Below are 103,054 nucleotides of genomic sequence, written 5' to 3'. Positions count from 1 at the left end.
GGGTGTCACTGTGGGAGGCTGCTCTTGACCACCCAGCCAGGAGGTGGACACCAACAAATGATTCTTCAAGGAACCAAGGGGACACCTCCAAACCAGCCACCCTTGTCCCTGTGAGGGAATTCAGATTGCCGGGTGTTCACTGGAACAATATAAAGATTAAATAATATGGAATATTTAATTTGTGTGTTATAATAGTATTATGGTTTTGCTATTTATTAAATATTAATGTAATAATTTCTATTGTTAGCTAATATTATTAACTATAATTTATGATTAGCTAATATGAACATCTTGATATTTTTTCTATTGGATATAAGATTCCTTTGCTTCTTATGCTAACCAGTCCTCCTCTATGCTCAGTCTTTCTTTTCTTTTGAAGAGGTTCCTTTTTTCTCGCTGGGTTTCTGGGGTCACTGGGCCAGGAGTTGGTGGTCGCCATCTCCCTGTGCCAGAAGTACCTTTTCCCCAGCTGTGGCTGATTTCAGCACAGTTGCTGAGGTGGCTTCATGAGTTCTGTCCTTATCTGGGAAGTTGTGCCGAGTGTCCTTGTGGCTGTCACTCCTGCATCCTCGGTGTCCCCTCCGAGCAGGAGCTCCTTCTCCCCGGGCTTCGTGCACCTGCCCTCGGCTCTGCCATCGCTGGTGCCTCTCAAGCCCCAGGCCTCAGCCAGGCCGTTCTCCCGACAAGGAGCTGATGTCCCTGACCCCTGGCCATCAGAGGCAGCCCGTGTGGCAGCGGGCAGGCTCCGGCGCTGGCAGCGGGCCCGGACTGTCCGGCTGTGCCCTCAGGCAGGGCCAGCAGAGCAGCGCCCGCAGCGCCCGCAGCGCCCGCCTGAAGCGGGAGCGGCGTTTCCTGGGGGCAGCCGGCTGCTCCCTCAGGGCCTGGGCTCCGGCCTGGGGAGCTGAGGGGCCTGGGGGGCAGCCGGGGCTGGGCAGGGCCGGGCCCTGGCTCTGTGCCCCTGCTGCCTTCACCTGCTCAGCCAAGGCAGGAGAAGCCGCTGCCTCGGCCGAGTCCTGGGAAGCAGCGTCGAAGTCCTGCAGGAGCTGCGGGTACTTGGGGTTGATCCAAATGGTGCGGATGGTGATGCATTCCAAGTCCTCCTCTGACTGCTTTTTGTCACTGTCGCCTCTCTCTTGGAACAACTTTGGATAGTGTCTGACTTCTCCTTCGGACAGCTCTTGGTTAACAGAGTGTTCCCATTGGCGAAACATTTTGTTGCTGTTGTTTTCTTCTTGGGACAGCTCTTGGATTCCTATGTCCAGCCACTTGTATAGCTCTTGGTGTCTCTCAAATTCCTGGCACAGCTCTGGGTCTATCTCACCTTCTGACAGCTCTTGGTCTCTTTTGTCATCCTGCTTGTACAGCTCTTGGATATTCACATCTTGCTTTTGGGAAGGCTCCTGGCACGTCACATCTTCTCCAGAGGACAACTCTTCGTCTCTCTCAAATTCCAGTTGAGATAGATCTTGGTATTTATCTTCCCCTTGGGAAAGCTCTTCGACACTCTCCTTTCCCCACTGGGGCAGTTCCTGGCCCAAGTAGGGTTCGTTCTCTCTCTCCTCACTGGCCAAGTCCCACTCCACAGTCTGTGGCCCTGGCAGCTCTGTCCCCCCTACTGCCCCCTGCCCCTGCTCCCTGAGGGCTTCCAGCCACCCAGGCCTGGGGCTGGGGGGGCAGCTGGGGCTGTGTGGGGCAGGGCCATGGCTCTGTGCCCTGGCTGCGGGGGAAGGAGGCGACTGCCCTGGCACATCAGGGGCCACAGGGCCCTGTCCTCCAGGCAGCTGCTCTCCATCTCCTCTCCCTCCCGGGCTGGCTGTGTCCAGCTGCAGGTCTGGGATGAGGGGTGTTCTTCAGGGCTCTGCCTTGGCCCCGGGGCTCTTGCATGGCTTCCCCAATGACACAGACTTGGCCACAGACTGCAGCTGTTTCAGTTTCTGAATTTCAGATCTCTACTGCTTTCCTGGGCCCAAATGGCTCCCACAATGGACCAGGCAGAGGCAAGCATGGCTGGAAAAGCATCTTTTAATGTGTCCACACTGAAGCCACCCTGTGTTGCTCCCTCTGGATGCTGCACAGGCTCTGGGCCAGCCTGTTTTACACTCTTCTCTGAAGGAACTCTGTTCCTGTTTTACCCAAGTGTGGCATTCACATTCTCTGAACATGATTCCTTCGCCCAGGGTTTTTCTCCTGGGAAGCTGAAAGGCAGCAAGAGACCTCAGAGAAAATGGAAACAATTCTTATCTCATTTGCTTCTCCTGTATTGTGCTCATGTGGAATGTGTTTGGAGATTGTTTACCCAAGATGATTTCTTAATTGGACTCTGCTGTGAGTTGTTTTGACTCAATGGCCAATCAGGGCCAAGCTGTGTGGGGACTCTGGAAAGAGTCATATGTTTTCATTATTATCTTTTTAGCATTGAGTATCTTTTCTGTATTCTTTAGTATTGTATAATATTCTTTAATATAATATAGTGATATTATATTAATATAATAAAATGATAAATTAACCTTGTGATAAGATAGAGTCCTCCTCATCATTCCTTCCTTCATTGGTGGCCCTGCATTTACAATACCTGAGGATTTACGGTTTAACTTTACTAGTGACACTGGTAGGGATAGATCAGTTTTCTTTGTCTGAATAATTACTTCTGCATTCCTGAAAATTATGTGCCTGCAAAAGGAAACAATTCTTATCTCATTTGCTTCTCCTGTATTGTGCTCATGTGGAATGTGTTTGGAGATTGTTTACCCAAGATGATTTCTTAATTGGACTCTGCTGTGAGTTGTTTTGACTCAATGGCCAATCAGGGCCAAGCTGTGTGGGGACTCTGGAAAGAGTCATAAGTTTTCATTATTATCTTTTTAGCATTGAGTAAGTATCTTTTCTGTATTCTTTAGTATTGTATAGTACTCTTTAATATAATATAGTATAACAAAGTAATAAATTAACCTTGTGATAAGAGAGAGTCCTCCTCATCCTTTCTTCCTTCATCAGTGACCCTGCATTTACAATACCTGAGGATTTATGGTTTAACTTTACTAGTGACGCCAATCAGGGCCAAGCTGTGTGGGGACTCTGGAAAGAGTCATAAGTTTTCATTATTATCTTTTTAGCATTGAGTATCTTTTCTGTATTCTTTAGTATTGTATAATATTCTTTAATATAATATAGTGATATTATATTAATATAATAAAATGATAAATTAACCTTGTGATAAGATAGAGTCCTCCTCATCATTCCTTCCTTCATTGGTGGCCCTGCATTTACAATACCTGAGGATTTACGGTTTAACTTTACTAGTGACACTGGTAGGGATAGATCAGTTTTCTTTGTCTGAATAATTACTTCTGCATTCCTGAAAATTATGTGCCTGCAAAACACTGTGATTAATTTTAACTGAGCAGGTGTAGGGCCTGCCACTACCTGAGGTGGGGCTGCAGCACCCTGCGCAGGATTTGTCTGTACATGAATTCTTTCAGATGTGCTGCTGGTAACAAGCAGGCCAAGAGCTTTCCAAGTGTCCATCACCCACCTATCCTGGCACATCTTGCCACATCATCACTTCAGTTATCAATTTGCATCACCAAGCAGTGACAGGGTGTGATCTACTAATTTCTCCTGAGCAACCTTTCAGGTGCTGCTATCTCTCACCCAGTTCCAAAGGTATGAAGTTCAAGGTGTATGAACAGCTATGTCCTGTGCCAAGCCTACACCAGAAGTGTCTGAGTCTTCTTCAGTTTGGGCTCTTTATACTATCAAATAAAAGGAAGAGACAGATAGCAGGTGCACACCAGCAAGAACAACTTCCTTTGTGCTTTCAAGTGGCCCCCCAGATGTTACCCTCTCCAACCTCCCAAATCCATAGATACCCAAAATACAATGTCCACAAAAAATATGGTTTATTGACTAGATTAAATGATGTAATGCTTAGACATTGTATTTGTATTAACAATGCTCTTGCAGAGGAACATAAAATGATACTTTTTTCCCTGTCTCTAATGAAATCTCAGAGCAGGTAATTCATGGCAAAGGGCACTGGATACTCTCCAAGTCACACAGCTTTGACAAACCTACTATGAGAGATCTTGCATATCCAATAATTGAAATACAATTTCAACTTTTTGCCTTGCTGAATTAATTCTGTGCTTTTGAGTTCTCTTGAAGCTATGAAGAATTATAAACTACTACAGCTTGACAAAGTTGATCAGATTTGTAACAAAAATACAAAGACAATCATTAAAAACCACATTGAAAGTACTTTGAAAGTGAGGCCACATTATTTTTTACTCAGAGCATAGCTGGCAGCTAGGGAGCTGGAAGAACACTGAAAAAAACCCATGAAGTGACATCAAACAGGTCAGATGAGTTTTCCTTTCTCTTTTCTTACCAATACATCTCTCCTCAGAGTACCATTGTGTCTATTCAGTGGATATTGCCAGTTACATTTATTTTTTCTATTTTTTTTTTGTCTTCAATGTTTATTGGTATTGTCACTCTCCAAATAATTTGGGTATTGTATTCAAAGGTAACCTTTATTTTTTCTTTTTTTTTTTGTCTTCAATGTTTATTGGTATTGTCACTCCCAAATAATTTGGGTAATGTATTCAAATGTAATGCAACAATGCTGAATAAACTGCATTGACAGAGGTCAGGTGTTGTTTGTAAAGTTGTCCTGAATGAAATTCCAGACTCCACTGAAAACAATACCCACCTCACAGGTATATTTACAAAACACTGCACCACTTTCATGGCACAGATGGATTATGGATGCATTGCAACAAGCAATCACATCACTAAAATTTTAGATAAAAACCTGACTTCCATTTCTGCCCTCTCCATTTAACACTGTGGGCAACAAAACACTTGGACAAACAACAGGTTCAGTGGATCTACAATCAACAGAGAAAGACCCAGACAATCAATACATTTCCATAACATGTTATATGTATTCAAACCAAACCCCAGTGTGTCTGGATCCTGGATTTTTCTGTGCACACCAGATCCACTGAGTGACTGTTTGAATCTCTATCCTTGGAGGAATTTGGCATCTCCAACCTGAGGCATTCACAACCATGCACATACCAATGGTTTTATGCATATTCCACAGGAGACTTTTCACCCACAGGACAAAGTAACAGTACAACATATTGACCAGGCTGTTACACCCTACTAACCATCATCTTGTCAATAAAATTCATTATGCTAATATACAATGAGTTTTTTAAAACATAAATGAACTATACTTGCATAAATGAATATCATTCATTTATCAAAGTATTCTCCAGAGTTCTTTATTGATCACAGGAAGAGCTACAGTCCAGACCAATACCAAAACCAAATGAAATTCAATCCTTCACTATAAATGGGAAAAGTCAAGAGCAAAATTAATTTCTGGGAGTACCACAAACCATGAACTGCCACAAACTTAGTGAGAGAACTGGGACGGATTAGAATGGAGCAGCTGAGACCAACCAGCCATCTGGAAGTATCTCAGTATTTGAAGCAATTGTAGATGAGGTACAAAAGAACAGTTTCAATACCGTTGCTTATGAGGAGTAATCTGGCAGAGGACGGGTAACAAACAGCACTGAAGTATGCAAATATGTCAGAAAATGTACTTCTGCTGGCTGAAGTAGCTAAATAAACCTGTATCAGTTTATTTAACTGATAATCCAGTTATCCTAAGAGAAGGTAATGAAGCAGGTTCACCCTGTCTCTAACAGGATCACAGGAATAACGGTGTGAAGCTTCATGAATAATTTAGCTATGACACCAGGCTGTGCTTCCAAGCTGAGCTCTAATGTAGAGATCTGCAGCAAAGCCTCATTCACATAAGGAACATTTCCAAAGAAAGATTTCAAATCTTCCAATTTTATAAAAAAATGTTTTATTTTAATTTACTCTTCCCTTCCTCCCTGTTCCCATTCAGATTACATAAATGATCTCTTGCAGCAATGCACCTCAATCTTTACCAAAGAAGCAAATTAATAAAATATCCAAATAAAAACAGAGTAGTAATAAAATATCCAAATAAAAACTGAACTCCAAGAAATGCCAAGTGGACATCTGCTTCTACATCAAAACCAAAACCAAGCTGCATGGGCTGTGAAGTTTCACCCTGTACTGAGGGGCACAGAGCTTTCAGAGAGATGTGAACCATCCAAAGATGCACTACACCCTCTAGCTCACTTCAGTCCAGGCAGCAGTTCATGCACTGAATGGGGGCTGAGCTCTGGCTCAATGTGGTGACTCCAGCTGCTGAAGCAGAAAACCAGGAGTCCTGTCAGACCTTCAGGAAAGGCAGCAGAGGGGGCTGGGGGAAGACCTGGAAATATCAAAGATTTCTCCTGCGCAAGAGCACGAATTTCAGTTCAGTGAAGAGAAGGAGCCAGCTCACAGTGTGACAGGCTCAAGCCAGCTTTGGCACTTGCATTACTGAAAATAATGGGTGAGTTGTCCCCAACTCAGCAGGCAACCAGCTGTGAACAGGCTCAAGCCAGCTTTGGCACTTGCATTACTGTAAATAATGGGGTGAGTTGTCCCTAACTCAGCAGGCAACCAGCTGTGACAGTTTATTTGCACCAGTGAGCACTTGAGCTAAGGGTTTCTTATCCCAGGGAAAGCTCGCTTGCTAGCTGCAAAGCTACCCAAGTCCAGCTGTTATTAAACAGACACACAAGGTAATCATTATTTCCAGAAGCATTAACAGGATGCCAGGGGTGGCACATGATAAATGACTGAGTAGAATTTTAAAATACATGACTAAGTAGGCTTAAAATTTACATTGCCCTTTTCCAATTTAAACTCTGTCTAATGAAAGACAGTTTAACAGCATGAAGTGCAAGTTGTCTTACACTGGCTCAAAAAAAAAAAAATCACTGGAACAATCAAACCCTGAACATTCCTTAATTAAATGGACAAGTCTCTTGGGAATGACACGGGCAGAGACCATACTTTTTGTATACCAAACCTGAGCAGAGATTGGGTTTTGTTTCTTTTCTGTAAAAAGATAAAACAACTATTTCAAGGTAGAGCTGAAGTGGTTTCAAAATAGCAACGACCCAGGTCATAATCAGAATTTTGTATATACAATTTGCATTAACTTAAAAAAATAAAGAAGTTCAAAATACCTCCAGAGAACATTCTAGGTTAGCAAAATGTCCTGTACAAAAGTAGGCCACATTTGTTGGTTTAAAAGAAGTCCACAGCAGCAGGTCTCTTCTTAGCTGACATAGTAAATGGTCTCTTCATTTGGGGCTCTTTTGCTGGGGTCACTGTGGGTGACTTCAGCACCCCATGATGAGGTTTCTGTTCAGGATTGAAAGCCACACGGGAGGGTCCTTCTGGGCTCACTAATATACTTTTGTCAGTCTTTTTAAATTCTGTTGAGAAACAAGCCAACAAGTTACAAAGAAATGCAAGCCCTGGAATAACTGGGCCTGTCAATCAGCTGTGGAATTCCCCAGCCCTAGAAGCCTGAGTTAGATCCCCAAGCCCAGCAAGGCTCAGAAGCCTTGGCAGAGAAAAGAGATGGTGGTGAAGCACATCTCTCAGCAGAGCCCCTCGGGGAACAGGGGCTGCTGCAATCCACTGTGAACCCTCCCCGTGGCTCCACAGACCCTGGGCCTTTTCCTCAGACACAAGTGTTCCAGCTATCCTGAAAAACACCACACTGGACTTTAAAAGATGACAGTGGGTAAGCAGTGTCTCTACTCTGACTGCTGAACAGCTCCAGAGACTGTTGGCCATCCCTTCAGCCAGCAGGGAGGCACCTATTTTTCATTCTGTTCAGCTGTGTTATATTAACATGAAGACATTTACCTAAATACACTGTTCTCAATTTGAACTTTACCTTTTGCACACTTCAGAGAGTTAAAAAGTAGCCAAATGAATACATGGAATATAATTGTATGCTATGGAGCAAGACATTTATTTAACAGGGAGAACACCACCTGCTTACAGAAGGGAAGTGACCTTTATCTACTCATGATCATTCATAAACCACAAGCAGCCAAAATAAAAAGCAAACTTTGCTACTACAAAGTCTGATTTTCTCAGCATGTCAGCATCTTTGCCTTGGGAAACAGAAGTGAGCAATGAAGACTGTGAAGTGCACGTGTTTCCAGAGGAGCTCTGCAAACAGGCAGCTCAGGAAGGTAAGTTCAAACCCTGCTGCAGTTTTCCACCCATGAGGCTCCTTCTGCAGGGCACTAATGCAGCACCCTGGCATTGCTCCAGCCTAGCTGCAGGGCTGAATGTCCTAAACCTTACATCTCCTCTGGAAAGGAACTTGAGAAGGGTTTGTAAACCAAAAACAAAAATAGTGAGACAGGAACAGAACCACCCTGTTTTAGAGGTGTTGCAGAGATATGTGAGTGTGTACAACTTCCCCATTCCTCAGTTACCAGAGAGACAGTGGACAAACACACACACACATCAGACTCACCTGCAGTCATGTTTTTATTCAAACCAAACGTGACTCTTTTGGAACTGGGTGTCTGCAGTTTGTTCAACTATAAAGCAAAATAAAGACATGAAATAAGTTTTTTGAGGCAATGCTTTGAGTTCTTTCATTTGCACCCACTGATGTAAAACAGCCTACCTCTTCCTTTATTTTGCTTAGAACTACCTCAATCCTCTGGCACTGACTGCTGCTAAGACAGCACTGTTTTCCTAGCCAAAAGCAAACATATTCCATTTGTGCAGAAATCACATACTCTCCTTAATGTCATTATGTAAGTCAACAACAAACAAGAAGATATTTGTGTGTTAAATAGATTGGCCCCACTGCACTCGGGCCTCAAACTGCTAAGAGGACTTGAAAAGCTTTAAATGTTAAAAAGGTCTAGAGAAGAGGGCAGACTTTTGAAGCCCTGCACTGTTTTTCCACTTTCCTCAAACAAGAAATGGAGGCTCAAAGTCCCTTGGCAAGACTGAAATCAGTTTGTTTTTGCTTTCTTGTGAAATGAGCAGATCCAGAATGCTGTGTGTTCAACAAGAAGGCTGAAAGCAGAGGGGAGGGAAGGAGAGATTTCAGAGACACCTATAACTCATTTTCTGAAATTCTGGAGCCACGTGTGACTGTCTATAGCATCAGCATTTCCAGTTATATCTGCTTATGTTAGGAGACTAACAGGGAGTGGAAAAGACATCACAGGTGATGAGGAGCTGGCTTGGGAAGACATTTGTTCCCAGACTCAGCTACTCTTTGTGAGATCACCTCACCTGCATGGATGTCCTGGTGGAAGAGATGGCGCTTCTGGCTTTCCTGAAGAACACTGCCTTTGGTGCAGTTGATTTTTCAAATTTTACAAAATCACTTCCTGGTTTTGCTTTCTTTTTCTTTAATGGTGACAGAGCAGTACTGCTTTCCTGTCGAGGAGGGAAAAGGAAAAATGCTTCAGTACAAAGTTCTGCATTAACTAATACCTAGTCCTGTGACCAGTGCTCACATCACATCAGTTAATCACCATGTTTCGCTCCCAGCAGGTAATTTTGCAATTAGCATGACTGAAAGCAGAAGTTTAAGGCAAGCTCTGTGCAGAAATAGGAAAGTCATTGCAAAGCACAAAAGAAAGAATTTGTAATAGATCTGCCAAGCCCAGCAGAGTGCAAACACATTTTCTCCATGTGCATAAGGATACTTTGCAATTGATCCATCTCTCCTGCACACAAGTGATCATTTTTCTTCCTTCACCATAAGCAAAACCACTTCTGTGGTACCTCTGGATGAATAAGATAAATAACTCATGAACAAACACAGCTTTGGGCTAAGATGAAGACTTTGAAGAAAAAAAATGGAGAATGAAATCTGACTATACTTTCAGAAATCCAGCTATTGTATAGTGCTATTGGTTTGCTGACTAAAATTCATACTTTATTTAAATAAATAAAAATTTTATTTAAATATTATCATATTTAAAGCAATTCATGTCTCCAGTACAAGGCAATTCTTAGGACTTGCACTGGCAGAGCTTTCTAACCTGCTGTCTGTGGACTGTGGTGAGGGGAAGTTCAGTTATGCTTCTCATCCACCTACAGACATGGAATTCTGAAGGTATTCACTGACAAACTGGGCAATGTACAGCAGATATAGCCTCTTTTGATCTGAAAATCACTTCTGCTTCAAATAGAAGAATAAACCACAAGACTTCTGACAAACTGTGGGCAATGTACAGCAGATATGGCCTCTTTTGATCTGAAAATCACTTCTGCTTCAAATAGAAGGAAAAACCACAAGACTCGTTTTCTGAATTGTGGAGACAACCCTGAAATAATGCTGATCTCGTCTGGTTTTTTTCCCTTCTCCTCCTCCTCTTTCCTCTGAATATTTGGAGCTAATTTTCTGGAGGTGTGTGTTGTCCTTGAAATCAAGAATCAAAACATGCCCCTCATTTCTGGGCACAAGGCCAGGATTACATAACTAATACAAGGAAAGAAAACAACATGGTATTTCTCAAGCAATGAAAACAGAATTAGCAAAGCTTAATTTCCTCCACACTTGTACATTTTAAGCTTTACCCTGACCTCTTCTTTCTTCCATCAGTATTCTCCCTCCCCTCCTGACTCAACTTCCAACTTTCCTTGTCTCCATCCCTTTTAACACACACAACTACGTGGACTGAACAAGAAAAAGCAAATGCCATAATTTCTTTGGGATTCCACATGAAGAGTGACCCAGTAGCCCATGCCCTGCCAGCCAACAGGCCAGTGCTGGGGTTGTGCTGCTGCCTTTCCCTCAGTCCTGCACTAAGCTGTGCCAACAATTCCCATGAAATCTGCAGGAACTTCTTATTTTGAATCTGTCACAGGTCTTGAAATCTGTTGGGTCACCTGCAGCAAACTCTCACAGAAAAAGATGGGGGTGTCATAATCATATTTTCTTAGAAATTAAACTTTTATAGGCAAAGAAAACCACGTGTGAAACATGGAATACTGAAGGAGACAAAGCCAATGGTTCCTACTTTGGAAGCCCCACACTGAGAGAAATGCAGTTTGAATAGTGGGGAGAGAGAAACCTTTTGGCTCCTCCCTCTCAGCACTTCATCATCAACAACCAGAAAATGTCAGTTATGTTATTACTGTTTAAGCAAAGTTTCAATATGAATTTTTTCTCCTGTGAAGGACTGAGTAGTTTTATCTCCATATATAAGGCTGCACTACTTAACTAATCCTACAGGTTTAAACAAAAATCCAACAGAAGTGAGCTCATAGGCTCAAAACATGAAGCTTCAACTCTTTTTTTGTACTCCTAAACTCATCTGTGCTTTATGAATTTTTTTCCACCAAAGTAAGACTGTCAGCAACACTTCCAAGAATGTACCTAAACTCCTGAATGTGTTAGGGTGAATATGCATTGGAAATGAGCAGTTAAAAAGAATTTCAGTAGCAGGAGAGGGAAGAACACCTGCACTCTCTTTTTTAGCCACACTATCAAAACTATACAGTTCAAAAAGGTTTTTGATTCTCAAATCAGAGAAAAATCAACGCTATTCTACCTATTACAAAGAAGAAAATGGGGGTGCAAGGTAGAGAGATCAAAAAAAATACGTTGTTGCCAAAATGGAAGGCATACATTTTTCAAGGAGACATTGGCTCTTCCTAGTGAACACAGTATTGTCTTTATAAAAAACTTTATAAAAAATTCATAAATATGATCACACAGCCTGATGACATTAAAGGTCACAGTGTGATATTCTCTATTCCAATGTTCCAGTGTCTATTCCCTTTCCCAAATCCTTTCCCCAGACAGTCCTATCAGTTTTTTTAAGATAGAGCAGTGAGCCAACAGAAGCAGCCACTCCTGGAATTGCTGTGGGCAGCTTCACAAGGAGCTGATCCTAATCTTGGATGCTGCTGCTGCAGAAGGGATGTTCCATCTTCCCATTTCTGTTTTGCCAAAATATGATGCTCTTTGTGAGTGTGCTGTAAAGCTCAGGGACCCAATGCAAAAGAATAATTAACCCAGGGAGCAAAGGAAAAACAGACAAAAAAAGACAACCCCATCTTGTCCCCAACATCCCATTTTTCATCTAGATGGGTTCTTCCAGCTGAGTGGCTGGCACAGGATTTAGTGTCATTGTACAGGAAGATGTGACACTGTAGCAGTGTGTGGATTTCTGGGGAATCAAATTATTTTTTGGTGATAATGCATGATGATATCAGCAAGCAGCCCATGCAGCCCCATGCTCAGAAAGCTAAAGCCAGATCAGAAAATGAGCCTGGCAGCTCCTGAAGCAGGCAGAGAAAAGAATGAGCTGTACATACCACCTTCCTGTTTTTCTTGCATACAGTCTCCAGAACTCCATTGGCTTCGACAGAGTTTAGCACCTCTTTCACTTTTCTCTTCTTTTTCAGAGCTCCTCCATTCTGACTGGAGACTTTCATCCCTTCCAAACCAACTATCTTTGTCTTTGTCTTCAGTGTGGCCTTTCTGGAGGGTGCAGATTCAGCCTCTGCCTTTCTTGGCAGGGTCCCCAGCAAATCCTTGCTGGGTTTCAGGTCAGTTTGCTGCACAGGGGGATCCCCATTCTCCAGGACAGCCCCTGCTTTCTGCTTCTTTTTCACAGCCTTGGGAGGTAACAGAGTGACAGAAGGGCTGACATCCTCTGCTGCACTGGCAGTGGCTGGTCCGTTCTGACACGCTGGTTTTGCAGGAACATTCTGCACTTTAGGATTATTTTTCTTGAACTGCCTCTTTTTACTCTGCTCTGCGTCAGTCAGGCTGTTCTGCACACTGATACTGTGATTTTCTCTGGTGTCAGTTGCTACATCTGTGGTCTCACTGGCCTCATTTACTAGCAATTTCTTTCTCTTCCTCTCCTTTTTATTTTCTGGCACCTTTTCCTGGCTAGAAGCATTGGATCCAGATGTTTCAGCTTTTCCCTCCTCACAATTTCCATCAGCTGTTCCAGAATCAGCACTTGGGCTGTCCCTCTTCTTCCTTTTTTTCCTCTTCCTCTGGGGAGCTGATGGCACCTTCCCACTTGACAGCTCTTCTTTATCCTCTAAATCCATCCCAAAAAGAATGCCACAACACACATGTGAAACACAAAGGTACTTAGAACAACTGAATTCTATCCTATTTGTGTTATTTTCTTTTAAAATAGGTGCACCATTTTCCTATTATCAGCCTGCACAACAGTTTTACTGTTACAGCTGATCAGGACACTGCAGTCTGATGACATCTGGCCTAATTAATATTTTGCTAATTTTGCCTTCTCACAGGTAAGATCTAAACCATTCCCTGTGGCAACCCTACTTTTCATAGCAACATCCCTAAAAAGAGTTGTTATTACCCACCTGTTAAGCCCATCACAAGGGCAGCTCAGGGGTTCAGTATTCCAACATCCCCAAATTCTTATATGCTAACACTTATCTTAAGACTGACATGTTTCTGCTTTCTGACAGTAAATGCACCTGCTCAAAGGAGCAAGGCAAACAGCTGCTTCCAGTTCTGCTTTTGACTGAAATTTTTGAGGTGATGCTTGCCTCAGAATTAGGAAGAGGACTCCCCCCCACTTTCAATGAGAACTGAATTTCACATTTAACCTTCATCACAACAGGATACAAATCAGCATCCTGAACAATAAAAGGAGCAAGGCAAACAGCTGCTTCCAGTTCTGCTTTTGACTGAAATTTTTAGGTGATGCTTGCTTCAGAATTAGGAAGAGAACTCCCCACCACTTTCAACAAGAACTGAATTTCACATTTCACCTTCATCACAACAGGATACAGATGAGCACATCCTGAGCAGTAGTGTTGCCTTCCTCAGAACAGCTTTTATCCGACACTGCCACACTGCACAAGTCACTGCAGATTGTCTCTCTCCCAAATACTGATCTTGCCTTACCTTTTACTTTTTCCAGCTCATTTTGCTGCCAAGGCTTGACAGCTTTTTTCTTTCGCTTTCGCCTACCAGATTCATCATCATCATCTTCATCTGTAGAAACATCTTCAGGAATATCTTGGGGGAAGATTCCTGTTGAAGAAGGATAATGTATCAGAAAACTGAGAGTCCTACTTCTGTGAATAGTTATGCTGTTCATATACAGCATAACTCTCACAGAAAGAAAAAAAACTCCTCTTTCTCTACCCAGCCTTAAAGCAAAGCATACGACCCACTCCTATTTGTTTAAGCAAAAATAATCATCTTTCATTTAAGGACAAAGTACAGGGTTGCTCAAATTGTGAAAGGAATTTGGCCATCTCCAAAATATGTCTAAATTTTAAAAATCCACAAATCCCCCAATACAATACTCTATTTGTTTAAGCAAAAATAATCATCTTTCATTTAAGGACAAAGTACAGGGCTGTGAAAGGAATTTGGCCATCTCCAAAATATGTGTCTAATGTGTCTTAATGAGATTTTAAAAATCCACAAACCCCCCAATACAATATTTTTGAAATGCACATTAAAAAAAGAGGAGTAAAATAATTTCAATACACATTACATATAATAACTACTGTCTTTTTAATGGAAAATAACTACTGTCTCTGTCTGCTGCTCAGTCCTTACCTTCTGCTAAGTCCTGGAACCTGCAGGTGAGAGGAAGGGAGAAAAGAAAAACCAAAACATTGTTACTCATTCAGTACCAATAATAACACTAGCAGAACAGCATCACTGCACTTACTATGGTTTTGTCAAAACAGGAACAACATATTTTTCCACAGGAACTTACAAACTCCAGAAGAAATCCACCTCAGTAACCTCCCTAATCAAACCAAATCACTGAAAGTATTGAGAAAATAGCAATTTAAGACTTTTCCTGCATCTGCTCCTTGCCCCACATCCAACCTGATGTCCCATCCTGCAGCTCAAACCCACACTGTGCAGATAAACCCAGCTGGCTGCAGTTGTCTGGTGCCAACGGGGAACAGCATGAGAATGGTGCCAGGACAAGATGGGTTGGGCAGAAAGAAAACCAAAGTAGCTTAGGACAAGGTGCATTTCAGCAGAACTCACTTTTTGACCAGCTTGTACAGCCGCTTTCTGTTCAGGGAAGGTGTATTTTTCCTGCTTGCAAATTCGAAGATTTTGTCAGCAACAGCCTTGTAATCAAACTGTTGGAGGGAAGTACAACACAGCTGTTCTTAGTTTATCCATGCAAGATAACCCAGTGCAACTGTGTTACAAATATATCAAGTATTAAGTTCAATAGGTAACCTGTAAAGATACACATCTTGAAACAGACACCTCCTTTAAACCCCAAATGTTTTCCTCTGTTGAAATTTACACCCCTTTCACACACTGACTTGTACAGATGGCTGCTTCATTAACACAACAGCTGAACTCGGTATCACTTTCTCAAATGTTCCCAACCTTCATTCTTACTCAAGAGAGAAGCCAACCCACTTCAAATCTCCCATAAATATTTAGCTAAATATCAGATTTAAAGTGTGCCATGTCCTAATTCTTGCTTAAAAGCCACAGATACATGAAGTGTAGTCACCTGCATGTGTGTTTGATGGGAGGATCTATCAGAATCACTACACTGCACTGGCCCTGGGTCTAGAAAACCCAAATTGTAACATATTACCCTCTCTCCTATCCATCATCCATGTTCAATGAAAATTAGGCTGATTGCTTCCCCACCCTCACTGACTTGGCTTTTAGCACACACATTTTTTGACTCTTGAAACAGTAAGGGAGGAGCAGAAAACAGAAGGTAAGGGAGGGAGGAAAGAAGAATTTAGACATGGATTTATTTTACTATCACTCACAGAACACACATTACATAAAAAACACCTTACAATAAATCAGGAGATTAAAACTTTCTAACATGTTTATCTATTAACACACTTTATTTCTGCACCTCTTGAAATGGATAGGGAAAAAAGAGAGCAGAATATCAGTAACAGAGCAAAAGAGCCACAAACCTGAAGAACAGTGCCAATTCCATCATCAGCATTTTCACTGATATCCTCTGTGCTTTCAGCATTCTGTGCTGATTTTCTTGACAGACATCTGCCTGCTATTATAGAAAAAGACTCAATATTAATGCTTTGTCTGAGATAAGCGACTCCAAAAGAACAAGCTTTATTAAGCATCATCTGAAGGGAAGACAGGAAAACACAACTTACAGCACCCTGAACATGTGTGTGATTGGTTGAGAGCAGAAATGTATTTTCAATAAACAGGTTCTTCCATCCTAGCAACTCTTACCAGAGCAATTTAAGTTTCCTCCTTACCTTTGGTTTTAAGCACCTCTTCATTTTCCTGTTTGCCTTCTTCAGACACATTCTCCTCATCGCTGTTGGTACCCAGCTCCTTCATCAGGTCCTCGATGGCGAAGGGGGACTGATCCACGATCAGCTCGAAGACACCGGTGGCCACGGCGTGCAGCACACGCCGACTGCCAGAGAGCAGGGTGAGCCCAAAGGCACAGCACAAACACCCTCCCTCCCATGGTAAAGAAGTGGGAACTTGAGGGAAAATGGATGAGAAAGAAAGTGGGAGAACACCGAGCTCTTCAGATGATGAAAGTGAACCTGTTACTTCTTAAATTAAATCCTTTAATCCAAGCAGTGTCCTGCTAATGTGGCCCTCTTAAATTTCACTCTTTATGTGCTGACCTATATTAGACTGCAAAGGAGCAGCTCAGCTGCTCAATGCATTAAAAAATTAAAATAACTGGGCAAATTAATCAACAAAGGTTGATATAGCTCTTATAAATCCATGGAGACTATCTATGGCTCTGATAAACACAAGTTATCTTCAAATGACTGTGCAAATTGCTGGTAAAATACCCTTCTTTCTCTACATTCTGAAATTATGATTCTTTGATCCATTTATTACCATATTCAGAGTTTCTTCATTCTTAAAAAATATTTATTCTTTAATCAAACTTACTCCTTTGCTTTGGCAGCAATTTTGCAGAAAGGTTCGATGAACTTGAGATTCTGGTCTGCTGTGAGCTGTTTGATTGGAAAGAAAAAATATAGTGAGTACATAAAATGCTGTATATGTGCACTGAAATTCCTTGAATATTGGTGTTTGTACAGGAATTGGTATTGGGGGATCTTCTTTAACAGCCTTGCAGCATATTATCTAATTCCAACTGGCAGAGGTATCCAGGGCCTTTTTGTTACCACTAACTTCCAGATATTCCCTGGAAGTATTACCAAAACATTGACTGCCTTGCAGACTTTATTCTGCTGAGTACAGAAATACAACAAAGCTTCTCACTTCAGATAAGGAACCATGAGGCAGAGAAAGCTTAAATAATTTTGTGTACTTTCCCAAAGGTCTGTAGCAGACAAGAATAGGACTTGGATTTCTCTTAACTGGGCTGCTTGCATCAAAACCATCTCAGCTACAGTAGAGATAAAGATCCTTCCCTTAAAAATATAATTTATGAGTATCATTTGTGATTTCAAATAGTTCTGGGGGACTCACTCCCCTCTCCAGGCTCCCAGTGAGTGGCTAAGCCACAGTTTTGTGACTGTGGAGCTGCAGAAATGATTTGGGCTCCAATTCTCTTGTGCAGACTTTATCTCTCTCTTGAGCCACACTCCAGAACCTCAAAACCTGCAGGCAGGATTGGTTTGAATACTGACTGCAAGGAATAGGAATGGAAAAGTGCTGAGAGCTTTGTCCATTGCAAGGAGAAGTATCAGAGGTCAGAGGCAAAGGGAGGAGGAGCCTGGGATGAACATTGGGCAGCAGGAAGGGTGGAGGGACAGCAGAGATGCTCCTTGGCTTTGCTGCTGCAAAACTCTGCCCCGCTGGAACAGCAGCCAAAATTAAGGGCCATTAATTGTCACAGCAAGACACAGCAGAGCAAGGCAGATGTCACCAGCAAAACAAACATCTGGATGTGGGGGGTAAACTCCACAATGCACAGACAACAAGAAGCAAATATTAGACAGCTGTGAAGGTTCACTTTCCTCCTCTATTTACATGCACAACAAGCCAAGAGCAGGCTTTATGTCAGCCTTTGCTTTTGCAAAGGCTGGAAAACACGCTCACACAAGGGAAATTACACTGAGTCCCCTCTGAAACAAAGAAATGAGAATAGTCTAACTATTTTATTGCTATTTTTCCAACCTCAATTTGGAGCAGCATAGCACTACTCAGGAACTTGACAGAAACTACCACATTCCCACTGTCAAAGACATGAACAAAAGCAAAAGCATAACTTGTGGTAAGTCACTTTCTTCATGCTTACTCAGTGTTGTTGTATTAAAAAACATTAAAAATTAAATAACCTAAAACTTAAATTTCCTCTAAGATGCTTCATGCCACAGTTGATGTCAATCAGGAATAAAATGACAAAGTTTTTTCTAACCTCCTTTGCACCAACTTTAGCCAATTCATCCAGATAGATATCAATGAAATGGAACTTTATCCCAGTGGGAGAATTGCTGTCTGGGTCCATAATTTCTTTCATTAACAGCTGCAGCAATGGTTCAACTAGACTGAAAAAAAAAAAAGAGAAAAAAAAAGAGGTATTAGTATTCAATTGCTCATGTCTTGTTTGCCTTGAAAACAAACTCTTGTCTTGAAAACAAACTCCACTTCTTTACAGTTATGGACAGCTACCCAATTTGAATTTTTTCCCTTTTTTTTTTTTACCCTGTGGCCTATCATTGCTGTCTTTCAGGAAAATGAAGTTTTGTGTATTCCAAGCTTTGTCACCTGGCATTCTTTAAGACCTGCTGCAATTTTGCCCAGAACAAACATTTCCAGTCCCAAAGAGAATTCAAAACACTGAAAACTCATAAACATTCTTTGAGTTTTACTTTAATACACCTTTCTTCAAAAGCATTTTAAAAGACAAGAGGGAAGAAAGTCATGCTAGGCAGCTTCTTGGCTCCACTCAGGAGGGAAAGGCAGTTCTTGAGCTCCCTCAGTCTGCAAAGAAAGGAATCATGATCCTCTCTTTCCACACTGCCTCCTTCCAGTGAAAGATGGAGGCCAAAGCCATAAGAAACCTTGTCAGAAATCAGTTTGGGTGACCATGTGTGTGGGAAGAAGGGCTTCAGCTTTTTCAAACCTCCTCCCACACCTCCTGCTCCTGTCAAGCAACATTTTCATCTCTTCAACCTGAGGGCATTTACCCAGTGCAAAATTAAGGTGGAACAGCAGGGATGGGATGTCCTTTAGCTCTGCATTCCTTTCTGTTTCCACAAAAACATGCCTGTGTGATCCCACATTTCAGATGGTGAGAGAGAGAAAGGATAATCTTAACACTGGGTTATTGAGCACTTTCAATTAAAAGATTTAAATCTCTCCATCAATTTAAAGACAACGAGCTTAGAAGTGGCACAAGAGCTCTAGACACAGCAAATTACTGCAATTATTTGCCTTTTAATAGAATATGGAAGAAATACAATCAAAACCACTGAAGTTTACAACAAACAGGAGGCTAGTTTGCAATTAAGGGGTCCTGTCTTATCAGAAGAGAAGTAACCATGATTAACCACAATAAAAATATACTTTAAAAAGAAAGTCAGAGCCAATCAGAAAACCATAAGCACAGAAAAAAATTCCTTTTCTGTATTTTCTGGGATGTAGGTGCCCTGTCTAGTCTCTCTGTAGCTGATATTTCATTGATAACTCTTCTGTCTATATCAGAAAATGTAATACATTAAATAGTGTATTTAATTTAATGATGTGTAACACCTTACTATGTTACTAAACAAAGTGATATGAAGAATAAATAAGCCTTAATATTAAGACTTCATGACAGTGGCATCTGTGGAAAAAAATCTATTAAATGAAAATATATTTGAATACAGGTATATTGGGTGACTTGTTTATGATGCAACAACATTCAGAAATCTGCTTACCCCTCATCCCATTCATTTCTTTTCAGCACTTCAAAGGATTGCCTCAAAATCAGACGCATCAGCTGCAAAGCACAAAATCTGTTAAACATGTTGTTTATGAAAACAGGTAAAGGAGCCACTGTGACTGTAATATGAACAGATTTCTTGGTCAACCTCTATAGCACAAAGTGGAAGCTGCCTCACATGAATGCTTTGACAGATTGTCTATCATGTAATGCAACAGAAAGATGCTGTGAAGAAAAAAGACAACAAACTATTCTCATATGCTAAGCACAAAACATCCGTGATCAGTTGTACTATACAGCTTTCTCTTGATTCACACCCCTGATTTCTTCATTAAGTACTGCTTTAATCTAAGAAAAGCCACAGCTTAAACTGGACACAACAATAGGGGACAGATGATAAAAATAATAATTTCATTTACTTGACAATTGCACTAGGAGACAGTCACATGTAAAACAGCCACATTCGACTGGCTCAAAACACTTCACTTACTGAAACAACTTCTATCTACTAATATTGGGAAAGAAAAACCACCAGTGAATGTGCCTGCAATTAACTTCTTTCAAAGAAGAAGATAATGGACTTTTGTTATTTTTAAGATTTTAGTTCCTGTTTTAAAATTCTGTTTCCTACAGAAAGAATTCTGACTACTGAATGCACTACAGTGGATACTTTACTGATGGAAAGTTGGGGTTCTAGTGCAGAGTCATAAAAGCCTTTAAGTAGTCTGACCTAAACTACTGATGTTGATACAGGGTTCTTTGAGACAGTATTTATATTCCAGTATAGAAATCAATGAGAAAAATCACTATGTTAGAAGGGAAAGCACTTGAGCACAACATAAACTGTGCTGGCTTTTAGGTTCATGCAGTGGTGAGTGCAAGCCTCTGAAACAAACATCCCCTGCAAGGTGTCAAGAAGATGATACCCTGTCTTCTCTTACAACGTGCAGACAGAGCTGCCTTCCAGCACCACTTTCTAGGAGAAAACACCACCCAGAGAGGTAGAATTACCTCTTATTAATTACCTATGATTAATTATACCACCAGAGAGGTATAATTACCATGTAGTACTTGTCCAGCCGCAGATTGTCAATCCCGTTCCACTCCCGGTTCATCGTCTGCCAAAATGTCTGGATGAACAGGTGTCCTGCAAGGGAGCAAGGAGAAACACCTGCACGTGGGGCACAGAGGGATGTTCTGCTGACCTGAAAGGGGCTCAAGAAAGGGATGTACTTCCCAAGGATTCTCCTAGAGACAGGGACAGAGCTGTGGGAAGACAGGCTTGACACTGCTACAATGATCAATTAAACTTGAGAATGACACAAGAAAAGGCACACAGCCACTTTTAAAAGCAAGCAAGTTTAATTACAGGGACAGATTTGTATCTATTTTGTGTTATATACACACAAGCTTGAGCACAATACCTCTTCTGCACCCATTTCTACCCAAGCATTTTTGGCATTGACTGAGTATTCCATTTCATAAGCATTTTGAATACCAGGGGCTTAACTGCTCATGAAACAAGACTGGTTTTGAGCAGGAAATACACAGAACAGTCTATGCAGAATGGAGAAGTAAGAGGACAAGTTTGTTTTGCTACCTGTCCTCAAAAATCTCACCTGTATCCCACTGAAGACACAACTCTTCTGCAACAGTCAGAAAAAACCTGCAGCTGCTGCCTCCCTTAATGGAATCACATTGACCAGTTGGACAAAAAGGAAAGAAAAAAACACCAAAACACCCCCTCTGTCTGTCTGTCTTTATTCTGGCACTGTGACAGTGGAACCACCAAAGAGGGAAGCACCCTACAAAGCATTAGGTAATTCAATAGTACTTACGAGTCTCAGTATTCTGAAACACGTGGATAAGCTGGGAGATATTGGCTGCAAGTTCCTCCTAAAAGTAAATAAATATAGTTAGTGTAGCATGTTTGGTCTCCTCACTAAACATATGGCCAGCAAACAGCAAGAAGTGTGAATTTCATGAAACATCTCTCAAAATGAAAAACATTCCCTCAACATCTGCTTTAGTACTGCAGTTATCCTTGCACTGGTACTAGGTCAGCTGGAAGAGAAGTTTCAAGGGTATCAAAACCTGTTCATTTTACCAGATCTCTGCACAAACCATCTTTCTGACAGCATGCAAAATTAAATTAGGAGGAGAAAAACCCCATGTATTTGAATTAATAAATGATGGAAAACTTATGAGGCACTGCCCTCATACAGATCTCTGTGGAGGGGTGTGAGCTATGTGTGACATAAACCTTGTTCATGCAGACAAGAGACCTAAAAATTGAGGTTACTGAGAGCTGGCACTCCAAAACCAGTACCTTTGGAAAGCAGGGAGACAAACTAGTAGAAGTTGACAAAAATATGCACTAGGGACAAAGCTGGTAGTAGAGGAAGTGCTACTGAACTAACAAAGGAAAAGGAAGTGCGGAACTTTCACACCAAAATCTGCACAAACGTTGTCGCTGCAGCTAAGGGCAACCTGCTGTTACTGTTTTAGTTACACAAAGTCAACATTTCAAGAGACATCTATTTTAGCTCTCCTTTTGAAGTTTAAACAGCTACGCCAGCCCCTCAGAAGGTGACTCCAAACATGATCTGTTCATGTTCAGATCACTGAGTTAGTCACCTCTTCTCCTACACATGCCACAGATGGGCTGCAGGGGCAGGCAAACACACAAAAAAAAGAAGTTAATTTTCCCTATTCTAAACTAGTATGTCCCTAGAATGTATTTTAGAGGGCCCCCTCAAGCAAATACAAACCCAGTTACTATACCTGAAGCAGAGGTTTATCCTGCATCCACATACAATAGAAAAGGCCCTTCCATATTTTCAGCAGTTCTTCCAGACTGAAGCCACCTACAGCACAGAACAAGTCGGAATGAAAGGAAAAAAATACCAAGATACCAAAATATTTTCATGCAGTTCCCTCTGCTCCCTCTGCTTTCTTCTTTGTTTTTGTTATTTTTTTCTGGCTTGCTACTGTAAACACATTAACTGGAAGGCAAATTGGCATGGAACAATGATTCAGTGACTGTAACCTTCTACCTTGTACTGAAACAACAAAGATTTCAAAGCAATCACAGGTAAGATGAATACCAAGATAATTCTGAAAAATGCCTCTGGCATATCTTTAATACCGAGTCTGAAAGAAATTTTTAATGAGAGTATCAGAAATAGTTTTACTAGAAACATGGCATTTTTTGTTTTGTTGTTTTTAACCAGTCTCACACTACCAATAGTTCTACTCCTTACTAGGGGTTTGTTTTGATAGAATAAACTTACAGCAATCAACACATTTATTTCTACATTAAACTTTACAGTCAAAGAGCCTGAGCAACTACAATGTATGTTTTTCTGATACAGTTAGTCTTGGGATATAGTAACACCTGAATTTTAACAGCAAAAAAAATATTTTCACATTCCAGAAGTAAAGTACTACGTGGAAAGTCACTGATACCTGCTCAAGAACTGAGTTTTTCATTACATCAGCTAAATTTATTCAAAGTAAAATTAACAGTACATTGTTACAAGGCAGCTACAGTGACCTACTACAGCTATTTTCAAACTATGGCCTATTAAATACTCCCAAGCAATCTCATGAAAAATCACTTTGAAAAGGGCATCATCTTCAGTAAGCTCAAATTTGCTCCAAAAAGATCACTTTTCTCAGGGGTCTGCCAGTCAAAAAGCCTGAGACCCAGTGCAAGATATAAATTGTGCACCTTCTCTATGGACCAAGTAATTTGAAAACAAAATTCATTCAGACAAAAACACCTGCAAACACATTAGTCCTGCTTGCTTGAAAAGAAAGGAAGTAAGGAAATATGCAAAATGCTAGGTAGGAAGCAATGTGTCCAGTAATATTAAGCATTAATTATAAATTTAACTTAGATTTGACAGTACTGTTACTATAAAATATGAAACAAATTGATTCACTGATTTAATATTCATTGAAATATTAAAATTAATAACATTTCTTAAGGGGATTGTATGTGACATACTGAGTGGTAAGAAGCAGTTTTAACCTCACAGGCAGCATTAACCCTAGAGGCATCACCTGCTACCTATAAATGTGGCTCAGGAGTTCACAGAATTGAATCACAGAATTATTCGGGTTGGAAAAGACCTCTCAGATAATCACTGCAAGGCCATCACTAAACCATGTCCCCAAGTGCCACATCTACACATCATTTAAATCCCTCCAGGGACAATAACTTCACCACTGCCCTGGACAGCCTTTTCCTGTGCTCAGAGGGAAGAAAATACAGACTTTCATGGGGTTTTTTTTTTGCTTTTCATACACACAGGGCTTTTTTAAAGGGTCCTAGGCAGTCCTGTGTCCATTTAAAGCAATTTTCTTATCCTAGTGCCTCAAAAGAGTAGTTTCAAGTTTGTTTTTTCTGTTGTTCAACTTTATGTGCTGTCCCCAGCACCAGCTGGCAAATAAAACCCACTAAAGTAAGGTTATTTAAAAACCTGAATGCATTATATTAGCAACCACAGTGCCCAGAACTGTTAAGGCTGCCTATACCTTGAACCTATCCTGAGAAAGATTTTGGCTTTAGGGCTTGAATTGTGACTGTCCCTGTGCACAGCAACTCTGTTCTGTGTATCGTGGAGCTGGGATTAACATGTTCGAACCACTCAGAGCTGCTTTAGTTTTTTTTTTGCTTTTCATACACACAGGGCTTTTTTAAAGGGTCCTAGGCAGTCCTGTGTCCATTTAAAGCAATTTTCTTATCCTAGTGCCTCAAAAGAGTAGTTTCAAGTTTGTTTTTTCTGTTGTTCAACTTTATGTGCTGTCCCCAGCACCAGCTGGCAAATAAAACCCACTAAAGTAAGGTTATTTTAAAACCTGAATGCATTGTATTAGCAACCACAGTGCCCAGAACTGAAGGCTGCCTACACCTTGAACCTATCCTGAGAAATATTTTGGCTTTAGGGCTTGAATTGTGACTGTCCCTGTGCACAGCAACTCTGTTCTGTGTATCGTGGAGCTGGGATTAACATGTTCGAACCACTCAGAGCTGCTTTAATGCAAGCTTGGCCAGCCTTTCTGCCTGGGAGTTGGGCTGCTTTGACACTGTTATCATTGAATTTGTTACAATTTCTCCTATTCTAGATAATTGCAATGGACCAGATCCACACAGGCACATTTCAAACTTATAAATTGGAAATTATATAAATTGGAAATTATATTAATCCTTTACAGATCCAGGCCCAAGTAAGTGCAGCTCTGTCAGACAGGAACCCCCCCAGCAATCTGCCCTCTTTTACCAGAAGTTATTTCTGTTTACAAACCTTTCATCGATTCATTTGGTAGTTCAACGCTTTCCACAGAGTTTAACTTCTTGCTGAAAATTAAGAGCTCTGGCTCTTTGAAGAAGCTCCCTCAGCCCTAGCACAGACCACACAGGGCAGCCCTGTCCACCTATAAAACACCTGGCAGCCCTGAACATCAGGTGAACTACATCATCTCTGCCAAAAGTCAGCACATTGCCAACTCCTCAGGTCAGGGCATCTTACCTGGGCTGCCTGATGTGTGAATCCCTCTCAGAATATTGGGTGGGTATAATAATATATAATATAATTAATAAATAACTGCTAATAATAAATAACTATATATATAAAACTTTATATATATAATTATAACTGCTAATTAATAAATAACTTTAAAAAACCCTTCTCTCCTGAACACGCTTTTTCTCCAAGCCCGAAGAAGTTAAATCTTTGTTTTAATACTACCAGTTTGGATAGTACCTAACAGCAAGCAAGTCTGAGAGCTCTGGAAATTAATCACCCTTGCTTCCTGCTCATTTGCATTCCATGGTGTGCTGATTTTAACATGCAAAAGGTTCACAGCCCCACTGAGCTGCGGCTTTTCCTTGTGGTTTCATGATGTTTTAAAGCAGTGCCTGAACCTGCAGCCTTTTCCCTCAGTTATGGGCAGCCCTGTCCTTCCTGTGGCTGCTTCCAAGGAATTAGCACTTTGCAGTGAGATGCTCAGAGCACTGCTGAACACACAGCCCCCCTCAGAAAGTCTCCAGAGCTAAAAAATAGAAAGTACTTGGGAGGTACATGATGTACACCATCCTAGTCCCCAGGCAATCCCAGATCTGTGTTAACTTCCAGGAATGGATAATGCCTGTTTGGCTCCCTGGCCTGACCCTGTAAGGCTGTTCTGGGTGTCCTTCCCTCTGTCAGATGTGCTTAATGGGTCAAATACTACTTGGAAAGGCAAGAAACAATATTCACTTCACAGTGAATACAGGAAGTCACGGAGGTCCAACCAGCACTCCAGTTTAGCTCTTGAGGTCAGCTCTAGGCTGGTTCCCCAAAGCCATATACACTATATATTCTAATATAAAAAATATAGATGCAATATGTAATAATAAATAATTTAACTACATGGTAATAAAATAATGTATAAAGCAGCTTATAAAATATATGTGGCTGCTTCCAAGGAATTAGCACTTTGCAGTGAGATGCTCAGAGCACTGCTGAACACACAGCCCCCCTCAGAAAGTCTCCAGAGCTAAAAAATAGAAAGTACTTGGGAGGTACATGATGTACACCATCCTAGTCCCCAGGCAATCCCAGATCTGTGTTAACTTCCAGGAATGGATAATGCCTGTTTGGCTCCCTGGCCTGACCCTGTAAGGCTGTTCTGGGTGTCCTTCCCTCTGTCAGATGTGCTTAATGGGTCAAATACTACTTGGAAAGGCAAGAAACAATATTCACTTCACAGTGAATACAGGAAGTCACGGAGGTCCAACCAGCACTCCAGTTTAGCTCTTGAGGTCAGCTCTAGGCTGGTTCCCCAAAGCCATATACACTATATATTCTAATATAAAAAATATAGATGCAATATGCAATAATAAATAATTTAACTACATGGTAATAAAACAATGTATAAAACAGCTTATAAAAATATATGCTTTATATAAAAGAAAAATAAAATATAGATTATACATGACATTATATATAAGTAATATGAGGTATAGGAATAACACACATCCATGTGGAAACTGTGCACATGAGGCACTTTCAGGCACAGGGAGCTTCAGACTGGCCTTGCCAGCCTCAAACAGGCTCCGGGGACATCACTGAGCTCTTAGTTCTAAGGCGCCAATATACAGAATTTTTGGGAAAATGTAGAAAGCAAGCTTCTGATAGCATGAAGTGGAGGTAACAGGTAACCCAAATGGGTTACACAGAATCAGGTGCAATTACACACGTGCTGAAACATAACTCCATTCCCTCCGATTCTCCTGAGTATCAATCATGGAAACAGACAGATACAACAGAAGACAAAACTTCACGCTGCAACTACCGGGATGTTTCCAGCCTGGATATTTTCAGTGCATTTACTCCCTGTTCCTTGGGAACGAGAGCACACGAGCCGTGCTGCTCCCATCCCGGCTTTCTTAATGCTGCCAGCGAGACCCTGACTCGCTCCAAGCCCATCCTTCCCGAGCCCGGAGACCCTTCCCGAGCGAGGATCCACGAGTGCACCGGGTGTAAAAAAAAAATAAATAAAAAATTAAAAAAAAATAAATAAATAAAGCCCGAGAGGAAGCCGTGAGGAGGCGTGCCGGCCCAGGGCGCACACGTGGTGCTTCCTCTGCTCCCCACGCCGCTGTCCCCGCCAAGCACCGCCACCTCTCCCTGTCCCCGTCCCCGTCCCAGCCCGGTCCCGGTCGCCCCCCGGGCCGTACCGCCGGGCCGCTGGCTCCGCACGCCGATGTAGCCCCGCAGCTTTTTGAGGGCGCGGTCTCGGATGCGCTTCTCGTTGGCGGCCAAGCGCTGCGCGAACTGCACCTCGGGCGGCTGCACGGCCGCGGGAGCCATGGCCCGGCCCTGCCCCGCTGCCACCCGGCCTGCCCGCGCCGCGCCGCGCCGTGCCGTGCCGTGCCGTGCCGGGCTGTGCCTGATGCCGTCAGCGGCGCCGGGCGCTGCCGTCAGCGCGGGAGGCGGAGCGCGGGGACGGGCCGGGCACGTGGAGTGCACCGGACCCGGCGGATCCAGTCCTGAGGGCTGGAAAAGAACCTCTGGGATCATCGGGTCCAGCCCCTGAGCGAGCACCACGCTGTGGACCAGGACAGCACACAGCCCCACGTGTGCCCCGTACGGGGGGTAATCACTGTCCTGGTCCTGCTGGCCGCACTGTTGCTGACACAAGCCGGGTGCCACTGGCCTTCCTGGCCACCTGGCTCACGTTCAGCCTCTGCTGAGCAGCACCCCAGCTCCTTTTGCTCCGGGCAGCTTTCCAGACTCTCTCTCCCCAGGCTGGAGCTGCAGGGGCTCGTTGTGACCCAAGGGATGAGCAGTTGGCCGTGAACCTGCCACCGCTCGGTCCTTGCATCCCGCCTGCCCAGATCCCCTGCAGAGCCCTCCTCCAGCAGATCAGTGCTCCCTCCCAGCTTGGTGTCAGCCCTGCAGCCTCCAGCCCCAGCGGCACCACGGCAGGGCCGGGCTGCAGCTCCGCACACCCCGCTATTGTCCCACTGCTACCCCAGTTTTATCCCGGTGTTATTCCAGGGTTATCCCGGGGCGCTCCGGGCGGGACTGGGGGCGGAGCCTAACCCTCAGACCACGCCCCACAAGGCGTCTACCCAATCGGAGTGGGCGTGGGCGCAGCGGGGGCGTGGCCATAGCGTGTCCCTCCCCGCCTCACGCCGTCCCCGCTCCCGCTGTGGCCGCCGTGGCGATGTGGCGCAGCGCCGGCCTGGCTGGCGACGCGCAGGTATCGCGGCCGCCCGCGGGCCCTCGGGGCTGGCCCTGAGGCCCGGCCCGGCCCGGGGGTCCGTGCGGGCGTGGGTGCCCCGAGGAGCAGAAGGAGCGTGGGTTGTGTGCTGTCCTGGGCCGTACGGGGCGCTGAGGGGGCGATGGCGGGGCCGCAGGGACAGGGGAGCGTGGAGGGGGCTGTGGAGGCAGAGAGGCACCCTGGGCTGGGGGGAGTGAGTGGGGACAGGGCTGGCAGCGATTCCTCATGGCCAGCTGGGAGCTGTGCCCTGTTCGGCTCTCCCGACCGGCAGGGAAGGGAATTCCCGTCCCTGGGCTCAGCCCAGGCAGGACAGGAGCTCAAATGTGGCACTGGGTGACTTCACCCCTATGGAAAAACTCGCTGAAGTCAAATTTCCTGCTTCCAGGCACCTGCTGTTACTGTAAGGGCTGCACAGAGAACTCCTGTTCTCCCTGTCTGTATTTGTCTTTAACATACTCCTGTCGTGCAGAGAGATGTGGAGAAGCTGCTTAAATAGAGAAAATAAAATTTATCTGCTGTAACTGCAGTGCTGCAAAGAGCTGTGCCTACAGAGGGAACTGCAAAGGAGAATTTTCCCCTTACTGCATATTTCATATCTCAACACCAGTGATTCACAGCGTGTTTTATTTGAATTTGGCTTCTGCTAGTGAGCAGAGCTATTTTTGTGTACCAGATTTTGCTCTGTAAGTCTGAGCAATGCTGAATTCTCTCTGTCATTCACGGTTGCTGACACACAGATGGCATTCCTCTAAAGACTCCTCTTCCCATGTGTTTGTTCCGTGCTTTCTTGAGACCTAGATGAGTGGAATTTTTCTAGAGTCACGTCATGTGGTGCTGCTTGGCCTTATGAACCTTGCCATAAGCACTTCCTAGGTGCAGCTTAGAGCTTACAGTTCAAAACAAAGCAAAATCTTTCTTCCCTACCTTCATTACATATCTGAACCCGCAGAGGTGGGACTGACCTGTCCTAAAACTATCTGGATTGGAAAGAAATAGAGCAGGAAGCAAAATTGAAAGGAAATGTTCAGTCTGAGGAAGAAGGGGAGCAGAAAGAATTGTGGGGAATGGTTGGAGAGGATGACTCCCATTTGTTTTGTGTGTCTGGTCTTGAGAGAACTGTGGGGATGGCACATTTTGAAGCTGTAGGAGATGAGATTTTGGTTTGTTAGCCTTTTCCCTCTGCTACAAGATGTGATCCATAAAACATCTCATTTTGTCAGCACTGCTCTCAGTGCAGTGCAAAGCAGTACTAAGATATAACTTTGCTTTCTGAAAGCGTATTAAGTGATTGATGTTTTAGTCAAAACATGTTAAAACTTTCCTTTTGTTTTTATGTGTATCAGCCTTTTTAACATCCAGCAGAGTGCACATATAGGTACATCAGAAACTGGACTTTATTGGGGTTTTTTGCACAGAAATTGATCTGTCCTTTTAAAATTAACACACATTCTGCTGGGATGTTGAATGAAAATTATTCTATAGCTGTAGTTTGCCTGGAAAGGAAGCTAAGTAAACATTTCTGTCATACCTTGAGATTAAATTATTTATGTGAGATTGGATTGCAGATGGCTGCAAGTAATTTTTGCTCTTCACAATAGATAAATTGGTTTGAAAACTGTGCAGTTTCCTCCAAAAGAGTTGTTGTAATTGAGGACTGTGTATCTTGCAAATGTTTGAATTAATTAAGAAGCTGTGTAATCGCATCCTTTACGACAGTCGTGAAACAACAGCTTGGTGTGTGCTGCTCACATTTTAAAATGAGAGTGTTAATTTTTGCAGCATTCCCAGATGCATTGCACACATTTTGGGTGAAGAAACACATGAAGAGAGGTAATGCTATTTACTTAAGGCCACAGAAATTAAGATTACAGTGAAAGGGTCAACCTCAGAGACTTTTGGGTTTGATTGCTGGACAGTTCTCTTAAAAAAGTTACAAATTGTGAAATGATGCCATAGAGAGGAATATTTTTGTCCAAGAAAAGAAATTGAAGCAGAAAAGCACAACAGGACTGTAACAGTGTCTTTGCTTGGTTGTTGGTTTGTTTTTGTTTTGCTTTGTTGTTTTATTTCAGAAGGCTGAGACCAAAGAGGAATTCGTAAAAGTTAGAAGGAGGGATTTGGAAAGGCTGACAACTGAAGTTATGCAACTGCGGGATTTCTTACCCAAAATAGTAAATGGAGATATCCTGGGGACATTCCAGAAGCTGGATGCTATTGAATCAAGTGAGTAGCACCATCTTACAAGCTCTTGCAGTTTCTGCCAGAACTGCTTAGAACAAACTGTTGTGCTCCAGAAATAGCTGTAGAGTTTGTGGAGCCATTCCAGATCCAACTGTGTTGTTCAGTGACTGCTTCAGTAAATTAATGTGTTTGTAGTGAAGAAAATTACAAGCTGCCTTAGGAATAATCAGACATGTCAAACGAATCTTTAAAAATATTTTACTGTGGATAAAAACATATGTAGTTCAGGCAGTAAGGGAAGCTGTATGAGGAACAAAAAATGTTTTCCTTTTGAGAAAAGGCAAAAACATTTTGTTTTTCAAAAGGTGACTTTCACAGAAAAAAAAATCCCAACAAAATAATGGTAAATAGCAGTGGGTAAAAATTTGAAGGGAGAGTGAGTTAATCTTGTATTTGGCCTGTCTTTTTTTTTTTTAGCTTGTATGCTTTACTAATAAAAAAAAAAAATTCTGTAATAAAAGTATTTTTATTGCTGTCCTCAAAGTCCATTTTTTCAATGTTGGGTTTCTCTGTGCATTTTTTTTTTCCAAAAATAACTCCTCTCCCAACATTCCATCAGGGCCAAACAGGAGTCAGCTCCATCCCTGGTCTGTAGCTTACCTGCAGCTGCACAATTTACCTGGATTTGGGTTTGCCTGAAAAGCCATGGAACAAGAGACATTACAGAGAGTGTGTCTCTTCTAGAATACCAAGTGAAAAATGGAAAGTTAATTTGCAACAGGCAGCTAAGGAGAAGCAAGGTGGGGCCTCAAGGCTCTATATATACAAGTGAAAAATGGAAAGTTAATTTGCAACAGGCAGCTAAGGAGAAGCAAGGTAGGGCCTAAAGGCCCATGTCTGACAATATAATATATTGGGGCAGAGCTTCCAGCTGCCTCAGTGATCCACTTTTTGGGAAGATTCCTCCATGTCACAAGCAGTGGACAGGATCTGGAAGTGTTCTCTGTGGCAAGGCACCAGGGACTGTTTCCAGCTGCATTAAGTGTTCAAGATCCTCAATTTGTTTTTACTTACTTGTCTTGGGATTCCTCTCACTGATCCTTCTTACATTCCTTGTGCCAGGCATCAAGGAGACACTGTCCATCCAGAGCAGGCTCATGGCATCAACATGGGGATTTTAAGAGTCCTTCAAATGTTCTGCTGGCTGCCCAGAATTCTCTGGGTCCTCGAGGGCAGGACCTGAAGCTGAGACAGATTTTGAATTCTCTGGAGTCTTTCTCCACAGTGGAGATTTCTTTTGCAGGTGATGAGGTCATCTGTATATTTATTCAAGCTCTGGCCACTGTGTGCCCCTACAACTGGACAAGTCAAGTGGAGATTTTTGCTGCTCCAGTCTTCTCCTGCCTCTGCAGCATGAAATAAGGCAGACTGAAAGGAGGCTTTGGAGCATACAAATCACTAAAGGTTGGACATCACAGGGACACAAACAGCCTTCACTCTCAGAATGGTGCTGTTTGCTGCATACAGCTTCTCTGTGTGGCGTGTGAAGCTCACAGGAGTCCTGGCAGCTCCTAGAGATATTTTTTCATGTTCTTACAGAAGCCTGATGTGTGATTTGTACATCTCCAGGCTTCCATCAGCTGTTGCAGTTTTCTGGGTACTTGAGCAGCAGTCTCCTTTCCCTCAAGAAGTGCAGATTACAGCCAGAGGCTTTCAACACCTCTGACCCATTCAGTTGTGAGATTGATGGGGTCTGGAACGGCTTTGAGAAACACTGAGTTGAGAAACCTTGAGATCTTTGCACGTTTCCCTGGTGTGTGCAGGTCAATAGGACACCCATTTCCTGTGGCTTCCTGGGGGTGATCTCTGAAGTCTGAGCTGGCAATGCTCAGTGCAGCCAACACCTGCTTTTCAGGCTGCTGTCAGGGTCTTCATTAAGATTTTTGTAGTTGTTCATTTCTAAAAGAGGGTTCTGTTTTGTTCTTATTACCCTTCTCAGGAAGAGTGCTTGGCTTCAGAAGTTTTAGAAATACAGCTCCAGCAATTCTGTATTATTATGGATATGTTTAGTGGAACTCACTCCACTTGGGAAGTGTTAAAATTAGCATTTAACATTGCTCTAGCATTTGGATCACTAGAGTTGGAGTTCCATTACTTGTTGGCAATCATTCCTATTGTACTCAGTTGTCCACCTCCCAGAGCTTTGAGATTAGATGTCTGGTCCAGAAAGTGTCCCAGTATGACCTATAACTCTCTGTGGATGAAACCAGTCTACCTCTCATCTGAAATGGGGACCTTCTTTCCTGTGCCTGGTGTCTTGTTCTGCTTTGGAGTCTCTAGCTAGAGAGCAAGTGCCACTTCTTCCCAGAGCCTGATTTACCACTGCAGTGGTGAAGTTACGTATTTCTTCTTTGTGTGAAGGTGCCATTCAGTTTTTTTGTTGCTCACCCAAGCTGGTAATGAAAGCTGCTTCTTTCTCTTCAGAGCAAAGGCACAGCTGGGAGAGCTGACTGGGCATAGCAGGGAAGTTTCCACAAATGAGGAACAATGTGAAGCAAGTCTCTTTTCAGCAGCTTCCACGATTGTCCTTTTTGCCCCTTCCACATAAAACATTGTGATACCTTAGAGAATGTTGGCACATCCTTCTTTTATCTGAAGCCCTTTTAAAAGTCCAGGTTGCATTGTGTTAACAATAAGTAGTCATTATTATTCCCCTTCTGGCTCAGGTTTGGTTCTGGGATCTTTGAAGTTTGCTGGAGAAGGATGTGGCATCTTTGTGTGTCTGCTGGATTCAGCTTGGATCCATCCTCTCAAAGACTGGAAGCGATTCCTCTCTTTCTGGAGAGCTTGTTTTCTTGCAGGAACAGAGATTTTCACTGGATGAATTTACCTGGCAAGGCTCTTGGTCTGCTGTATGTAAGCAGAGCATGTTCTCCTCCTGCTCAAGACATCTTCTTAGGACTCACACCCACATAGTCAGAAGTGCATGAAACTGAGTTTTCTTCACTTGACAGAAGGAAGGTTTCTTGCTGCTGACCGGAGTTATCCTCAAAAACTCAGTTTAATCCATTTCTGCCTTCATTCTTTTCCTTGGGACTGCAGATTGAAAAGGGGCAAGTTGCTCAGAGAGTGTGTCCTGACACAGAGATGTTTGTCAGCAGTGAACCCTTGCCTTGCCTCTTTGCTTTCTGCTAAAATGTGTTGCTGGCTTGGAATCACACAAGGGCTGAGTGGAAATATGTTCTACCTCTTCAGATAAATCAGCTGCAAACAGCTTTTCTCCTTTTTTACAGGCTACTCAAAGCAATGTGTGTATACTTAAAATGATAAACTTGTCAATTAGGACCAAAACAGGAAAGTATTTATTTTAAAATCATGTGGAACTACTAAATAGAATGCCAGAAGCCAGGTCCTTTGTTTAATAAGAACATATTTGGATAATTTTTAATTATGTTGTCTTTTTATGATAGAATTTGATATGATTTTTAGGAATTACATAAAAAATCCTGTCACATATTGGGGAAAGTATTTCAAGTATGTTAAACTGTAGACCAAGCTGTCAGATTCAAGGGTATGGTGTTTGAAGTAGGGTATAATTTATTTTTTTCAAACTAACCAAAGTTGCAGTAGATGCTGTTTGGATTTTACTTTTTGGAACTACTTAAACATGTTTCCTTTTTTCAGTATAAATGCTAAGCCTCCACAACTGTGTTGTTTTAAAGCACAATATGCATCTATTGTTAAAACTATGCACAATATGTTCTTCAAAGAGAATTTTTTTAAACAGGCATCATGCTGGTGAAGTGGAATACTTTTAACTTGATTTCTGTTCACTAAAATAAAGTGCCTAAATTAGAATGAATTTCTGATAACATCCGAAATTTCTGATAACATCAGAAATTTGATAACATCAGAAATTATTTTTATAAGGGAATAATAAACTTTGCTTGTAACTGACAAAATGTTTAAATAGTTTATAATCATGGAATCACAGAATGTGTTGGGTTGCTAGGGATCTTAGAGATCATCCAGTTCTAACCTCATTGCCATGGGCAGGGACTTTTCACTAGCCCAGGTTGCTTACACTACTTTATAAATAATATTTTTAAATATTTGGAATAGTTGCTTTTCGTTCTTGCTATCCTTGTCAGTTGTAAATTGTAGATTGAAACACTCACTTTTGACTACTGTTGGTATTTTTAATTTGTTTTTAATAATATAGTCACTGACTTAGGTGGAATTTCACTCACGGAGTTTTCATGGAAACCAACATGAAAACAAAATAGAAAATGGAGTAAATTTTTAAAAATCTTCTCAACCCTCAGTATTTAACAGGCAGATGTGATCCTTTTAAATCAGATCCTTTTAAATTGGTTTGCTTTCTTAGAGCTGTTGCCACAGAGCAAATTGTGAGATTCCCGTTTGGCCGCGGGGAGGTGATCTCGCACAAGCAAACGGCTGAGGCACCTCAGTAAAGTCACACTTGGTGGATTCTCTTTGCTTTTATCCTGGCCCGATGACCATAACGTGTTTGATCCTTCTTTCTTTTATCTGATTTATCTTGTCACAGGCCTGGAGAAGAAGGAGGAGGAAATAGAGCAGCTGAGGATGGATTGTGAGCACTTTAGAGCCCGTTTGGAAACAGCCCAGGCGGATTGCATGAGAGAGAAGAAGGTAGATGTGCTGCCAGAATATTGATATCTGGGTGTTTGAGTTCTAATAACAAAAGCAGAAATGAGAAAATTTTCATTTTTATGTCACAAATGAATCCTTGGTCTCAAATCTGTTTGGGATTTCTATCCAAATAGTCATCCATATCCATATTAATGTGTTGAAGTAAAACACTGGGTATTTGGGAAGATTGTGGCATAGCTAGAATTAAAAGATCCTTCACAGAATCAGTTCTTGTGAATTTAACATTGCTGTAACATATTTGCAAAGAGGACAATAGGAGATAGTTCCAGCAGTGCAATGTACAGAATGAAAGCAGCCTCTCTTGGTTTGCTGTGAGCTGTGTACCTTTGTTTAGTGTTAATAATCTTTCTCAAAGCACCTATTGATCCAATTGCCATGTACAGCTGAGAATCAAGGAGCAATTTCAGGGCTCCTCTTCCTCTGTCAATATTGTATTTAGTGATTATGAGAGGGAAGATTCTTAACAATTAAGGAATAGCAAAGACACTGACTCCTCAGTCTGTGAAGCCATTTGGGTTCAAATGATTCTCTGTGAGAATCACTGGTGATTATTTGCTGCAAAAGTTCACTTCCTTGGAGCCATCTGCATCAGTTAGCAGTTGGGGTTGTACAGCTGGCATTTGCCAGCCTTGGGATTGCACAAAGACAGATGAACCACAAAACTTACTTCATTTTTGAAAAGGAATAATGAAGAGTTCAGAAATGCACTTTCAGTACATATCTGTGTAGATGAAACACTCTGGAATGAAGTTTGGTATGGTGGAATAGTTGTCAGTCTGGATATTCCTTATTTCAAAATAACTATCTTCTGGGATCAATGTTGCAGTTCAGCAGTAGGTACAGAGTTCATTTTGCTGTGCACTGAGGTCTTCAGTTGCAGGGATAAAATTCCTGTAAAATTGAATGCTGATGCTTTAGATATTAATGAAGCAAGTCCCACCCATGCTTCTTGTTAATACTACAAATAAAGGGCAGGTGGTTTGAGTTTATGATTTCTTTAGAATGAGTTTCACTTAAAGCATGGATAGGTTAATAGGAGCAGTTGTTTTGGTGTTTCTGCTCAAAGCTCTTCTCTTCATGCCTTTGTTGTGCAGTGTGTGGCAGTTGTGATAGGGTTCTGTTAAATGCCAGGAAGGTGTATTTCAGTGGATTGTGCTCATGATGTTGTGAAGTCCTTTAGCTTTCAGGATACAACAAGATGGTGTGTGTATATGAGTGATGATTTTTTTGTTCCTGTTCTTTGTTGTGCAGTGTGTGGCAGTTGTGATAGGGTTCTGTTAAATGCCAGGAGGGTGTATTTCAGTGGATTGTGCTCATGATGTTGTGAAATCCTTTAGCTTTCAGGATACAACAAGATGATGGTGTGTGTATATGAGTGATTTTTTTGTTCCTGTTAATCACTTTTCTGGTGTTTTCTGATGTTTTCCATTTGGTTGATGTTCTGCTTTAGGCATCCTTGTGTGGAGTTTCTGAATTATTTTCTACAAATTTATCTTCTGAAGGAGAAGAAAATTACTCATTGAAACAAACATGGAAAAATGCATTTCTGGTTGAGCAGTGTCCTTTTCTGAGGCCATCATAAATCAACATTTTGCATTCCAAATTCTCTATGAAGAGCTGTGTCACTGATTAGGGAATTGCTGTGCTTTCTGAACCTGAGCAAAACTTGAAGTGCAGATGTTATTCTTGGCTGATGTCTCCTTTGTCTGTCTTTTTGCAGTTCCATACTTGGGCACTGCTGTATTCTTGTGCCTTGACCTTTTCCTGAAGATGGTGGTGTTGCATAGCACAGGGATTGTTGATGATGTGAGCCCTTAGGAGTGTTGCTTCCAGCCAGGTTATTTGCTTTTGCAGGCTCCATTTATTTTTCTGGCTCTTGCATGTACTATTTTGTTTTCCTTGCCTCACATCTTTGTTCTGATGTTGCTTTTGATCTATTAAAAATGCTGGCATTTTTTTTTCTGCTGGCTTTGCATGCTTTTGGGGGGTCTAGATTTGGTATTACTGGGTTTTATGTCTTACTCAGTATTAGCATCCAAATGCAAATAAAATGTATTAAAGATACATTTCCCTAAGACTAGGACAGTGTGGAAAAGACAGGGAGAATATAGGGATTAGGCAGGAAGATGCCTGAGGACATTTTGTGGATGCACAGGGTGGCAGAAAAGCTGATAGGCCTGGCAGTGAGTCATGTAAAAGATGAAATTTGGCTAATTTGCTTAAAAGTGATCAAAGTATTAAGAAATAAGAGACTTTTCCTGGGAGTTTCTGCCTATGGAATCAGCAGCAAGTGTCAGTCTTTTGCCTATGTAGGTGAGAGAGACTCCAGAGAGTAAATACACACAAAAGTCTGCTTGAGAAATTAAACTTGAACTTTACAAATCCTCACCTGCATGTTCCAGCAGCAGCAGTGCAAATCAGGTGTGATCAGGAGGTAGGGAGGTAATTGGTGACAGAGCACACACAGCTCTGTACTGTTTGATAACATATTATGTAAATTTTCAGAAGAATTTACATTTCTATTCTTTACAAACCCTCAACATGAAGCGTTGAGGTGAACCCCAAAACCAACAAGATACTTAAAGTCTTGATGACAATACATGATTGAAAGTCTTGTTCTGTTCAGCTGCTTTCAAAATTGACATAGAACAGATTCCTTCTCATTTCCCCATACTTTTCCTGACAGCCAAGCACACTGGGCAGGCTGAGCTGAGGAAGGTGTTTTCTGGAGTGAATTTGAAAATACCATGGCTGTAAAATGGGCAGAGTAAGATCCTTCTGTTTTTTGACATTGTGCAATCTGTGATTCTCTCTTTTAATACTTGAATTAGCATAATTTTTCTGGACTGGTCTTGATCTTTCCCTGCAGCACTAATACCACCTTGTCTGGAGTTAGCTGGGAGCCCCCATCCCCCCTGAGACACAGACTGCAGAATCCCTGCCTTGATCCCCCTGTCTGTGCTGGCTCTAAACCAAGAAGTGCAGCAGCTTTGCCACTCCTGTGGCAGCTGGTAGGAAGCCAGTGAGACCTAGAGTCCTGTCCAAATCCATGATAATTCTTCCAGCCAGCTTCCCATGTGATTGGAGAAAATACTGCCAAATGGAGGTTGTGCTCTGGTTCTGTAGGGTTGATCTGTTCTCTCTTTATGCTTTGTGGCAAGAACCACTTAGCATCTCACTTAAATGGTCATAGAATTGTTGTGTTACAGAATAGTTTGGGTTGGAAGGGATTTTGGAGTTGTGTTACCTCATTCCAGCCCCACTGCTGTGGGCAGGGACAACTTTCACTAGACCAGGTTGTTCAGAATCTCATGGATGCACAGCAGTGCCTCAGCTTTCTTGCAATGGAAGAAATCTTCTCAATCCTCAGTATTTAACAGCAGAATCTTGGGATGGCACATAACCAAACTTAATCCAAACTTCAAACCTTAGGTGTGTGTTTTGGGACTCTGTCTTGCTTTACCACTAGGACTATGCCAACAGAAAAGAGCTGGAAGAGACAAGAATATTTATCCTAGATATCCAGCAACTGTTCCACTTTGGCTAGAACAGAAGCCTGTTTTGAAAAACAAAACAACCCTCCCCTCCTGTAAGATGTTTCCTGTATCTTTTGGAAGGTGTCAGGGAAGGCTGGCCCCTGATGCTGAAATCCCCTCTCTCCTGAAGAGACGTGGAGCTGTTTGCTCAGGGGGAGATGTCTCCTGCCAGGCTTCTCTGGGTGCCACTGAGTCTCAGTGGGTCACTTGGTTTGACCTTGTGGACAGTTTCTGGTTCCTGTCAGCCTGCACCACTTAGAGGCAGCTCAGGAGAGAAGGAATGTGTCTGCAACTGCTCTGGGTTACCCTCCCTTTTCAGAGATGGCCATGATTGTCTTTCTTGTTCTGTCCCTTAGCCTAGAAACTTGGTGTGGCAGACGTGAAGTGCAACCAAAATTTCCTTACGCTGTTCCAGGAGAAACTGGACCTGCGGCAGCAGCTGAATGAGGCCAAGCAGCAGCTCCTGCAGCAGGCAGAGTATTGCACAGAGATGGGAGCAGCAGTGTGCACCTTGCTCTGGGGGGTGTCCAGCAATGAGGAGGCTGTGAAGTCCATTCTAGGAGGAGTAAGTATGGCAGGTGAATACTGACTCCTGGGAATGCCCTCAGACCTTTAAAACAAGGATCTTTAAAATAAGGGCCTTGCTGTGGAACACACTTTAAGGATGTGTTTCAGAAACTGACTGGACAGCAAAAATGTTTTCTGGTTTGCATGTTCTTTGGGAACCATCCATTCTGGTTTAAAAAGGGTTGGAGCTGTGAAGTGTTAGGAATAAATGCAGTAATTATTTCTTTTGTTAACAAATGAGGGTGATCTGTTTTCCACCACACACACCTGGAAGCAAGGCTATGGTTAGCAGAGTGTAAATATCTTCACAAGCTAACAGAAGGAGAGAATAGTTCCTGGGCACATGCAGGAGTTTCCATGCCTGTGGAGAGCTTGGAGGAGCTATTTCCATGGAGAAAAGACAGATCCATTGATTCTCAACTTCTTTAAATCTTTCTGCTGCCTTAGTAGATGAATGACTCTTGGAAATTGAGATCCTCACTGCTCGTGGGTCGTATTAAATCATCAATATTAAACATGGGCAAGTCGACTATTAAAAAAAAACCCCAATAACACCCCAGAACAACAACAGTTAATGACAATGGCGTTACTGCAGCTATCACAATTTCACTGCCAAGTGCAGCTGATGGAATTAGGAGGGACTAAGGAAAGAAGCCTGATAAAAATATGATTTTCATTCTTGACACGGCCAACATGAGAAGAAATTGCTGTATTAAATCTTGAGTGAACTGATGCCACAGTTTCTTTTGGCTTGATTTTTCAGCAGCAGGATGAGCAGCTGAGTGAATAGGATTAGTTCATTTTAGTAAGTGGTAAACCAATGTGTTTGTAAGAGTTGTTCTAGTTGGGTGTTCCAAAATACAATTAAAACTTTATATTGGATATTAGAGAGCTGCACAGTGATGCCTTATTAATGATAACTTCTGATTCCAAATCCAAGCAGCACTTACTAGGAAAAACATCTGTAAAACACTGTATAAAGCAGTTAGAATTTAAAGAACAAGGCTGGTTGTTGAAAGCAGTCTTAAGTATTAATATTCAGTTGGATTAGTTAAAAACAAAACTGTTGCCTGAGGATTTGTTTGAAGGTAAAAAACCCAACTGTTTGGGGGTGAGGTTGGTTTGAAATGCAAAATACTTCTCCTAGTCATTTCCAGCAATCATTAAAGCCTGTTGAACTGCTGTATTTCTGGTGAAGATCAGAAGAACATTTGGAGGCATCATTTTCTTGGGATGGTGCACATAACACCGTAAGAAACGTGCCTGGGCTTGGAACAAAACTCCTAGGAAAAGCATAAATGGATTGTGTGGCATTGTGTCAACCACAGATTGCAACTGGCAGTGAGTCAGGTCATTAAAAGATGATGGAGATTTGTCATACAACATATTTGGTTTGGGTTATTTTGGGACAAGTTGTACAGCTTGTAGCTTCTTCCCTCCTCCCCTGAGAAGGTGCTGTGAACTACGCAAATGCATGAGAACATCAAGGGTGCTTTGAAACTGTTGCTGATATTTAAGCACATGGGGAAGGTGGCATCAATTCAGAATCATGTCATGCCTTACAGAAGAATGCCCAAGCTTTTTTCAGCCTTTGAAGCAATACAGAAGTAGGTCTTTCTTCCAGTCCTGTAATGCAAATGGACTGAAATGATGTTAGTGACCAATATTGTTTTGTGTCCATAAGGGTTGGGAAAATCAGAGCTTAAGCAGCAGATTTTAAATGTGACACAGGTAGCTCTCAAGGCAGCGGGGGGAGATGCCTGCTGGTTTTGCCCATGTTCTTAGAGAGAATTTGAAGAGACATCCAGAAAAGCACCATGAGAGAGTTTTCAAGGTTTCCTACCTGCATGTACCAAAAAAAAGAAGTACATTAATTTCCATGAGATTGTTTTGGATGTCTTTCAAAAAGCTTCAGCCAGATATGACAGGCTTCTCACATGGAAATACAACCTGGAGGTTTGATTTCAGAACAGCATCAAGGCTTGCTTCAACTTGAGAAATTTTGGATCCTACAAGGTGTTTCGCTACTTCAGTTGTCTGATATGGTGACAAACTACTTTATATTTTGTGGCAGCAATTTTTCATGTTACCTGGAGCTTTCACAGAGGAGTTCCACAGACAGCAGAGGGTTCATGGAACCATCTGAGCTCAAGCACCTCAATGGCTGCTCTCAGAATCATCCTTATCTCAATGTGTGTGGGTGAGACATTCTTCAGTCCCATAAAAATGCCATCAGGTTAATAAGGGACTGTGCAGAGTGTGCAGTGTTTGCTATTTATAAACCTGATGGGTCTCTGCTGGAGCTCAGCACTAGTTAAGTAGTGGCTGTGTGGAAAGGAGGATCAGGAGAGAGCACCAGTGAAACCTCCAGAGGTTGGCAGATAGAAGATTTATCTTGTTTTCTGTGCAACATACCAACTACTCAGGGTGCTTAGTGCCCTCATGTTCCCATGTGAATGTGTATTTTCATAATGACTTGTTGGGCTCTTCATTTTCTCTCACACCCTCTTGCTTCTTGAGCTATAGTCAGTGCTTCTGTTAAAAATGCTATCTTTGAGGAGTGGTGTCCCTATAAAAACTACATCCAGGACATGCAGAATTGCACTGACCTTTCTCCTCTTTCTCCATGATGCCTTCATTCCTGTTGTTCTGGGGCCACAGCATCATTTATGAAGATACTGTGTTGACTGAGCCTGCTTTTTGTCCCCCCTTGCTGAAGTCACCCCACAAGAACAGTACATCTTTAATATGGTGAATGTGCAGCAGTGGAGGAATAAATAGATGTTACCACTAGCTTTGCACATACTGTCAAAGCAGTAATTTTGCAAAAGTATGAAGATTTTCAGTCACTTCACAAAATGAATAAAAGTTCAGGCATTTCTTGAACTCTCCCATTGGGTCACTGCTGGGAATGACTAAAAGTTTCATCTGCTTCATGAAACAACTGGAAAAATTATTAAAGACACTGGGAAACCCAGCATTATGGGCTTTCTGCCACATGATTTTGGTTATGAAAGCCTCCATCCTCTGTGTGAGATAGAGTTCCAGCAGTGTTTTACTAGTCAGAATTACCAGTAAACAGAAACAGGTCTCTCCATCCTTCTTTGTGGACTCTGCACCTCAGGCCAGGCTCTTTGACCTGAGCTTTGTAGCAGGTGGTGCTCCCTCAGCTGAGATACCTCCAGATGGAGCAGGATTGCAGCTGAGGGGAAAAGACTGTCCCAAATTACAGCTGTGCTCCTTTCATGTGCTCTGCTGTTAATTTGCTATAATCATTTTTTCTCACATGACGTGGTTGACTTAAGTGACACTTGTGACCCAGGAGAGACCTCCATTTCCTTTTCCAAAGAACTTCTGCATAGCCTGTTACTATTATTGAGCAATTAATGAGTCCTATTAGAATCCATTTGAATCCTGCTTTTTTTTTTTTTCTGGGGACTTTATTGTTTTCTTAGGAATTTCATGTTAAGTTTACAATCTTCAGCTGATTTTGACAAAAGCTACTGCAGGAGGCCAGGTGAATGTGAAACATCTGGTGCAATTACTCCAAAACAAAGACATAACATTTTTACTTCTGATAATAAGCTTTCATTTTGCTGGTTGATTCTATATTATTGTGTGCTTAGGAGGTAGACATGCAATAGTTCAGTTTTATGAGTAAATGTGGCCTTGAGTGGTTTCCTGTTTTCTTCTAAGGTAATGATTTCAAACATTAGGGGATCAAACATGTCACTCAGTGAATACATAGTATTTTCTGTTGTTTATTTGAAGTAACTGTATGTTTTAATAATTTGGAAGATTGACCAGCTTTACTGCAGCATCTAATAATTATAGTTGCTGTAGTCTGTGTAATCTTTCTTCTCCTCCTTGCTTGCAGAGTAAAGCAGTAAAATTTTTCACAATCACTGCCCAGACCATGGAGAGCTTTGTAAAGTCATTAAGTGAAGACATGAAACAGCAGGATTTGGATTCTGAAGAAAATCAGTTTGTATTAGCTTTGGCAGGGATTGTAACAAGTAAGTTAATGTTGTGTCTCAGAATAGCATTCCACACCTACTGGGAATGTGTACTGCCTCATAGGAGCTGCTGTAAATGCAACTTTTCAAAGTTTAGTTGTCACTGTTGATATCTTGAGTGACTTTCTGGTTTTCTAAAGTTCTAGCAAATTTTGTTACTGACTCTTCTGTTACAAGCACTTCTGTGCTGCCTGTGACATTGTTAAGGATTAGATGAGTAAGAGCCACTGAGTTCTGAAATTCCCTATGGCATCCCTCAGCCTGGAGTGAAACAAGGACCATTGTACCAGTTTTGTATGCTCCCATTAGTTTGTACACATTGAGCAGTTTGCTTTGGGAATCACCAGTGGTGTGAACATCTACAGCATTACAAATTACAGATGGTGCAAGTAGATCAGCCCCAGCTTAAGGCGTGGACTAAGGATTCTGAAAGTGCTTAAAAATTTTGCTAGTCAGGTACACCACACTTTCACTGTATAAGAGAAGTAGAAAGTTATAAACCTGACTTCCATGCTAAGTATTTTTTTTTAGGTCCAGAAAATAAGTAAAAAGCCACATATCTGTTGTAGAATGATTGTGCTTGGTTTGGGAGGCTGTGAGGCTGAAACATCATCTGATTTTCTGTGAAACTGTAGCTATTAAAATTATACTAAAGACAGGATGCAAGATAGACAAAGTGGTGGATATTGGTATAAATAAGTGATTCTTGAATGAACAGCTTTTCTGAATGTGGGATTTTTAGATGTTGGGATGTCAATAAAGATAAAACAATAAAATTATGATGTGATGCGTTATGCCACTCTACTGAGTAGGGGGCAAGTATTGGGGAAAATAATAAAGGAAAGTCTGCTTTGGAACAGTAGCCTTTGCAGATAATTTTGTCTTTTGGTTTGTGGTTGAATAATGCCACACTTGCAGAGAGGTAGGAAAAAGACTTGTGTTGAGTTTTGGTTGTGTAATGTGCCAGGTGTATTGAATTGGGTGGTTGTAAAACTCTGCAACCCTGTTCCCTTAAAGTGGAACCTATAATGATCAGCTTTGTTGCAGTCACCCATTACCTATGGATGAATAGAGCCTTTTGTTTCACAATTTACTGTGTTGCTGTTGGGACACTGGACATTCTGAATAAATGCTCTGTTTACCAGTGCAGAATTTTGAAGGAGCTTGACCAGTGTTTGTTGTTCATTATTTGCTATATAGGTGAATGTAGACTGAAATTTATATCAATGCCATAGTTCATTCTTCACAGCAGACCAGTCTTTTTAGTGGTCCTGATAATTAGCAGAAACTTTTGTTTGAAACATGATTGTTGGTGATGTTTTGGGCTTTCCCACAGATGTGGCTGCGCTGGCGTGTGGCCGTGAGTTCCTGGTCAGTTCCAGTCGGGAGTTACTGGACACGATGATGCATCTCCTGGGAGACATGAAGCCAGGACTCTGTAACAAATTTAAAGTGTATGTTGATTTTTCTTACCCATTTCAAATGCATTATCTTGCAGTGCAGCTCAAGTAATGACAGTAGTTTTCCCACTCTCCCGTTATTCCTTTTCTGGAGAGGAAACATAATTTTTGGAAGCTCTTTTCCCAGTAGCTTTCCTTGCAGATATACTGGGGTTGACTACAAAGCTTTATCCAGGTTTTGTGTCTCTTGGGAAGTCTCTTAAGCACCATAAAGGTGAGCAGGGGTGCCCTCTTCTAACTTGGGAGGGAGTCATGAGTTTAGTGTGAAATAAAGAAGGTGTGGGGTCAAGTTTTACAACAGAGAAGATGTTGGAAATGTGAGCTCATTTTTATTCCCTCCTAATATGAAGTTTAAAATGTCACACGTCCTTAGTGAAGAAAGTGAGTTATGGAGCTGCTAAGAGCAAAAATTAAATCATTTTAGGCTCTTTAGCAGCCAGACTCACCACACACTTCAGTTTGTAAGAGGCAATGCCTGTAAAGTGACCTTGCAATACAGCTCTAAAGGCAAGGCACTGTTGCACAGTTCAGCTGCTACAAAAGTACTTTTCAGCTGATGGAGAGATTAAATAAACAATTGTCTTTGCCTTTTTCTCCAAGACCTTACAAGCTGAGGATATATGGCCTTGGCTGAGCAAATTACTGTGGCTTAACAAGTGGCTGAACTGTGGGCACTGGTCCTGTACACCTGATTCATTTGTTCATGAGGGTGGTTTGAGCCACTGTGATGGTTTTTTCATAAATACACAAACAATTCATACCCCAGGCAGCTGTCCCAGCTCAGCTGACAAACAGCAGCCCTGTCAGCTACAGTAACTTGACCACATCCAGGCACACATTTAGGCAGGTTGGATGTGACAGTCATGAAATCAGGCTGGGCCTCACTTTGGAGAGGTTTTATCTTGCCCAGCCCCAGTGTCAGAGAGGGGGATGTCAGGCATTTGCTGACTGCCTGGGCTCCTTCCCACACTCACTGGGAGGAGATGGTGCTGTCAGGTGATTGCCCATGTGAGGGGGAGCAAGGTGCCCTCTGAAGGTGTTTGCCTTTCCCTGTTGGGTGTGAGGGGAAAGCTGAACAGCCTGTGCTGTAGATAGTGGCTTGGTGATTTGAGATCAGTTATTTACTCTGTTTCCCAAGCACTGGGCTTGAAGGGCAGTGGTAGGGGTTTTTTGAGAACATCCCAGCTGAAAGAATTGTATGAGAATCTCAGTTTATTAAATAAAAGGTAATTTGTGCCTTCCTGTGTATAAAAAGATCAAACCAAGCAACCAAAACCAAAAAACAACCCTGAAAAGAGGATCCATACTGTTTCAGAATCTGTGAATGGGGGAAAAATAGAAGAGGATTTTGAGAGGAGGAGGCAAGATGCTCCTACACACACACTCTGAATTTCAGGTGGATATGTGTTTATGGATCCAGATAAACTCTTTTTGATCACTTCATATTGTATTAATGTAATTGGATTTGAGGGCCTTTCTTTTGAGTTTATATCTTGGATTGCTTGTTATTATACTTCAAAATCTGCCTGCTTTGCAGAAGAATTACCCACAGTGTTGTAAACTTGGCTGCCAGTACAGCACTGCTGGTAAAATATTCATAGAACAATCCCATGAGGTGGCAAGGAATTCAACAGGGGCCAGCTTGGTAGGCTAACAAATGGAGGGAAGCTTGGAAAAGAGCTTGCTCAAGGTGGTTGATAAGTGAGAAATATTAAGCATATGTTACAATAGCTTGAATGCAGTGCAGTGATGATATTTCTGATCCCCACAGAACCAACTTTTTTTTCCTTACTCTGAACTTGCCATTGGATTTTTAAAAATGCTGTATTCTTTCATTAGAACAAATGCCAGAAAGGACATTTCTTCATGGCCTTGTCAGAGAATGAGGGAGCCTGATTTGCTCAAATGTTTTAGTGCAAAATGTTTCCCTGTGTTTGTCTTTCATGTCCATAATTTTAAAAAAGCCCTTTTTTATGAGCTCTGTATGTGTCTTGTCACTGTTGAGTTTGAAAAACCTGTTCCTAACTAACAATATATTTTTTCCTATCCCTTTGGGGAGTTTTACAGTTTCCCAGCCCAGAAAAAAAAGGGTTTTGGGGGGTTGGTTGATTTGTTTTTAAATTGTTCTTTGCATGTAAGGCTTTTTAGCTGCTGGTTAACCTTAATCAGCATTTTCATAAGCAGATGTGTCAGAAGAACTCCCTTTTCTTCTCCCATAGGGAGCATAAGCCAGGACAAAATGAAAGACAACTGTGAGACTAGGAGATGAAGGTTGCCATAAATTCTAGTGCAATTTCAAAGTTAGGTGAAGATGGAATCTGCAGTCATCATAAATAATGTTTCCACATACATTTATATACATATTCATACAGACAGATACATTTTTAAAACTACACCTCAGAGATGAAAATGTCTGTTCATTATTCTGGAAATGCAATGTATTTTTCTTAAAGTATCACTATGGTGTTGCATGGGAAGACATCAACTTATAATCCAATCAGTTGAAGAAAAAATTTGGCTTTTAATTTTAAATGCTGTGGTTGTCTTTTGCTTAGTTCTGAGGATTTATGATTATTTTCTAGCTTTTATTTTCAAAAATATTTTTCATTGCTGTGTGACAAATCAAGGGGCCAGTTGTACACACAGCAGTATCAAAGTAAGCTGATAAAGAGAGGAGTTCTCTTTTCTTGTTCTAGCAATCCTGTGTTCTATTTGGATGAATATATAAACAAAAAAATTACAGGGAGAACCTGTTGCTTACTCCAAAATTGCTGTGATATCCACTGTAGTCTGTGAGGATGGAATAAATATACCCCAGGCATCAACCTGAGTGCTGAGACTGAAATCTCAGGGGTGTCCTTGCCTTTCTGAAATAGCAGATGGGAAAGACTTCAGGTTTTCTTCTCATTGGTGTTGGGTTTGTTCAAGCTTTGTAATTGTTACACAGTCAATAAACATTTACATAATTGTTTGTAGCTGTAATTAAATGGGTAAGAACATTTAACTTTGCTTTTGTGACAGTTGAAAGTAGCCAGTAAAGAGACATATTTAAACATAATAGTACATTTTATATACTAATCCCATGTATTAACAAGACAAGAAGGGGCTTTAGCTGTGCATTTAGTTCTAGATATTAAAGAAAGCATTGATAGATACAGTAGTACAAGATGTTAATTAAATTTGGCTTGTCTGAGATTATGAAATGCATAATTAAGACTCACTCCATATTTTGTAAAAAAACCACCAGAAAGTATTGTTTATCCAGTAATCATTTGTGTTCAGGTTTGCTTCAATAAGCACTTTTGCAATTATTATTGCAAAAAATATTTACTAAAATGTGCTGATTCTGGAGGTGAAGGTGGTTATAAAGGGCCTGGAAGTGCTTCTCTGTTGTGCCTAGGTGAGTGTGTTTAATTAAATATGCTGTTACATATTAATATGCCACTGCATTGGCTTGTGGGGTGTTCCAGCACTCCAAAAACCTCAGCACTTCCCTGGATAACCAGCACCAGTCCCTTTTGTCTGCACAAAGCAAACAAGTGAAATAAAAATACAAACACAGCAGCGCCTTTTTACGTCACTTTATTTCTAACTGCAAATGTCAAACAGATTAAGGGTAAAAGACATTCTCAAGAAATGTTAACATTGCCATTATAAGATGATGGTTTATTGATCATTTCCATTCTGGCTGATTATAGGTTGTGCTGTGCTCTTTTGTCAGGGCTTGTTCTGGAAGCCCAGAGCTGCAGGGGCTGGATGAAGAGCAATGTATGGCCTTTACCAGCTGCAATTTGAGATCCAGAGCACCTCTCCCTGCTTGACAGTGGCCACTGCTGCAGTAGATTTAATAAATCTGCTCTTCCTTCTTTCTCCTCCTTAATAATCAAACTCAGAGCACATAATTGATACCTCTTAAAACTCAGTTTAGCCTGCAGTGGGTCACTGCCTTTTCTGCTTTCTGAAGGTGTCCACAGAGTGTCCAAAAGTCTGCTGAGGGCACAGGAGCTTAAGCCATGAGACCTTGTTTGAGAATTGGATGTGAGGTGTGAAGCTCCATTTGGAATTATCATTTCCCTTTTGTTTGGACATGGTGGCAGTGCAGTGACACACAGGCATGAGAGAGAGCAGTAGCCAAGCTGGCTCCAGAACAGAGAACATTCCAGCCCCTCCCTGAGACCTTCTTACTCTTTTCCACGTGTTTGGCATATGTGATTTAACAGTAGAAACAAAGGTTTGCACAACATTGCTTATATATAATTTGAGATTTATTTCTGTTACCAAAATAGAAATTATTAGCACAGGCTTCTGCATTGGTACATGCTTGACACAAATGGCAAAAGGTGCTGAAGCATGCAAGGAAATCAAAGGCCCTCAGATGTCCTTTCTTTCAATTCTAGGCTAATGCTAATGTCACTTTACAATGTGAGTATCAACTTGAAAGGCTTGAAGTACATCAGTGAAAATCCAGGTTTTATTCCCCTGCTTTGGTGGCTGTTGAATGGTAAGTTGCTCTAAGAACCTTGTAAACTGTGAGTTTCAGGATTTTGTAGACTTGTAATAGATTTTGCAAATAACAAACCAGAAATTTATATCTGTCATCTGATTAGTTTTTGACAAAATAAAAGTAAACATACAGGGCAAATAGCTGGAGGGAGATGTGCATTTCCCACAAAATTATTGACACTGTATGTAATATTCCATTAATGTGAAGTTTAAGGCTTGTAGGTTTAAGAAGAGGAAATGGAGAAATTTGATGAAGTGGTTTAAAAAAAAAGCCACTTGCTTCTTGATACCAACTTTAAAATACACCTTAAGGGGAAACTACTTATCAGTTCACTATGATTAACACAGGGAAATGTGCACATCTGGGGGGAAGCAGCCAGGTCTGTAACTTCACTGACCCATTGCAAAAGTGTCTCTGAAGAGAGGCCCTGTGCTCTGATAGGATTTGGGGCTCCAGGGCTGGAGGGCTCCCAGCTATGCCTTTGGCCAGTGCAGGACTCCAAGGACGTCAAGGACTTGTGTTGTCACTGTCAGGTGCACGAGTGACATCAAGGCTCTGCTCTTTGGGAGGCTCCAAATCCCTGAGCAGGAGCCAGCAGGGATTGACGTTGGACTGGGCTGGCAGCTGCGTGCACAGCTCGGGAGGGACAGCAGGGGGACAGAGCTGTGACACTGCCCTGCCTGTGCTTCCTCTAGATTTATGAGGAGATTTGGGTGTGCAGACAGGACTGGGGAGGTTAATTATCCCTCTGTGCTGCTAAAACTTTGCTGGAGTACGACTGGTAAATACTTGGAGCAGCTGAAATGAGGGAGATTGCATCTGCTTTTTCCAGACGTTATTTTGATGCTGAGTTTTTGAAAAAGCTGTGGTTAGGTTTGGTTAAACTGAAAGCTATTTGTATAGTTTATGGTTCCCTTAACTATTTTACAGAAAATGTAGCTGCTCAAGCTTTTCATCAAATAATTTCCTGCTGTGAAATGCCACAGGCTCTCTCTTCCAAGGTCTCAGGAAATTAAGTAATCCTTGTAAGGGAAAATACCATTTCTATAGGAGTTTTTAATATATTTTGGTAAAAATGGGATCCTCAGAGAACATCAAATACATGATCCTTTGTTCAGCTGTGCTTTGAAATTTTACATGTCTTTGTCCAGGTTTACCTTTTAATTTATGTTGGCTAATATATACATAAGCTGTTCTAGCAAAAAATACCAACCCAAAACACCCTCAAAGAATCCTGTCTGGCTGTGAGTTCCCAAATATGCCCTTCCAATTGTTGTGATAAAACAAAAAAAGGTAATAACTTGATGCAGTATGTTGTCCAAAAAAGGCTCCTAGGTCAAGTAAGAGGATGAAATGGGAAACATTAATAATTAATTTGCAGCTACTAATGGAAATAATAAATGGAAAGGCTACTCTGCAATTTGGAAGTGCTAATTGCTTATGGCTGGGTTGTAGAAAGAAGGATGATCATGTCTAATTCCTTGACTTTTTGATAATAAACTTCTCCAGTTACAGCAAGGGAGGAAGATTCTCAGACAAAGCAGTTCTGCAGGTTCAGATTCCTGACTTTGGGGGAAGTCTGCTTTCTGTCAAGGGAGAGCTGCCAGGTTTGGATATCAGATAAGAGGTCAGATCCAAGACCTGATCTTGTTCCCATCATTTTGTGTGAGATCTCTGCAGTTTTCCAACATTTAATCTATTTCTAAATGTCTCTGCTTGGAAAATTCAGCAGCTTCCTCCCATTCTTGCTCCTCTCCTATTTCCCTGACCAGCATCTTCAGGTTCTGCTAGCCAAGATCCAGCTCATAAACACCTGGAGCTGCTACAGTATAAGGTCCTGTTTTTCCATGCAGGAGAGTAGAGCACTACCCTGTGCTGGCAGAGAATCCTGGATGTGCTGCCTGCCTGCAGGAAGCTTCTTCAAAGCCTGTTTTGATTAAGGCTTATGACATGACAGCTTTCCAGTTTTGTATGCTTTTGTCACCATTCCCACTAAGAGAGGCCCCAGAAATCATCCTCTGATTTTTTTTTTCAGAGAATCATCCTGTTTGCCTTTCCATTGTCAAGCTCCAAATGTCCATTACCTCAACCTGTACACCAGGCCCATCTTTCTCCCACTGCCTTGTATGCAGCTGATAACTCCCTCAAATTCCTTCTCTGAGTTCTTGGTCTCTGCCTATCCTTGTCCCCTGAAGAAGAATGTCCTTCCCATTAAATGAAGAGAGGAAAAAAACTGACTCGATTTTCTTTATTTCCCTTTGTTGTATCTGAAGCAAAGAGGGATTTGATTCAAGTTGTCTCACAGCATTTTTGAAGAGACAGAAATGTGCCTCAATGTTGAATACACCAATTGGAAGAGAAAAAAAGGGAAAAAATCTAATAAAGATTCCTAATGGAGTAAGAATGTTAACAGCAAACTGTCCTACTGTCTTTGGGAAACTTGGATGAGCTGGTTTGACTTCATGTTCACTAACAAGAATTCTTAATAGCTCTTTCTGCTGGAAAATATCATAGGAGAAAACCAAATGTTTCTACTGATACAGGAGAAAACCAAATGTTTGACACAATGTTTGAAGACAATGCAGGTAGTTTTCTCACTTCATAAGGTGGGCTTTTTCTTCCTTTTTTTCTGCCTTTGTAAAACTTTCTGAAAGATGGACACCCTTTAATAACCAACGCTGCTCACTGAATCCTCTGTGTAGGTATCAGCTGTGCCTGCCTACACCTTCCCAGCCTGGCACCAGCATAAAGCACATGAATGATGACTCAGATTTCTGTCCATGGAGCAGCTTGTGGGATCAGTAGAGTTCTCCTCTTGTGGAGCACCATTTGTTTGCAGAGCAGCTGTTCCCATCTTGGACAAAACAGGCAGCTTTAGTTTCCTCCATCAGCTGCTGTCCTTGTGGTGGTGTCCTGGCTGAGGGTTTCACATAACTTTCAGATTTAAAGAAGCCCTGTCCTCAGCCACAGAAAAAGAAGTCTGTATCATATTGGGTAGAAATCCACCTGAGATTTGTCAGTATTTTTTTTTCTGCTGATTTCCATCTAAAGCTGCAATAAGACCTCCATTCTGTAACTCTCAAAGAAGTGAATTACTCAAGGATTTCTTGAAGAATAAGAAATAACAATCAGCTCAGATATTAATAATAAAGACTAAATGTAATGTTTTTTGGTTTTGATCATGCAGAACATCTGCCAGCAAATGAGTGCTGGAGAAAAGGAGTCTAGGCTCTTCTCTGCTTTCTGTTTGGTTGAGGTTTTTTGATTGGTTGGGGTTTTTTAACACTGTATGTCTTCATTTTAGTTTTTTTGCCCACTTTCCTTTTCTTTGAATGCAGGCAGTTTAAAAAATTTGTCTCTTTGGATACTTGAGAAAGCATGGAATTCAGAGACACTTTGTCAGTGACATTTCTTGTGCATAGCTGGGAAATTGCTCCAGGTACTTCATTAAACAAAACACAAAAAGAGAAATAGGACTAATTTTAGATCTTGCCCTTCAGTTTCCTCCACCACAGTTCCATGTGGAAATCCAGCCTTGTTTATCCAAATTCTTTGCAAATGATGGTCTCTATTAGAAATGCTTTTATGAAGCACATTCTCACTCTGCTGCCTGCACCCTCAATATTTGCTTTTCATTACCAACTATGAAGGTTTTCTGTCTGATTTCGTTATGGCTGCGAGAGCTTTTGAAATTTCAGGTTATTTACATGGCAGCATGTTATTTAAAAAACATCTGGACAAATAGAACCATCATATTTATAAACTGATGTCTGTATTAAAACAAATTTTGGGTTATAAATCAAAACCAGTTATTCAAGTGCTCAGCAATTTCATCCTCTTGTCATAGAACCATAGAATATGCTGAGTTGGAAGGGACCCATCAGGATCATTGAGTCCAACTCCTGACCCCACAAAACATCTCAAGAATCCCACCATGTGCCTGGGAATGTTGTCCAAATGCTCCTTGAACTCTGGCAGGCTTGGGGCTGTGACAACTTCCCCGTGGAGCTTATTCTAGTGCCCATCCACCCTCTGGCTGAAAAACCTTCTGATATCCAGCCTAAACTGCCCCTGATTCATCCTCATGCTGTTCTGCAGATGATGGAATTAATCTTAAGGGGAGCATTGCCCTTTCAGAGCACATCCATTTGGGTGAGTGCAGGGATGTCAGCTCTGACGCAGTGTTCCCTGAGCCTCAGTTATCTGGGAGGCTGGAAGAGTGGCCAGGGCAAGTCTGATGGAATGCCTGCCCTTTTCCATACTCAGCTGCTTGCCCAGATGGAGCTCTGGGCTGTCCTTGCCATCTGAGCAGGAGCTTCTTGACAGGGTCCTTGCCCTGCCTAACAGCTCGTGGAGATTGATGTTCTGTGAGGAGCACTGTTACCCACCAGCCACAGAGCTCTGTGCAGACTCCTCTTCACTCTCATCCCCTGAGTAGAGGCCAGGCAAATTGGGACTGAATTGCTGCTTCAGTTTGGATCCTGGGAGTCTCTCTCAAGGATTTCCCTGATAAAAGCATGACAAATATATCTCTGTAGGAGATGGGGAATTCTCCTTAGCTGAACTCCCTGTGGGAGCAGCCACCCAGCCAGGGAAGAGAGTGACAGGAACCCAGCTGTAACTCAGGAGCTGGGGCAAAAATTTTGCAGAGAGAAAGTGCATTTGTGTCTATAAGAATTGCAGCAGCAAAGCTTGGTCCTTTTTTTCCTACTTTGGTGTTCTCCCTGCTCCCTCCTCAGAGCATCTTTACCACAACATTTCTTGTCTCCTCAGACCTATCAACAGCATAGAAATGTCTGGAAAACTGCTGCTGCAGATGCTGCCTCAGCCCTGCCAGCACTGGCAATGCAAAGAGATCTTCCTCGGGGGAAGCCATGGCCGTGGCCGTCTCTGTTGGATGTGTTGTGAACACAGAGAGTCTGACAGGCTCATTACAAGGAAAGGCTGAGAGGCAGATTGCTCCTTCCTGCTGGAATCAGACAGGAATTGAATTGAATCATATCTGCAGCAGTGGTGGGAAGCTTTTGAAATTGTGAAGTCATAGAATGCTTTAAATTGGAAGGGATCTTAAAGAGCATCTCATTCCAACCCCCCTGCTGTGAGCAGGGACATCTTTCCACTAGACCAAGTTGCTCAGAAGTGCATCCAACCTGAATGTGAACACTTTAGCAGGGATAAGGTATCCACAGCTTCTCTGGCCAACCTGTGCCAGTAACTTATCACACACATAGTGAGGAATTTCTTCGTAATATTTAATCTAACCAGCCCCTCTTGCAGTTTAAAGCCATTGCCCCTTGTCCTGTCACAACATTCTCTTGTACAAAGTCCTTCTCCAGGTCTCTTTTAGGCACTGGAAGCTACTTTAGGCACTGGAAGCGGCTCTAAGGTGCCTCTGAAGCCTTCTCCAGGCTGAACAGCCCCAACTCTCTCAGCCTGTCTCCATAGCAGAGGTGCTCCTGCCCTCTGACCATCCTTATGTCCCTCCTCTGGACTCACTCCAGCAGATCCATGTCCTATATTGTGAGCTCTGGGGCTGGAGGCAGCTCTGCAGGTGGGGTCTCACCTGAGCAGGGCAGAGGGGCAGAATCCCCCCTTCCCCTGTTGCTCATGGTGCTTTGCATGCAGCCCAGGACAATTTTGGCTTTCTGGGCTGTCAGTGCACATGGCCAGCTCATATCCAGCCTCTCATCCACCAACACCCCTGAGTCCTTCTCCTCAGGGCTGCTCTCAATCCCCCAGCCTGTGCTTGTGCTTGGAATTGCCCCGACCCATGTGCAGGACCTTGCACTTGGCCTTGAGAACTTCTGTGCTCTTGCACACAGGCATAGCTATAAACAGTGTGCTGGCAATAAATCTTGCATTCAGGTGGCCAGGGGATGGTGGGGCCACGTGTAAATTGAGTTCACACAACCCAGAGCCAATTGTGGATAAGCTGTTCAGCATTGATGTAATGCAATTACTTAAACACTGCTGTAGGGGACAGTTCATCTGAGAGCCTGGTGCTAATGACAGATGTGACTAAAATCCATGCACGTTATCAGCTGCCTTTTGTCAGTGACTTAAAGCCAGTGACATCAAACTGAGCTGGCAGCTTGCAGGACGTCAGCCAGCTCCAGCAGTTTCAACACCTTGGTAAAATTACATCAGCACCTTACGATGGTGTGTGCTACGCCTGTGATCCTGGCTGAGGCAAGCAGCCTGATTTCTCCCCTTCTTCTCCAGAAATAATGGTGATAGTTTTGAAATTGTCGTTGGAGATGTGTGTGCCGGTGGTTGGGAGGATGTGATGCACTGATTTGATTACAGCTAAAGGATTTTTTTGATCTTGTACAAACAAAATGTTACGCAGCTAGTGTAGAAATGACTAAATCTGGAAGCTGTTGACATAAATATAATGCTGAATAATGAAGATTCCTTACATTTCTCTGAGTGCTTTGTAGACAGGGCTTTTAGAAAACGTCCCTAATGATATTGGAGACAAGAGAATGATTTCTCTGGTATTTTTTTTTAAATCCTCTTAGGAAGCATGATTATCCTCAATAAGTAGTATTCTCAAAACCACATGTAATCCTCAGGGAGTGTATTTTAAGGCATATGTATTTATTTAACTCAGAACATCTCAGAATACATTCAAAACAATGGCAATCTGAGGTTAAATGTGTATTAAGTCATCTTCTGGTGCAGGATCATTTCCTTCCTTTCCTGGATGCCCGTGTGCCTAATCTGTTCTTCATTTGAGTGACTCAAGCTGTTGAGCTTCCCTGGCTGCTGCTGGGGATTCTTCCTAGAACCTCTCTCCTCTTACTGGAAAACATTCTTGTTTGTCAAGCTGGAAATAATTTCCTGATCTCCTACAGATCCTCATTTTCTTGGCTCCCCTGCTAAGGCATCTCCCCTGATCGATTCTGTAATTTCTACAGCCTTTAAACACTTGCAGATAATACTAATATTGATTCCTGTAACAGTATTAATAACAAAGCTCTTTTCATCTTATATATATGAAGTTTCCCAGCAGTACTGCAAGCCATTAAAAGTATTAGTGGCTTTATTTCATGGAGGAATAATGTCACACAGAGGAAGATTGTAAATGAACTACATAGATTTCACTCCCAAAGCTTCTTTCTTCTTACCTATTTGGGCTGTAGTTTGTGGCTGCTATTTCCAATGATTAAATGTAGAATAATGCTAAGGACAGAAAAAGGGGGAGGTGATTTGTGCAGAGTTTGAACATTGTATCAGGCAAAAAAATAGGCATTAAGAAATACCCAGTGTGGAAGTAATGGTGGCAAAAATGGAAGGCAAGGGAAGACAAATTCAAGGCTTTTAGTCATATTTTGATTAGGTCAGAATAAGTCTGAAAACCAAAACTTGTACCTAGGTTTTCACAGAAGGATTCACCGAAGTGTTGCTGGCCAGGAAATTGGACATAAAGTCCTGCTGCCTGTGAGGCTGAGCTGCAGCAGTTCCCCAAGAGTTTTGAGTGCTCATCACTCAGAAAGTTGCACCTGCAGGTACTGCTGGAGGTGATGAAGGAAAGAGACTCCTTAGGGCCTTCAGTCTGGGTGTCAGCAATTGAGTGGCTGTGCCCTGGGTCTGCAGCACTAATCACAGGGCCTTTATTCATCTGACAGGTTTAAAATTGTCCAGCATGCCCAACAGCCAGGATTGGCTGTTCTCATTGCAATTCTCATTGCACAGAAAAGGAGAAAATGCACATTATTTTTTGGGTGTGGACAATACCTGTGTCCTCAGATTATGCCCCACTCTGCTGGTTTTCCAGGAGAAAGTTGAACTTTCTTAAGAGGTTAACACTTGATAATTTCCATTTTTGATGGTAAGTGGGGGAAGAGAGAGAGAGTGCCTGGCTTTTGGGTGTAGATCAGATGCCACAATCTTAATATTGTTCTTTAGCTTTGCGCTGTTGGGAGTTACTTAAAAATCCCCATCTCAGCAGTGAGTTTCATGCTGAAATCCAGAGTCTTCTTCAGTGTCCATCACATCTTGTTCTCTGCCCCCCTGGGTGCTTTCATGCCTTATGCTTTAATGAATAATTCTCCTCAGTCCTTTTTCAGGTCACCAGTGTTACATGTGAAATAAGCCAAGAAAGGAAAGAACTTGCCTCAGCCCTACCAAATACCTCCTCCAAACTCAGGGCACTCTGGTTCATCACTGCTCTGGTTTTATGCTCCTTCAGTGAGATTTTGGTCTCTCTGGTGATTTTGTGCTCAAAGTGATCTGAATTAATTTTTTCAACCTTTCTGCAGAATCCTTTACCAAAAGCTTGCTGAAGACTAGGTATGCTAATGAAAAACGCATTAAAAATGCATGGCACGTGGGACAAATAACTGCTTCAGCTGTAAAAATATATTAGATGTTTTCATTTGGAATATGCAGAATAGGGAAGTCTTTCTACCACATGCTTTTGATAAAGCTGTAAACCACTAAATGCAAATGGGCCATTGCAAATGATTAAAATGTAATGCTCCTAATGTTTCAGTAATTAAAAATGCATTCTGTGTTCTTAGCAGTGGAGTTATTACATGTCTTCCTGGCTTAAGTCAGTCAAAGGTCTTTGCTGCATTTCTCTGGCACATTCCTGAGCAGCAGTGCTTCAATACCAATTTTAATTTTGTGCAGACTGAATTAAACACTCGAAAGGTTGATATGTGGTTGCTAGAAAGTTTTATTAAGATTAATATTTTATTGAGCTTTGAGGAAATCCAAAGCCTCATATAAAAAGAAATTAAAGAAAAGCCTGATGATTTACTGCAGATTGTTAGTCTGTTTGTTTTTTTTAAGTCTGAATAATCACGGGATACAGTTTGTTCTGCTCTTAAATTGGATTGCATCCAACAGTACATCCTGGGTACTGACTGGATAAATTCAGGTTGATAAATTCCCTGCTTTACTGCAGTTTCAACATCTGAAAAACAAGAGAAAGGTTCCTGATTATCTCTCCTGCACAAACACTGCTGGGCAGAACCTGGTGAGGGAGGACAAAAATGTGGTTTTCAGGTACCTCCTAGAGCCAGCCAGCCAGCAGCAAACAGCATCTGGGAATTACAACACCTCTGTTGGAAAGATGAAACAGGAAAGCCTTATAAGTATGATTGCCTGGCAAAAGATTTTGAGAATATGGAAACTATAAGTGAGCTTGAAATGAAAGCAAGCTTTGAGACACCTTAGTTACTGAACAACTGGAAAACAATGGTATGGCTGGCTGAAGGTAATCCCCATTTGATGAAACCATACCCTCTGCTTGCAGACAGGCCCAAGGGTCAGAGCAGACCCTTCTAGCTTGGCAGAAGGGGTCCAAAGAGTAGTTTTTAAAATGTTACACAGTATGGTGATGTAATGATTCTTATAGGCTGTATGTAAATGCTGTAGGATTTGTACCTTGTATTAGATTGGTTAGTGAGAATTAGAATATTCAGCACAGAAGATTTATGGTATTGCAACAGGAACTTCCCTCTCTTTTACTCCTCCTCGCTCTCTCATCCTCTTTGCCACGCTCTTGCCTTCTTTCTCTTTCCCACTCTCTTTACCTCTCTCTCCCTCTCTGGTGCCTGCTCCGAGCTGTGTCTGGCAGCTCCCAGCAGGGCCCCTGCACCCAGGCCCTTTGCAATAAACCCCAAGTTCCAAAACCTGCCTGCAGAGACACAAAGTAGTTCCAAAACTCCTTTGCAGTTCCAAAACCTGCCCGCAGAGATCTCTCATCTCCATCCATCCCAACCATCCTACCCCGCGTCGCTCCCACACACCTCCTTTACTCCGTGTCTGCCTGGTGGATCCTTTCAGACCCTGAATGCTTCCCTTCCTTGCTTTCAGACCCGGACAGCGAGGTGTGCCTGCACGCCCTGCGGCTGCTGCAGTCGGTGCTGCTGGAGCCGGAGGTGCTGGCCCGGGCGGGCGCCGAGGTGCGCGAGACGCTGCCCTTGCCGCGCATCGTGGCCCTGTCCCAGAGCCGCAACGCGGAGCTGCAGGCGCTCGCCAAAGAACTCCTCGAGGATCTTAAAATATTTGAGTACGAGGCGTAGAAGAGCTCTACGACACCAAATGCTTACGTCTTTACTATATTTTTATGCTGCAGGAGTTGTTGGAGATGGGCTTGACTGAAAAAGAAACAAAACCTCTGCCTAAGTTCCTGTGACAAAATCCTTTTTGGGAATTCAGATTAACGCAACTAAAATCCAACTTGGGAAAACCTGTTGGGTTTTAGATATCCAAATAAAACTTGGGTGGTTTGGTAGAGATGGGACTGGCTGAATTTCTTTGAGCAGAATTTTATTGATAATGGGTTTCCAAAATGGTCTGTGGTTATGTTGTGTATTTGCTGTGTAGATGGGGTAAAATTTTCTTATTCCTTGATAACAGTTCACTGCAGAGGTAAACAGTCCTTTTGGTGCATCCTTAAGAATTACTGTACTGTGAGGAAAACTCTGTTACCTTTCATAACTTTTCTGTGTCAGAATACACCCCAAGTTCCAGTTTTATTGTTACTTCTCACCTCTCTCTTTCTATTGTAATAAAAGAAGACTGAAATTCTGTAGCATGTAATGGATTCTGCTTTCAAAATTTGTATTCAGATTCACTCTTAACTGCAAGTCAAGCTGATCTGTTGCTGCCAGGCATGCTAGAAATTGGGCTGTTGTTTTTAGAAAAGCCCTGAGAAGGGAATAAATTGCTGTTGTCTGTGGTACCCAGTTGTGTGCTGAAGAGGCTAAAATGAGCTGCTGCTCTGTCGTGAGCAGCATCACATCCCCTCACAACCCTGGGGTTTGTTGGAGCTTCTGAGAACAGCTTTGCTTATCTCAGGGGTAAATACAAACACTTGGTGCTAGATATTGGTAGAATTTACAATGTATTTAGAAAATAATAACATTCATTTCTGTGATGTCAGAAACAGAGCCAGTGTAGTGAGGCTATTCAAGGGAGCAGCAAATGAGAAATGCAGGTATGGTAGCACCTTTTTCCTTACTAAAGTTATTGCAGCTTATCTGGGAACCCAGTGTGTTAACAGAATGCAGTGTGGACTTCAAATTACAGAAAACATGAAGCAAACTTCATAGGATTTAAATATTATGATTGGCAGGCAGCTTTAGAGGGAGACCACGGTAAAATATGTAAGTTAAGGTATAGGGCATCTCCCTTTAGGCTGTTTGCAGAATGATGGATGTTCGGAGTTAGAAATATAATAAATCAGCTTGAAATTACTTGGCTCAGATGCTGCAGATGGCAACAGTCTGATTTGGGGCTGTGAAATGAAGATTAAGATCTCACATACACGGGTGGATTGCACGGGATTCTGCCATGTCTGATTCAGCACCACATTGAACTTACCAAGTGCAGATTTGTGGAAGGCTTTAAATCTTCTGTGAAGTGTGTTTTCTTTGGATTTGTTTTCTTATCTTGCTATCCTAGTTAATCCTCCTAGAGTTTAATCCTAAAGGGATCAAAATTATAATTGGTAGTTTCCTGGAATATAAACTCATGAAAGTGTTTGATTTTAAGAAACACTGAAGGGCATCATCAACTTTGCATTGAATTATCTGCTCACAAAGGTCTTTCATCAAACTTTGGAAGCCAGTAAATAACAGAAAAATAAAAAAGTAGTTCTGTGAGCAGAAAAGCTGATGGAGCCTTTGGATTTGAGATATTTCTTGAATATTTCCCTGCCCTTCCCAGCCTGAAACCAAGACTTTGCAAGGTCAGTGTGGTGTGCACAAGCTGGGGGTGACAGGCTTCTTGAATATTTCCCTGCCCTTCCCAGCCTGAAACCAAGACTTTGCAAGGTTAGTGTGGTGTGCACAAGCTGGGGGTGACACAGGTGCTCATGACCAGGTCAGTAAACTGTGGTGATGGGCCAAATTCAGCCTTAGGAGAGGGCCTAGCAATGCATCTGCACCTCATTTCCATGTGAAATCAGGAAACAAAGCAGTCAGGGCTGTTCATCTTAATTGTGTGTCCACTGGCATGGTCTGCCATGCTCAAAGTGGTGATTTGAGATGCAGTTTTCCCCAGCAAGCTGCTCAGACCTGATGATGAGTTCTTTCAGTGTCTCCCAGATGACTTTATTTTTAGGTATAGCTTGCCAGGACTGTTTGTTCAGAGCCAAATCATCAGTGACCCACCAACCTCGAGAAGACTTTTTTCTGTACAAAGTGTTTCATTATGCAAGACTGAAAAATAAGAAAAAGTCACCTCATCTGTGAAATACAGTGCATATTTAAAAATACTAGAGGGGACAAGTATCAGAAACATCAGAGAAGAACCTGTGTCAAGCAGTTTTCTAGGAAAGTCTTTGTGTTTTCCCTAAGCTTACTTTTTCTAGGTGTTCAGAAGTAATTGAGTTTATGGAAAAGAAAAAGCATTTAAGGGAAACTTACCACAGGGAAGCAAATTCATAATAATTTTTTGATTGGGAAAAAAGTGTGACTGGAGTCAAATGATGCTGAAACAAGGTGAGTGGATAAAAGCCAGGGATAAGCCTGACCCTTAAACATTCCAGAGTATTTGAAATGTTCAAGGTGTCTCATAGTTAAATGTTTTAGTGAAATGAAATGGACATTTGTAGTTGCAGATTGCATGATGAGCTGTTAGATCATTCTGCTGTTTTTCAGATTCCTTCCTTCCCTATTCTTCATTTGATGGAGCCAGGGACCAGCGCCTCCTGTTCCTGCTCACAACTAGGGCTGTGTACAATTAATTAAACCAAATCTCTGTGCACTGAGGCCTGCAGCTTTCCCCACAGGGCTCTGTTACACCCCGTGCATGCTCTTGGACATGTCATGGTGGGATTCTCCCAGACCCTGGCATCTGGCATAAACTATTGATTCATTCTCCCCCACCAGCAGCATCAATGCCTTCTTTGCTGTTCCTTTTTCTATCCTAAAATAGGAGGGAATCTCATGCCATTGGCCCTGGAGGAAGCTGCAGTGATTTGTTGAGATGAGATGCCAGTTGTTTGGATGACTTAAATTAGGTGAGGTGAATCCTACCCTTTGGTGTGTATTTTGCAATAACAGACAAGAGCAAGTTTTCAGATTGCCCTACTGTTTGCAGACAGCATTTTATAATCTTGTGTGTTGATAAGCTCAAGAGATCCCTGTTGGAAGAGAAGTGTCTGAAGGCCTAATTTGTCTTCATGTGGTTAGTGCTAGAAATTAGGCCATTAAGTGACTGTGGATCTCCTTTGAGTCTCTCCTTCTCCTGAAAGACATCTTTTTTGACAGGTTATGAATAAAAGAAAGTCTTTGAATAACAGGGACTCTGAAAACTCAGAGTGTGCCAAAGCTTTATGTCTGAAGTTGAACAATGGGTGGCACACAGGACTTGGTGTGACACAAGGGGCTGCTGCAATTAAAGACTGGTCAACAGATGCGTTGTAAATCTCAGCTTTTATTTTGCTTCAGATTTGCTTAATTCTGAAACTCAGGACCATTAGGAAGCTTTATTGGTTTAAAATCAAGGGTTGAACCTGGACTGTAAAAAACATTGGCTTTGGAGTGTTGCTTTTTTGGATCCTTTTGAAAAGTTGGGATTCTTCTGTGTAGTAATTGATTAACTGAAGTACCTAATTGATTAACTGCATTACTTGATTAACTGGCTTGCTAGCTTACAGGAGTAAAGGGGGTTCACACAGGCAAAACATGAGTTTCAGTAGCTGTGTTCAAAGTCCAGAGTTAGTCCAGCTTTGCCATTTCCTCTGTTGCACAATCTCAGAGCTCCAGTGGAGGAGAAAACGTGACTTTGCTGCTGCTTTGAGATTATCAGTTCCTCCAGACTTAAACCCATATAACTGAAGCTAAAATTTGACTCAGGCTAAGCTGTCCAAAAGATGAAAACACTTTTTTAACAACTTGTAGAAGAAAGTTCACAGTATCAGCTGCACAATTAAAAGTGAACTTGGCTCCTTTCAGTCTGTATACATCAGAGAGCCCTGGAATGATGCCTGTTTGCTGATGCTCCAGGGAGATACTGGGAGATACAGGGAGATACTCTTCATAGTTGATGCTGGTGGTAAATTAGATGCAAAGGAAAAATAAATGAGGATCCCCTACACTTAATTCCTGCAGCTGGAGAAGTTTAGCTGTGTAATGTACTGCCCGTCCCACCAGTTCTTTGTGTGGTGGCCTTCTCAGGCTGGTGTTCAGGCTGGACCATGATCTGGCAAACCTCGGTAGAAGAAAGCAAGCTGGTGGCTCTGTACCCTGTGCTGAGGGACAGGCATGGCAGCAAGAGGGGCTGGCATCTCTGGAGGGCACTGTGAGAGCTTGGGTGGGAACAGCAAGCAGCTGTCCTGAGGGGAGGTGGTGTTTGGTTACATGAGGACACTGGCCCATTCCCAGCACTCGTGAGAGAGGCAGTGAACTGCAGTTCAAGGCACACCATCCTGTTGTGGCTGCTTAAGAGAGGGAAATAAGTCCCTTTTAAGGAAGAATTGGAGGAAGAATGGGATATGTGACAATTTGGTCTCGTGGCCACAAGTGAACTTCCAGATGATTCAATTTCAGCTGGTTGCACCAGTCATTTAGCTGCTCCTTTGAGTTATCATTTGCACTTGTGATATGTGCTGATTAGCACAAATTGGCTTTCAGAATTGATAAGATTTTACAAGTCTTGCAAATATTGTATGATTCATCTCCTCTACCGCCTCCAGTCCTGTGAGGATGCTGGAGGTGAGGAGAAAGGAGTTTTCCTGGGGAATAAGGAACCTCTTCTTTGCCCTGTTATCCCTGCCCAGTGCTCGTACTACAAGTTATGAGCTATGCAAAGCATGGCTGCCCCTTCATTTCTCTTCACAGCATTTCATTTGCAGCTGCATCTGGCCGTGCCTGTGTTGTTTGTAATTTTCTGGTTTCTATGCAGGAACTTTTGCAACTGCTGGTTGCTGCTTGAATATATGAGTTCCAAGTTAAAGCTGATAAAAAGTCATTAGAGAGCTGTGGAGGTCATAGAGATTTAAACTTCTCTGATGCTTTACAATGACCTTTACAACCTATAACTTGCTCAGTCGGAAGCCTTGAAAAGACTTTGACCAAATTGTAGTTGCGTATGTCATTTATGGGAACTATAATTTTTACTGTGGGCGTGACTGCAGTGAAAGCACTTCAAATGCCAGGTCCTTCCAAATGCACGTGTCTGTCTGTCCTGCTGGGCTGCAGGTGGGAGAGGCAGCAGCCAGGGAGGGCAAGGCTGGCATGGCTGGGGGTGGGAAGGGATTCTGTGACCTGGGGTGGATGGAGAAGGTCAGCTCTGACTGAGCTGCCTACGTGGCTTTCATGCCACCTGAGTCTTGCTTTGAAGTTGTATGAAAAGTTTGAACTTTGAGTCTTGCTTTGAGGCAGGGGATTGGGTTGGGTGTTAGGAGAGCAGGTGAGCTACTTGAAGCTCTCTGCAGAGATAAATCCCTCCTTGCTTCTGTATCACCACCATGGGTCAAAGAAAGTGCAGCAGTCACCCTGCTGCAAAACAGAGAATGGAGAATGCAGGGGAAAAAAACCCAGTTCTTAGATCTGCACAGCTTCCTCCTGTTCAGGATTTGACACACACTCTCAATTCGTGTGTCCAAATCAGTTTCATAGAATCCCAAATGGCTTGGGTTGGAAGGGACCTTAAAGATCATTTCATTCCAACCCCCTGCCATGGGCAGGGACACCTCCCACTCGAGCAGGTTGCTCAAGGTCTCATTCAGCCTGATCTTGAGCACTCCCAGGAATGGGGCTTCCCCAGCCTCACAGTAAAGAATTTCTTCCTAATACCTAACCTAAATTTCCTCTCTTTCAATTTGTACCCATTCCCTCTTGTCCTGTCACTACAGATTTTGACAAAGAGTCCCTCTCCAGCTTCTCCCTTGTCAGCCTGGGCCCTGCTGCCTGAGAGTGGGCTGGGAGTCATTGCCAAGGGGAGTGAAGTCTCTGAGGCTGCTGGAGCAGGGCTGGGAGGCTGGGGCAGACATGCCCAGGGTTTCAGCAGTGCTCCAAGCTCTTCTCCCAGAGATGGGGCAGCATATTTGTGCTCAGGCTGGGGGCACTGTGATACACAATCCTGAGTGAGTGCCCTGAGCTGCCTGACTTTGGAGAAGGGAGCGAAAGCACCAGGGGGAAATGGTGCTGCATTTTGTGGGATGCCTTTTCCAAGGAATAAACCTGGGCAAAGGACAGGGTGGCCAACCTGGAGGGCAGCCAGCCACTGAAAACCCAAGCACAGGCTCTCCTGCTGGCCTCCCCATGTGTCCCCTGACAGCCCTTGCTGACCCTGGAGGTGTGTGGGTCACGGGGAAAATGGGACTTCTGTGGGATCTGTAGCACATCATGGACCCACAAGGAGGGTGGGCAGGTGGTTACCTCTGCTTCACACGTGCAGACCCTCCCCAGCAGGCACACACAGAAACACACATGCTCTCATCACTGTGTTCTGCACTCCCCAGCCTGGCTGGGTGCAGCTGCATTTTGGAAAATGCAGTGGATGCATCATCCCGTGGCTGACGCAAAGGGAGCAGAGCTCCGCATGCACTCGGAAACTGTTCAGCAGCAAGCAGCTACCGACAGCGACTGCTCTTCCCCAACATCCTCTCTCCTCTTCATATTGCAGCAACTGTTTTTTCCTAGGGGTTTTCACGAGCATCATCCCTGCCCTGGTGCAGCAGGAGCGTGATCTCTTGGAGACAAGAGCGGCTGAGTGCGGTGAGTCACCCACATTCCAGAAAGGAAGCCCCTCCAGGAAGCCTCTCCAGCAGTGATCCTGAGCAGCCCTGCTCAGCTCTAACAATGCTGACAGAGTGTAACACTGCCCCGGAAACCTGCCCAGATTGCTTGTCAGGCACAGCCAGAGCCTCCAGTGCCCAGGCAGCTCAGCCAGCAGCAGACACATCCTGGGAAAGGACGCCAAGGGAAAGGAGGTGCCCTCTTGGCTGTAAGTGGCAAGGGACCAAATGGTGCTGGAGTCATTTCATGAGCACTGATGGCAATCTGGAGCACAGTCAGAAAAAAAGGGATGGCCTCTGGGGATCCTGAAGTCAGCTGAAAAGCTGAGCTGCTAAAAACAATAGTGCTGCTGTCAGTGTCTGAGGGAGAGGGGAGGTTTCAAGGGCAGATTACAAGCATGAGAGCACAGCGACACCGACGAGGGAGCTGCCACGGAGCCTCTGACGGAAGGCATTGGTATCCCACAAGCTTTTGTCCCCGGAATGATACACATTTCTCAGGACTGAGAGAGGGAGAGAGTGCATTTGCCATTAATTTTTAATTATAATGGAGTGTTCTGTAGTGATAGGGAGCTTCTGCTGTACAGGCTGTCTGCGTCAGGGGTTGACCCACTGGCAACCTTCTCAGTGATAAAGCTGTCACAAGAGGAGAACAGAGGGAAGGACAGGAAAGAGGAAAATGCTACTAAAGGCACTGCTATAATGCCACAAAAAAAAAAAAAAAAAAAAAAAAAAAAAAAAGGGGAAACATTGCTACACAAAATAAGCATTTCCTCTGAAGTGCCCTGCTGCTATTAAATTTCAGATTCTTAGACCTGCATTCCAGTTTCTGTGGGCACAAGAAGATTGTACAGCTTGTGCTCTACTGGTGGCCAGGAGCTGTTGTCTCCATGGCTCCTGCTGGGGCAGGAGATGCAGCCCTGGGGCCTGAGATAAACTGCTGGGCTTATCTTGGGCTTGGGGGATGTGGATTCAGTCCCCTGTGCAGTCACAGACCTCCTGTGTACACAGGTAAACCGAGTGGAGCAAATTTGCTGAGGTTCTGAGCTTATGTTTGAGCATTCCTGAATTCAGAGAGAGTGTGCTGGTGTGTTCAGTCCTCCAAATCAGTTTTCTGCTTTGGTTCTCTGTTCATTTCCCCTCCTTCCTGCCTTGGCCTTATCATTTTTACCCAGATTGCAAAAGTCTTTGGGGTAAGTAAGTGAAGTGTCTGGCAGGCACAAGGAGGATGATTCTGCAGTCCAAGTAATGAGTGGCTGAGGGAAGGAGAAGAGGGGGCCTGAAATGTTGAGGATACCCAGTTCTGCTCCCAGCCAGTCGTGTAGCTGTGACATGGCCTCTGCTGTCCTGATGGCCCTCCTGTGGCAATCAGTGATATCAGAATAGAGACCCCTGCCAGCTGGTACAATAACCCATCTTAAGTCCTACAAGTCCTTTCCAGCCCAGGAGATGTTGTTCCTGCCAGGTTACCAAGAACCCTGTGGAAAAAGAGGCCCTGGGCTTTCAGCTACTGCCTATCTGCAGCCCAGCTTGCTCACAGCACTCTCAATTTGTGTGAACTCTCTTTAGCTCATGCTATGAAAACCTAATGTGGAAGAAGCCAAAAGGAGCAGCTCCTCTATTGCCCAGAGTGTTCCTGCTCTCACTGCCATAGATTAGGGGAGGGAGAATTTCTCCGGGCCTGTGCTCCTCTGCCTCTCAGAAGGGAGACTGCTAAGATCCTAAATAAGGATGCAAAGATTCTAAATTAAATGCTAAAATCCTAAATGAGAACTAAACAATCCCTCCTGGAGATCTTGAGGGAAGACAAAAGGACAAAGGGCATTCTGGAACTAAGAGGAAAGGAAAAAAGAAGCTTGCTTCCAAGGACTCAGCCCTTAAGCACAGTGACGTAGAAAGAAGGAGATTCTGTTTACGGAGGAAGTGAGAAAGGAAATGAGGGTGGGGGAGGGATAAGCAGTTAGCCAAGGAAAGCTTGTCCTTGGGGACAGAGCAGAGAGGTAGGCCTGTTCCCTGGGGAGCTCTCCCTGGAGCAGAAACCTCTGTGGGTGGCTGCACTGCCTGTGGGCCAGGCTTTGAGGAGACCTCTGTGGGCTGAGCTCTCCTTCCTGCTGCAGCACAGCAGAGCTGGCTCCCTGCCCTCCCCTGGGGGGATCCTGCCTGGGTGCTTTTGGAATGCTGAACCTGTTCGTTCTTAAGAGCTTAACTTCCCTGGAAAATAAAAAGTATAGTCAAGGAGTAGGCAGCCTAAGATTTGGAGTGTGTCTTAGGAACTGGAAAGTGTCCCATGTGTTTTGTTTCTGATGCTAGTGGGAGCCTGGAGAAGCTGCTTGGGTCTGCAGCATTGTTCTGCCTGTGGATAGCACCTCCCAGGCCTTCAGGCAGGCACAGCCTGTGGCAGTGCTGCTCCTACACCTCATCCCCCAGTCAGGTCTCAAAACATTCCTTCCTTTCACAAGGAGCAACCTCCCCATCCTGCTGAGCCCCCGGTGCCTTTGGCCTGTGTGTCTGATCAGCTGGCAGCAGGGAAGCTGCAGTGATGCCACCCCTGAGGGGCTGCAAAGCCTGTCTTCACCAACCAGGCTGGCATTTCAGCTCCTCTGCATCAGCAGTGAGCACGGACTGCAGCAGGGGAAAAAGGGAAAACAGCAGCAATAGTGCCCAGAGAACAGCAGCAATAATGCCCACAAAACAGCAGCAATAGTGCCCACAAAACAGCAGCAATAGTGCTGCCTAGAGTTACCTGGCCTGTCTTGGGCAACAGGGCCAGGGCACCAGGAGCTGCCCAGTTGTGGCAGGATGCCTTCTGTCTGCCCCATGGCCACAGCCTGCAGAGGGGAAGGCAGGCAGACAGGTGAGTGCTGTGAGCTTCTCTTTATCCAGACCCTCTCCCAAGGGCTCTCTGTGGTTCCCTTCCTTTGTCTGCCCTGCAGGGGATGCTTTGTTTTTTTTACCTTAAAAATCTCACTGTCCTTGAATTCAGAATAGTAGCCAAGGCCAAGGATACAACAACAGGGGCAGGGAAGGTCTCTTCCTGATTGTTGTCTGATGATGGGAATATTTTTGCATTTCTTGCCCTTTTTACTCGTTTCCATAAAGACAAGCATCTTCCTCTGTTCTGCTCTCTTTCCTCCCATGGCCATAAACACTGGAAGATGTGGATGAGCCTTTGCAGTGGAAAAGGCTGAGAAGTGCTGTGTTGGCTCTGGTCAGCAGCACCTGATGCTAGTCTGATTTGGAGTTGTGTGATGGGCTTGCAGAAAGCACCTTCAGCATCATGCCCTGCCAGCTATCAACTGCAGGGCTTCAGGAGCGTGTGCCACAGGGGGCCAGGACAATGTCAACCATGAAATGCTACAGGAGTAGCACCTAATGTGTCCTGTTTAACAGAATTTCTGCCCAAAGCCAGAACTAACCTGCAGGGGAGTTGTGAGCAGGCAGCTGGCTGGGTTTGGGGGTGACTCAGCTTGCTGAGCATGTGTGCCCTCAGATCTGGTCACTTCCCGCCTCCTGCCTGACTTCTCTATCTTACAAAAATATTTGAAGAACTAACTGAAAGTATGTGCTCAACAGCATGACACAGGGTATGGGTTTCTGTGGACAAGCCAGGTAATTCTCTTGAGAAAACCAATGTGGAATGTTTGGGGAAAAAAGTTAGATTAGGTTTTACTCTTTCTCTTTTTACTCATTTGCGGTGTAAGACTCACAGAGCAAAGCCAACAGCACAAAAGGACAGAAGTGGGACTTTGCCAACAGAGAACTGAAGCAGAATGTAACCTCAGCACTGATGAATGTAATTTTCCAGATGAGAAGCACTGAAAGGCATTCCCAAGCCATTACAAACACTGCTCCTCACCTGTCACTTAGGCAGAGCCAACCCCTGTGTGAGTGCTACAAAGCAAATCTCTGCCAGTGTTGCTGCTGTACCAAGGGCTCTGCATTTGCCTGTGTACCCTGGAGTGTATCTCTTGGCTCCTGGGGTTGGGATGCTCTGGAGTTCATCCCAGGCAGTTAAAAGGAAACTTGCCTGTCCTTCCAGGAAAGTCTCAGAGAAAGCAGTGGGAGATTTTGAAAACTGATTTCTTTCTTTCCATGCCTTCTCTGTGCAGAGCAGCAGCTCAGGGCATCACTGTTGCCCTTGACCACACCAGCTAGTGGAATTTCCCTGAGCCAGAGTCCTTCTAGGTGGAAAGGTAGTGGGATAAGAATGAAACTTGTATGTCTGCAGAGAAAACAATTATTGGTGAGAAATTCACCTTTTGATGGGCATTTTTTCCCAAAACCTGGCTCTGTAGAGTTTTTCATAGTAGGTAAAAATATATCCCTGTGCAATGAGTGCAAATGCACTTCTTGCACCTCTAAGGTGCCTCTCCCTGCAGGTGAGGAAGAATTTGAAGGTTTCTGTAGTGTATCTCAGTGAGGATGTGCCACTGATCCTTGCTCCAGCAGAATTAATATTTGCTCCATCTATTTAGAGATGAATTGGGAATTCCAGCAGCTGCCATCTCAGAGGAGCACTGCAGAAGGGTATGGTTAAAATCCAACATTATGTGGAGCTCCTGGGAAGGCATCTCTCTCCTAATGATGACATTTTTTAAAACACTCTAAAGGCTTGATCTTGGTCCCATTGGGCATTTTGCCATAGATCTTAATGGCTCTGTGGCTGATCTCTTAATCTCCAGTGCACCTGTGCAAACTTGACAGTTTATTGCAATTTCATGCTTTTTGGAAATCGTCTCACACTAACGCCATCAGAGAGAGCAATTTTTAAGGTCATTAGCTCAGGACATAGCAAATAAGTACTGAGAGAAAACAATCTGTAAATGTCATATTTGTTTAACACACAAAGTAGCTCCTGAAGAGCAGTTATCCTTATGTCTAGAGACAGCATGAAAATTGCATCCTGTGGCTTGAAAATATGGATTTGTTGAAAGAGAGAGGAGTATATATAACATGGCTGTTTGTCTTCACTGCTCTCTTCCCTATCTCCTCATTGTTCCCCATGCATCTGTTGTTTGACTTGTTCAACAATATTCTTAAATTTTTGGACTACAGACCAAGGCTCAAGGAATAAATAAAGACCTTTAGGTTCTGATGCTGAGATTTTATAAGAGGGTTGGGGTTTTTTTCTTCTTGAAGGATAAATAGTACTTTTTAACTGCTATTCCCAATAAAAGAATTGTGGTGAGTGGGAAGTGTTATCCTTTCTCCGCATCAGTATAAAAGGCAGGTCCACTGATGTAACCTGATGGAAATGCTCTCTGAATAAAAAAAAAAAGAAAAAAAAAAAGGAAAAAAGAAAAAAAAAACACACACACACACATAAAAAAGCCACCAAAAAAAGGGCAGAAACAGATGAAATTTTTATCAACTGAATCAAGCCTGTGCCATCAATAACTCTAAAAAAAAAAAAAAAAAAAAAAAAAAAAAAAAAAAAAAAAAAAAAAAAAAAATCACACATTAAAAAAGCCACCAAAAAAGACAGAAACAGATGAAATTTTTATCAACTGAATCAAGCCTGTGCCATCAATAACTCTACTTTCTGTATTGTGTTATGATTCCATGGATAAGAGGCTTTGTTCTCTCTGTCACCATCTAGACTTCCTCTCTCCCATTCTCAGCACAGGATCCATTTCCCAGCAGTACTGGAACATCTTACTGTGAGACATCACAGATTTACTGATTTAAAAGAAACCCTGACTTTTTTCTGGGTAATTTTTGGACTATCTGTGGGAAGTCAATTATAGTCCCCATTGGTGAGACTGGAAGAAGGCAACCAAACCCTCAGCTCCTGAGATGAATATTTAGTAAATATTCACCCTGCCCTGCTTTAGCCATCTGACTTTATACATTTTTCAGCTCTACAAAGACTGACTGCAGCCCCAAGTGAGTCATTTGAAGCACCCAAGTGTTTCTTGGTTGATAGACTTAGGCCTCCTAGGGATTAAATACAGTGGTGTCCAAGATAAATGGGGTGAAATATGCACTTCTTTATGTGCTGCAGGAACACCAAGTTATCAGCAAGCCAAGATAAGTTTCAGTAATGGATAATTATTACAAGGCATTGTGTCACACTTGGGCTAAGCATGACAGGAATTTCCCCAGTGTAAAGAGATGTCAATGTTTGCTGAAAGTATGTGCATTTTTCTTGCCTGCTTAAAATATTTGTTTGCTCATTCTGGAGTAAGTTAACACTGTAAATTTACATTTTACAATGTAAACATTAGTCCACTAGCTAGTTTTTCTTTTTTTGGCCAAGTTTCTTTAAATATTAGCAACATGTTTAATGGTTGCTTTATTCATTTCAGTTTCATACATTCCTCCAATTAATCTTGTAACTCAGCAGGGTGGTTGAGGCTTGAAGCAGGGCTTCACTCCCGTTATGATGACGTCTGTTTGCTTTTATCAAGCCCAGTGACTCAGTTTCAATTGATTTGTACATCCAGAGTTTCAGCCACTCAAGGGTGTAGATGCAATTTCAAATCAGGAGACACAAACTGAAGTGAATATAGAAATGCTGTTGGTTTCGTCATGGCGGGGGATTCGGCCTCTTTGAAAATTCAGCTCCTGCAAAAGGCTTGAAGTTTTGTTCAGTGGAAGTGTGAAATGCCAGGACTGGCTGTTCAAGTGGCAGGTGCAAGAAGTCAAAACCTTTTGGATGCTGAACAACCTGACACTCTGCCACAACTCACCTCAGCAGCAACCCAGACATTCCCACCCAAAATGTGAGACAGCAGCAAGAGCAGTCCTTGCACAGGCAGGTTGTTTCCATGTGCTGGGACTGTGCAGGCACAGCTGTGTCAGGTGGAATCACAACCCATAAACCAGATTCCCATCTCCAGCAGGGAACACCACCAACTGCTCTTAGGGAAAATGCTGAAAGTCTGGGAAATAGAGACTTCTCTTGGGAAGAGGAGGGGGATAAGATATTTGTTCCTGAGCCCTGTTGTTTGCTCTGGAGCATGAGCTGACCCCTTGGCTTTAAACAAACATTCCTTGGCCACTGCCCCACATTCTGCCAGGAGAATACCCTGCAATGTCTCTCCTGCCCCAAAACAACCCTCACCATCATGCCCAGTGTGAGTGATGCCTTTTCAGGCTACCTAAAAACAGAGACCAGTCAAAATTACAGAATAAAAACCAGTTACATTTATTGAAGGGCCTTCAGGTACATGTAGGGTAGACAAATCCACCCAGGAGCAACACCCAAAATGGACAATGGGTCATGGATTTTGACACTTTTATAAATTTGGTGCATTTGCACATTGGGGGTTCATATTGCAATTACACCTTCAGGTAATGAAGTCATTGACCCCAAATTTGCTCCCCTCCAACTCAGTTTTGTTTACATTTCTCAGGGCCTGAGACAGTGAGGTGTCCTTTATTCCCAGGCCTGGAGAGGAATTGTGTTGTGTGACCAAAATGGGCAAGCAGCGGCTAACACTCTGTATGGAGTTTAGAGCGATACACTGAAGAATTGCAGGATTACAAATACAAAAAATACAAAAGCCAAAATCCTAAAGCATCCTGAGGGATCCTGAGGGATCCTGAGGCCAGCCCGCCCCTGCTGTGTGCCCCACAGCCCTCAGCCGGCCCTGGTGCACTCTGTCCCTGCCTGGGCCCAGCTCTGCCAGCCATGGCTCGGCCATGGAGCAGCTCTCCCCCTTGGCGGGTGTTGTAGATGCTGAAGTTTGTGTGGATCCAGGAGCAGCTTAAACAACTTTGTGGAGGGAAATCCACTGAGCATCAGCAGAAGGGTTGTGGGGATTGCAGCTGGCTCAGGAAAGCTGGGACACAGGTGTGTTTTTAGGCCAGAAGGGCATTCAGAAGAGGCTGTCCTGTTCATGGTGGGCCAGGGGAGCTCAGCCAGGCTGTGCTTTCACACTGTGCCATCTTTGGCAGCACAGCCAGGGGTGGACACCCTCAGCTTCTCCCCTCTGCCTCACACTGGGCCTCAGCTGCCTCCTGTGCTGCCCACCTGCTTTTGTCCAGCACTGCCATGATGCCTGAGCTGGGTCAAACCCCAAGGATTCTTTGCTGTGGGTATTCTGCACAATTTCCCTACTTGTTTTTCTGCTGGATCCATCCCCTAAGCCAGTCCCAAAGGCAGCCCCACAGCCAGCAGGGCTTGGTGGTGTGAGGGAGTGGCACAGGGGACAAGGAGGGAGGGCAGTGTCAGTTGTCTGAGCCAGAATTGCTGCTGATGGCCTTGAATGTGGAACCACAGCCTGTGAGTCCTGGCACCCTTGTGCCCACAGGAACCTTTGCAGATGAAACCTCTGCTGATGGCCTTGTATGTGGAACCACAGCCTGTGAGTCCTGGCACCCTTGTGCCCACAGGAACCTTTGCAGCTGAAACCTCTGCTGACGGTAACAGCTGTTTGATAAAGTTAGGAGTTCTAATTTGCAGCAGCAAGAAGTAATTTTAGAGGTTATCCCATCGCTCCAAATATTCCACATCAATACTATCCAGCCTGAGAACAGGTTGCTGTCCTGTGGCAATGAGCTCTGCAGACTGCCAGAGCTGTGCTGCATCATTTGTAGTCCTACAGGTACAGATATGGAAAAATATTTCCTCTTTCTCATTCTCTCTCTCTCATTATTCACATGAATAAAGCTAAGAACCTGCCATTTTCCAGATTTGAATCCAAGGTTTTATAAAATGCCTGTGGCTTTTTTAAAATTTAATTTCTCTGTTAAGAAAAAAAGAAAGGAGAAAATGTATTCCTACATATGTATAGACATGTGAAAATATGTTTATATATAACCGCTGAGAAGAATAAGTCCTGCTATCCAATTTTAAGCAAGAAATGGTTCTGTGAAAAGCGAAGAACACATCAGTGAAAGAAATGCTGGTATAAAACAATTGCACAGATTCTCTGTGAGCTCTGATTGCTGTGCAGCTTTCTGGGAATTCAATATAGCCAGAAACTCAGCTTATGGATGGCAGTTTATGGCTCAGAACACTCACTCTGAATGTGTAGCTGGATTGGTAAATTTGTTCCCATAAAATGCAGAGATTTTTCAAGTGCTGAGTGCAGCCCCTGCTGCTCACAGATCTTCCTGTGTGTCCTGTGGAGACCACAGCACTCGACATGTGGCACGTGGGAGCAATCCTGCATGGACTGTGTATCTTGTCTGCTGTGCAGAGTGTGCATCTCCCCTCCTGCAGCCTGACATCCCGTGATTCATCAACCCTTGGGGGCAAAATTCCCCTCTGGAAGAGGAGAAGCTTTCAATGCCTCCAAAATCACTCAGGAAAGCTGAGAAGTTTGTCCTCACTGAGGATAACCCAAATGTAGGTCTGAGGTGTTTGTTGCACCTGAAAACCCCAAGCCAAGCAGCCACGTGCTGTAACAGTGCAGGGCCCAGTGTAGGGGGACAGGGTGGGACTGACATCCTGGCAGTACATTCCTCTCTGAATTATGGGCCTGAGGCACAGACCTCATTTTCTCCAGATGACTCTCAGGAAATACCCTCCCCATCAGCTATTATTGCTTAAATAATAGGGAGGGAAGTGCAACTGGATTGGGCTATATCTGAGGTACTCCACAGGGCACATCCCAAATCTGGTACAGGGCAAGGCAGCTGAGACAACTGATTATAAAGTCACTCAGTGGGCGTATACAGTTCTCTTTTTTGCCTCAGAGTTATGAGGTCATGTGGAAAAATACAGATACTTGTTTAAAAATAGGTAATGCACTGAAAAGAAATGTTACAAAATCTGTTCCTGGTCAGCATTTGTGCATTGATCTGACTTCAGTGATGGGGCCTCTAGGTAGGAAAACCCACGTACAAATGTTTGCAGGATCAGAATCTTAAATGTTAAGTTTCCAGAAAGTCCAGTCCAGGAAGGGAAAAGCCTATCGAGGGAGAGGTCTGCTGGGATTTGATTTATGAACAGGACATCCTGCTTAGTTCTGAGATCTTGCAGATACTATTCTGTGAGGCTGCTGGGTTATTGTGATGGCAAAGAAAAGGAGCTCACCCTCTCCCTTGTCTGCCAAAGGCACTCAAACCTGTCTGGGCATCATATCAGTGCTAAACATTTGGCATTTTTTGCCATGTTTCATCACCACTGTTTACTGAGGGATGTTAAAAATGCATGGCATGTGTGCAGCTCCCTGCTGGGAGGCTGACATGGCTGTCATTCATTAGTGACATGCTGTCATCTGTGCAATTAAGATCAGGTTTGATTCCATGACCCAGCCACAGAAGGTGACTGGCCAGAAAGTTGGGGTAAAAGGCAAAATGAGATAGAGCTCTTGTGAGAGTGTGAGGAGATGTAGGGTTCTTAGGAGGATATTTCCCAGTTCTTCTGGATCACTGCAGCTGCATTTGCACTTTCCACAGGCTGTGACATGGGTCTAGCTCAGCCTGTGCGCTCAGATTTCCTCTGTGTGGGAACCAGGGTGCAATGGGGATGTGAGAAAGGATGTTTCACTCCCACATCATTCTCTAGTAGGAGATAAGAGACCTCCAAGACATGCTCTGGGGCAGTGATGTTGACACAACTTTAGAAAGCTGCTTTGTTCCCTGGGATGCTCCAGCCACTGAAGGGCTGGCTGCCAGGGGCTGCCTGAAACTGTCCCCTGGCTTTGGCTGGAGCTGCAGCACTTCAGCACCTCAAGCTACTCCTCTGCTACTTAATTAAATGATGCCAGGGCACATTCCCAGACATTAAGGCTGAGTCATCTATACTGTCCAAAGCACATCTGTGGTTCCTTCAGATGTTTCTCAGGCATGGCTTGGAAGCCAGCAGAGCCTGGAGACCATTCTTGGTAGACATTTGAGACGAAACTGCCTTCTTTTGGATGATAAGGAAGTTCAGTAGACTGGAAGCAGCTCATGTTGGCTGGCCTTGGTGCCAGAGGACAGACCTGGGCATGTCTGAGACACTGTTCTGGACATGGTCTGGGTGTCTCCAGCTGCCTGTCCTTGGGATAGAAGGCTCTTTTGTTTACATAGTGGTTGGAAAGGATTTTATGGTGCTTTAAAGGTCAGTGCTGGAGCTGGATGTTCAGGATAATACAGTGTAGCTTGATGGGAGCTGGTAGGGAAGGAGCTGGGTTAACTCACTTGTCTGGCTGCTTCCACATACACCAGGGAAGGAAATATCTGCATTAGAAATGGCTAAACTGTGCTACCTGTGTTTCCTTCTGGCCTTCTGACCACTGGCAAAGCTAACTCTTTAGCTTGTTTTATTCCTGATATGTAATTTATTCACCTCATTTCTTTCTACCTGGCCCCACGACCCTGCAGAGGAGTGATGAATTTGGACACTGCAGAAAACCTCGAGCCCACCCTGTTGCCAGTGGATAATTGGGAGGCATAATTCATCCAGCTGCAGATGAACAGAAGAGTCCTCCAGGGAGAGCGTCCTCCCTACCTCATCCATCACCTTGTCACTGGCTGAATCCCTGCAGTTCATCTTCCTGCTTTGTGATTTTCCTTGGAGTCCTGGCACTTCATTTTTACCTCCAGATGAAGAGAGACCAAAGCAGAAACCCTGAGCACAAACCTAGCTGCCTTCTGGAGCTCTCTCTGTCTTCCCATTGCCAGGGTCCCATTATAGCCGTGTCACCTCTGGAATGAAGAAACTCAGGGTGGGTCTGGCTACCCAGTTTTCATTGGAAATCTCCTGTTTCTAACCTTGTAAGTAGCCTCAAAGGTATGTGGGGCTGCTAAAATTAAGAGGCTGACCCAGGACTGGGATGGGTGACATGACAGCTGCAAAGTGGCCTTTGCTGAGGTTGTTAATCTGAGGAAGGGTGATTGGGCTGTGCCAGCCACACACACATGTGGGATGTGATCAGAGACCCTCCCCAGGGCTGGGACCCCTTCCCAGGGCTGTGTCCAACGTGGGCACAGCCTCAGCTGTGGGGCCGTGTGCTGGGGAGGTGGCAAATTGGGTTTAGAGCACTCTGTCCTGGGTGAAAGAGCACTGCAGCCGAGTGACACAGAGTGCTTCACAGAAATAACATTTCTTGGCTCAGTCAGAGAGGTGTGAAAAATTCAAGCTGGTGTTTGCGCTGCTCTGTCCCTTCAGGGCTCCTGACTCTTCCCCAGGATTTTGCCCAGTCATCCCATCTCCTTTCCCTTCTCAGCTCTCCCAGAGCCATGGCTGCAGGAGTTGCTCACAGTTTTGTGAGAAATGATACTCACTTCCAAAACCTTGAAAAGGTTTATTAAGACCTTATAAAAAAATACAACAGAAGACAGAATATAGAAAATATTAGGGTGCTGGGAGCAGAAGATCTTTCCTACCATGTGCTCAGCCACACAATAGAGGTTTTGCCTTTTAACCCTTTAGCTCCTCCCAAAGTTCTGTCCATTGACTCCTTCTTCACCATCCAGTGGTGGAGCTTGCTTCCTTAAATCTTGATTAGATCAGGTGCTGCCATAGTAATGAGCTGACCCTCCCAAATGTCCCAAACCCAGGCCAGCCCCTGGTAACAACTCAAGGGGGGTAAAAAATAACTATAAATCTATAAAACTTATCTTAACATGTATACATTATATTTGCCTTTTAATTCTGAGATTCAACCACGGCATTACTCATCTATGACACTCTTTAAACAGGTTTGTGCTCATGCAAACCTCATCTTCTTCCACCCAGGGGCTCCTCTGACTCAGGTAATCCCTTGCTTCCAACTGTTTTGTGCCAGCCTCCTCTGCAGCCCAAAACTTGGCTCTCCTTCTGCTTGGTCTCATTGTACCCAAACTCTGGGACACATTGCGGTGTCTCTACCCAAAAGTAGGCACTGGGGTGCAAACTCTGCTTTCAAAGCTCCAGATGGAGCTTACAGAGTGAATTGGGATGGGGTAGGTCCCACCAGGGAGGCCATACAAAACCCCCTGTGTTCCCAAAACTGGATGCACTGGAGAGAGGATGGATGAGAGGACAAACTGTAGTGTCAGTGCTGGGAATGGGCAGTTGAGAGCCAGAGGGCTCAACAGTCCTCCCTAATCTCATGCAGGGAGCCTGTGGGAAATTGAAACAGCAACTCAGACTTCTCATGTCTGGATCCCAACCACAAAAGAGCAGCTTTTGGTGTGATGAATGAGGAGAAAGCCCAGCACATGTTCTTTATCAGCTGTCTCTGTCTGGGACAGAGTGGATCTGGCCCCACAGAGGACGTCCTGGGGCAGTGTGGGTGGGAGCTGGTGTGGGCTTGGTGGGAGGCGCTGGGCTCTGGCAGGGACACATGTGACTGGTAGAGGAGCTGCCCCTCTTTGTTCACAGGTGATTTTAAGGCGGCTTTGAAGTAGTCTGTGGGATTTTGAACAGCTTTGTCTGATTTCTGAGAAGAAAGTTAAAGTGTCTGCCAGTGGAGAGTCCAGAAGTGAAATGACATGCCTGACAGCAAAGCTCCTGAGACAGCTCTCCTGTGGGTGTAAATCAGCACCGTCCCCTTGGTGCCATCAGAGCTACTCTGGCTCCCAGCCCGTGCTCCCAACCATGCTGGGTGGTCAGCAGCACTGGAACAACTTCAGGTGTAATTGCTTCTCACAGAAAAAAACCTCGAAACTGTAAGGAAAGGCAGCTGGCTTAGTGAGGATAAATCTAGGTCTCCTCACTCTTTTTTTTTCCTTGAAGGAAAGCAGAGTTGTGATGCAGAAGCATCAAGACAGGAATGCCATAAAACAAGCAAATAAGGGTGGAAAAGGGTTTGCCATCTCAGTCTTTTTTCCCCTACATCCTCCTGCCACACAGCAGCTATCCAAATGGAGTTGAAGGAAACCAGAGGGGATGGCTGCATGAACAGCCTTTGAAAGAGCCTGGGCTAGTTCTCATCCTCATTGTGCTGGGGTTTTTTTTTCCACCAGTGCTACTACACTGATTTTGACTGCAGTGACACAGCTGTGAAACAGGCTTAATGTAGTGGAGAATTAAACCTTATGTATCTAGATTTGTTTTTCAGAGCTGTGCTTTTCTTACAGGGAAAAAAAAAGTGCCTCGAGTTTAAAGGTAAGCTCCAGATCTTCACTGCACCATGAAGATTTGCAGATATAAATCCCATTTAGATGACTTTTATAAACCACTGGAGTGCTCCCCAGCAGTAGGATTTAACCTTGGGATGTTCACTTGCTGTAATGTGATTAATGAGCCTTTCCCCATGCATAGCAGATATCTAAGCAATTTTTTGTGTATGGAAGTGGAACAATTGTCCAGCTTTACGCAAATGAGGAGCTACTTCAGTGTCTGCCCTGTGAAGAGACTTCAGTTTCAATGGGCTTCAAGATTGCACTTTTGTGTTAAGTGGAGCTGTGATCTTTTTCCAATGAGTGTTGCTATGCAGGGCCAATTTGTGACGTCCATTATTCTAAAATAAGTAACTTCTACACAGCAGAAATATGCTCCACTTGCACTGCTAATCTCTCACACAAAGGCGTGTTTGGAAGAAAAGTTATTTATTGCAAGTAATAAATGCAGGTTCTCAAAAGCATTTATAAGTTAGTTTCCAGAGCACTCCAGTTTGAAATAATTTCCTTTCAATTTTCTATATTTTCAATCTCTTTCCTGGCTGTTTTAGACCATATATTGCATACTTAATTATTCTCTGAAGGAGAATCTCAGCCATTGAAAATGGGATGTACTTAACAAAATTCCTCACACAAGAATCTGTTATTCAGGGTTCAACTATGACCTGTTCTACGAAGGGAAACGTGACTGTGTTAAATATTAATGTTATGTCGAGGTCTCCTGCCTCACCTGCTAATGGTTATAGATCTCACCTGTGTAGTTTATGAGCTCTTCTCAGTCATTGATATAATTGTCCTTTAAATGTCCTCTAGTGGAAAATGCAAACTGTAGTTAACACTCACCCAGTTTTTCTGAAATTACAGAGAGCTGGGGTGCAGTGGGATTTGCAGTTGGCTCATCTGTTTTTTTATACTGTGTCTTTTCCTCTAGATAAGCTGCATCACTAGGAGCAGAATGGTTTAAATTTGTGCTAGAAGGACCCAGAAACCTTAATTTAACTAGAAACCATGTGAGTTACCAGCTACTGAGGACTCCACTTACTTGAGGAATTTGCATGGGTTTTTTCAGGCTGTTCTTAAGTAGGTAAAATGCAAATATATCAATATTTGGGAGAGTTTCTATGATTAGTTGACAGTTCTTTGCAGCTTTGACCACCAGGTGCCATGGGACTGAGAAGTGCAACTGAATAACTTCATGGCAGCAGTAAAATGAGTGCCTTGCAGTCCTGTTTGACTTCTGTGTGAGGCTGGCTAAAAGATCCCAACCCTTTTCCTTTCCCTAGCAGCAGCTGGCTGTGGCTGTGCAGCTGCACAGGGGGACAAGGGCTGACTCCATCCTGGTTGTGCAAAGGGTTTGCATACAGGATGAACTACAGCTGCATCCCTCTCTTGTTTCATAATCATCAACGAATTTATAGTCCTCCAAGTAGGTCTGAGGATAATTAGCCAAGTGGAAATGAATGTTTCTAGCAAATAATTCATGTGCTTAAAATCCCTGCTTGTCCTGTGTGTTTGACTTGCTGATGCCCCTCAGGAACGGGAGGAGCTGCAGGTGTTCCTGTCATCTCTCTGCCTTTGGAGGGAGGGAGAAGTGAGAGTTCAAAGGCAGAGTTAAACCACTTTGGTTATCCTGAAGTCACAAAAAAATCTCTGTGTCTCTAGTGGAAATATCCACATTTCCCTCTCATTTTCAAAATGCTTCCAGGATTTCATTCTTTCTGGCAGAATGTGTTAGTCAAAAGAGGCTTTTCTCTGTTCTCTGGAAAACCTTTTGTTTGACTGCTTTGTCATCTGAGGAAACACTTCTCCATAACAAGTTTTCCTTGAATTGGTCTGGTTTGATTTTTATTTCATCTTACAATCCACAACAAAACTTTTACCCCAGTGTAACCAGTTTTCACGAAGTTCCCTATGAAATACAGGGCAAGCTGTGCTGACTGCATGCTGTGGGAGTGGGAAATGAAAGACAGCCAGTCCCTTAGCAAGGTGCAAAGCCTGCATTGGACTCAGGTTCAGCAGCTGAGCTCATGGAGTGCAGGAACTGGGCTGTGAGATGGGAATTGTCCATGGCAGATCGTAGAGCACGAGTTTCCATCTGCAGCCAACTCCAAGGCATCCATACATTGCTGGTTCAGCCCAGCTGGTTCACACGTTCTGACACGTGTGATGCTGCCTGGCTGGGATGTGCTATTACATTGCTTATAGATGTTGCTGGGTGCCTCTGGAAGTCAGAGCTTTCTGGGGATCGTTCCCTCCCCAAAAATGAGGGTGCTCTGATCACAATTTAAAGGAAGGCTGCAAAAAGCTGTGAACTAATCTGTAAAGTCGTGGCTTGCTTCTCTTTCACCTCCCTCCTCGGGACACGTCTCCAGTGTGAAGCTGGTATTAGTGCATGAAACGCCCGTGCCCTGGGGGAGGCACCCTGAAATGAGTCAGGAATTTGCTGTGTGCGTGCTTAGCACACTGCAGCCGTGCCTGCTCCGTCTGCCATCCTCAATTTCCATTTGTGCCTCTAGGAAGAGAGGAGAAATCTCTTCCCCTGGTGCTGTCACAAGTAATATGATGTCCAGAGTGGCTGCATGCAGGAGGAGAGGGAATGCCTCCCCTCCCCAGGGCTTGTGCCATTCCCTGGGGGGCTGATGAGCATCCATGCTGACCTGGATACCTGGGAATGACACGGAGGAAAAACCTCACTGAGGTAACTGAAAAGAAAAAATCCTTTGAGCATCACACTGTGGTCACTGGTTGTTCCAGGAGTGGTTTGAACCCCGTGAGCAGAGGTTCCACACATCCCCATGAATATCTGCAGAATTGCTGAATTCTCTTATGTTGCCAGAGTTTGAAGTTAACTCATCGGAACGTTTTTGGGCTTGTTCTGGAGGCTGGAAATTCAGCTATGCTCTCAGAAAGCTTGAACTCTTACCTAGGACTGAATTAGCAAGTATAAAGAATAGTTCAAGTTAGTTTGCTGATCCACTGGAGAGGTGCTCTGGTTTTTTACAGCTATTTATGCAAGAGTGTGGACACATGTATATACACACAAAGAAGAAATACGGGCTGTTCCCTTGGCCTCATCCCACTTTCCATGAGCAGAAGTGCTGCCCTGGGAGCTGTAGCCGTTCACGTCTGCAATCTGCCACCTGTCAGAGCAATCTGAGATTTGCTGGTGACAACTGAGTGCTAATATCTGCCATCCTTGCCCTGCAAATAGCCGAGGCATTCCAAGTCCCAGGCCCCTGGCCCTTGCGTCAGCTCTCCTCCCTGGGATTAGTTCAAACTCAGCCAATCACCCAGTGGCCATTTGGAGTGATTCACTCTTAGCAGTATCTTCAACACTCACTGAAACTTCAGGGGGAAAATGAGTCATTTCACATTATAGAAAGTCATATCTTGCCCTTGGTATTTCTATGTATACATGAGTGATAATCATTTATTTTTAGATCAATTTCTCTAGCATTAATGCTGCTTCCTTTGGTAAAGGCCATCTTGAGAGCCACTGCTAATATTCTGCTTATTGCAGAAAAGCTATAGGAGTTCATTTATTTATTCATGCGGTTGAATGACAGGGAGCCACAGCAGTGGCTGATTGTTGGGAGTCAGCCTGCAGACAGGGGCCCTGTTGCTAGGCTTATCTGCCCAATATGTGTTCAATAATGCAGTGAAATCATCCCCTTTCTGGCATTTGCTCGCTGCTTGAATCACCCGGGTCTGCCTCCGAGACCGTCTGGCGATGACGCAGAAAATCCTGGCTTTTCAGGGGGAGCCATTAGACAAGGTATTTGTCACGGTGTCCTGGAGAAGATCTTGGCACTGGGTAACCAAGACCAAGCAAGGGGATAAAGCAGAGCCTCAGGCCTCATTAGCTCTTGTCAGCATCCCAAGCAGCCAAAGCGTTCACCACGGCAGCTGTGGGCGGACGTGGTTTTGGTCCAAGTGCACCCCCTGTGCTTGTGCTACCCACAGCGTGTCTGTGCTGGGACCTGTGGCTGGTTTGGGATGTGCCAGGTCTGATTCTGCACCCAAAACTTCACCTGCAGCATTCTCTGGATAACAGCCTGGTTTTCTTTGTACCTAATACAGCAGTGCTCCTGCGCTGGGGTCACCTGGCCTCACCTCACCCAGTTTCATCTGTGGCAGGTCCTTCCCCTGCCGAGCCCGTGTGAGGGGGGCAACACAAATTCCTTGGTAATTCCCAAGGGGTCCCGCCCTTGGGCAAGCACAAACTTCCATCACCTTCTCATGCATCAGCAGAGAAAGGCAGGGAACACCATCTGGCCAAGAGAGGCATTTCAGAGCCCTGCCTGAAGGGACACGGGACAACTTTCTGCTGCACTTCAACGTCTTTACAAAAAGTCTCTTGGGTTTTATACACATATGTGTGTAAATGTATGTTTCCATTCCAGATAACATGCATAATGATATTTAAAAACCCAAATGCATAGCTGTGTGTCACAGAGAGGAATTTGCAAATTTGCAGTTTGTTGAGATTTTGCTTGCTGCCCCCGTACCTCCAGACTGAAGAGGATTTGGATGTAATTCCGTAGTGAAGCAGCTTTCAGCCCAGTCTGAGATAATTTTATTAGTGAACCTAAAATAACAGCAACCTTTGCATGAGGGGATCTGTGTGGGTCAGTAGCCAGTTGCTGAACACCTGGGGGAGTTCCCCCTGTGCCCATCTGGCCCCTCAGCAGCCTCTCTGGAAGCAGGGACAAGTCCCTCCAGCTGCAGTGGCAGGATCCATGTCACAGCCCCCAGCGGGAATGTGTTCCCTCTGTTTGGAGCCTGTCCCCTGAGTTTGGGCTGTATCCCTGCAGAGATGTGCAGTGTCCTCAGGCACAGAGGGGAGCAGGGGGGAAGCTGAGCAGTGCAGGCAGGGCGTGCTGCCTGTGGATGAATTCCTGTCTCCTCCCAGAGCAGCACAGTGGGTCGAGCTGTCTCCTGTGCCAAGCTTGGCCAGTGCCCTTCTCACATGAGCCTCCTGCCCTGTAGCATATATTTTTTTGGAAATTCTAAGTGCCTTTGCCCTTCTGTATGGAGTGTTTTTCCCTCCCCACTCCTCTCCTGCCTCTCCCCTGGCCTGCAAGGCCAGAGTTCATCCCTGCTCTGGAGCCTCCCTCTGGGTTTTGTTCCCCAAGAAGTTCCCCAGAGGCAGTTCCCTCTGCAACCAATAAAACCTGGTCCAAACTGTGACTTGCACTCCTTCCCATCCTCTGACTGTTAAACGCAATTTTGGATATAAACTATGCAGATTAAAGAGACAACTGAGACATTTTACTATCATGCTGGCTCCTAAGTTAGATAAATACTATAAATTGTGGAGCCAGACTCAGCTCTGACTGAACTTTCACATCCAGCTTTAGTTTGATGTTGAAATAAGGTGACACCCCGATTTCAAGAGAACTGACTTATCCCCTATTGGTGTTTATGTAAAGAGAGTTCAGCTCATGGCCTCCTTCCCGCATCATGGAAATACTGCCAGTGTGACTCCAAGGAGTGTTTTCCTTCTCTGTCTTTCACTGTTCACCAAAGATTTGCCGGGAAAACGGGGCTCAGGCAGCATCTGTGTAGGAGCTGTTTGAGCACAGATGTTACATCACTTTGGCTCAGGATGACAGAACATAATTATCAGAAAACATTTCTAAGTAACAGGCTCATTGTCCGCTCTATTTAAAATTATTTCTGGCAAATGATCATATCACAGGCAAAAGACCAGCCATCTTCTTATGGCAGGAGAGATGTGTGTGATGAATGTGCATGGGAAGGGCCTGGGTGAGAATCAAGTCTGTGACCCCAGCTTACAGTGAAGCTTTCTTGCTACCTCTCAGAGAAAATAAGGAAAACCAAGGGAGCAGACAGGCTGTGGATGATGGAAGATGTGTGCCTGAAATGTGACATTCAGTGGTTTGGCCGTTTTTACTGCAGCAGCAAAACATATTCTCAGCTGGCTTAGGAGAGGAAGTAAGGCAAGTACTTTGCATGCCTCCATTAGGACATATTTATGTTTTATGTGACTGGATGACATAAACCACTGGTTCTCATCTCTTTCTGGAGCTGTGAAATCTGGCTGAGTTCACTGCACCAGGCCTGCTGGAAGTCAGCACATCAGTGAGGATCTCTGTTTGGCAACCATGGCCATAGAAATTACCAAAACAGACAGCACAGTGTAGTGCTGCTTGATATTTTCCCTGCCTGTGGTCCAGCTGCAGAGCACACTCTACCATTCTCCCTTTCCAACACTCCTGGCAGAGACAAAAGCTTTTCAAATCTTTTAAATTATTGCTTTCGTAGTCTTCAATGTTTTTAAATCTTTCATGACTGGAACATGTTGCCCAGAGAAGCTGTGGATACTCCATCCTTGGAAGTGTTCAAGGCCAGGCTGGACAGGGCTCTGAGCAACCTGGCTGAGTGGAAGGTGTCCCTGTCCTTGGCAGGGGGAAGATCTACAAGGTCTCTTCCACCCCAATACATTCTATGATTCTGTGATGATTCTCTGATTCTAAGATCATCTTGCTTGACCTTTGTATGATGGAAGACTTTGAATTTCATCCCCCAGTTCCAAAACCAAGCGAGCTTTTGGTTGAAGAGGGTCTTCTGTAGAAGTTTTGCCAGATGTAAAGGAATCGAGTGAAGGCCTCGTTAATGAGTCCCTCGACTGACTGTGCTCAGGATTGGATGTCTGCCAGAACACTTTTCCTCAATTCAGTTTCTCTGCTTTTTTGAGCAGTCCCTTGCCTGGTTTGATAAGGAACTATCTCCACTTTGTAGGGCTCCCTTGGTAAGGCACCTGGACACTTCCCTCTGGAGAGCTGGCAGCGATCCTGAACTCTAATGGGTCATTTTTATGGGACATAATGTCCCTTTGACAGAACCTATTCCCACCACAACTTTACAGATCAGGGGGTGTCTCTGTGACTGGAATTCCACAGAAGGCTCCATGGCCATGTGCAGGCTTGTGTTCTTAGGGCTGGCCCTGGAGGTGCTTACCTTGTTTGTGTGGCGTGAACACGCTCACCTCCCGTGGAAGTATCTGCTGGTGGAGGACATCCTGTGTCCCTCAGGCAACCTTGGGTTGATCAGCTGGTGTAAAAGGAATTTCCTGACACCTGGAGTGGCCTGTCCCTGCCAGGCAAAGGGCTGCTGTGTTGAGCAGGCCATCCCAGGGGTTGCCTCTTGGCCAGCCAGCAGCCAGTTTGAAGGTAATTAAGGAATCCTGAGCAAACTGTAGATGATTTGTTGGGCACTTGTGATGGAGTAATATGAGGGAAATGTAAGGAGGGAAAGAGGACAGTATGCACTTAGAAATAATCCATGTTGTTTATTTAATTAAAGGTTGTTTGTTGATTTTTGTTGTTTGGGGTATTTTTCTTTAAAACAACTCTGAAAGTCTTAATTGCTAAGAAGCACGATGTATTTATCAACAGCAGAACACAGAACTGTTTGTTGAGCTGTGGCATTTTTAGTTTCTGCTCCCTTGAGCTGCTGCTGAGACATTGAGAAATACTTGTTTAGTGCCCTTAGAGTTGTGTGTTTTAGTCAACAAACTTGGCTGCTCTGTCAAGTTAAGGTGACCTTAAAATGCAATAACATTAGACTATTTGTTTTTGCAACGTTAATGTAAGTACTCTTGCTTATAAACAAGAAGCAGCTATAAAAAGGACTCAGTCTGTCCTGAGTGTGCAATTGTGCTCCTTCCACAGGGACAGCCTTTTACAGAAAAAAACCCTAAATTACCATCTGGCTGAAGCCCGTGGAAATATTTCCATTCACTTTAACCAAATCAAGATTTGGCACAGCAACAGAATAAATTCTGGGTGTCCACATTCCCTATCTCTCCCAGATGCACAGATATGAATTTTGGCCCTCTATATTTATTATTAATGTAAATCCCCAAGCACTTCTAAACTCTATAATCAGAAAATCAAGGTGCCAACCCTAAAGCTCTCCCATTAGTTCAGATTTCCTTTTTCCTGTGAAAGACAGCTGCCTGCACTATGGAAGCATGTCAGCACCTTCCCTGTTGTATGGATTATATCCTCTAATCTGCATAAATATCCTTAAATTTAGGTCTCTTTTCCCATTAAAACCCTGAGAAGGACAAGAAGAAGGAGAAAGAGGAGGAGGTCTCAGGACTCTAGTGGTCAGAGCATAAAAGCAAAAACAGATACAAAAGAGGGAAATCTATTTCCCATGGAATATTATAAAAATGTAAGTTTTCCAAGCCCATTCCTAATGCATCCATAGTGACTGGAGAGATAAGAGGTGTGTGTGTGAAGGCCTTGGGAGGACTAATGTAAAAAACAAACAAAAGAAAATGCCCACCAAAACCCCCATAAAAAGCTGTATGCAAATGACTTCAGAGCTATTTGTGACATTGACAGCATTTCTTTACTCCTGAAACAATAATGGGAATAAAGTGGGAAAGTGGGCGGAAAAAAGAGGAAATGAAACAAATGGAATTTTGGCAGTAGAATATATCAGGAGCACTTAGGTACTTTTGAAAATGTTATTCAAATTTCCCAAGTAGCTGAGGCCATGGCTCAATGAGATCATAAATCAACTTTCAGTGCACTTAGCACTGACCCAAATCCATTACAACCACACAGCACAAAACATTGAGCTGCTACTTGAATCCCTTTGCTGCATCTCATTCACCAGACAGCACAGCTTTGGATGGGTTAATGCCATTAAAGCAGCTTTCAAGCAAACCAGGTGCTTTGTGTCCTCCCGAAGGTGGCACAAGGCCAGGGTGACAGGGTAGAGCTGCACAGACACTGGGCCATGGGTTGTGGCTTATGCAATGGAGAGGCACAGGGTGAGTGCTCAGCTCAGCTTTGTCCTGCCAGGGGAGAGCAATGGGGCTCTGGAAGCTCCTTGGTCCCCAGCCTCCACTAAAATAAATGCATTGGGAAAGTGGGATCTCTTGAAAACCCCTCTGGGTGCAAATAATAAACAGCCTTGAGAATGACAGCCGAAGACTTCTGACTCCTTCTTCAACAACTGGGTTGGGGAAAAGAGACTTTTAATACATCTTGGGGTCATCTTGACCACAGGAGATCCCGAGAGGTGCCCTTACAAATGTGCCTCCTGGTGCTGAATTCTTACCAGAAACCACTCGAATTGTGAAATTTCTCCATCATTTCCACAGACTTTGACACCACCTTCCCCTGTGGTCCATGCTCCCTTGGGCTCATCCAACCTGTTCATCCCCTGGGGATGCCTTTGGCTGGCACTTTGGAAGATTCCATGAAGAAATCTTAGGACTTACCTAATTCACAAGGGCTTCCAATACACAAGTTCCAAGGATTTTCCTGGTGGAAGGGATAAGGAACTCGGGAAGCTGCACCTGACTGAACCCCACCGTTCCCTGGCCCAGGGTCAGGGCTGTGGAGCACAGGGAAGACACCACTGGCAGAATCTGCATTCAGATGTGACCCCTCAATCTGGGACAGGCACTGTGGAGCCTCATGGAAGCTCAAAGAGGAAAAGGAGGAGCCTCTTTAATACCTAGCAGGAGGTGGGCAGCCTCAATGTTTCCTTCAGCAATCTCTAGATCTTGGAAACTGGTAGGATGAATTTTGGGGTGCTCTGCAAAGCAGTTATGTGATAAAAGGGACCTTGGGGAAGGAACTTCAAACTGAAAGAGAGAAGGAGCTCTAAACTCAAAGAAAGTAGGTTTAGATTAGATGTTAGGAAGAAATTCTTCCCTGTGAGGGTGCTGAGGCCCTGGACAGGTTGTCCAGAGAAGCTGTGGCTGCCCCATCCCTGGAAGTGTCCAAGACCAGGCTAGACAGGGCTCTGAACAACCTGGGAGAGTGGAACGTGTCCCTGCCCTTGGCAGGGGGTTGGAACTGGATGGTCTTTGGTCCCTTCCAATCCAAACCATTCTATGATTTTATTATTCTAATTTGATTGCTGTGAAAAGCCCCAAGGACAGCGAGGCACAGAGAGAAAATACCTCCTTCACAGGAGTTTTCTAACATGAAGCTGAAAGATTTTGCACTACAACAAGCTGAGGACGTTGAAAGAAGAGTTTCAAGGCAGGAAGCAAAGGCCCCTGAGGTCAGCTGAGGGTCACAAGAGCCATTTCTTTGCAGTGTCAACGTGGCAGTGATGCAAGGTCAGGTGAGGTTGGCTCTAATGGCACACAGCTCACAGGATGCCTGGGGAGCCGCCGTGAAAGGGGCACTCCAAGTTGCTAATGCCTTCATCTGGGTCAGCAGCTAATAGTCAGACACTGATTCACAGAACTTCCCTTCCCTGAGAGGTCCTGTAAATAGATGTATTTTTTTTAAGCAGTGAGGAAGTGAGCAGCCCTGCTGAGGATTAAGTGCTCCCCATGTCTGACCTCAGGCATGCTGGCGTTGCCCCAGCCCTAGCTGCCTCAGGCACTCCTCTCCAGCTTTCTCCACATTTCCCCCTCATCCTTTCCCCCACTCCCTTCTCCTCCCTCCTCTCCTCATGTTGGGGCTATCCAAAACTGAATTCCTGTTGGAGTAAGGAACAAGTGTTGAAATCCCCTTTTTTTTCTTTTTTTTTTTCTGTGAAATGCAATTCTTGCTCCCGGGTCATCTCATTCTCAGAATATCCCCTCTGGATGGACCCCTTGCCCCTTTCCCTGATCCCAGCCCTGCACAGCTGCACAAAGAGGTCAGTGAAGTTGCAAAAACAGCTTTTCCCCCAAGGCTTGGTCTGGCCCTGAAGGCCCCTTGCTGGTGCCAGTTCCTGGGCTCAGGAGATTCCTGCTCACCACAGCTCCAACTGGCTGGTTCAGAGGTTGGCTGGAGCCCACTCACACTTTCTGGGGGCTATTTCAGTTAGGACTTGAAATACTGCAAAAGATGCTCAACAAATGTCAGCAGGATCCTTTAATCACAACCATGAAATAGTGGAGTTTTCAGTTCTTGGAGAAGTAAGGAATGGGCTCAGCAGAGCTACCACCTTGGATTTCCAGAGGACAGGCTCTGGTCTGCTGAGGAGTCTGGTTGGCAGGGTCCCTTAAGAGGCAGTCCTGAAGGTCAAAGGGGTCCAGGAAGACACAGAGATTCTTAAGAAGGGAATCCTAAAGGCACAGAAGGATCAGGCCATCCATCCCCATGTGTCAAAGGATGAGCCAGAGGGGCAGAAGGACTGGTCTGGCTGAGCAGAGAGCTTTGGCTGGAACTCAGGGAAAAAGGAGCATTAATGACTTTTGGAAGAAGGTGAAGGCAACTCAGGAGGACTACAAGAATTTTGTGAGGTCATGCAGGGAGAAAATCAGAAGAGGCAAAGCCCAGATAGAACTTAATCTGTCTACTGCAGGAAAAGACAATAACAGTTGTTTCTATAAAAACATTATCAGCTAGAGGAGGGCTAAGGACACTCCTCATGCTTTCTTGGATTTGGGGGAAAATTCTTAAAGCCTTCTTTGCCTCTGTCTTTAGTAGTAAAACCAGTTGTTTTCTGGTTACCCTGATTTGGAAGACAGGGAGCAGTATGAAGACCCATAATCCAAGGGGAAATCACCAGCAAACTACTGCAAGACATACAGACATACACAAGTCTGTACAGGATTCATCCAAGGGTGCTGAGGGAGCTTTCCAAGCCACTTCCCCTAATTTACCAACAGTCCTGGTTAACTGAGGAAGTTACACTTGACTGGAAGTCAACAAATGTGCTGCCCAGCTAAAAGAAGGACCAGAAGGGGGATCCTGGGAACTACAAGTCTGTCAGCCTGACCTCGGAGCTGTGAAGGTCATGAGGCAAATGATGCCAAGTGCCATCATGTGGCACATGCAGGACAACCAGCGAATCAGGTCCAGCTGGCATGGGTTTGGGAAGGGCACATCCTGCTTGACAAACCTGATCTTCTGTGACCAGGTGACCTGCTTAGCAGGTGAGGGAAAGGCTGTGGATGTTGTTTGTACTGAACTTCAGTAAAGACTTTGATGTCATTTCCCACAGCACTCTCCAGGAGAAACTGGCTGCTCATGGCTTGGGAAGGTGCACTTTTGCTGGGCTAAAAACTGGCTGGGTGGCCATGTCCAGGGGTGGTGGAGAACAGAATTACATCCAGCTGGTGACCAGGCACAAGCAGGGCTCCCCAGGACTCAGTGCTGGGGCCAGTTCTGTTCCATGTCTTTATTAATTGCCTGGATGAGGTGATGGAGGCACCCTCAGTCAGTCTGCAGATGACTCTAAACTGGGCAGGAGTGCTCTGCAATGCAGGAAGGACATTGAGGGGCTGGAGCAGGTCCAGAGGAGGGCAATGGAGCTGGGAAAGGGTCTGGAGCACAAATCTGACCAGGAAGTGCTGAAGGAGCTGGGGGTATTTAGTATGGAACAAAAGGAGGTTCAGGTGGGACCTTCTTACTCTCCACAACTCCATTACAAGAGGCTGTGGCCAGGTGGGGGTCACTGTGTTCTCCCAAGTAACAAGTGACATGAGAGGAAATTATCTGAAGTTGTGCCAGGGGAAGTTTAGGTTGGATATTAGGAAAATTTTCTTGATGGCCAAGCATTGGAGCAGGCTGCCCAGGGAAGTGATGGAGTCACCATCCCTGGAGGTATTTAAAGGATGTGCAGATGTGGTGCTTGGGCATGTGGGTTAGTGGTGGCCTTGACAAAGCTGGGTTAATGGTTGGACCTGATGATCTTGGAGGTCTTTTCCAGCCTACACTGCTCCATGATTTGGGTCTCACTATTTCCTTCTTTCCATTCCCAGTCCCTGTCCTCCATAGCCCAGCCATTTCTGTAGAGGACATGTCCTTCAGGACAATATTTCATGCCTTTCTTGATGTTTTTTATGCCTTTCTTCATGTTTTTTATTTATCCATTAATGTAAACTCTGTCTGTGACAGGCTTTTAGCATGACTGTTTCTGTGATAAGTTGTTTACTTCTTTTTCCTTTGGGTTTTGCCTGTAACAAAAATGATTTACCATTGGGAAGCCTTTCCTTGCCTGTTTTTTATCCCAAATTTTCTGTCTCTTGTCATCGTTTTTTTTTCTTTTTTTTTTTTTTTCATGTCTCCTAGACTTACCTCTTTATGTGTTTGCCACTGCATTGGTCTCCTCAGCCAAGCTGACATTTTTCTGGGCAAAAGGAATTATTTCCCAAACCAGGTTAGGTAGATCAGGAAAGCAAGAAGAGTAAGCAGAATTTAGACCAGCAGAAGAACACAGCTTTATTTTATTCAGGGAGAACATTAAGATAAATCTTCCAAATCACCCCCCTCTAAATATAAGCTGAATCTTCTGACATAAATCAGCCAATTTAGCTGCTGCTAAAGGCTTTGTAGTGTAGGCAAGTGCTCCTAAGTGGAGCTGGCTGAAGTGCTGCTGGTTTGACTCAGTTGCTGTACATCAGGTCGATAAGGTCACTGCCCCCCTCGTGCAGCTTTTCTGCAGGTTCATGCAGATCCCCAAGGCAGAGATGCTCTGCAGTGAACCTTTCTGCATTTGTTGTTCTCACATCCTGGGTGTCTTCTGGCAGCACTCATCATATGCATCATTGCTCAATTCAAGGCTCTCGTGTTCTCAAGTCTCTTTACAGGCAGGGTGGGATGTGGCTGGTGGAGCTCGGGGTTGTCTGGGCTTGAGTGGAGTGAATCATCCTCACAGAGTAATCTCCCTCTGCCACTGATGCTGAACTGCTGCAAGCTGTTCCTACTCAGCAAAGCACATAAGCCAATTTCTGGCTCCATTTCCATTCAGCAGAACATTTAACTGTGAGTTTAATATTAAACTCATGCTCAAATCCCTTAGCTTATTAATGGGTTTAGGTGAATGTCCACTCTGCATCACTGAATGAGGCAGGGATTAATTGCAAAGAGAGAGGAGCTCTGCAGAGCTGGGTTCAGGCAGAAAACTGGTGCACTCCCACCTAAGGCTTCTCTCCCCACCAGCTGTGCATCCAACAGTTTATTCCCAGGGTACAGTGTTGATACTTTAATCTTGCTCATCAAGGGATATTTTTGTGGTGTTGGATCTGCCTGCTGAAAGAGCCTGTGAGGTGGCTCGGGAGCTTGGTGAGCCTCTCAGCTCTGCTGGTGTGGGGAGGGTGGTGATGGCAGCTGGGTGTGGCATTCAGAGGCCATCCCTTACACACCTGGCTCTTCTCATCTCCAGCTTCAGACAGCAGAGGTGGAGGATGCGCACAAAGCACGATGGGCTGACGTGACAGCTTTCCCATAGCAGATGTCACACAAGCCCAGAAGGGGTAGGAGTTGAAATAGTCACTTGCTGTAGTGTGTTTTCAGAGGGGAGGAGGTGACAGCTCCCTTTGTACACTGCACAAGTGCAGACTGGGCAGGGCACCTGCTGCTCTCTGTGAAGGGGATCTTCATTTCTGTAAAGCAGATTCCTCCCTCACTGTTTGCTCATTGTAGAAAATGCTGAATTGAAGATGCTTTTAGAAGCATGTTGTCTTCACAAAGTCCTATCATTTTGACATATCTCTTCCTCTGTTGCATAATATTATGTCATCAAAATGAAAGCCCTGGCACATGTTGTCCAGGTGTTGTGGATGCCCCATCTCTGGAAGTGTTCAAGGCCAATTTGGATGGGGCTCTGAGCAACCTGATCTAGTGGAAGATGTCCCTGCCCATGGCATTGGGCCTGGAACTGGATGATCTTTAAGGTTCTTTCCAACCCAAACCATTCTATGATTCTTTAATTCTATGTTTGATGCTGATAGTCCCTGAGTGCTGACAAAGACCACAACTCTGTGGGCACAGATCAAGCTCTCAGTCTTTGCACCCCACTTTTCCCACCTTTATAATGGGAATAACAATAGTTGTTAACCTCATAGCAGTGTGGTATTGGCTGTGTTTAGACAGAAAGTCTGAGCACACTTGGTGGAACTCCATTTAATTGCTCCTGGATTTAAATTTGGGGTTTCCAGTGTTCTCATTCTATCCATTAGCCTGGACACCCTCTGACATGCAGTGGCAGCAGGGGACTGATTGGTGACTTCCAGATAACAAGGGACAGGGTCAAAGGGGATGGCCTCAAGCTCACCATAGGATATGAGGAAGTATGGCCAGACATTGGAACAGACTGTCCAGGGACGTGGTGGAATCGCTATCCCTGGAAGTGTTAAAACATGTGGTGCTTAGGGATTTAGTAGTGGACTTGGCAGCACTGGGTTGATGGTTGGATTTGATGATTTTCAAGGCCTTTTTCAACCTTAATGATTCACTGATTCCAAGGGTGCAAACCAGAAGCCTTTCCTTGAGCTGAGTGGAGTTGTGCCATTGCCAGGCTGTGGTAAGGAGAGGATGTTTATCGCAGACTGTTTTGATTTGTAGAGTGAAAACACAGAGCTTAGTCATCAAAAACAGGGGTTAGTCATCAAAAACAGTTTACCTTCCTCTCAAAATATGAAAAGGCTTAAAAGTTTGGTGAGGTTTACAGGGCATTAAACAAACACTGCTATTACAATTGCCGGTGTTAATTCTCATCAGGTAGCCTTCCTTCCCCATTCGAGGGGAGACTCAGAGCTCCTTTTCAGCTGCCAAATGCTGTGACCCTGGTGCCCATAAAAGGTTTCTGCTGTAACTGTCTTGTTATCAGCCCATCAATGTCCTGACACTTCCTAGTGATTAATCCTGTGTTGAAATGAAATTAAGTTTCCATATATTTGGCCAGTGACCCCAGGACTTCCTATTTGGGGAATACAAAGAATAAAGCATCTGTAGCCTACAGGAAGCCAGAGTCTCTGATTTCCTGCAGAGGCAGAACAAGAACAAACAGGGAACACATTTTTCACCGCGGCAGTCGAAAGCGCACGTAAGAGCCCTGTCGGCCCCCATGATGAAAACAATTGGAAGGGGGAACATCCCTGGTCCCAAAATTATTTGTGGGTGTTTTGTTACGTACACAATATGCCATTAGAAAATAGATGCAACTCAACTTAATGTTTTTTCCAGGTGACTATTAAGGCTTCCTTTGGCATAGGTCTTTTTGGTTTCCATCAGTGAGATTGTGTTTGTTAGGCAAGTGAGTTTTACTTTGCCTTTTGCTGCACTAGGCTCTCTAAATCCATTTGAGATTAGGAAAATGCAGGGATATTTTTTTTACAGCTTTGTTTAAATGAGCCAGGCCATATTCAGGCTGATGTAAATGCCAGTGAAAGGGGCAGGAGGAGGTGATAAGGCAGCAAATCCTCCTTGCAGCCTAACTCTGACTTGTGATGAAAGGTATGTGGGGAAGTAGAGGCACCAGCCTGCCTGCTGAGGATCCCTGAGGGAGAGCCATTGCTGCCTCTACAATCCAATTCAGCTGCTCTGTACTTACAGATGGAAACACTTCTGGATGCTTCCAAATTGTTGGTTATGTCTTGCACTAATGGGCATCATCAGCTTGGAATTAACCTCTCTCTGAATAATGCTTCTACCTGAATACACATAATGGCACACGTGCATCTCCACATACAGAGTGTGTGTATTTACAGACAGAGAAAAAGCTGTTCTGTTTACTCATCACCTTCTTGAGGTTGTCTTGGTTGATAGAGTGTTTCACCCAGCTCTGTTAGATGGGTCTCTGCTTTCCCAGGGTTGGTGATGCTGTTGCTACTGGTTCTTTGTAAAAAGAAATTGCCTTGTTTCTGCCCTGCAAGGATATGATATTATCCTTGCAGGGCTGTATAATATGATATCCTGTATTATCATAACCACTGTGCTTGAGAATACCTTGTTTCCTACAGTTTTCCATCAGTAAAGCCTCTTCTGCTTTGTAACCCAGACTGGAGAGAAAGAGGAGAGCCAGGCAGAAGCTGCAGAATGCTGGGCTTGGTCTGACTGGTGGCTGGTTAACACAGCTGTCCTCCAGCAGGCAGAAATGGGATTCCCTGACAAGTTGCTTGTCTTGGCATTTTTAATAAATTGCTGCCTAGAGGGAAAATGCAAAATGTTGTTCTCCTTGAAACCATGGAGGACTGGCTTTGAAGTTTTGGACCTGAGAGAAGACTCCAAGTCTAACCATGATATTTGTCTGAAAGGGCATCTGTAACATTGTGTTTGAGTTGCCAGCTTTGGAGTGGGTGTTCCTGTTGCCCTGAAAGTACCAAGTGCCTGAGGAACACAGGATGTGGCTCACTGGTCCTTACTGTGGTGACACTGGGATGATCATGTTATATTAAACTAGTCCCAGGAGAGCTACAGAGAACTGTGAGTGAAGTAAGGACAAGTTTACACCACAAAGTGCTTCTCACCACTGGAATGCCAGAAGCAGTGGGAATCAAAGCTGCTCTGCAGCATTGACTGGATGCAGTCTAGACACACTGACTTGGCAAATGCCTGGAGTTAATCAGCTCTTTTTCTTAATCCAGGCTCTTGTCATATGGCCTTTGTTTACCCTACAGTTTGGTAGAAGGCTCAAGAAGTACCTGTTTGTGCTGAAATCTGCAGGGATGTGGGAACACAGCGGGGAACATGGGCATTCACAGGGAAAGACTGGATCCACAAGTCTCTCACACTGAAATTCTGTGTCTGCAGCGAGCTGGGCTCCACTACTTTTTCATTTTATTCTCTGCCCTGACTTTTGCAAGGCACCGTGTGTCCCTGTCTATGCCAGCGGGCTGGTTAAGTCTCTTCTAATTATTCTAGAATGAATACTGAACAGACAAATCCAGGCAGTGCTGCCAGCTCTAGAGATTTTGTCAGTCTTGCAATATTTGCTTTTTGTTCTCGTGGCTTTTGCTCCTACATTCATGCAATGAAATTCCACTTTCCACTAGCAAACAAAAGGAGGGGAAAGAAAAGCACTCCAGGTGTCCAGTCTAGCTGGCAGGGAAGGAAAGTCAGGAGCAGTGACACAGGAACTCCCAGGCTGTCAGAACTGGGCTCATCAGCCCCATGAGGGCTCCATCACTCCACCATGGATATTGCAAATAATCTCTGCTCAATAAATCAGACTAACAAACTACTGCTCCTCTTTCTCACTGCTGCACATCACCATCTACATTATCTCATCACTTTCTTTTCTTACAATTTTCTTTCCTGCTGAGAGCTGCTTGTGGTTTTCTGCTTTTCCAGGGGAAAATCTTGCAGGAGGGTGCTGCCTTCCCTGTACAGAGGTGCTGGAGGAGATGCAGCAGGGCCCTGCCTGAGCCTGGGCAGAGCAACCAAGGCACAGCTCTGACCTCCTGGGCAGCTCTGGCCTGAAGAGAACTCAGTGAAGAGACCAGGGATATACATTATCTCATCACTTTCTTTTCTTACAATTTTCTTTCCTGCTGAGAGCTGCTTGTGGTTTTCTGCTTTTCCAGGGGAAAATCTTGCAGGAGAGTGCTGCCTTCCCCATACAGAGGTGCTGGAGCAGATGCAGCAGGGCCCTGGCTGAGCCTGGGGAGAGCAGCCAAGGCACAGCTCTGACCTCCTTGGGCAGCTCTGGCCTGAAGAGAGCCCAGTGGAGAGACCAGGGATACCAGATCCATGCAGGATCTTTCCTCAGCAAACGTGGGGTGCTGCCTGGGGGATGGACAGGTCCCCCCAGGAGCGCCCTGGTGCCGTGGGATTCACTGATTGTGCCTCATCCTGCATGGGAGCCACAGTCCTCTGCTGTTTCTAGCAATGGACACCCCTTCCCCATCAGTCAGGGCTAAGCCCCTCAGCCACCCTTTCAACACAGATTTTCTGTGCTACTCTCAAATGCCATGTCCTGCCTGAGAGGCACAAGGGACACATCTTTTCTTGTGCTCTTTTGCCATCTGGCCATTGCCTGCAGCACAGGCTCTCTCTGCACATGTGACTCAGCAGCCCAGATGTCCCAGATGTTTGCAAACCCTTCCAGCACCCTCCCCTACCCTGAGCCTGGTGCACTTTCTTCCAGAGCCCCCAGGCTGATAAGGCTAGTCCTTATCACAGCAACACTTCAGTGTTGGTCAAAAGGAGCACTAGTTCTCATGGGGGCACCTTGATCTAAAGATCTTTCGAAAGATCTTTTTTAAGGAAAAAGCAGTTGTATTGCAAAGGTTGCTGTATACAAACTCAGATTATCTTGTTCAGAGTGTTTATACTTGCTTTTATTCTTCTCCTTCCTGTTAAAACCCACCATTGTCAGTGAGTTACAGACATGATGCACATCTAGAGATGGAGAATTCATTTCCCTGCTGCTTCTGTTGGTCAAACCCTGCTCCTTCTGTGAGAACATCAGGTGTAAGCATCCCTTTCTCTCCCACCAGCACCATGCTCTCCTGGCTGTGGCTCCCAGATTCAGCTGATGAAACAAAGAAATCAGAGCTCTCATTCTTCTCTTCCACACAGGGATAACCCCATGGAAGTCATCAGCACTGCATCTGTGCTAATATACAGCACAGATGGAAAACTCTGTAATTTTTTTCAGTGGTGTAACTCCCCTGATGTAATCATTACCCAAGGATTTCATCAAAATCAGTGTTGTGTTGCAAAGGTGTCAGTAAACACAGAATCTCTCTGATATGTCAGGGGTGATAACGTTTTCCTGATACAGCACATAAATTGCCAAGTAAGCGTTCTCCTCATTTGCATCACTTTTACCCCAACACAACTCCACTAATTTGACAATTGCAGGAGTTTTGGGTCTCCCAGGAGGAAGCTCACCTTTGCAGTTCTTGAAATTGATGATCTCTGGGTTTCCAGCCACTGAGCTGTGATTGTTCAGCAGAAATGAGCTCTACACAGAGCTGATGGAGCTGCACAGCAGCAGGGTCATTAACAGGCAATGAGCAACCAGATCTTGTTTGCATCATTTCAGAGGCCATTTAGACAAATGAAATGCACAAATGAAAGACAAGATCCTTTGAGGAAAGAGTGGGTGAAGCTTTCTATCCTTAGGCAGTCACTAGCCAGAATAGTAGTAGAAATTTTGGGTTGTCTCTGATCCATCCTCTGCCCAGTGGCAGAGAGATCAGCTCAGAGGAAGGTCTGGCCTTGTTCTCTTTTCCTACCCCTCTTGCAACACCATGCAAGGGACATTTCTGCTTTGCCTTTTCACTGTGTGACAGAACCACTTGTATCCATTTTCACACCCCTTGGGTCTGAGAAGAAGTTGGGATTTTCTGCTCGTAGTTAGAAATCTGTAGATCACTTTAAAGCTTTTATCCTAGAAAAATGAACTCTAGGAGCCAAAAAGGTTGCTGGCTCTTATGTGAGGTTGCTTGTAGTTTATATGATGCCTGATGCAAATTGAAAAGCTGACGTTTGAATAGGGAAACTTTTGGTCTGCACTGTAGGTTTGGCTGATAGGAAGCCCTTCTGTGCTTCAAGGCTTTCCTAAGATGTCAAACATTTCGAGTTAATTAGGGTTAGGAGCCATTTCACTGTTTGAATTTGTGACAGCAGAGAGTTAAATAAAGCTTTGCTTACAAAGTCTCTCACTTGGAAACACACACAAAGCTGCTCAGCCTTAATTCCCGAGTTTGCTTTATGGTTTTTGGTAAACATTGTCTCTTTTCTCAGCCTCTGTGAAGGAGCTCTTGCAGGTCTTTATTTGCCTTCCTTTCACAGCAGAGTTTGCCTAGGCTTGGTGGGGATTGTGCTGACTTTGCCACCAAGTCTGCAAGAAGACAAAACACTTTCTACTTGTGCACCAGCCCTTTGAGATGATTGCTAACAGAGGGCTGGGGCTTCAAACACAATAGCAGCACTGAGATGATGAGCTAAGAGTTTACAGATGACTTCTGGCAAGGCATTCAGAGCATTAAGGGAGGCTCACCACTTAAAAGTTGAAAAAAGCATTCAGGATTGTCACCTGAGCAAGGTGGTGGTGCCTTGGTTAGGTTTATTCTTGACATTTTCACTAGCCCTGTAAGAATTTTGCATAAAAGATCTGCAAGCTTTTGTTAGGATGTAGAACATTCTTCCTTGGTTTTATTTCAATAATTACTTAATAAGATGTTAAGGTCTTGTTTATGCTGGAAAATTTACAACAAACTGTTTCAATATCAGCAAACCAAAGCAGACAGCTTCATGCAGACCCTACAATATGACGTTAGACTCTTTTATCAATTTCACTTAAGCCTCTTGGCAATAGCTCACATTTGAAGTTAGATATAAAAGGTCATTTTTATACTGGGCTAAGGGTATTTCCATGGGGAAGAGATGATGGTGTAAATGCACCATATATGTTATAAGTAACTTCTAACATTTTGATAAGTAGACAAGGTCTTTGAGATTGCATGAGGGAGTGATTCCAGACCTAAATCTTGGCCCAAAGACAGGCTTGAGGCTTATTCCCACACATCAGGGCTCAGGCCCTCAGCTGGGGTAAGCTGATGCCTCTCTATTGATTTCTGAAAAGCTAAACTAATTTCCAGCAGAGGAGAATCTGCTCCAGATTTCCCAGCTGCCCTATCAAAAATCTTCTCAGAGCATTGACTGGGGAAAGAAAAAAGGCCTCAGCCTGATTTGAAAGAACATAATAGACCTTTAATTTAATTGACTTAATTTTATTGGCAGCCATTGAATGGTGAAATGAAAACAGATGATCTGGATGAACAAGAAAAGGTTATATGGGAGTAACCCATTAGTAAATATCAAGGCATCATCCCATTGTCCTCATTTAATAAAGGAACGGGTCAGTAAGTATAATCATAAACATTTTTACATTTTAGTGAAGATTTATTTGACATCATTACTAGCAGAAAGATGGATTCTTGGAACAGCAAAAGATGAAACAGTCTAACAGATGAGAAGTTAGTTCCTTTAGCTGGCAGAGAGTGGCACAGCTCTACAGCCTGACCTATTTAATTCCACCTTTTTAGCAGCTGAGCTATTACTTTGGACTGCTGTGGGACATATGATATTTTTAAAATGTTTTCTTTGACAAATCTTCCATGCTTACATCTTCTCTTGCCCATTTGGCATTGCTCTTGCAGGCTCCTCAGAGCCAGCAGGTCTGGAGTGGCAGGACAGTGAAGCTGGACACAGGGCTCTGTGGAATGGGCCAGCAAAGCAGATTTCCCACTGCCCTCCAAGCCCAGCAGAGCAGGGGAGGGGGGAGCTGCTCTGGGAAACTGCACAGCACAGCTGAGACCTCATCTGGAGAAGCAGCTCCTCATCCCAACAGTCCTGTCCTGCATTCTGTGCAGCCGAGCTTTCAGCTGTCTGGGCTGTCTGGAAGTCCATTCAAACAGGATTTAACAGCCACAGCAAAAACTCATCCAAGGACAGGACTGCCCTGAGGGGTAGAACAAGTATGATATGATGTGAAAGAGAGAAAATTCCAAGTAGATGCAGGGAAACCAGACCTGACTCCTCACTCAATTCCTTATAATTCATGAGTGGTGGGTGCCCCTTGTGTGGGAGTTTTAACGGAACATTGTCCAGACCAACTTTGAAGAATGTTTTTTGCATTATTATCTGTAAATAAATAATTAAACAAACCCTAGAAGTAAAAAATTTTTTTAAAAAGCTTAGATTTTTCTTCATTTTAGATGGAATTGGTTAGAAATATAATACTTCAGGAGTGAAGACTTCTTGTGAAGATGGCACTGGGTTACCCAACCTGGAGCTCCCATTGAGGACCCCCTGCCTCACTTTCCATCTCTGGCAGCTGCCCGAGGGCTGCCCCACTCCCCTTGCTTGTAGAGACAGCCAAATTCTCTGTGAGCACCCTGGGCACTCAAGAAATATCCAAAATCTTGCACCACCCCTCTTGCATCGGTTGCCTCAGTCCTACCCCAGTGGGATGATGGATGCTGCTCTTGTCCCTGTGCCACAGGGAATGCTTAGGCTGTGCTGTTTTCTGCCTTGATTTTCTTCTGCCCCCTTTCTCCAGATCCACTGAAGTGTCCAAACCTGGCTCTGTGCTGCATCCCCTGCCAAACCTGAGGGGCAAAAAGACAGAGCCACCAAGAGTAAAGAACATGGC

At 43.9% G+C, this 103,054-nt stretch overlaps 2 protein-coding genes across 7 annotated transcripts; one reads left to right on the top strand and one right to left on the bottom strand.

The window, feature by feature from the left end:
* Window positions 1-6,491: 6,491 nt before the first annotated feature.
* RRP1B (ribosomal RNA processing 1B) lies at window positions 6,492-28,305 on the bottom strand. Its single transcript, XM_039729377.1, has 16 exons — window positions 27,529-28,305; window positions 22,584-22,666; window positions 21,638-21,695; window positions 20,861-20,946; window positions 19,795-19,856; window positions 18,291-18,420; window positions 16,853-16,917; window positions 16,192-16,355; window positions 15,880-15,974; window positions 14,966-15,063; window positions 14,519-14,538; window positions 13,853-13,981; window positions 12,268-13,007; window positions 9,226-9,372; window positions 8,447-8,513; window positions 6,492-7,382 (listed from the first exon to the last, which is right to left on the bottom strand). The coding sequence occupies exons 1-16, from the start codon at window positions 27,869-27,871 to the stop codon at window positions 7,192-7,194; spliced, it is 2,478 nt and encodes an 825-aa protein (XP_039585311.1). The 5' UTR covers window positions 27,872-28,305; the 3' UTR covers window positions 6,492-7,191.
* A 153-nt stretch (window positions 28,306-28,458) lies between these two features.
* LOC120511842 (heat shock transcription factor 2 binding protein) lies at window positions 28,459-77,845 on the top strand. Of its 6 annotated transcripts, none has more exons than XM_039729420.1 (8): window positions 28,459-28,556; window positions 30,650-30,800; window positions 35,329-35,432; window positions 39,405-39,554; window positions 43,434-43,572; window positions 44,909-45,026; window positions 49,430-49,533; window positions 77,504-77,845. In XM_039729420.1, the coding sequence occupies exons 1-8, from the start codon at window positions 28,521-28,523 to the stop codon at window positions 77,509-77,511; spliced, it is 810 nt and encodes a 269-aa protein (XP_039585354.1). In that variant the 5' UTR covers window positions 28,459-28,520; the 3' UTR covers window positions 77,512-77,845. The 6 variants fall into 6 exon arrangements, with proteins under 6 accessions (XP_039585354.1, XP_039585353.1, XP_039585349.1 ...); XM_039729419.1 differs by lacking the exon at window positions 77,504-77,845 and adding an exon at window positions 59,627-60,274; XM_039729415.1 differs by lacking the exon at window positions 77,504-77,845 and adding an exon at window positions 59,365-60,240.
* The last annotated feature ends 25,209 nt before the right edge of the window (window positions 77,846-103,054 follow it).

The sequence above is a fragment of the Passer montanus genome, unplaced genomic scaffold (assembly GCF_014805655.1).
Source record: "Passer montanus isolate IOZ18808 unplaced genomic scaffold, ASM1480565v1 scaffold69, whole genome shotgun sequence".
Lineage (NCBI taxonomy): Eukaryota > Metazoa > Chordata > Aves > Passeriformes > Passeridae > Passer > Passer montanus.
Note: the sequence above shows the minus strand (reverse complement) of the source record. Positions and strands in the feature narration are given on the sequence as shown.

Coding starts and splice junctions, on each gene's coding strand:
- RRP1B (XM_039729377.1), bottom strand. CDS start 27,871: ATGATCCCAGAGGTTCTTTTCCAGCCCTCAGGACTGGATCCGCCGGGT. Junction 22,667..27,528: donor GCGGAGCCAGCGGCCCGGCG/GTACGGCCCGGG, acceptor TCTGTGCTGTAG/GTGGCTTCAGTCTGGAAGAA. Junction 14,539..14,965: donor CTGTACAAGCTGGTCAAAAA/GTGAGTTCTGCT, acceptor TCTCACCTGCAG/GTTCCAGGACTTAGCAGAAG.
- LOC120511842 (XM_039729415.1), top strand. CDS start 28,521: ATGTGGCGCAGCGCCGGCCTGGCTGGCGACGCGCAG. Junction 45,027..49,429: donor CTCTGTAACAAATTTAAAGT/GTATGTTGATTT, acceptor TTTCAATTCTAG/GCTAATGCTAATGTCACTTT. Junction 49,534..59,364: donor GCTTTGGTGGCTGTTGAATG/GTAAGTTGCTCT, acceptor CCTTGCTTTCAG/ACCCGGACAGCGAGGTGTGC.